The sequence below is a fragment of the Ornithorhynchus anatinus genome, chromosome X2 (assembly GCF_004115215.2).
Source record: "Ornithorhynchus anatinus isolate Pmale09 chromosome X2, mOrnAna1.pri.v4, whole genome shotgun sequence".
NCBI lineage: Eukaryota > Metazoa > Chordata > Mammalia > Monotremata > Ornithorhynchidae > Ornithorhynchus > Ornithorhynchus anatinus.
In genome coordinates this window covers 13,845,141-13,988,157 of record NC_041750.1, presented here as the reverse complement: position 1 = coordinate 13,988,157, position 143,017 = coordinate 13,845,141, and the positions used below count along the sequence as shown (strand labels likewise).

At 47.3% G+C, this 143,017-nt stretch overlaps 3 protein-coding genes and 1 non-coding gene across 5 annotated transcripts; 3 read left to right on the top strand and 1 right to left on the bottom strand.

The window, feature by feature from the left end:
• Positions 1–1,160: 1,160 nt before the first annotated feature.
• Positions 1,161–16,913, top strand: LOC114807311 (dynein light chain roadblock-type 2-like). The gene is made up of 4 exons (XM_029052442.2): positions 1,161–1,246; positions 4,163–4,238; positions 9,187–9,354; positions 16,615–16,913. Exons 1-4 carry the CDS (start codon positions 1,190–1,192, stop codon positions 16,656–16,658), a joined length of 345 nt encoding a protein of 114 aa, XP_028908275.1. The 5' UTR covers positions 1,161–1,189; the 3' UTR covers positions 16,659–16,913.
• Positions 16,914–36,281: 19,368 nt separating this feature from the next.
• Positions 36,282–36,418, bottom strand: LOC114807485. Its single transcript, XR_003755546.1, has one exon. It is a non-coding gene; the product is annotated as a small nucleolar RNA SNORA7 (small nucleolar RNA).
• A 28,125-nt stretch (positions 36,419–64,543) lies between these two features.
• ADAT3 (adenosine deaminase tRNA specific 3) lies at positions 64,544–85,979 on the top strand. The gene is made up of 2 exons (XM_029052440.1): positions 64,544–64,629; positions 84,377–85,979. The coding sequence occupies exon 2, from the start codon at positions 84,398–84,400 to the stop codon at positions 85,517–85,519; it is 1,122 nt and encodes a 373-aa protein (XP_028908273.1). The 5' UTR covers positions 64,544–64,629; positions 84,377–84,397; the 3' UTR covers positions 85,520–85,979.
• On the top strand, positions 64,576–138,070 carry SCAMP4 (secretory carrier membrane protein 4). 2 transcript variants are annotated; one of them, XM_029052441.2, is made up of 7 exons: positions 64,576–64,629; positions 96,877–96,930; positions 111,188–111,316; positions 113,564–113,720; positions 122,648–122,749; positions 134,491–134,608; positions 135,700–138,070. In XM_029052441.2, the coding sequence occupies exons 2-7, from the start codon at positions 96,924–96,926 to the stop codon at positions 135,874–135,876; spliced, it is 690 nt and encodes a 229-aa protein (XP_028908274.1). In that variant the 5' UTR covers positions 64,576–64,629; positions 96,877–96,923; the 3' UTR covers positions 135,877–138,070. The 2 variants fall into 2 exon arrangements, with proteins under 2 accessions (XP_028908274.1, XP_039766420.1); XM_039910486.1 differs by lacking the exon at positions 111,188–111,316.
• The last annotated feature ends 4,947 nt before the right edge of the window (positions 138,071–143,017 follow it).

Here is a 143,017-nt window from a genome sequence, read left to right as displayed (position 1 = left end):
GCCTTCCCTTCAGAGGACAGTGAGTGGCAGCGACAGGCCTTTTATACTATACTTGTTGAGCTTCTTCCTCCTAATAATCCTCATCTATCAATTACAGTTCCTTTGAGTTCCTTTCTCAGAAGCTGTCTCAGCTGGGGTCCCCGTGGGTTGGGATGACGGGAAGCGATAGGCCGAAGGGCACTGAGTGTAAGAAATCATTAACGCAAGGTCGAGGGTGGCAGAGGGAGTAGGAGGTGGAGGAGAATGGGAGGTGGAAGAAGAAGGTGGGAGGAGGGAAGAGAGAGCATCGGAAAATCCTAGTCCAAAATATAGTAATGCTCCAGTCATATTCTAACCCGCAAAAGCCTGGTGCAGTTGGTATCGGTGCGACCACGAACGGCCGAACCCAGGGGTGGAATCAGAAGCAGCGTGGCCTAGTGGATAGAGCGTGGGTCTGGGAGTCAGAAGGACCCGGCTTCCGACCCGGCCTCTGCCTCTTGCCCCCTGTGTGACTCCGGGCAACTCAATCTGCCTCTGCCTCGGTTACCTCATCTGTAAAATGGGGATGAAGACCGTGAGCCCCATGCGAGAGATACGGAGTTTGTCCGACCTGATTAGTTTGTAGCTACTCCAGGGCTTAGTACGGTGCCCGGAGCACATTAAGCACCTAACAGACACCATTAAAAGAAGGAAAACCAAAAAACCCTCCGGTTCCGCTCAGTGAGCAGATGATGGCGGCACCACCTGATTCTTTAGTCCTTGCGCACCTGAGACAGCCCACTCCCAGGTGCCACCCTCAGGCAAAAGTGAACACTTTGGGAAAGTTTACACTCTTCAAGTGACTCGCCTTTAGAAGGGAAAAAGGGCGGTTATGTCATTTATTTTCAGTTTGGTACCATACTGGTAGCAAGCCCGCATAAATGGCTACTGCAACCGGGGAGAGAAGGAAGGGCAGGAAGGGAAAGAGTGTGTAAGAGAGAGAGGAGGAGGAGAGGAGGGAGGGTGCGGCAGGGTCTCCGCCCGCAGGGCAGGGAGTCTCCCGAAAAGGCTCCCGGGGAAGGGGGAGGCTCCGCCCGCCCAGACCGGACCGTCCCACCCCGCAGCCCGAGCCCGGCCGCTCCCCGCCGCCCCCGCGCGCGCCCCCCAACGGCCGCATGCCCCGGGTGACGTCATCGCCGCCCCCGTCTCCTAGCAACCAGCGGCCACCGCGATGCCCCTCGGAGACCGCGGCTGCGGTTGGCCTCTCCGCCGGCTCCGCTCCGCCTTGGTAAACTCGGCCGGCGGCGGCCGCCCCCCAGCCTCGCCGGACCCCCACCCTGTCTGGGAGGGAGGGGAGAGGGGAGAGGAGGAGGGGCCCGGGATGGGGGCGGGCGGTGGCGCCGGGCGGCTCGGCTGGCCGTTCTGACAGTGATAATAGTGATGCTAAAGACCTCGGTTAAGCGCTTACTCTGCGCCAAGCACTCTTCTAAGCCTTGGGGGGGGGGTGGAATACAGGGTGATGAGGTTGTCCCCCATGGGGCTCACGGGCTTCATCCCCGTTTTCCAGATGAGGTCACTGAGGCCCAGAGAAGTGAAATGACTCGCCCCAAGTCACGCAGCTGACGAGTGGCGGAGTGGGGATTCGAACCCATGACCTCTGGCTCCCAAGCCCGCGCCCTTTCCACTGAGCCACGCTGCTTCTCCGGGGTATTTCTCAAACGCTGACGGCGCGCCCAAACCCGCTCTAAGAGCCTCGGTAGATCCGAGGGAATGAGGTTGTCCCACGTGGGGCTCACGGTTGTTATCCCCATCTCCCAGATGAGGTCACTGAGGGCACAGAGAAATCAGGCGGCTCGCCTGAGGTCACCCAGCAGACGAGTGGCTGAGTGGGGAGGCTGGGGACCCACGCTCCCACAGCTTCAACTATCGTCTCTATGCAGATGACACCCAAATCTACATCTGCTCCCCTGTTCTCTCCCCATCCCTTCAGGCTCGTATCTCTTCCTGCCTCCAGAACGTCTCCACCTGGATGTCTGCCCGCCACTTAAAACTCAAATGTCCAAAACTGAGCTCCTTATCTTCCCTCCCCAAACCCTGTCCTCTTCCTGGCTTCCCTGTCACTGTGGACAGCTCGACCATCCTTCACGTCTCACAAGCCCGCGACCTTGGTGTCATCCTCGACTCTGCTCTCTCATTCACCCCACACATCCAATTCGTCACCAATGCCTGCCGGTCTCACCTTTACAATATTGACAGGATCCGCCCTTTCCTCTCCATCCAAACTGCTATCGTGCTGGTACAGGCTCTCATAATATCCCGGCTGGATTATTGTGTCAGCCTTCTCTCTGATCTCCCTTCTTCCTGTCTCTCCCCGCTCCAGTCTATTCTTCATTCCGCTGCCTGGATCATCTTCCTGCAGAAACGCTCTGGCCATGTCACTCCCCCCCTCAAAAACCTCCAGTGGTTGCCTACCAACCTCCGCACGAAACAAAAACTCCTCACTCTTGGCTTCAAAGCTCTCCATCACCTTGCCCCTTCCTACCTCACCTCCCTTCTCTCTTTCTACTGCCCACCCTGTACACTCTGCTCCTCTGCCACTCACCTCCTCACTATCCCCCGTTCACGCCTATCCCGCCGTCGACCCCTGGCCCACGTCCTACCGCTGTCCTGGATTGGACTCCCTCCTCACCTCCGCCAAACTAACTCTCTTCCCCTCTTCAAAGCCCTACTGAGAGCTCCCCTCCTCCGGGAGGCCTACCCAGACTGAGCTACCTACCCCCTTTTCCCTCTGCTCCCCCTCTATCCTCTGCTCCTCCCTCTTCCCCCTTCACCTCCCCTCAGGTGAGCCCCCTTTCCCTCTGCTCCTCCCCCCCGCCCCCCAGCACTGTGCTCATTTGTATCAGAGAAGCAGCGTGGCTCAGTGGAAAGAGCATGGGCTTGGGAGCCAGAGGTCATGGGTTTGAATCCCTGCTCTGCCACTTGTCAGCTGTGTGACTGTGGGCAAGTCACTTCGCTTCTCTGGGCCTCAGTTCCCTCATCTGTAAAATGGGGATTAAGACTGTGAGCCTCATGTGGGACAACCTGATTACCCTGTATCTACCCCAGTGCTTAGAACAGTGCTCTGCACATAGTAAGCACTTAACAAATACCAACATTATTTGTATATATTATTTATTACCCTGTTTATTTTGTTAATGAGGTGTAATTCCCCTTGATTTTATTTATCGTGATAATGTTGTCTTGTTTTTGTTTCGTTCTGTTTTGCTCTGCCGTCTGTCTCCCTCGGTTAGACTGTGAGCCCGTCATTAGGCAGGGATTGTCTCTATCTGTTGCCGAATTGGACATTCCAAGCGCTTAGTACAGTTCTCTGCACAAAGTAAGCGCTCAATAAATACTATTGAATGAATGAATGAATGAATGAACCCACATCCTCCAACTCCGGAGCCCGGGCTCTTGCCACTGAGCCATCGCAGCCGAGCCCAGAGAAACCCCGCAACCGCGCCGCTCATCATCGCCAATGGGCCCCGCATAACCATGCCGGCTAAAAAGTCGACCCCAGGTCCTCGAGCTTTAAGCATCCCCCGTTCACAGGATCTCATTTCTTCTATTTCTGGGCTTTCCTCTGCTCATTCTCTATCACTGTTTAATGAAGGCGGAATTTGATCTGACCTAGGAAGCTTTCGCGCTAAACTGTGGTTAACTCCCCAAGTCCGTGGTAGATCGGGAAGGAAAGACTAACTCAACCCCACCGGCGTGCAGAAACGAGATACTACGCATAGAGAAACACTGAAAGATATGATGATGATTAGGTATGTGTGCGTACCTATATGCACATCGATATGCAAGGTGTACGGTCCTAAATAGCTGTCAAAATATTTTTCTTTAAATGATAGAAAATCTCCCTCGCCCAGAGCCGAATTCCCTATTTCCCATCGACCCGATGACTCGTAGGATCTGATTGATGGACGCGTGGTCTCTTCCAAAATCGCAACTACAGTGTTCCAGGAGGTTTTCCTGAGTCCGAAAGACACCGAGGCTCCAGATAACTCCTCGAGTAAAGTTAAATCATGTTTCCATGAGAATTGGACTGAGATGTCTTTGCAACGGACAGTTCATTCTCAAGTTGAAGAAAAAGGAAAGTGTTTATCCCCCAACAAGTTATTTTGGTTAATTAACTTTCACTGCTGTCTTTCATCTGTTATAGCACGGATCCGAAGCAGTCCTACAAAGGATTCTGTCCCACAGAGGGGTTGTTGGAGTTATGGTGATAAGGGCAGATGGTAAATATATTTCAACTATATTTCAAGATCTAAAGTGTAACTTCGTAGGCGTATATTATACCAGGCCTGAAGAAAAAAAGAAAAAAACCTTGTAAAATACTTTGATATCAAGGAACTGGTCTCTATATTTTGAGTTTAACAAGTTATGGGTATTATGCAAAAAAAATAATAATGATGATGGTATTTGTTAAGCACTTACTGTCTGCCAAGCACTGTTCTAAGCTCTGGGGTGTTGGGAGGGGGGAATGCAAGGTGATCAGGTTGTCCCACGTGGGGCTCATAGGCTTCACCCCCATTTTACAGATGAGGGAACTGAGGCACAGAGAAGTGAAGTGACTTACCCAAAGTCACACGGCTGATGGGCGGCAGAGTCGGGATTAGAACCCATGACCTCTGACTCCCAAGCCCTTGGTTCTTCTAAAAAACCTAAATACGATTCCAACCCCCAATCTTTATTGTTTGGTAACTATTTAAAAAGGGGGAAATGTTTGAGTTATGATAGTTCTTACGGCTGTTGGTTTCACTCCTGAATTTGAAGAGTGTACCGCTGGGAATTTCTGAGCAGGTCTGGGAATTTCTCAGTCTAGGAAAACCATTTATATGGCCTACGTTTATATAGCCTACTAGTTTAGAAGCGGTGCGGCTTAGTGGATAGAGCAGGGGCCGGAAGGACCTGGCTTCTAATCGCGGCTCCACTGCTTGTCTGTCGTGTGTGACCCTGGGCAAGTTAATTCACTTCTCTGTGCCTCCGGGACCTCATCAGTAGAATGGGGATTGAGACTGTGAGGCTGCGATCAACTTTTATCTACCCCAGTGTTCAGTGCTTGGCACATTTTAAGGGCTTAAGAAGGACCATAATGAATTTCAGATAATGGACCAAGAGATAATAATTGACTCCATCCTGAATTCTGATGCTAGTGTGGAAAGTTGCAAACATACGACATCACCTATGTACTCGAGCCCTCTCACACCCCATCCCCCCATGGCAGTTATGTCCGTGTCTTTAAACCGGGTTGCTTCCCCCTACCTGCTAATTGATTTCAGTTTCAGGGCCTCCCATTACACTGTAAGCTCCTTGAGGGCGGGGACTGCGTCAGTACCCATTAACAGATGAGAAGAGTGAGGGGCAGGGAAATTGAGTGACTTGTCCGAGGTCACCCAGCAGAGCCAAGATTAGAACCAGGTCCTTCCGACTCCCAGGGCTGTGCTCTCTCCAGACCCGCCTGTTCTGCTTCTGGAGTCCCTTTGCCCTACTTTCCCATCCTTCCCTGCAGTATCCTCAGCAGAGATCTCCTCCCTCTTCACAAGTGCCACACCTTCCACCTGTGCTTCGGACCCCATTCCCGCTCACCTTATAAAAACCATCCCCCCTTCCCTCCTCCCCTCCTTAACTTCTATCTTTAACCGCTCACTCCCCAATGGCTTCTTGCCCTCTGCTTTCAAACATGCCCATGTCTCCGCCATCCTAAAAAAACCCTCTCTCGACCCCTCTTCCCCATCCAGTTATCGTCCTATCTCCCTCCTACCCTTCTTTTCCAAACTCCTAGAACGAGTCATCTACCCTCGCTGCCTTGAATTCCTCAACTCCAACTCTCTCCTGGACCCCCTCCAATCTGGCTTCCATCCTCTCCACTCCACCAAGACTGCTCTCTCAAAGGTCACCCATGATCTCCTTCTTGCCAAATCCAATGGCTCCTACTCCATCCTAATCCTCCTCGACCGCTCAGCTGCCTTTGACACTGTCGACCATCCCCTTCTCCTCCACACCTTATCTCACCTTGGCTTCACAGACTCCGTCCTCTCCCGGTTCTCCTCTTATCTTTCTGGCCATTCATTCTCGATCTCCTTCGCGGGCTCCTCCTCCCCCTCCCATCCTCTAACTGTAGGGGTTCCTCAAGGGTCAGTTCTTGGCCCTCTTCGGTTCTCCATCTATACTTCCTCCCTTGGTGAACTCATTCGCTCGCATGGCTTCAACTACCATCTCTATGCAGATGACACCCAAATCTACATCTGCTCCCCTGTTCTCTCCCCATCCCTTCAGGCTCGTATCTCCTCCTGCCTCCAGGACGTCTCCACCAGGATGTCTGCCTGCCACCTAAAACTCAACATGTCCAAAACTGAGCTCCTTATCTTCCCTCCCAAACCCTGTTCTCTTCCTGACTTCCCTGTCACCATGGACGGTACGACCATCCTTCCCGTCTCTCAAGCCCACAACCTTGGTGTTATCCTCGACTCAGGTCTCTCATTCACCCCAAACATCCAATCCATCACCAACGCCTGCCGGTCTCACCTTTACAATATCGCCAAGATCCGCTCTTTCCTCTCCATCCAAACGGCTATCGTAGTGGTACAAGCTCTCATAATATCCCGGCTGGATTATCGTGTCAGTCTTCTCTCTGAGCTCCCTTCCTCCTGTCTCTCCCCATGCCAGTCTTTTCTTCATTCCGCTGCCCAGATCATCTTCCTACAGAAACTCTCTGGACATGTCACTCCCCTCCTCAAAAGCCTCCAGTGGCTGTCTATCAATCTCCGCACGAAACAAAAACGCCTCACTCTGGGCTTCAAGGCTCTCCATCACCTTGTCCCCTCCTACCTCACCTCTCTTCTCTCTTTCTACTGCCCAGCCCGCATGCTCCACTCCTCTGCTGCTCACCTCCTCACCGTCCCCCGTTCACCCCCATCCCGCCGTCGACCTCTGGCCCACGTCCTACCACTGTCCTAGATTGCCCTCCCTCCTCACCTCCGCCAAACTAACTCTCTTCCCCTCTTCAAAGCCCTACTGAGAGCTCACCTCCGAGAGGCCTTCCCAGACTGAGCTTCCCCTTTTTCCTCTGCTCCCTCTGCTCCCTCTCGGCTGCCCCTCGGCACTCTGCTCCCTCCCCCTTCTCCCCTTCACCTCCCCTCAGCTAAGCCCCCTTTCCCTCTGCTCCTCCCCCCTCCCTTCCCGTCCCCTCAGCACTGTGCTCATTTGAATATATTTGTGTATATTTTTATTACCCTATTTATTTTGTTCATGAGGCGTACATCCCCTTGATTCCATTTATCGTGATTATGTTGTCTTATTTTTATCCATCTGTCTCCCCCGATTAGACTGTGAGCCCGTCACTGGGCAGGGATTGTCTCTATCTGTTGTTGAATTGTACATTCCAAGCACTTAGTACAGTGCTCTGCACATAGTAAGTGCTCAGTAAATACTATTGAATGAATGAATACATGGCAAAATGAGGGTAATCATCACCCTTTCATTCATTCAATAGTATTTATTGAGCGCTTACTATGTGCAGAGCACTGTACTAAGCGCTTGGGATGAACAAGTCGGCAACAGATAGAGACAGTCCCTGCTGTTTGACGGGCTTACAGTCTAATCGGGGGAGACGGACAGACAAGAACAATGGCAATAAATAGAGTCAAGGGGAAGAACATCTCTTAAAAACAATGGCAACTAAATAGAATGAAGGCGATGTACAATTCATTAACAAAATAAATAGGGTAACGAAAATATATACAGTTGAGCGGACGAGTACAGTGCTGTGGGGATGGGAAGGGAGAGGGGGAGGAGCAGAGGGAAAAGGGGAAAAAGAGGGTTAAGCTGCGGAGAGGTAAAGGGGGGATGGCAGAGGGAGTAGAGGGAGAAGAGGAGCTCAGTCTGGGAATGCCTCTTGGAGGAGGTGAGTTTTAAGTAGGGTTTTGAAGAGGGGAAGAGAATCAGTTTGGCGGAGGTGAGGAGGGAGGGCGTTCCAGGACCGCGGGAGGACGTGACCCAGGGGTCGACGGCGGGATAGGCGAGACCGAGGGATGGTGAGGAGGTGGGCGGCAGAGGAGCGGAGCGTGCGGGGTGGGTGGTAGAAAGAGAGAAGGGAAGAGAGGTAGGAAGGGGCAAGGTGATGGAGAGCTTTGAAGCCAAGGGTGAGAATTAGTGAAGATTTGTCCATCACCACTCCTACAAGGACAAATCGAGTGCAGTTTTCACCCTGCCACCCTAAACTCAAGTTCTGTGTCAATCAGGAACTTTATATTGGGTTCTCAGTTTTCGAAGAGGCCGTCGTGGCTTTTGGCAACACTTGTGGAATACACTGTTCAACTGAGTGAAGCAGGGGACCAAAAAAAAAGCACTCCACCTACCTTTGGTTTATGTTCAGCACTTTTTCAGCCAGACACAAGGATAAAACATCACTATCGGTAACTGGGTCTTTGTTTATGAAGAATAGCTATCTCTGTGTGAATGCATATGACCAAAATAACTACATTTAGTGCCAATTAACACAGTCCATTTACGCCATTTTGAACAGATACCTCCAAGTGGCTTCTCGGTGACTTCATCGATTACTATGTATTTTCTGTAATGTGTAGTATGGTACATCAGAGTTATTAAGTATAAGAACTTAATAAATAGTTGTGCTGATGATTGCTAACAACAGACTGATGGGAATAATAATGGTATTTCTTAAACGTTTACTATGTGCCAAGGACTGTGCTTACTATGGGCCAAGCACTGTGCTTACTATGTGCCAGGCACTGTACTAAGTGCTGGGGTGGTGACAAGCAAATAGCGTTGGACACAGTCCCTGTCCCACGTGGGGTTCACAGTCTCAATCCCCTTTTTACAGATGAGGTAACTGAAGCCCAGGGAAGTGACTTGCCCAAGGTCGCACAGCAGACAAGTGGCGGAGTCAGAATTAGAACCCAGGAACTTCTGACTCCCAGGCCCGTGCTCTATCCACTACTCCATGCTCCTTCTCTAGTAAATAAACTCTAAGATGATATAATCTAGATTTATCTTTCTAAAGATTTTCTAGTAAACCCTCATCTGAAATTTCAATTTTGTGAGAGAAGCAGCTAATGAATAGAGAATAGTCATTTATGGATTTTCATTTGAATGTGCTCTTTAGCAGGCAGAGATGATCTGTGCAGTTAACAGTATGTTTTGTATTCACTCTTATTTTTATAGGCATTCCACTTAAAACGAGCCTAAATTATGCTACTACAGTTCAATATGGAAGGCATCTTCATCACCTTATAGAACTAGCAGGATACGCTGTGAAAGAATTTAATCCTCAAGATTCCCTAACTCTTCTGAGGATTAAAACAGAGAAATATGAAATCTTGGTGATCCCAGGTAATTTAATATTTCAAGCGACTTTTTGTAACTTTAAAAAGCCCCCACATCCTTATACATTTGGCATTAAGTGCTGTTTCGAAGCATATCAGACAGGTATTTGGACCTAAGTTGATCAAAGCCAAAAATCTAAAGTGAGACATCTACCTTGGCTTTCGATTCTGATGGCTGGGTGAAGTGGACAACAACGCTTACTGAAGACCTCTACAGTCCTTACAGTCCTCTAGACTGTAAAACCTTGTTTCGGGCAGGAAACACGTCTACCGACTCTGTTATATTGTACTTTCCCAAGGGCTTAGTACAGAGCTCTGAACACAGAAAGCACTCAGTGAATACCACTGATTGATTGGTAAAATGGCACTCCGGCCCAGATCATTTCCCTGAAACCTCGCTTGGCACATATCATCTTTCTCCTCCAAACCAGTGGGGCCTAGTGGAATCAGCACGGACCCGGGAGTCCGGAGACCCGGGTTCTAGTCCTGGCTCTGCCATTTGTCTGTCGCGTGACCTTGGGTAAGTCATACTCACCTTCTCTGGGCCTCAGTTTTCCCATACGTTCCCTGCTAGAACTATTTGCTCCACCCAAGCCCACCTCCAACCTGTGCTCTCAACTCAGCTCACTCATACCATCCCTGCAACCGAGAGCTCCTTTTTCCCCCGACCCCCGCCCCGAATTCCACCAGACCTTAATCCTCCTCACCTCCGAAGGCCTCTTAAAATCCCACCTTTTACAGCAATACTTGCCTGGGTAATTATCCCTACCCTGAATGTAGCAACCCATCATCTGCGTCTAGGGTTCTGTGTTTATTTTTAGTCAACCTCCCTTTACGATCTAGGTATTATCCATTGAAAATGCAATTCACTTACTACTAATATTCTTATAGAACATTCACTTGATTTATTCTGATTCCTCTGTCAGTCTCCTCCCCTAGAGTGTAAGCTTCTTGTGAGCAGGGAAGGTGGAAGAGAAGGAAGAGGGAGTAGAGCTGTGAGAAAGGGAAAGAAGAACTTTGCAAAATTCATGCCCAGTGGTTTCTATTTTACCCTGAAAAATGCTGGTGAGATCAGCAGGACTTTGGGAGAGAGGCAGTGGGGACACTGGAGGCTTCAAGAAGGAGTTGAAAGTTGGCAGAAGTCGGTGGGGCTGCAGGCATGGGAGTCAGTGAGCGAGGAATAAAATAGTTGCTGAGCAGAAAAGTGAGCTGAAATAGAGCAGGTCAGAGTGAATTCCCAGGGGAAGAAGTTATCCTGGTGCCTGAGTTTTCACCAGCAGGGATCAGCTGCCCAAGCCCAGAAATGGAGAAAGTGGACTGTGGTGGTGATCCAGGGCAGGGGGTTGCTGGTGCAAGAGTGACAGAGGGACAAGGGGGCCAGGAAGTTATTTGGTGGTGAGAGAGGTGTTGAGGTGGATGGGAGGAATATGACCGCTTGGGACAGGATGAGTGGATCCAGAGTGTAGAGGTCATGGATTTCTGGGCAGGACAGGTTAGAAGACTGGTTGGGTAAGAGTTGGTCAGAGTTGGTAAGGTTAGAGATGGGGCATTGTCTAGAGATGCTATTGAACCTGTATCTGGCTGAGAGGTGGAGTTAGGTGAGCAATCGGCAAAGTTGAGTAGACTGAGGAAGTGGGTGGCCAGGGGCTTCAGAGCAAACTCCACATGGAGGTTGAAGTTCCCAAACACAGTGCAGGTGAAAGGAGTGAGAGTAGGAAGGAGGGAAAGGTGACAAAATCGGTCTAGAAGGCAGAGGAGGGGACAGGAGGGAGATAGAGAACAGCTCGCACCACGGAAGGCAAGTGGTGCGTACTTCCCCCGCACCGTGGAAGGCAGACGGTGCGTACGCTCTTTGGGAGTCTATTTTCGAAGTAGAAAAAGAAGGTTCAGGGTCACCCCCCCCCACCCCCACCACGAGCAATCCAGCAGGCCGTACGCAATCCAGGGCTCTGCAGTTGCATAAGGCTGTGTTAAGTAATGAGGTTGATCATATCTGTGAGCAGAAAGATTTTGGAAAGTTCAAATTGTATTCCGGTTTAAGAAATGCCATCTCGGGAGGTTATCATTCAATAGCAAAATCTGTATTTGTGTCTTTGTGTTGTCTTTATCGATCAGTCAGTGGTATTTATTGAGTGCTTACAGTGTGCAGTGCACTCTTCTAAGCCCTTGGGAGAATAGAGTGCAACAGAGTTGGTAGACCCGGTCCCTGCCCCCAGCGAGCTTACCGTCTAGAAGAGGAGACAAACATGAATATAAATAAATAAATTATGGCTATGAACATAAGTGCAGAGGGGCTGAGAGTGGGGTAAATACCAAGAGCTCCAAGGGCTCAGATCCAAGTGCGTAGATGATGGCAGAAGGGAGAGGGAGTCAGGGAAAAGAGAGCTTAGTCGTGGAAGGCCTCTTGAAGGAGATGCGATTTTAATAAGGCTTCGAAGGTGGAGAGAGTGGAGGTGGGACACATATGGAAGGGGAAGGAGTTCCAGGCAAGTGGAGGTCATGGGAAAGGGATTGATGACGTGATTGACGAGATCAAGGCACAGTGGGCAAGCGAGCACTGGAGGAGCAAAGCGTGCGGGCTGCGCTGTAGTAGATCAGCGAGATAAGGTAGGAGGGGGTGAATTGAGTAAGTGCTTTCAGTGATGGTAAGGAGTTTCTGTTTGATGCAGAGGTAATGGAGAACCCCTGGAAGTTCGTGAGGAGTGGGGAAACATGGACTGAATAGGTTTTTTTAGAAAAACGATCTGGGCAGCAGAGTGAAGTGTGGACTGGAGTGGGGAGAGACAGGAGGCAGGGAGGTCAGTGAGGAGGCAGATGCAGGATAGGATAAGTGCTTTAAGTGATGTGTTAGCAGTTTGGATGGTTAGGAAAGGGCAGGTTTTACTAATGTTGTGAAGGTAGAACTGACAGGATTTGGTGACAAATTGTACACGTGGGTTAAATGAAAGAGATGAGTTGAGGAACTTGCCACGGTTATGGGCTTGTGAGATAGGGAGGATAGTAGGTGATGGGAAAGATGTGGGGGTGGGCAGGATTTGGGGGGGGAAGGTGAAGGATTTAGTTTTAGACATGTTCAGTTTGAGGCGTCAGCGGGACGAGCAGGTAGAGAGATGTCTTGAAGGCCAGAGGAAATGCGAGCCTGCAGAGAAGGAGAGAGATCAGGGCCAGAGAGGTAGAGTTGGGTATCATCTGCATAGGGGTGGTAGTTGAAGCCATGGGAGCAAATGAGTCCTCCAAGGGAGTGGGTGTAGATGAAGAATAGAAGGAGACCCAGAACTGAACCTTGAGGGACCCCAACTGTCAGAGGCAGAGGAGCATCCTGCATAAGAGACCGAGAAGGAGCTGTCAGAGAGATAGGAACAGAACCAGAAGAGGACAGTGTCAGTGAAGCCAAAGGTAGCTAACATTTCCTGGGGAAGGGGGTGGTCTGCAGTGTTGAAGGCAGCCGAGGTCAGGGAGGATTTAGATGGAGTAGAGGCCGTCAGATTTGGCAAGAAGAAGGTCACTGATGATGTTAGAGATGGCAGTTTCCATGGAGTGAAGGGGCTGGAAACCAGAGAAGCAGCGTGGCCTAGTGGAAAGAGAACGGATGTGGGAGCAAGAGAGCCTGGGTTCTAATCCCAGCTCTGCCACTTTTTTATGGTATTTGTTGAGTACTTACTATGTGTCAAGAAATGTTCTAAGCACTGGGGTAGGTACAAGTTAGTTAGGTGGGACACAGTCCCTGTCCTCATGGGGCTCACAAGCTAAGTAGGAGGGCTCAGAGCCTTGGGTCAGTCACTTAACTTCTATGTACCTCAGTTTCTTCAACTGTAAGTAGCAGTCTCCCTCCTACTTAGACTGTGAGCCTCATATGGGACGGGGACTGTATCTGGCCTTGTTAACTGTATCTACCCCAGTGCTTAGAACAGTGTGTGACACATAGTAAGTGTTTAACAAGTACCTAAGAAAAAAAAAACTAGATCAGAGGGGATGACGGAAGAGAATCGGTGGAGAGAAAGTGGAGACAGGAGGTGGGGACAATTCTCTCCCGGAGTATGAAGAGTTATGGTAGGAGGGAGATGGGGTGATAACTGGAGGGAGTTGTGAGGTCAAGGGAGGGTTTGTCATTTCAATCTTTCCTCGTGTCCTCATCCCCCACCCCACTGCCCCTCTTTTAGATTGGGAGCCCCCTGAGGCCCAGGGATCCTGTCTAATGAATCCCCTATTGAACCCTTCCCCAGGGCTCAGTACAATACTTTTCCCACTGGAGCCACTCCAAAAGTGCCCTTAAATGAATGAAAGATCATCCCAGTAGAATTAGGAAGTGCAGTCTTAAATTACTTTTCCCCAAAAGCCAGTAGATATTTGGAAAAATAAAGAACCAATGCATAGGGCGTGAGTGTTGTCTTTCATTCATATATTCAATCATATTTATTGAGCGCTTACTGTGAGCAGAGCACTGTACTAAGTGCTTGAAAAGTACAATTCAGCAACAAATAGAGACAACCCCTGCCCAAGACAGGCTCACAGTCTAAAAGGGGGGAGCAGACATCAAAACAAGTAAACAGGCCTCAATAGCATCAGTGTCAAAAAATAGAATTATAGATATAAACAGAAAGGCCTCCTGGAGGAGGTGAGCTTTTAGTAGGTCTTTGAAGAGGGAAAGTGTGCTAGTTTGGTGAATTTGAGGAAGGAGGGCATTCCAGGCCAGAGGTAGGACCCGGACCAGGGATCGATGGTGGGACAGGTGAGAACGAGGCACAGTGAGAAGGTTAGCGGCAGAGGAGCGGAGTGTGCAAGCTGGGCTGTAGAAGGCGAGACGGGAGGTGAGGTAGGAGAGGGCAAGGTGTTGGAGAGCTTTGAAGCCAATAGTAGTGAGGAGTTTTTGCTTGCTACAAAGGTGGATAGGCAACCATTGGAGATTTTTGAGGAGGAGAGGTGACATGCCCAGAAGGTTTCTATAAAAAGATAATCCGGGCAGGAGAGTGAAGTATAGACTGAAGTGGGGAGAGACAGAGTTTGGGAGATCAGAAAGGAGGCTGATGCAGTAATCCAATCGGGATATTACGAGAGCTTGAAACAGCAAGGTAGCAGTTTGGATGGAGAGGAAAGGGCAGATCTTGGCAATGTTGTGAAGGTGAGACTGGCAGGTTTTGGTGATGGATTGGGTATGTGGGGTGAATGAGAGAGTGGAGTCAAGGATGACACCAAAGTTGTGGGCTTGTGAGACGGGAAGGATGGTAGTGCTGTCCACAGTGATGGGAAAGCCAAGGAGAGGACAGGGTTTGGGAGGGAAGATAAGGAGCCCAGTCTTAGACATTTTAATAATAATAATGTTGGTATTTGTTAAGCGCTTACTATGTGCAGAGCACTGTTCTAAGCGCTGGGGTAGACACAGGGTCATCGGGTTGTCCCACGTGGGGCTCACAGTCTTCATCCTCATTTTACAGATGAGGTAACTGAGGCACAGAGAAGTTAAGTGACTTGCCCACAGTCACACAGCTGACAAGTGGCAGAGCTGGGATTTGAACTCATGAGCTCTGACTCCAAAGCCCAGGCTCTTTCCACTGAGCCACGCTGCTTCTTTCAGGTGGCGGGCAGACAGCCATGTGGAGATGTCCTGAAGGCAGGAGGGCGTGCGAGCCTGGAGGGAGGGAGAGAGAACAGGGGAGGATATGTAGATTTGGGTATCATCCACGTAGATGTATGTCCTGAATTTATATTCTTTATGCTTAGTGTAACCTGTCGTCACATAGGTGCATTTTGCTCTCCTTTTATGGATCAGATTCCGGGTTTCAAAGACTGATAAATAAAGTCAATCTCAATCGATCTTCTTAAAATTCCATTTTGTGTGTAAACAAAATGAAATTGGTTCCCGAACATTCATCTTTAACTCTGCGTAGTTAGAAAATACAGTTGGGAACTATGTTAACCATAAATTTATGTTTTTAAATAACACTGAATTAATAGGAGTGCTGTATTTTTCCATGGAAAGGAGTAAGTAAAGTAAGTTTATTGTGGGCAAGGAATGTGTCTGTTTTTTGTTGTGTTGTCCTCTCCCACGCACACTGAATGCTGTGCTCTGCACACAGTAAGCACTCAATAAATATGATTGATTGAATGAATGAATGAAAGCTTGATTCTCTGCTTCAAACATGGGACAAGTACAACTTTTCTGTGACCTTTCATTCTCAGTGGAACTGGATTCAACTGCTTTAATGCCATCATTAAGGATGATAGGATTAAGAGTCTGCAGTTTTAGCATTCAACAAATTATATTCTCCCTTTCTGGTGTGGGAAAACACACTCACCCTCCTAAACTGCAGAGAAGTGCCCGTCATCCTTCTAGAACCAGAAATCGTGCCTAATTCTCATCCATATTGTACTTTTTCCCCGGGCTTTGCCCACAGTAGGCCCTTAATACGTGCTCTTACTACTACTACTAATAATAATAATGTTGGTATTTGTTAAGTGCTTACTATGTGCCGAGCACTGTTCTAAGCGCTGGGGTAGACACAGGGGAATCAGGTTGTCCCACGTGGGGCTCACAGCCTTAATCCCCATTTTACAGATGAGGTAACTGAGGCACAGAGAAGTTAAGTGACTTGCCCACAGTCACACAGCTGACAAGTGGCAGAGCTGGGATTTGAACTAATGAGCTCTGACTCCAAAGCCCGTGCTCTTTCCACTGAGCCACGCTGCTTCTCTACCATCTCTCTCCCTTCCTGGCTGCCTCCCCGCATCGCCTGCGGGCACTTACTTGTTCAACCTGACAGCCAAGCTCCTCTGAGCAGCATATTGTCCAGAGCCGGGGAGAACTCCAACTGACTCACAAAGAGAGCCCCCCCGTCCACTCTTTTCCTTTCCTGTCCCATCTCACGCCACTTTCTGGGGTTGCCCACTAAGAACAAATTTTACAGGCTGCAGCAGAATGGGTGAGTAGGGATCTCGGGGAGAGGGGAAGGAGGGAAACCTATCCCTTAACTGTGTACATCCACGGGGGCTGTAAGATCGATCTGCTTTCTCTGATCTTCTTAGATGGTGAGCTCCTTGGGGGCCAGAGACCCTATCTCTATACACAGTATGGTACACAGTAGATGCTTAATAAATACTACTACTGCTGACCATTTATGGCAGCTCATGCTCTTCCACACAGTGACTGGACTGAGAGAATCTACCGGCATTGTTGGAGTATCAAAAGCAATGAAAATGAGGGGTTTTTTTTTATTTTTCAGCTTAGATTTTTTTGAAGTTGAACTGATGCTTCTTTCATTTTTTTCCACAGCTAAGGAATATCTTCTTGCCGTTCTTCAGGATCTAAACGAATAGACCTTCTACAGTATTAATCTTGCATTCATGAAACTATACTTTGAAAAAGGCTCAAGTTTTCATTGTGGGCCTTACTGATTTTACTAGTACATTGAGCTTGTCTTTACTAAAACTCTCTCTAGCACAGCTTCTTAGTTTTTGTTTCTGGTAGTATTTTAAAACTGTGCTTTAGCAAGATATCATACACAGATCAAAATCTGATGTGAGTCACCAAGCTTAATGATTAATGTAATAAAAATGAATCTGTGAAAGATGCTCCCCGAAGGTGTTTGTGCTTAACTCCTTCTGCGTGCTGAGAGACAAGGAGACAAAAGAGACGACAGCACCTTCATCTGCAAATATGAAGTACAGCAACCAAACAAGAGGTCATCTTTTTGTGTGTACAATGTGGCTGGGACTGTGCATCCCGCATTGTCCTTTTCAGCCACGTGCATGCTCACAGATGGACCTCAAGTAGTGTCTTCTTGGACTACGGAGGACAGGTCTACATACCTATAGTACCCTACTAGGCAGAAGGATGCCCTAAGTGCCTCCTCAAGCTTCCACAAGGTTTTATAGTTGCCATACCACTGGGGCTACTGGGCAAAGATGTGTGCTGACTTGTTACAATGACCTCTAGCCACAACGATTTGCTTCCCCTCTCCTCCCGTCACTTCTGTGACTCTTTTACCATCCTCTCCTTCCTTCCCCTCCCATCCTTTCCCCTTCCCTCTCCCTTGTCCCATCCCCGCTGACAGCAACGGCTGTTGCTAAGAAGCAGCCACACGGTGCAGTGATGTCATCACTCTGCCTCTTCTACAGTGGCATTTGTCACGTGGAGGGACGGCACTAGATTATATGTCTTTTTGTGTACCAACTGCTCAGATGGTTCATTTGGTTTGAATCTTCTGCACAAAAGACGTGCCTACCCTTATTCTGCCTGTTGAATATTGGGCCATGTGCCCATTTTTCTCCATTAGATTTTAAATGTCTCAATTGCAAGAATCAGTTCTTTTATACACCCTCCAGGCGACTGGTACAGTACAACGTTCCGGACATCATAAACACTTCATCATTGGTATTTACTGAGCAGTTGCTGTATGTAGAACACTGTACCGGGTGCTTACTCGATCCTAGTAATGATCCTGGGTAATGAGCAGTTTAGTCCCTTCTGGTGTGGGAGAGAGAACTCACCCTCCTGGACTCTGGTGGTGAGAATTGGTGACTCTATCTTGTCTCAGGCCAATAGTGTACCCTTGCCCTTGGTTGAAGAGGAGAAAGAATTACGCATTACCCAGAAGACAACCACCTCAACAACCACTGGAATTAGAGAAGCAGTGTGGCCTAGTGGATAGAGCTTGGGAGTCAAAAAGGCCCGGGCTCTAATGTTGGCTCTGCCGCTTGCGTACTGTGTGATCTTGGACAAGTCACTTAATTTCTCTGTGTCTCAATTACCTCATCTGTAAAATGAGGATTAAGGCTGTGAGTCCCATGTGGGACAGGGACTGTGTCCCACTTGATTAGCTTGTATCTACCCCAGGGCTTAGTATACAGTGCCTGCCACATAGTAAGTGCTTAACAAATGCCCTAAAAAATACTAGCTCCCCTGCAAGTCTCATATAGACATTCAGGGAAGCTGCTCAAGAGAAATGAGAGGACAGCCTGAGCTCCTGACTGAGGACGCTTCAGTGGGAAGCATGGATCAATCAGCACTAAGATGTACTGGCTTAACTGCCCCGTGGACCAGTATGGGGGGCATAGATGTTCTCCGTCCTCTGGACTTAAAGTGTACTGGCCTAATAGTGCACATCTTACGGAAGTCTTTGCAAGTGAATGTTTGTTCTTAAAAATGAATAAACCCATTAAAAATGAAGCAACTACAAATGGTAGTTAGCATCCATTTTGAATACAACTAGTTGGGGCAGTAAATAGGTTAAGGAAGGGAATGAGTGAGAGAGGGGAAAGAAGAGGTTTGGAGGGTGCAGAAGAGAAGGGTAGGGGAAGGGAGAGAGTGGGGGATCCAGGGGTTGGCACTAGGCCCTGCTCCTGCTTACAGCTCGCTGGAGCCAGAAGTGAAGCAGAGAGGCAAGAGTCTGTGGGAGGGCTTTGGTGTCGGCTCCTTCCCCTGCACTTCCTCCTCTTCCTCCTCCTCCTCCACTGCTGCTCAAGTCCTCCAAGAACTGGCATGCCTGGGAGTCCATGACAAGGGCTTGTGGCACCGGACACGAGGCTTGAACTCACTCCCTACCCTGACACTTTGCTGCCTAGAGGGCACCCACCCTCGGTCACTGTTGCTGAGCCTGGTGCCTTAGCACAGGATCTACTGCTGGGCCCTCTGCACAGAAGGGGTAAGTTGTCTCCTCCTACTTGGCTTGGCTGATCTGCCTCGAGACCAGTGCTGCTTGCTGTGGCTGGGTAGGCGGCATGATGGGGGATGGAAGGTGATGTAGGGTTTACCTTGCTGTTTGGTGAAGTGTGGCGCCACCATCTTTAATAGTAGTAAATGTATTTACGGTTGTGTTATCAGGCTTAATGTTTTCAGGATCCGGTACTATTATCTGCTTGTGTCTCTCTTTCCTTTAGAGGCTCTTGCTCGAAAAGAGCCACTCCCTTCTTGAAGGCAGGGTGCCATGCAGGTCTATCCTCAGCAGTTGGCTCCCAGTTTGTGGCTGGGGCACAGCGTTGTCTGAGGGTTTGTTTTACTGCGTCCTCACAACATTTCCTCTGACCGCCTCGCTTTCAGTTTCCTACTTCCGTAGCCAAGGGAAGTATCTTGGAGGAGGTCTCGTGATCTGGCCGGGTTGTTCTTTTGGGGGTACCTTAAGGTACTGACCTCAGTTGGAAGCTGTCACACCTAAATTCTACTTCCCCCAACTGGCTCATACCAAGCCACCTAGGCCAAATTGCTCGAATTGGGTGTGGGGCAGGCTCCTGTTAAGGGATCATGAAAGGATAGAGGGTTTCTTCCCAATCACTCCGTCTTCCTAGCCTGCTGCTAGGCTTCCAGAGGACAAATGAGCAAGATGAATGAGAAGCAATGTGGCCTAGTAGAAGGAGCACGAGCCCAGGGGTCAGAGGACCTGGGTTCTAATCCCTCTCCACCACTTGTGTGCTGTGTGATCTTGGGCAAGTCACTTAACTTCTCTGTGCCTCAGTGACCTCATCTGTAAAATTGGAATTAATTCATTCAGTCGTATTTATTGAGCACTTACTGTGTGCAAAGCACTGTATTAAACACTTGGGAAAGCACAGTATAACAATAAGGAGACTCATTCCCTGTCCACAGTGAGTTTACAGTCTAGAAGGGGAGGCAGACATTGATATGAATAAATAAATACATAAATTGTAGATATGTACATAAGTGCTCTGGGGCTGGGAGGGAGATGAATAAAGGGAGCAAGTCAGAGTTAGGCAGAAGGGAGTGGAGGAAAGGAGGGCTTAGTCAGGGGAGGCCTCTTGGAGGAGACGGACCTTCAGTAAGGCTTTGAAGGGGGAGTGTAATCGTCTGTTGGATATGAGAAAGGAGGACATTCCAGGCCAGAGGCAGGACGTGGGTAAGAGGTCATCGGCGAGATAGACAAGGTCGAGAAGTTTAGCATTGGAGGACTTGAACGTTCGGGAGTTGAATGTTCGGGCTGGGTTGTAGTAGGAGAGTAGGGAGGTGAAGTAGGAGAAGGCCAGGTAACTGAGGGCTTTAAAGCCAAAGTTGAGAAGTTTTTGTTTGATGTGGAGGTGGATGAGCAACCACTGGAAATTCTTGAAGAGTGGGGAAACATGGTCTGAATGTTTTTGTAGGAAAATGATCTGGGCAGCAAAGTGAAGTATGGGCTGGAGTGGGAAGCGATAGGAAGCACGAAGGTCAGCAAGGAGGCTGATACAGTAATCAAGGTGGGGTAGGGTAAGTACTTGGATAAACGCGGTAGCAGTTTAGATGGAGAGGAAAGGGCAAGTTTTAGCGATGTTGTGAAGGTCGAATTGACGGGATTTATTGATGGATTGAATATGTGGGTTGAATGAAAGAGAGGAGTCAAGGATAACACCAAGGTTACAGGCTTATGAGAAGGAAGGATGGTGGTGCCATCCACACTGATGGGAAAGTCAGGGGGAGGACAGGGTTTGGGTGGGAAGAGAAGGAGTTCTGCTTTAGACATGCTAAACTTCAGATGACTGGAAGACATCCAAAAAGAGATGTCTAGAAGGCAGGAGGAAATGTGAGACTGCAGAGAGGGAGAGAGATCGGGGCTGGAGATGAAGATTTGGATATCATCTGCATAGGGGTGGTAGTTGAAGCCATGGGAGCAAATGAGTTCTCCAAGGAAGTGGGTGTAGATGGAGAATAGAAGGGGACCCAGAACTGAACCTTGAGGGACCCCCACATTTAGGGGGTGGGAGGCAGAGGAGGAGCCTTTGACAGAGACTGAGAATGAGCAGCCAGAGAAATAGAAGGAGAATCAGGAGAGGACAGTGTCAGTGAAGCTGAGTTCAATCCTGTCCTCTCCCTGACTTCCCTGTCACTGTGGATGGCACCTCCACCCTTCCCGTCTCACAGGCCCACAACCTTGTGTCATCCTTGACTCAGATCTCTCATTCACCCCACACATCCAATCCGTCACCAACACCTGCCGGTCTCACCTTCACAATATCGCCAAGATCCGCCCTTTCCTCTCCATCCAAACTGCTGTCATGCTGGTACAATTTCTTATAATATCCCAACTGGATTATTGTGTCAGCCTCCGCTCTGATCTCCCTCCCTCCTGTCTCTCCCCACTCCAGTCTATTCTTCATTCTGCTGCCCAGATCATCTTCCTGGGCATGTCACTCCCCTCCTCAAAAACCTCAGTGTTTGCCTATCCACCTTTGCACGGAACAAAAACTCCTCACTCTTGGCTTCAAAGCTCTCCATCACCTTGCCCCTCCTACCTCACCTCCTTTCTCTCTTTCTACTGTCTACCCTGTACACTCCGCTCCTCTGCCGCTCACCTCCTCACGGTCCCCCATTTGCTACTGTCCCACCGTTGACCCCTGGCCCACGTCCTACCGCTGTCCTGGAATGCCCTCCTTCCTCACATCCGCCAAACTAACTCTCTTCCCCTCTTCAAAGCCCTACTGAGACCTCACCTCCTCCAGGAGGCCTTCCCAGACTGAGCCCCCTTTTCCCTCTGCTCCTTCTCCCCTCCCCTTCCCCCCCCGCCCTCTGCTCCTCCCCCTTCCCTTCCCCTTAGCACTGTGCTTATTTGTATATATTATTTATTACCCTATTCATTTTGTTCATGAGCTGTATATCTCCATGATTCTATTTATCTTGATGATGTTGTTTTGTTTTGTTCTGTTATGCTTTGCTGTCTGTCTCCCCCTTTTAGACTGTGAGCCCGTCACTGGGCAGGGATTGTCTCTATCTGTTGCCAAATTGTACATTCCAAGCGCTTAGTACAGTGCTCTACACATAGTAAAAGCTCAGTAAATACTATTGAATGAATGAATGAATGAGTTTCTAGGAGACGGGGGTGATCGAAGAGAAGCTTCGCCATGATGGAGCGGGGATTCCACAGGCCACACTTGGCTGAGTCTGTGGGGAGGGTGCATGGAGTGGAGTTGGTGCGAAGAGTAGGAAGAGGTTGAATGGGGACGAGCTGGTGGGGGCCAGTGCGGGAGGAGGGGGAGGAGGAGCGGTGCTGGGACAGGATGACAGGGATGGTGCTGGGGAGAGGGGTGGTGAGGGGTTGGAAGGGAGCGCACTGAGGAGGGCCGCCTGTGGGGAGGGGGATGAAGGGGAGTCCTGGACGCAGGGGGCAGGAGAGGAGAGACCAGAGGGAGGGGACTAAAGGCACACTGTGCATCCAGAGAAAGTCCTGAGCTGCAGCAGCTGATCTGCAGAGCCAGTGGGCTGTGGCAAATTCCTCTAGTAGGGAGCTAATCAGCAGCTCCCACCTGGAGTGGGCGCTGGGATGGTCAGTGGGTCTTCTCTCTGGTGTGATTTTTAGGCCTCCGCCATGAGGGGAGGGAACTGAGGGCTCAGCGTCCCTTCTATCTTCAGCGATCCCCGTGCAGGACGTGGACTGTGTACAACCTGATTACTTTGTATCTGCCACAGCACTTAGTACAGTGCCTGGCACAGAGTTAGCGCTTAACGAATACCATTAACACCCTCCCGCCCCCAAATCCCTACAAGACGCCCAGTGAACTAGCAGCCAATCCTCTTCCAAGTCCAGAGCTCTAATCTACCACATGACCCCCTAAGCGACTCTCCAGACTCCTCCTGCCCCGGAATCGGCATAGCCTCCTCCTAAGGGGAATGGGAGGGGATCGGAAATACCGTCCCATCGGGAATGGCCCCAGAACCCTGACCCCTGCTCTGCCCCCAGCCAGTAGATTTGGGTGATAGATTTATCTAGATTAATGTCTCTCTCCCCGCTAGACCATAAGCTCTCTGTGAGCAGAGATCGTGTCTACCAACTCTGTTATATTGTACTCTCCCAAGCGCTTAGTACAATGTTCTGTGCATAGTAAGTGCTCAAGGAATACGATTCATCGATTCATTCATTCGGTCATCTTTAATTTCAGGCGGGCTTAGCATTTTGGAGGCAACATATTGCCAAGTGATTATCAATACATCACCAGAACTTGTAATGGGGAATACCGTTTGGGGCAATATGTGCAGGTCAGCCTCCCTCTCAAGGCCTCGTCTTGAATCCTATCAAATGATTACTTTTTTTCCCTCTTATTTTCTTCAACTATAGCGTATTGCCTTGACTCAGCCACTCTTCCCTGTTTCATTTGTCAACTGGGCCACCCGTTCTATCGCCCAGGCTTGGGAGTTTGGTTCACTTTTTGGCCTTCAGCTCAGGCTCTTGCATTTCTCCGTACTATTCTGCTGGAAAATAGGGGAGCTGAACACAACTTTCACCTAATTATTTCTAATACCTAGAGTGACTACCACATACTAACAATCAGGTACCAACAGCATTCCAAGTGCAATGGTAGTATTTGTCACCATACCTAATTATCAGCCAGGGAGGGGAGGGCTAGGCCCCCTAACCCAGGGAGCGTGTGAATGAATGTGAACAAGTGTGTGTGTGGTGGGGTGGTCCGTTTGTGTTCCCTTTCCCCACCCTGTTTTCCCTTGAGGCCGCCTGTCCCTTCTGCTCATGTCCCATCTCCCATGTCCCCGGTATCCCTCGCCCAGGGAGGCAATGTCCTGCCTGTCCCGTCTTCCCCCAGTCGCATTCCCAGTGACTGAGGAAACAGGATCCCTTCCCCCCTTCTCCCACCTTACCTCCCACCACCTTCCATGGCCTGCTCTGCCTCAGATGTGCCACCTGGTGGTCGATCTAGCTCATTTTACCATGTATTGCTACCCTTCACCACATCCTCTGCTCAACACATCCTTATTCTCTCTCACCTTTGCTGCACATAACCTACCCCCTGTAGCGTCTTACCGCCCTCTCACCCCGTCCAATGGAATCTCCGGTCTCTGTGGGCAAACTCCCTTTCAACCTGGATCTGTTTCCTCCTTGCTTTACCTCCTTGCCATTGCTGAAATCTGGCTCTCCGCAGATGATACTGGCATTGGAGAGGGGCTCTCTCTTCTCTCTCTCTCGCCATGACAAACAAGGAAAGGGGAGGAGGTAGTCTATTTATCAGTCCCAACTGCCGAGTCCCTATCAGGTCACCGTCTCCTTCAGTCACCTTTACATCCAGAACTGACAGCCAGAGCTATGAAGGGGGCCCAGATGCTCCTGCACAGGCAGAAGCCCCCAGCTCCTGCAGCTGGGAGCCTGTGCTCATTCTCAGGATGACCTCTGCACCCTTCCACCCTGAGCCTTAATGCTGCCACTGCCATTGCGGGACAGTGACCACAGGCTCGTGCCTGTCCCTGGCTGGGACACCTCACTACACCCTGGACCCTACGGCCATCCCATAGCCGTAGCTTTAGCCATAGTCTGCCTTACGTCGTTCCCATTGCCTTCTCTGTGAGGCAGCCACTATGAAGAAGAGAAGAAAGGCGGTGGGGTATTGGTCAGGTAGCATGATGTGGTGAAGGTATGATTAATCTCATCATTAGTCACAGGGGGTAAGGGTTGGCCGGTATCCTCGGGTTGGCCCTGTGTGTGCGCAGCTGCCATCTTAGAAATATTTGTTGCCTCCTGGGTCGCGTACTTCGGGAGGGAGGGAGGGTGGGCACTAAAGGCTTAGGCCTTAGGGTGAAAGGCCATGCTAAGGTCAGCCCTGGATGTAAAGGTGACTTATGGAGATGGTGAGAAGATAAGGACTTGGCAAGTGGGAAACAGACTCAAGTGCTTAGGAGATGCAGTGGGGAGGGAAAGTAGCCTGGGGAGATGAAAGGTTAGACAGGGAGGTGGCTGTAAAACTGGTGAAGGGAAGGTGACTGATGCAGTCTCCCTCCTCGGTCTGTCTAGGGTCAGTAGTAGATGGTGTGGACAGATGCCCCGGAAAGAGCAAGGTCTGGGAGAAGGGGTGCATCTCTGGTGAGAGAGGGAGGCCACCTCATAGTCTAGAGAGAGGGTGTACCTAGGTGGTGGACTGCCTCCGAAGAGTGGTGGTCAGGGAGGTGGCTGAAAACTTGAAGTAGATCAGTGACCAAGGGAAGACATGTGCCGCAGTCCCTGTCCTGGGGTGCCTGGAGCAACCCATCTGCATCTCACAAGCCCATGCACCCCCACTGTTGCTGAGACATCACACTTTCCTGCCTGGCTGTCTGGGAGCTTAAATAAATGAATAAATAAACAAAAAAATAAAAACACCTTGCCAGATATTTGGGAAGAGGGGGAGTTGGTCGGGGGAGGGGACCGGGATGGAGGAAGGAGTGGAGAAACGTTTATGAAATGGAAGATGGCTTCTGCACATGCTCAATGTCAGAGCAAGTTGGAGAGTGAGGACTGGAAGCCAACTTCAGCACTACTCCCTTCTGATGTTGTCAATACACAGTGGCCATCCTGACCAAGTGTGGTTTTGTTGCTATCTAAATCAAACAGTTAATAGCATTTTTGAGTGCCTCTACTATGTTCGGAGAACTGTACCAAGACCTTGGAAGAGGACAATAGAGAAGCAGCGTGGCTCAATGGAAAGAACCCAGGCTTGGGAATCAGAGGTCATGGGTTCTAAATTCCAGCCCCGTCATCTTGTCAGCTGTGTGACTCTGGACAAGTCACTTCACTTCTCTGTGCCTCAGTTACCTCATCTGTAAAATGGGGTTAAGACTGTGAGCCCCACGGGGGCCAACCTGATCACTTTGTATCCCCCCAGCGCTTAGAACAGTTCTTTGCACATAGTAAGCACTTAACAAATACCATTATTATTATTACAATAGAGGTGGCCATGATGGAGATTCAGTGTGCGTAGGAGGCATTTGGATTACAAATGTGTCTGTGCATCCTATCAGATCTACCGATCCCTAGTAGAAGGGGTTGAACTAAAACCCAACATGGCGCTACTTCCCCTATGATTGACATCTGCCAATGATTATAATGCAATCTGACACCCGGCTGGCACCCTCCCCCCGTCTACTCCCCAAGAAAATCGTGCTCGCATCTCCCTCTACCCACAAGGCTCCTCTTAGAGTTATTCTCTGTCCCCCAGAGGGCCAGGGGATACAGTGGAGTGGACACCAGCCCTCTCAAAGAACCAGAACAAAGGGGCTTTGGTTTTTTCATTGGCCTGGTCAAGGGGATTATGATGCGGGTGTGGTGCTAGTGGTGTAAACAGTGGTAGCTCTCTGCCCCCCGCTGGGAAAATCTCAGCTCCCACCCCACCAGGGAAGGTCTCCCGAAGGAGATGTAATTACAGAAGGACTTTGAAGATGGGGACAGCAGTGGTCTGGTAGATGTGAAAGGGCTCCATGTCAGGTGAGAATGTGAATTTTCATTCATTCATTCAATAGTATTTATTGAGCCCTTACTATGTGCAGAACACTGTACCAAGCGCTTGGAATGTACAATTCAGCAACAGATAGAGACAACCCCTGCCCAATAATGGGCTCACAGTCTAAATGGGGGAGACAGCAAAGCAACACAGAACAAAACAAAACAAGACAACATCATCAGGATAAATAGAATCAAGGAGATATACACCTCATTAACAAAATAAATAGGGTAATAAATAATATGCACAAATGAGCACAGTGCTGAGGGGAGGGGAAGGGGGAAGAGCAGAGGGTGGAGGGGGAGGGAAGGGGAGAAGGAGCAGAGGGAAAGGGGGGCTCAGTCTGGAAAGGCCTCCTGGAGGAGGAGAGCTCTCATTAGGGCTTTGAAGAGGGGAAGAGAGTTAGTTTGGCAGATGTGAGGAGGCAGGGCATTCCAGGACAGCGGTAGAACATGGGCCAGGGGTCAACGGCGGGATAGGCGTGAACGGGGGACCGTGAGGAGGTGTGCGGCAGAGGAACGGAGTGTACGGGGTGGGCAGTAGAAAGAGAGAAGGGAGGTGAGGTATGAGGGGGCAAGGTGATGGAGAGCTTTGAAGCCAAGAGTGAGGAGTTTTTGTTTCGTGCGAAGGTTGATAGGCAATCACTGGAGGTTTTTGAGGAGGGGAGTGACATGCCCAGAGCGTTTCTGTAGGAAGATGATCCAGGCAGCGGAATGAAGAATAGACTGGAGCGGGGAGAGACAGGAAGAAGGGAGATCAGAGAGAAGGCTGACACAATAATCCAGTCAGGATATTATGAGAGCTTGTACCACCCCGGTAGCAGTTTGGGTGGAGTTTGAACGAGAGGTCCATGGCAGGAGTCATAAAACCAGGGCCCAGGTTACCTCAAGAGGAACAAAGTGTGTGATTTGGGGTAGAGTGTGAGAATATTGTGGATATGTAGGTGGGGAGAGAGCTGATCGAGTACCTTAAAGCCAAGGGTTAAAAGTTTCAGTTTGATGCAAAGAGGCAATTGACAATCACTGTTTGTTTTAAGCAGCAGGGAGACATGTATATATGTGCACAGATTACTGTTGTGAAAAAAAATGTTCTGGGCAGCAGAGTGAAGAAGGGAGACACTAGGAGCAAGAAGGCAGCCAGGAGGCTGTTGCTAAGCCAGAATCTGTCAATTGCCTGGACCCCCATGGTAACAGTTTGGAAGGAGAGGAAGGGGAAGAGGAAAATCAAGTATTAAAGAATGGGAGGTAGAGGAAAAGTCAGTGAAAGGGTCATAAGGATCAGTTGGAGGGTTCAGAGGGGAACAAGGACTGTGTCAGAAAATCAAGGTTAGTTAGTGTTTCCAGGAGAAAGGAGTGGTCCCCTGTATGAAAAGTAAATGGTGGTGGGGAGAGGGGTTGAGGAGGCTTAGGATAGAATAAAGTCCTTTAAATTGGGCAAAAAGGAGGTCATCGGTGACCTTACAGAGAGGGATCTCAGTGGAGTGAAGGGGACAGAAACCAAATTGTAGAGGGTCAAGAATGGAGTTGGAGAGGAAGTGGAGGCAGCAGTTGTACACAACCCTTTCAAGGAGTTGGGATAGAAATGTTAGGAGGGAGATGGGGCGTTAGCCAGATGGTGCAATGAGGTTCGGAGAAGCTTTTTCAGGATGGGGAGACATGGGCATGTTTGAAGGCAGAGGAGAAGGAGCCAACAGAGATCGAGTGGTTGAAGATAGCAGTCACAGAGGGAAGACGGGATTGGTTTGAAGGCACAAGGAGAGGGGACAGATTTTGAAGGTAGTTAAGAGATCCCTTCTTGAGAGAAGGCTGCAAAGAATGGGAGATGGGATGAAGTGGTGGGAGGTGAGGGAGAGATTTGGGGGACCTCACACCCGATGATTTTAGCTTTGTCAATGAACAATAATGATTCAAGTATTTGTTAAGCACTCATTCTGTGCCAAACACCGTTCTAAGAACTGGGATGATGCAAGATGATTAGGTCAGCCACAGTCCCTATCCCACATGGGGCTCGCAGTCTAAGTAGGAATGACAACGGGTATTTAATCCCCATTTTACAGATGAGAAAACTGAGGCACAGAGAAGTTAAGGGACTTGTCCACGGTCACATAGCAGGCAAATGGAGGAGTCAGGATCAGAACCCAGTACTCCTGACTCCCAGGCCTGTGGCCTTTCCACTAGACCATGTCTGCTTCTTGAAGTATTTGTTAGCGTCATCAGGGGTAAGAGAGGGGATAGGTGGGGCACTGGGGATTTCAGGAGGGAGTTCAAGGTCTGGAATAGTTGGTGAGGGCATTGGACATGGAAGTCAATAGGGAGGAGAAGGAGTGTTGCTGAGTGAAAGAAAGGACAGTAATGGAAAATAAGGATGAATATGATGTGACCAAAGTCTGCCTGCTGCCTGGATTTTGTCCAAGAGTGCTCTGTGGTGCCAAGATACCAGGGGAGGAAGTGACTGTGGAGGGGATCCAGGGCTGTTGGTGATACAAGATCCATGAAGGCACAAGGTATTGAATTCTGCAGAGGCCAGAGTTGAGGGCATGGATTTGTGCATTGAGAAAGTGAAGCAGCATGCCATAGTGAATAGAGCACGGGCCTGGGAGTCAGAAGGTCATGGGTTCTAATCCTGGCTCCGCCACTTGTCTGCTGTGCGATCCTGGGCAAGTAAGTCACTTTGGTTCTCTGGGCCTCAGTTACCTCCTCTGTAAAATGGGGCTTGAGACTGTGAGCCCCACGTGGGACAGGGACTGTGTCCAACTCGATTTGCTTGTAATCACCCCAGAGCTTAGTACAGTGCCTGGCATATAGTAAGTGCTCAACAAATGCCACAATTATTATTATTATTATTATTATTATTAATAAAGGGGAAGTTGGGAAGAGGAATCTAAATGAGGACTGATGACCTGTGATAAGGGGAGGGGATCTAGAGATCAGAGGTGTCTGTGGATGGGAGGACAGTTTCATGGCGGAGTAGGGGTGGAAGCTATGGCTGGAGAGTGGGAATTCAAGGTTCTCCATTATCTCTCTTTTCCTTACCTTTTCACTCCCTTCTTCAGCTACATCGAGCTTTTCTTCAGTCCTCCCCAGCAAACCTTCAACTGCACCTCCATCAGGACACTTCTGTCTCTTATCAATCAATCAGTAGCATGTATTGAGCACCTACTAGGTATTAAGCACTTTAAAGAGTTCAATAGATGTAGGGGACACGATTCCTACCCACAAGGAGCTTACAGTCTAGTGGAGGAGGTAGTTACATAATGATTTACAGAGAGGAGGCAGAAGTGCTTAAGGAGTAGAGTATATAGATTGTTGTGTACAAAAGCACAACAGGTGACTGTGAATGCAAAAGTGCTGAGATAATCTTTGCAAGGCTGTAACCTGGGGAAATGAAAAGTTAGTTGGGGAAAGTTTTCTGGAGGAGGTGGGATTTCAGAAGGCCTTGAAAAATGGGGAGAGCTGAGGTATGATAGATTCCATGTGGGAGGGAATTCTAGGCAAGAGAATGGGCATGAATCAGGGGTCAGCGGGGGAAATCGGGAACAGATATCTATTGCTCATGGTTCTCCCCTGCATGGAACTCCCTCCCATTGTCAAAAGCCCACCAAAAAGCCATCTCTTTTAGGAAGCATTTTCTAACCACCACCTCCCTGCTCACATTATGCATATGTATATCAGATTTATTCGTGAATCAACTACATTTATGCTTATTACTTGTAACTATGCTTTTTTTCCTAATGTATGCTTGCAATTTGTGTCTGCCTCTCTCCTGTTAGATTATAAGCTTCTCTAGGGCAGGTGCTGTGTTTTTAACTTCTATCGTACATTCCCAAGCACATAGGTCACCCCTCCACAAAGGCCCCAGCAATCAAACAGACCTCAAGAATCACCAGCATCCCTAGTGGGTTTGATTTTTTTCCTTTTTTGACTAAGATTGGAAATTGGCTAGTTTATCCCCAAACCTGAAGACCCGCTCTGTTCTCAAAAGATTGCTTAAAAATCTCTTCTGTGTACAGATGAAAGGTGAGCATCTAAAGAAGAAAGGAAGACCTTTAACGTCAGGATGGAGTAGGAGAAACTAGTCTCTATCTGCAGGAAATGTTTACAGTTGGAAGGAACTCTCAACTTTCCAGTAATGATGTTGCCTGCTTCCCAGTGTTCATTCCCTTCCCTGAACCTTTCTCTGTAGGCCTCCCTCTCCCCGAGAGTCTGTTGTTTCACTTGTTCTTCTTTTACCTGTTGTCTCTGTTTCCAAGACTAGACAAAGCCAGCATGCATTTTGGACTTGAAGACTAATGGTATTCAGCATTAGAAAAAAACAGAAGTCTGCTGGAACTGTCAATTTTCTGACTCTGCTGGGATTACATTTAAATTTACAATTTCACCAAGCAATTTCCCAAATAAAAATGCTCCAATCGCACTGAGATTGTGTTTACTCTTGAGTGCTGTTATTTCAGAGATCCTGTTGTTTGTTTATATTCAGTTAAATAAAATAGGGATATGCTGAATTACTCCATGATAAGGTAATCAGATGCCAGCAAATAAAATGGCTCTAGGATTCTTGCTTACAGAATCCCATGGCAAGCCTTTTCTTATCCTGTAGTTTTTTGTTGGTAGTGGTTTTGGGTTTTTTAGGGTATTTGTTAAGTGCTTACTGTGTCAGGCACTGTCCTAAATACTGAAGGCACAGTACTAAGGTCTGGAACAAAGGCACAATGAGATGTCCATGTAGAGCATTCCATTCTTCAGGTCTGGTTTCTAAGAAATAGTGCCTGTTTCTGAGACAACTTTGGAAGAATCAGGGAGTCACCAGCTGGGCCCTTCCCTGCTGAGATCCTAACAGACATCTGTGTAGGAGAGAGCAGGGTAACTGGCCAAATCCAGAAAGACCAGTGACTGCATGGGCAAATTATATTTACTATCCAATATTTTGTTTTGATGTCTGGAATATCCTTTGGGCATTGACCATTCTGTTCTGTAAATGCCTAGGAACAAAGAGATCAACTAGGGAAGAAGGAGCAACGTAAGTACTATGGGCCTGTCCATCTCTACTTCTCAGAAATATTTCAGTTCTTTGGGACTGGTCAATTCCACCCTGTGAGATATACTATCCTAATTGAATTTTCCAATTTTCAGGTCTGCCCAGATGTTATGGGGAAACATAGAGAAGCAGCATGGCTAGAGAAGCAGCGTGGCTCAGTGGCAAGAGCCCGGGCTTGGGAGTCAGAGGTCTTGGGTTCGAATCCCGGCTCTGCCACTTGTCAGCTATGTGACTGTGGGCAAGTCACTTCACTTCTCTGGGCCTCAGTTACCTCATCTGTAAAATGGGGATTAAGACTGTGAGCCTCACGTGGGACACGCTGATTACCCTGTATCTACCCCAGCGCTTAGAACAGTGCTCTGCACATAGTAAGCTCTTAACAAATACCATCATTATTATTAACATAGGGAAATAACAATGCAGTGGATAGAGCATGGGCCTAAGGGTCAGAGTATTTGAGTTCTAATGCTGGCTCTGCCTCTTCTCTGTTGTGTGACCTTAAGTAGGTCACTAAACTTCTCTGTGCCTCAGTTACCTCATCTGTAAAATAGGGATTAAGACCGTGAGCCCCATATGAGACATGTACTGTGTCCAACCTGATTAGTTTATAGTGCTTAGTACAGTGCTTGGCACATAGTAAGCACTTAACAAATAACAAAAAATGCAGAAGCGGAACAAGGCCACAGAATTGGGTATTTGACCAAAGCTGGGATGGGGAACTCAGGAGGAGTTAGGTTCTAATTCTGGCTTTGCCTCTGCCTGCTGTGTGACCTTGAGCAGGTCACTTAACCCCTCTATGTCTAATCTGTAAAATGGGGATCAAAGACCTGTTCTCCCTCCCTCTTAGAGTATGAGCCCCATGTGTGAAAAGTATTGTGTCTGATCTACTTATATTGTATCTACCCCAGGTGCACCTAGTAAGCACTTGACAAATATTATTATTATTATTATTGTAGCTTTTCAGTCTCATCCTTGAACCAATTCAGAAAAGACTGTATTTTCATTTTGCAATTTGCCCTCATTTTCCTGCACCATTTTAAAAGTTATGGGTTTTAGTGTGTGCGTTGGAGGGGAAAGCAGGAGTCGGGGTGACATGGCATCAGAGAAGCTTCAGAGGACTATGTGAATAAAAGTGCCAACCTCTTCCCTTTGTTTCCTTATTCCTCCTCTCTCCTTTCCTTTATTTTCTTTCTTCCTCCTTCCTTCAAATGTGCTTTCTCCCTTCTGTACTCCTTTCTTCCCCAACCCTTTCATTCTCCACCAACCATTCCCCACACAGTTGGAGGCTCTGGCTAAGGGGTAGGAAAGGAGCTAAACAAGTGGCAGCACCTGGACCTGGATGCCCCTGCTGGGCACAAGGCTCAAGGGGCAGATGTCGGGATCCAAAAGACAGCAAGGATTGATGGAATCAATGCTGGTGGGGGCTCAGAACCAGGCAGAAATGTAAGAAGGTCTGGGAGAAAGAGAGAAACAGAGAGACAGAGAGAGAGTGTGTACTCTGGTTTCTCTTGGATGCTCTTGTCTGTAAGCTCCTAGTGGGCAGGGAACATGCCTACCAATCTATTGGAGTGTACTCTCCCAAGTGCTTAGTGTGATGCTCTGCACACAGTAATTGCTCAATAAATATGACTGACAGATTGTTGATTGATGCTTGTGTTGGCTGCTGCTGTGTTCCCAGTCTTACCAATTGCTAGACAATGAATTGAAGGACATTTAGTGGTGGATTGGAAGACTGGAAACATAGCTTAACAGCAGATGTTGGAATTCATTTACTAGCAGTAATCGTGGTACTGATTGAGTACCCATTGGTGCATTGCACTGTACTAAGCACTTGGACAAGAACAAGTCATAGTCATCATAATAGTAATTATCATACCTTGTTGAACACTATTATTTTCCCAAAGTACTTTTCACATAGTTATCTCATTTTATCCTCACTGTGAGGTAGGGAAAACCAGATATTATTATTCCTGTTTTACAGTTAAGGAAACAGGCCCAGCAGTTGTGGCCTGCCCAAAGTCATAAAGCAGATTAACCCCCAGTCCTAGGTCACCTCCCTAGTCCACCTCCTTCACTCTTGTGTGTGAGCTGCCGCACGCTGTTGGAAGAAATCTAGACATCAGGTAGACTTCATACACTTCAGGTTTATCCTTGCATACTTTAACTCTGTCCTCTTCTCTGCCCAGCAAAGTGATTTCTCCATAATTATTGACACCCATGCCCATCACCCTCACCAGTTGTTCCAGAAGTTTAACTTCCTCCTCAAACTCGCTGTCTTTCTGCCTCCCCAGTCCCTTGCCCCTAATGACCTGGCCGCCTAATTTACTGAGAAAATTGACACTATGAGGTATGTCCCTAAAATCTTTCCTGCCCCTCCTCTCTCCTGCCCCTTCTTCAACTCTCTCCCATCTTTCCCAGAAGTATCTCTAGAGATCTCCTACGTTCTCTCAAAATCCACCCCCTCAATGTACGCCTCCAATCCACTCCCTTCATATCCTATCGAAACACTTGCCCCCTCCCTTCTTCCCACACCCTACTGCCTTCTTCAACTGTTCTCTCGCCAATGGCTTCTTCCCCACTGCTTTCAAATATGCCCATGTCTCCCCTATCCTAAGAAAACCCTCCAATGACCCCATGGCTCCCTCCAGTTATCGCACCATCTTCTTCCTACCTTTCTTCTCCAAACTCCTTGAGCGAGTTGTCTACACCCGCTGTCTCAACTTCCTCTTCTCCAATTCTCTACTCGAACCTCTCCAATCTGGCTTCCGTCCCAAGATCTATAAGATAAAAAAAAGGATAGATGGCTTAAATATCAGTTTGGGCCTCTCCTCAAAAAAGGGAACCCTGAGAAAATCTACCATATTATAATCATCACTGTCATCATCTTGTTCATTCATTCATTCATTCATTCATTCATATTTATTGAGCGCTGACTGTGTGCAGAGCACTGTACTAAGCACTTGAGAAAGCACAATACAGCAATAAAGAGAGCCCACAATGAGCTCACAGTCAAGAGGGGGGAGACAGACATCAATATAAATAAATAAAATTACAGCTATATACGTAAGAGCTGTGGTGCGGGGAGGGGAGGAAGAGCAAAGGGAGCAAGCAAGGGTGATTCAGAAGGGAGTGGGAGTTGAGGAAAAGTGGGGCTTAGTCTGGGAAGGCCTCTTGGAGATGGGCCTTCAGTAAGGTTTTGAAGGGAGGGAGAGTAATTGTCTGCCAGATTTGAAGAGGGAGGGTGTTCCAGGCCAGATGAAGGAAGTGGGTCAGGGGTCGGAGCCAAGACAGGTGAGATCGAGGGACAGTGAGAAGGTTAACACCAGAGGAGCCAAGTGTGTGGGCTGGGTTGTAGAAGGAGAGAAGCAAGGTGAGGTAGGAAGGGGCCAGGTGATGTAGTACTTTAAAGCCAATGGTGAGGAGTTTTTGTTTGATACAGCGGTGGATAGGCAACCACTGGAGATTTTTGAGGAGGGGGAGGTGGGGTGGTGACATGTCCTGAACGCTTCTTTAGAAAGATAATCTGGGCAGCAGAGTGAAGTATAGACTGGAGTGGGGAGAGGCAGAAGTTTGGGAGGTCAGCAAGGAGGCTGATGCAGTAATCTAGACGAGATAGGATGAGTGATTGTACTAACGTGGTAGCAGTTTGGATGGAGAAGAAAGGGTGGATTTTCGCAACGTTATGAAGGTGAAACCAACAGGATTAGGTGACAGATTAGATATATGAGTTGAATGAGAGAACGGAGTCAAGGATAACGCCAACGTTACGAGCTTGTGAGATGGGAAGGATAGTGATGCTGTCTGCAGTGATGGGAAAGTCAGGGAGAATACAGAGTTTGGGTGGGAAGATAAGGAGCTCTGTTTGGGACATGTTAAATTTAAGGTGATGGGAGGACATCCACGTAGAGATGTCTTGAAGGCCAGAGAGGGTGCAAGCCTGGAGAGAGGGCAAGAGATCGGGGAGGAGTTGTAGATTTGGCTATCATCCGCGTCGAGATGGTAGTTGAAGCCGTGGGAACGATTGAGTTCTCCAAGGGAGTGGGTGTAGATGGAGAATAGAAGGAGAATCAGAACTGAACCTTGTGGGACCCCCAAAGTTAGGGGGTGGGAGGGAGAAGAGGAGCCCGTGAAGGAGACTGAGAATGAACAGCCAGAGAGATAAGAGGAGAACCAGGAGAGGACAGAGTCAGTGAAGCCAAGGTTGGATAACATACTTAGGAGAAGGGGGTGGTCCACAGTGTCAAAGGCAGCTGAGAGGTTGAGGAGGATTAGGATGGAGTAGGAACCATTGGATTTGGCAAGAAGGAGGTCATTGGTGACCTTTGAGAAGGCGGTTTTGGTGGAGTGGAGGGGACGGAAGCCAGATCTGAGGGGGTTCAGGAGAGAACTGGAGGAGAGGAATTTGAGACAGCAGGTGTAGATGACTTGCTCAAGGAGTATGGAGATGAAAGGTAGGAGGGAAATGGGGTGATAACTGGAAAGAGCTCTGGGTTCAAGGGAGGAGTGTCTTGTCTTATGCCATCGAGTCATCTCCGACCCATAGCGACTCCATGGATACATCTCTCCCAGAACGCCCCAACTCCATCTGCAATCATTCTGGTAGCGTATCCATAGATTTTTCTTGGTAAAAATACAGAAATGGTTTACCATTGCCTCCTTCCACACAGTAGACCTGAGTCTCCCCCCTTGACTCTCTCCCATGCTGCTGCTGCTCAACACAGGTGAGTCTTGACTTGTAGCAGATTGCCTTCCACTCGCTAGCCACTGCTCAGGCTAGGAGAGGAATGGATATGCCTCTGTTGACTCTCCCTCCTGTAGTCGAAACTGGTAGAGGATTGGAAACTCTCCAGGTGTGACCCTGAGAGGGGACTGTCATCATCACTGGTGTAAAATCTGAAAGCTGTGGGAGCAGATGAGTTCACTGATGAAGTACATGTACATTGAAAATAGAAGGGGAACTGAAGTTAAGCCTTGAGGGAACCCTAAATCAGAGATTAAAGAAGATTGACAAAGGAAGCTCCAAAAGGTAAGAGGAGAACCAGGAAAGGACTTTGTCAAAAAAAATCTAGGTTAAATAGTGTTTCCAAGGAGAAAGAGGTGGTCCTCAGTGTTAAAGACAGTGGAGAGGTTGAGCAGCATTTGGATGAAATAGAGTCTGTTAGATTTGGTGAGAAGGGATTATTGGTGACCTTGGACAGAGTGGTCTCAGTGGAATGAAGGAGGGTGAAAGCCAGATTGCAGAAGGTAAAAGATACATTTGGAGAAGAGGAAGTGGAGGCAGTGGGTGGAACAAACGTGATCAAGGAGTTTGGAGAGGAATGGTAGGAGGGAAATGAGGCTCTATCTTTGATGGTGCAGTGAAGTCAAGGGAAATATATTTTTTTTGGATAGGGTAGATGTGGACATGTTTGAAAGCAGAGGGGTAGGAGCCACCTGAGAGTGAGTGATTGAAGATGGTAGTAAGGGAGGGAAGAAGAGTAGGTGCAAGTGTCTTTATAAGGCATGAAAGGATGGGGTTGGAGGAGCAGGTAGAGGGTGTGGATTTTGAAAGCAGAGGAAGGATTGAGGGAGTGCCAAAGTGGCATGGGTAGCAAGAAGCAACCCAACACCTCTTGATTACCTTACTGCTACAGGCTCTCGTAATATCCCGGCTAGACTACTGTGTCAGCCTTCTCTCTGATCTCCCTTCCTCCTCTCTCTCCCCACTCCAGTCTATTCTTCACTCCGCTGCCCGGCTCATCTTCCTGCAGAAATGCTCTGGGCATGTCACTCCCCTTCTTAAACACCTCCAGTGGTTGCCTATCAACCTCCGCACAAAACAAAAACTTCTCACTCTAGGCTTCAAGGCTCTCCATCACCTTGCCCCTTCCTACCTCTCCTCCCTTCTCTTTTTCTACTGCCCACCCCGCATGCTCCGCTCCTCTGCCGCCCACCTCCTCACCGTCCCTCGGTCTCGCCTATCCCGCCGTCGACCCCTGGGCCGTGTCCTCCCATGGTCCTGAAATGCCCTCCCTCCTCACCTCCACCAAACTAATTCTCTTCCCCTCTTCAAAACCCTACTTAAAGCTCACCTCCTCCAAGAGGCCTTCCCAGACTGAGCTCCCCTTTTCCCTCTGCTCCCTCTACCCCCCCTTCACCTCTCCGCAGCTAAACCCTCTTCTTCCCCCTTTCCCTCTGCTCCTCCCCCTCTCCCGTCCCATCCCCTCAGCACTGTTCTTGTCTGCTCAACTGTATATATCTTCATCACCCTATTTATTTTGTTTAATGAGATGTACATCACCCTGATTCTATTTATTTGCTATTGTTTTAATGAGATGTTCTTCCCCTTGACTCTATTTATTGCCATTGTTCTTGTCTGTCTGTCTCCCCCGATTAGACTGTAAGCCCGTCAAAGGGCAGGGACTGTCTCTATCTGTTACCGATTTGTACATTCCAAGCGCTTAGTACAGTGCTCTGCACATAGTAAGTGCTCAATAAATACTATTGAATGAATAAATGAATGATTTTCCAGTAAGTCAGATGGAGTGGGAAATGAGGCCCCCTAAGGAGAGACCAGCAGGAGAGGAAGTGTTGTCTGAAGTGAGCCAGATCTTGGTGATGACAAGGAGAAGCCAATGTCACTCGTCGCACGGGGATGGGTTCAAGGATTGGCGCGGTGAAAGTGAGAGACCGGGGTGCAAGATTTATTCTGCATGGCAAACTGAACTTCCCTTCCGGGAGGAATACACTCATTTTAGTTATTCACATGCAGTGAATTGAACTTCCCGCTTGGAAGGACTATACTTATGCCTTATACTTGCACATGGTGAAACACCTAGGCTCCAACCATGAAGGCTTCCCTCTCGGGAGGCACTCATTTGTTATATGCACATGGAGAAGCGCCCAGCGTCCAGATCCATGAGCGCTCAATGGGACACTTACCTGTCCCACGGCTACTCACTTGGTGCAGATGGAGAGGACATCCCACGCTCCTGGCAGAGGTGACACACAGTCGGCTTCCGCGAGTTTCAATCCACTGCCCAGAATGTCAGAGCAGCAGGTATTTATCAGCTGTCCTTCTGGGCTGTTCGGGCTTCTGGTTTCTGCTTGTCCAATCTCCATCCCACCCCCCTCCTCCATTCCGTATTTGGTTGGCATGAGGGTGAGGGACACCTTCTTTATTCCTAGCCTGGGATTTCTAGTGATTTCAGTTGCGGTGTCCCGCTCATTCTTCCGAGTTCTGCTCTGCTAGCTCGTGCAGTCACAAGATTGTATTGACTTGAGATGGTGAGTACCCCAGTTCACCTTGGAGCAGCCAACCCCCTCTTTTTTTACAGGTTAAGGCTGAAGGAGAGTTTGCCTACGATGGAACAAGGGTTCCACAGACTGCATTTAGATGAAGTTATTGGGAAAAGACAGCATGAGGAGTGGGGATGGATTGGAGGGGAGTCACCTGATGGGGTGCAATGCTGAGGAGTTTGGGGTGGAAGTGGGACTGTAGGACAGGGAAAGGGTGAGCAGAGAGTGCTTGGGTGGGGGTTTCATGGTGAAGTCCTAGGACCTCAAGCACCCCAGCTACTAGAAACTAGTCTGGAGTGGTCCACAAGTTCCAGTTCCAGGTTGGAAGAGACCACATCTACCAGTCCCTGGTCTGGAGTGAGCACTGCTTCCAGTTCCTGGTCTGGAATGACCATGGCATCCACATGGAGTAGTGGATAGAGCACAGGCCTGGGAGCCAGAAGGTCATGAGTTCTATTCCTGGCTCTGCCCCTAGTCTGCTGTGTGATCTTGGGCAAGTCACTTTATTTCTCTGTGCCTTGGTTACCTCATCTGTAAAATGGGGATTGAGATTGTGAGGCCCACGTGGGACAGGGACTGTACCCAACCTAACTTGTATCTACCTCAGTGCTTAGTACAGTGCCTGGCATAATAGTAAGTGCTTAACAAATACCATATATAATAATAATAATGGCATTTGTTAAGTGCTTACTATGTGCCAAGCACTGTTCTAAGCACTGGGGTAATCAGGTTGTCCCACGTGGGGTTCACAGTCTTAATCCCCATTTTACAGATGAGATAACTGAGGCATAGAGAAGTTAAGTGACTTGCCCAAGGTCACACAGCTGTCAAGTGCTGGGGCTGGGATTAGAACCCACGACCTCTGGCCCCCAAGCCTGTGCTGTATTATTATTATTACTGTTATTATTATTATCAGGTCCTGAGTGGGTGCAGCTTCCAAACCTTCCTCAGGTTGTGAAGATATGCTCCTGGTGGCAGTGTTGGGGGAGAAAATTCTAGGTCAGATTTCAGGCCTGGGTTCTTCTGTAATGAGGAATGAGTGGGTAGAACCTTTCCAGGCCCTGGAAGTGGAAGCTATAGCTATAAGCAAAGATACGCTTTTCTTGTGTGTTGTGTGGAAGGGAAACATTAGTTTTTTCAACCTCTACCCATGTCCACGGGCAAAGATACCTATCAGCCATGCCATCTCTGAAAATGGAGAATAATCAATCACCTGACTTCTTACTTGAAAATTATGCTATAATTGGTGAGTCACTAGCTCTGTGTGTGTGTGTGTGTGTGTGTGTGTTCATCTGAGATTAACCAGATGGGTTGGGAGCCACACTATCGATCAATCAATCAATCGATTTCATATATTGAGCACTTACTATGCACGGAGCATTGAACTAAGGGCTCGGAAGATAACAGAGTTGGCGGAGGGCGAGACAGACATTACTGTAAATACATAAATTATGGATATATACAATAAAGGCTGTGGGGCAGAGGGTAAGGTGAATAAAGGGTGGAAATCCAAGTGCAAGGGCCATCAGAAGGGAGTGGGAGAAGAGAAAATGAGGGTCTAGTCAAGGAAGACGTCTTGGAGGAGATGTGATTTTAATAAGGCTTTGAAGGAGGGGAGACTGATTGTCAGTTATGAAGAAGGGTATAGGGAGTTCCAGCCAGAGACGGGACAAGGGCAATGGGTCAGCGGCGACATAAACAAGATTGAGGTACAGTGCTTAGGTTGGCATCAGAGGAGTGAAGTGTGTGGGCTGGGTTGTAGTAGGAAATCAGGGAGGTAAGGTAGGAAGGGGGAAGGTGATCAAGTGCTTTAAAGCCTATGGGAAGGAGTTTCTATTTGATGCTAGGCAACCACTGGAGGTCCTTGAGCAGTGGAGAAACATGACCAAAGCAGTTTCATAGAAAAATGAGCTGAGCAGCAGAGTGAAGTATGGATTAGAGTGGGGAGAGGCAGGAGGCAGCGAGGCCAGCAAGAGGGCTGATGCAGTAATCAAGGCAGGGAAGGATAAGTACTTGGATTAACATGGTAGCAGTTTGAAGAGAGAGGAAAGGGCAGATCTTAGCGTTGTTATAAAAGTTGAATTGGTTTGAATTGATTTAGTGACATATTGAATAAGTGGGTAAAATGAAAGAGATGAGTCAAGGATAATGGTAAGGTTATGGGATTGTGAAAAAGGGAGGTTGGTGGTGCTGTCCACAGTGATGGGAAAGTCAGGGGGAGTACAGGGCTTGAGTGGGAAGATGAGGAATTCCATTTGGACATGTTAAATTTGAGGTGCTAGTGGGACATCCAACTGGAGATGCCGTGAAGGCAGGAGGAAACACGAGACTGCAGAGAAGGAGAGAGATTAGGGCTGGGGATGTAGTTTGGGGATTCATCTACATAGAGATAGAGGTTGAAGCCAAGTGATCCAATGTAGGTGAAGAATACAAGCAGACGCAGAACTGAGCCTTGAGGGACTCTCAGTTAGGGGGTGGGAGGCCAAAAGGAAACAGGCAGCAGAGACTGAGAAGGAGCAGCCAGAGAGCTAGGGGGAGAATCTGTTATTTAGACTAGACTCTCCTCTAGCTGGCAATCTCCTTGTGGGCAGGGATCATCTATAATTACTCCTTTGTATTGCACTCTCTGAAGCACTTAGTACAGTGGTCTGATAAATATCATTGATTGATTGATTGATTGATTGATTGATTAATTGAGAGTATCAGTGAATCTAAGGTTAAATAATGTTTCCAGGAGAAGGAAACAGTGTCCAAGGCAGCTGAGTGGTCGAGGAGGATTAGGATGGAGTAGAAGTCCCTGGACTTGGCAAGAAAGAGGCCATTGGTGACCTTAGTAAAGGCAGATTCGATGAAGTGGAGAGGGTGGAGGCCAGATTGCAAGCAGTCAAGGGGAAAATTGGAGGAGAGGCAGTGAAGACAGCAGGTGTAAACAGCCAGAGGGACTGGGAAGGAGACACTGGTTGTCTCTAGGGGCTACCGTTTGAATCACGCCGGCCTGGGGTACCTTTCAAATAACCCAGCAGTTGAGCTCCCTCCCTCGCTTCTCCTTTCTCCAGAGGGAAGGTCTGATCAGTCACCCCATACAGCGCAGGGTCCGACAGAATGGGCATACCCTACTCTGGGTGAAGGCGACTTGCCACGTCGGTGTGACAGACTTCCATCCTACTATGAAGAGGTCATGGAGACGCCCCTCCATATGTGCCCTGCCATATCCTGGTTCCTCTCTGTGCTGGCAATAGGCCAGTGGCAGTTACAATGCCTTATTCAGTGGGGAAGGAGGAGGGGCGGGGATTATGCAGCAAGGCCCAACGGACCCTTCAGTATTGTTTCTGTGACCCCTTCGAATGGGGCCCAGTTTCCTGTTGCGTATTTTGGGTTTATTTCTGCGATTTTACATCCCCTCTCAGCTGGGTCCTGGTTTCCTGTTATGTACTTTGGATTTGCGGATGCCTGCTTATAGCAAGTGGTGGATGCTCACAAAGACGGAGTTAGTCACACAGCAGACAAGTGGTAGGGCTGGAATTAGAACCCAGATTCTTCTGACTTGCAGGTCTGTGCTCTATTCTTTAGCTAGCCACTCCAGCTCCTTTGAGGGTGAAGGGTGACCCAAGTGGGTAGCAGGAGCCAAACCTTTAGAATCTGTGGTGATAAGCAACAGCACAACCCTTCCTCCAGCCCACCCTGAGGAACAGTGGCTTTGGTCATTTTCACTGACCTACAAAATGAAACGCTGTTTGGGTGTCATGGTGCCTGTCCAGGAGGACAAAAGAGGCCCTAGAACAGACCTAGTGACATTGCTAATTTTCCCTTCCTCTCCCCTTCCCCCTTGGCCCCTTAGCCCTGGGAAGACCCACCTCTTGAAAACCCTGCCCTCCCTCCCCAGTTTTGGCCTTGAAATATTCAGTCACCTGCCATTCCACTGAAATTCTCCCTATAGTCGACCTGGAACTGGACCTGGAAAGATGGGAGAAGTAAGGGAAGTGGATGGCAAGCACCGATCTGGCAGAAAGGGTTGCAGGGGAGATATTAGCAGAGGCAGGAGGGACCAGGAGGTGAGGTTGAACTGCAGAACTTGAGGGCAGACTGTGGCACTGAGGGGAGTTGGAGAGTGGGACTGGGGCAAGCAAGAACCTGAAGATACAAGATAATCAGGTCCCACATAGGGCCTGTCTAATTAGGAGAGAGAACAGGCATTGAATCTTCATTTTGCAGATGAGGGAACTGAGGTACAGAGAAGTTAAGTGATTTGCCCAAGGTCACACAGCAGACAGTACTGGAACTGGGATTAGAACCCAGGTCCTCTGGCTCCCAGGTCTGTGGTCTTTCCACTAGGTCATACTGCTTCTTAAGTTTGATCAGCTTGTGATCAGCTTTTCATACTACCACTCTCTACCAATTCAACCCTAAATGAGCTGAGAACACTAACAGAAGGATTTTTTTTTTTTTGGATGGTTTCATACTTGCTCAGTGCTGCCTGGGTCTAGTATATGCACACATCTTCATCTCCACAGATGTTACTATTGAAATTCTATTCCTCAGCTGGCCTCACATTCCTCCCCTCCTTCCCCCGCCCCGCTGCTTCCTTCTCCAGGTGAAGTCACTCTGCATGTCCTTGGTGTCCTCCCAAGTGTTTGATATACACAGGGGTTATCTTAGGCTACCCTCAGCTACTTGGGCTGCAGCTTAATGGTTTATGGTTCCCCCTCCTTAATAATAACTGTAGTATTTGTTATGGGCTTACTTTGTGCCAAGCAATATACTAACTCTTGGGGGAGATACAAAATCATCAGATCCTACAGTCTGAGTATTCATTCATTCAGTCAGTCAGTCTTATTTATTGAGCGCTTACTGTATGCAGAGCACTGTATTAAACGCTTGGGAGAGTACAATACAGCAGTAAATAGTCACATTCCCTGCCCACAACGGGCTTACAACGGGTGTTGAATCCCCATTTTGCAGGTGAGGGAACTGAGGCACAGAGAATGAAGTGACTAGCCCAATATCTCACAGCAATCAAGTGGCAGGATTAGTACCAGGGTTCTCGGACTCTCAGACCTATGCTTGCTGTAGACACTAGGCCATGCTGCTTCTCCCTCACAGGATTTGCTACTAGGTATGCATTCCTGCCCACCCAATCTGACTGCCTATCCAGAGCCCCATATGCTTGGACAGCTTAGCACTAAAAATAGCACCAAAGGTACAATGAGACGTTGGCAGGACTAGTTTTTTCCCTAGTCCCCTCTAAATCCAGAGAGAGAGAGTTGGTAAGGGCTAGCATTATCAATCTTGAATAGTAGGTGGTACCCAAACACCACCACCCTCCCTGCCGGTCCCCCCACAACCACCACCCTGAGGTCTCACCACTAAGAGAAAGGGAATTAGGAAGTCCCTTCTAGGTGAGGAAGAGCAGGACTAAGGCAATAGGAATTTATTCATTCATTCAATAATATTTATTGAGTGCTTACTGTGTGCAGAGCACTGCACTAAATGCTTGGAAAGTACAATTGGGCAGCAGATAGAGACAATCCCTACCCAACAACGGGCTCACAGCCTACAAGGGGGAGACAGACAACAAAACAAAACAAGTAGGCATCAATACCATCAAAATAGATAAATAGAATTATAGATATATACACATCATTAATAAAATCAATAGAGTAATAAATATGTACATATATACACAAGTGCTGTGGGGAGGGGAAGGGGGTAGAGCAGAGGGAGGGAGTAGGGGCGATGGGGAGGGGAGGAGGAGCAGAAGAAAAGGGGGTCTCAGTCTGGGAAGGCCTCCTGGAGAAGGTGAGCTTTCAGTAGGGTTTGAAGAGAGGAAGAGAGCTAGTTTGGCAGATATGAGGAGGGAGGGCATTCCAGAATAGAGGTAGGACGTGGGCCAGGGGTCGACGATGGGACAGGTGGGAATGAGGCACAGTGAGGAGGTTAGCGGCAGAGGAGCAGAGTGTATGGGGTGGGCTGTAGAAGAGAAAGGAGGTGAGGTAGGAGGGGGCAAGGTGATGGAGAGCTTTGAAGCCAAGAGTGAGGAGTTTTTGCTTTATGCAAAGGTTGTTAGGCAAGCACTGGAGGCTTTTGAGGAGGGGAGTGACATGCCCAGAGCATGTCTGTAGAAAGATAATCCAGGCAGCAGAGTGAAGTATAGACTGAAGCAGGGAGAGACAAGAGGATGGGAGATCAGAAAGGATGCTGATGCAGTAATCCAGTAGGGATTTGATGAGAGATTGTACTAACAAGGTAGTGGTTTGGATGGAGAGGAAAGGGCGGATCTTGGCGATGTTGTGAAGGTGAGACGGGCAGGTTTTGGTGACGGATTCGATGTGTGGGGTGAATCAGGGGCCCTTGCTGAGGCAACCCCTTCACTCCATTACCTGCCTATGTAGAACTTCACGACCCAGAAGACAGCAGTGGACAGCACAACCAGTCCTTGTCTGAGCCAAGACCTTGGCAGTGACAGGAGAGAATAATAATAATAACAATAATAATAATAATGATAACAGTCTTTTCAAAGGACTATGTGGCGAACACTGTGCTAAGATACAACACAATCGTTATATATCGTATTCAATAAAATCAATAGGGAATAGGGATGGAATTTCCAGATGAGGGGAGTGGGAGGAGTTGCAGTCAGAGCAGCAACTTAAATTTCCCTTTCAGAGAGAAAAGATGGAGCCAGGTATATATATGTGAGAAGGTATATATATTAGAGAAGCACCGTGGCTCTGTGACAAGAGCACAGACATGGGAGTCAGCGGACATGGGTTCCAATTCCAGCTCTGCCACTTGTCTGCTGTGTGACCTTGGGCAACCCACTTAACTTCTCTGTGCCTCAGTTACCTCATCTGTAAAATGGGAATTAAGACTGTGAGCCTCACTTGGGCAAACCTGATTAGCTTGTATCTACCTCAGCGCTTAGAACAGTGCCTGGCACAAAGTAAGCTCTTAACATATGCCATAATTATTATTATTATTGCATGTGTGTATGTTAGTCCATCACATGTGAGATACACTTTATTTTCAAAGCATTGAAAACAGTTGCAAAACCTTTGCTTTGGCCTTGTTCCTAGCGAACAGACAAGTCTCTCAGTCATTAAGATTATACAAATGTAGGCCTGTAGGGGGTACCCCAGTTGAGGAAGTCAGCCGGGGGCGAGGGTGGTGAGGGTGGCTAGGCAGGGCAGAAAGCCAGGTGGGTGAGAGGTAGGAGAGTGCTATTTAAGGGGCAGTATGTTAGGGGTCTATGTCACAGGCTGGCGTGGAGGAAGAACTGAGATTCAAACAATAGGTGTGGATTGGGGTGGAGGGTAGTGAGTATAAGAGAAGAGAGGGTCTGTGTGCCTTTAGATCAAACTGTGTGCATATATAGGGTGTGTGACTGAATGTGGGCCTTGAAGGTGGTGAGAGGCTGTAGGTAGAGCTCTCTGTCCCTCAGTTCCTCATCTGGATCTGATAGCAGTCAGTCAGCCAGCCAGTCCAGTAACCGTCTGCACTGAGTACCTGCTGTGTGCACAATTCTATACTAGGCACTATGAGGAGTAAAAGACACTGTCCTAGTCCTTGAGGTGCCGACAGTCCGTTAGGGGGAGATGAGATAGACAGGTATGCAAACACAAGTACAGAAAACATTTTAGAATAAAAATGCAACAAATAGCTGTAACTTCAGGAGGATTTAAATTAAAAAATGGACAGGTGGTCCAAAATTAGTAATTAGAGGGAACATTATAAGGAAAATTTAGAAATGTGAGAAGACTCAAGAGAGGTTATATAGAAATAGGCCCAGGTAAAAGTTGGTGCAACTCTGCTGGAGCTCCGCCTGCCTTCTGCCAACGTGGCAAAGAGTGCCCAGACATTAGGAGCTGCTGTGGGTCATGTTTTCTATGGGGACACTTGGGAGGCAGCAGTCGGCAAGGTGATTGGATGAAAAATGGAAAATTACTAACCTATACCCTAGAGCTCAGGGAAGGGGAAAAGAAGGCAGCATGGGCATTTCGTCCAGCCAGTTTGTCTTCTCATTCTCCTTAGACCTTCCCACTTTCACACTGCAGCTTCAAAGGGGAGAGTCTCCTCTTCCAGAAGGCAAGCATCTTTAAAAGTAAGGAGGACAGGAGAGGGAAAGTGTAAATCAACTATCAATAGAATCTGTTCTATAGAATAAGGGCATAGAACAAAGGACAGGAGAAGCAGAAGGGCCTAGTGGATAGAGCATGGGCCTGGAAGTCAGAAGGACCTGGGTTCTAAATCCAATTCTGCCGCTTATCTGCTGTGTGACCTTGGGAAAGTCACTTTGCTTCTCTGTGCCTCAGTTACTGCACCTGTAAATGGGGATTAAGACTGTGAGCCCCATGTGAGGCAGGGGCTGTGTCCAACTCGATTTGTTTGTAACCACCCCAGTGTTTAGTACAGTGCCTGGCATACAGTAATCGCTTAACAAATACAATTATTATTATTATTATTATTACACCTGTAGGAAAATCCCCTGTGAGTCTAAGTTTGGGAGAGCTGGAGGGGGTTGGTTGAAGAGTTCCAGTCTTGGTCCTGGAGGGTGGAATGGCTCCCTCACATTCCCAGTTTGGCTTATAGGAAGGGGTTTTCCCTTGGGGCTCAGAGGCAAGCTAAAATGCACATTATTATAAAAGAGCAGAAGCTTTAGCCATTCACTGATGAGGAGGCTGGAAGCTTGTGTACTATTGAAAAAACCACATGTGAATCTGGGTTTGGGGGAGGGGCTGATGGAAGAATACTAGCCTTGATCCTGGGCACACACATGGACCCCTAAATGTCCATAACTTCAAATGCCTTGATCCTGCTCTTTCCCCTTCCAAAAAGCCTTCCACTGAACAATTCCCCACCCATCCATATTGCTAAGGCTTTCTGATAAGTAGCTAAATGTATAGAACATTGATTCAAAATCTACGCGCAAAAACTTCCAGCAGTTCTATTGCTGATAACTGCCCTCCATCAATAATATACCCCTTCTGGGTCCCTGAAAGTGAGCTCACAAAAGCCACAGTGCCCCTGCCCTAGCATCCCACCATAATTACCTAAAGGATGAACCAACACACCATGAGGGCCAAAGCAATGCAGTTCACTGGATACAGTACAGTGGACAATGGCCATCTCACACTGGCATGCTGACCACTGGTCCCTCCCCAGCAGAGCAGAATGTAAATCACAATATAAGAAATGCCTTTATACAGCCTTCCCAAATCCCTTGGACCTTCCTGATAAGATCCCCAGCGTGGACCTCCTCACTTCTGACATTGTCTCTTAAGGGTTTCAGGGTTCTTGGTCAAATGCAGAGGAGGCTGGTGTGATTTCATTCTCCTTGGTCCCTCTCTTCATCCAGTACCATCTTTGTGATCAAAGGTCATCTTTTGGTCTCCCTTTATGGTGGTGGGGGGGTGGTCCCCCCTTGATCTTACTCTTTCCTCTCTGAATGCCTGATTCTTGGAACCGCTACCCTTAAAATTTCTTGTGTTCTTGTTCTTTTTACTGAAAAATATCTTTTGCTCTGGCTCCTTACACACTCAAGCCCAACATTTCAATTGCCCCCAACATGTTTGAATGATGGATGAGCCACACTCAATGATCAATCAGTAGTATTTATTGAGTAGCCACTATGAGCAGAACACTATACAAATTGCTTGGGAGAATACTGTAGAGGTGGAAGTCAGGATCCCTGACGCAAGAAGCTTAAATCTACTGGGGCAGACAGACAACAAATGATATACTAATAAGAGGGAGAAGTACTTAAATAGCAGAGTAAGTAAAGTAAGAGGCTATGAGGGTAAACGTGGCTTAGTGGAAAGAGCATGGGCTTAGGAGTCAGAGGTCGTGGGTTCTAATCCCGGCTCCGCCACCTGTCTGTGTGATTTTGGGCAAGTCACTTAACTTATCTGGGTCTCGGTTACCTCATCTGTAAAATGGGGATTAAGACTGAACCCCACGTGGGACAACCTGATTACCTTGTATCTACCTCAGCGCTTAGAACAGTGCTTGGCACATAGTAAGCGCTTAACAAATACCATTGTTATTTTACAGATGAGGTAACTGAGGCCCAGAGAGGTGAAGTGACTTGCCCAGGATCACACAGCAGACAAGTGACGGAGCCGGGATTAGATCCTATGATCTTCTGACTCCCAGCCCCTTGCTTCATCCACTACACCAAGCTGCTCCTCTCACTCCTCAATTCCACCGACCTCTTTCTCCAACCCACCTCACAATCACCAACTTGCTCACACGCTTGAACTCATCATCTCTAGTCACTGTACAGTTTCTACTCTCCCACTCTGGAATCCCTCTATCCAACCACAACCTCCTCATCTGTCTTCTCTTGAACACCCTTGAAAACAGGAACAAATCTGTCCTGTTCCCCCACAGAGACATCTGATCTTTTGAAGTGTTTCAATTTTCTAAAGTCACCATACCCCTTTTGGGCTCCATACCCAAATTACCTTCTCTTGATGTACAAATTGATACCCCCAACACCACCCTCTCCATCAAACTTAAGTCGCTTCTTCCCCTAACCCAGAAGTCAGGCCAACCTCGTCCATTTCACCTGCTTTAGCTTTCCCTTCCCCTCTTCTCTTCCTGCCTTTCCCATCACTGTAGACAGCACCACCATCCTTCTTGTCTCACAAGCCCATAACCTTGGTGCTAGCCTCGACTCATCTCTCTCATTTAATCCACATATTCAATCAGCTAACAAATCCTCAGTTCAATCTACACAGCATCACTAAAGTTCACCCTTTCCTCTACATCCAAACTGCTATCTCGTTAATCCAAACACAACATCAGCCCCCTTGCTGCTCCTGACTCTCCTCACTCTAGTCCGTACTTCACTCTGCTGCTTGGATTATTTTTCTACAAAACTGTTCAGTCCAAGTTTCCCCACTCTGCAAGAAGTGGTCGTCGATTCACCTCTGCATCAAAACAGAAACTTCTTATGATTGTCTTTAAAGCACTCAGTCACCTTGCCCCTTCCTATCTTACCTCGCTGCTTTCCCACTACAACCCAGCCAACACACTTCGCTCCTCTGATGCCAAACTAAGCACTGTGACTTGATCTTATTTATGTCATCGCTGACCCCTAGCCCATGTTCTGCCTCTGGTCTGGAATGTCCTCCCTTTTCATATCCAACAGGTGACCCCCCTCCCCACCTCAAAGTCTTGTGGGACACATCTCCCTGCAGGAGGCTTTCCCCAACTAGGCCCTCATCTCCCCTTCTCCCACTCCCTTCCGCATCGCCCTTGCACTTGAATTTTCACCCTTTATTTACCCCTCCCTCAGGCCCACAGCTCTCATATATCAGTCAGTCAATCAATTATATTTATTGTACACTTAGTGTGTGCAGGGCACTGTCTTAAGCACTTAAGAGAGTGGAATAAAGCAGAGTTGGTAGACACGTTCCCTGTCCACAGTGAGCTTACAGTCCAGAGGGGGAGACAGACATTAAGATAAATACACTATGGATATGTATATACCCATATGTACATGCCCCCCAGCTTTTATGTACATAGTAATTTATTTATTTATATTAATGTCTGTCTCCCCCTCTAGACTGTATGCACATCGTTGGCAGGGAACATGTCTACCAACTCTGATACTGTACTCTCCCAAGTGTTTAGTACAGTGCCCTGTGCACAGTAAGTGCTCGATAAATATGACTGAGTGATTGAGAGGACAGTGTTAGTGAAACCAAGGGTTTTTCTCTGTAGGTAACGTCCTCTCTATTGTAATCTCAGGACTTTTTTTTTATTGCATCAATACTTTTAACAATAACAATGGTTTGTGTTAAGCGCTTACTTTGTGCCAAGCACTGTTGTAAGTGCTGGGTTAGATACAAGGTAATCAGGTTGTCCCACGTGGGGCTCACAGTCTTAATCCCCATTTTACAGATGAGGTAACTGAGGCCCAGAGAAGTTAAGTGAGTTGCCCAAAGTCACACAGTTGATAAGCAGCAGAGCCGGGATTAGAACCCACGACCTCTGACTCCCAAGCCTGTGCTCTTTCCACTGATCCATGCAGAGGAAAGCGAAATGTATAAGAATTAGTACTTAATAGGATATAAGATAGTTCTATGACTGTTTGTGAATATACAGGTGTATAATTGGAACAGAAGTGCTGTGGTTGTAGTTGGGAGAAACAACCTGAGGGAGTAGAGAAATTATTCCTGCAAGGCTTCTTGGAGGAAATGTTGAGGATTGAGACTGTGATCCCCACGTGGGCCAGGGACCTGATCTGCTTGTATCCACCCCAGCACTAAGTACAGTGCCTTGCACATAGTTAAGTGCTTAAAAAATACCATAATTATTATTATGGAAGTAACCGAGGATCAATGTTGGCATGGAGAAAGATCATGTGAGAAAGGAAATGTGAGAAAGGGTTTAAAATGGTTAAAGAAGTTGGAGATGGGACCTGGGAGGGGGTAGATGACTGGTACTGGAATCTGGAGTGGGTGGCCGGAGGCTGATGATATGGGCTTCAAAGGAAAGGAAAGAAAGGGATAGGGGAGGTAGAATCTTGTGAAAGCGCCACTGGGGTGTGAGAAGGAAGTCAACACCTCCTCCTTTCTCAGTGAGTCTTAACTGTGAGCCCCACATGGGAGAGGGACTATGTCCAGCTCTGCTTGTATCCTTCCCAGCCCCTAGTACAGTGCCTGGCATATAGTAAGTGCTTAACAAATACCATTATTATTATTACTGTGATTATTATTAATAAAAGGAGGATCCCTCTGGAGAGGTGATGTGAGAAAGGGAACAAAGTGGTCCAGAAAGTTAGAGGTGGGGTCTGGGGCATAGTACAGCACTTCCTCTGGGAAGCCGCGTGGCTCAATGGAAAGAGCACAGGCTTGGGAGTCAGAGGTCGTGTGTTCTAATCCCAGCTCCACTGCTTGTCAGTTGTGTGACCTTGGGCAAGTTACTTAACTTCTCTGTGCCTCGGTTACCTCATCTGTAAAATAGGGATGAAGACTGTGAGCCCTATGTGGGGCAACCTGATTACCTTGTATCTCCCCCAGCGCTTAGAACTGTGCTTGACACATAGTAAGTGCCTAACAAATACCAACATTATTAGTTGTAGTAGTGGATGACTGTTACTAGTAACTGGAGTGGGTCAGAGGCATTTGATATGGGCTTTAAAGGAAGAGAAAGAAAGGGATGAGGTAGGTCGCCTGGTGAAAAAGCATGAGAAGGAAGTCAATTCCTCCCCTTTTCCCAGTGAGTTTTGGGGAGTGGGACATTTCAACATTTCTAGGATCTGTGTCTTCACCACTGAAACTGCTTCCATCCTGATCTAAGCACTTATCCTATCTCACCTTGATTACCGCGTCAGCCTCCTTGCTGACTTCCCTGTCTCCTGTCTCTCCCCACTCCGTTCCATACTTCACTCTGTTGCCTGGATCATCTTCCTTAAAAACTGTTCAGTCCACGTTGCCCTATGGCTCAAATGCCTCCAATGGTTTTGATGCGAGCCCCCAGCTACTACCAACCAGGACTTTCTTGGACCAGGGGAGCCTCAGTGACGTGTAATAAAGTCAAACCACAGCACCGACCACCAAGGTTACTCTGGAAAGTATTTTACTTAGTTTTACCAACGTGCAAAGGAGCAACATACATACACTCACTCCACCCCACCAAGGGTCCAATACCACTCTGCTGGTCAAGGAGCCCATTCTATCAATGCTTCAGTTCTTTCTGCTTCCAAGTGCTGCTACTTTCTGCTGCTTTCGAGTGATGCTTCTCTGCTGCTTCTGCTGCTCTCTCGCACTCAAAATGAGTGCCTTTTATCTGTGTTAGGTGTCGCAGCTGTGGCTCTACGTGGCAGTCATTGCTTGGTCCAGGCCTGTTACTGGGTAGAGCAGGGAGAGAAAACCATATCTCCCTCCATGCTCCGACCCTACACAGGCTGGCAACCACCTGCCCTCAAGTAGACCACATCAGTGCATTCGCGAGTTTCTTCTTTGTTAGTCATTATTGGTTGCGGGACCACAAACAGTCACTAATAAAGTGGCTTGCTGCAGGTTCACCACAGGTTATTCATCCATCTCTGCATCAAACAGAAACTCCTTACCATCATCTTTAAAGCATTTACACAACTCTCCCCCTCCTACCTCATTTTACTAATCTTTTACAACCCAGACTCTACCAGTCTTGGCTACGGGAGGGAGAGTCAAGCAGAGGCATACCCATTCCATTCCTAGCTTGGGCAGTGCTTAGCAAGTGGAAGGCAATCTGAGAAGCAGATTGCAATTTGAGAAGCAGCGTGGCTCAGTGGAAAGAGCATGGACTTTGGAGTCAGGGGTCATGAGTTCAAATCCCAGCTCTGCCACTTGTCAGCTGTGTGACTGTGGGCAAGTCACTTAACTTCTCTGTGCCTCAGTTACCTCATCTGTAAAATGGGGATTAAGACTGTGAGCCCCACGTGGGACAACCTGATTCCCCTGTGTCTACCCCAGCGCTTAGAACAGTGCTCTGCACATAGTAAGCGCTTAACAAATACCAACATTATCAATCTGCTATAAGTCAAAACTCACCTGTGCTGGGCAGCAGCAGCTCGTGTCCAGGAGCGGAGGCAGACTGTAGAGCCTATCTAAGGCAGTGGGTTAGTGGTCCAAGATGGATGAAGGGATGGGGAGCGAGTGAGTTCAGTTCAGTAGGAAGGATGGGAAGGAAGGAGCATCAGTTTGGTCATCAAGGGAAAGTAGATTGGGTATGGAGGCTAAGTGGGGCATGATGAGTTGAGAAAATTGGATGGGGTCAAAAACTTGCAAGTCTCTGTGGGGAAATAGTACAGATTTATGGGGGGAGGTGTGTGTGAGAGAATACAGGTGAGGAGGTTGTGGTCAGATTGAGGGATTTCAGAGTTGGTGAGGGTAGAGATTGTGCAGGGACTAGAGTTGATAAGATCAAGTGTGTGTCCAAGTTGGTGAGTGGGTGAGGTGGGGTTGAGCAGTGGAGTTGAGAAGTGATCCAAGGTGGGAAGCGGAAGGGTCATCAGGAATATCTATGTCGCTATGGGTCAGAGATGACTCGACAGCTTAAGACAAGACTACAACCCAGCCTGCACACTTTACTCCTCTAACACCAACCTACTCACTCTACCTCTATTTCACTTCTTCTTCCCTTGAGCCTTGAACTCCCTCCTCCTTCAAAAGTACATCAATGGTATTTATTGACTGTTTATTGTGTGCAGAGCACTGTACTAGGTCTTGGGAGAGTACAATACAACAGAGATGGTAGACATGTTCCTTGCCCACAATGAGCTTACAATCTAGAGGACATCTCCTCCAAGTGGCTTTCCCTGATTAGACCTCTATTTGCCCTCATTTCTGTTTCCCTTATGTACTTGGGTCTGTATCCTCTTAAGCACTCTGGTTCTCACCCCAACCCTTGGTACTCATGTACATAGCCTTATACTCTGCTTTTTCCTCTGTCTGAAATTCATTTTAATGTCTGTCTCCCCAGTACAGTCTAAGCCCCTTAATAATAAAAATTGTGGTACTTGTTAAGCTCTTACTATGTGCCAAGCACTGTTCTAAGCACTGGGGTAGATACAAGTTAAGCAGGTTGGACACAGTCTCTGTCCCATATAGGGCTCATACTCTTAATCCCCATTTTACAGATGAGGTAACTGAGGCTCAGAGAAGTTAAGTGACTTGCTTAACTTGCTGTGTGACCAGCAGACATGTGGCAGAGAAGGGATTAGTAGCAAAAACTCCTCACTACTGGTTTCAAAGCTCTCCATCCCCTTACCCCCTCCTACCTCACCTCTCTTCTCTCCTTCTACAGCTCAGCCCACATACTCCGCTCCTCTGCCGCTGCTAACCTCCTCACTGTGCCTTGTTCCCGCCTGTCCCACCGTCGACCCCTGGTTCACATCCTACCTCTCGCCTGGAACGTCCTCCCTCCTCACATCCGCCAAACTAGCACACTTCCCCCCTTCAAAGACTTACTGAAAGCTCACCTCCTCCAGGAGGACTTCCCAGACTGAGTCCCCCATTTCCTCTGCTCCTCTTCCTCTCCCCATTGCCCCTACTACCTCTCTCTTCTCTATCCCCCACCCCGCTCCACAGCACTGCATATATATGTACATATTTATTATTCTATTTATTTTATTAATGATGATAATTCTATTTATATTGATGTTATTGATGCTTGTCTATTTGTTTTGTTTTGTTGTCTGTCTCCCCTCTTCTAGACTGTGAGCCCGTTGTTGGGTAGGGACTGTCTCTATTTGTTGCCAAGTTGTACTTTCCAAGTGCTTTGTTCAGTGCTCCTAGATCCAAAATCCTAGAACGAGTCGTCTACAATCGATGCTTAGAATTCCTTAACTCCCATTCTCTCCTAGACCCCCTCCAATCTGGCTTCCGTCCCCTCCACTCTACCGAGACTGCTCTCTCTAAGGTAACCCGTGACCTCCTTCTTGCCAAATCCAATGGCTCCTACTCCATTCTGATCCTCCTTGACCTCTCTGCTGCCTTTGTCACTGTCGACCATCCCCTCCTCCTCCATACCTTATCTCACCTTGGCTTCACGGACTCTGTCCTCTCCTGGTTCTCCTCTTACCTCTCTGGCCGGTCATTCTCGGTCTCCTTCGCTGGAGCCTCCTCCCCCTCCCATCCTTTAACTGTTGGAGTTCCTCAAGGGTCAGTTCTTGGCCCTCTTCTGTTCTCCATTTACACTCACTCCCTCGGTGAACTCATTCGCTCTCACGGCTTTGACTACCATCTCTATGCAGATGACACGCAGATCTACATCTCCGCCCCTGTCCTTTCCCCCTCCTTTCAGGCTCGCATCTCCTCCTGCCTCCGGGACGTCTCCACCTGGATGTCGGCCCGCCACCTAAAACTCAACATGAGCAAGACTGAGCTCCTCATCTTCCCTCCCAAACCCGGTCCTCTCCCAGACTTCTCTATCACCGTGGATGGCACGACCATCCTTCCCGTCTCTCAGGCCCGCAATCTCGGTGTCATCCTTGACTCGTCTCTCTCGTTCACCCCACACATCCTATCCGTTACCAAGACCTGCCGGTTTCACCTCTACAATATCGCCAAGATCCGCCCTTTCCTCTCCACCCAAACGGCTACCTTACTGTTACAGGCTCTCGCTATATCCCGGCTAGACTACTGTGTCAGCCTTCTCTCTGATCTCCCTTCCTCCTCTCTCGCCCCGCTCCAGGCTATTCTTCACTCCGCTGCCCGGCTCATCTTCCTGCAGAAATGATCTGGGCATGTCACTCCCCTTCTTAAACAACTCCAGTGGTTGCCTATCAACCTCCGCTCCAAACAAAAACTCCTCACTCTAGGCTTCAAGGCTCTCCATCACCTTGCCCCTTCCTATCTCTCCTCCCTTCTCTCTTTCTACCACCCACCCCGCACGCTCCGCTCCTCCGCCGCCCACCTCCTCACCGTCCCTCGGTCTCGCCTATCCCGCCGTCAACCCCTGGGCCATGTCCTCCTGCGGTCCTGGAACGCCCTCCCTCCTCACCTCCGCCAAACTGATTCTCTTTCCCTCTTCAAAACCCTACTTAAAACTCACCTCCTCCAAGAGGCCTTCCCAGACTGAGCTCCTCTTCTCCCTCTACTCCCTCTGCCATCCCCCCTTTACCTCTCCGCAGCTAAACCCTCTTTTTCCCCTTTTCCCTCTGCTCCTCCACCTCTCCCTTCCCATCCCCACAGCACTGTACTCGTCCGCTCGACTGTATATATTTTCATTACCCTATTTATTTTGTTAATGAATTGTACATCGCCTTGATTCTATTTAGTTGCCATCGGTTTTTACGAGATGTTCTTCCCCTTGACTCTATTTATTGCCATTGTTCTCGTCTGTCCATCTCCCCCCGATTAGACTGTAAGCCCGTCAAACGGCAGGGACTGTCTCTATCTGTTGCCGACTTGTTCATCCCAAGCGCTTAGTACAGTGCTCTGCACATAGTAAGCGCTCAATAAATACTATTGAATGAATGAATGAATGAATGCTCTGCATACAGTAAGCACTCAAAAAGTACAATTGAATGAATGAATGACACCCACAGTTAGGGGGTGGAAGGCAGAGGAGGAGTTCCTAAAAGAGACTGAGAATGAGTGACCAGAGAGATAGGAGGAAAACCAGGAGAGAACAGTGTCAATGAAGCCAAGGTTGGATAATGTTTCCCAGAACAGGAGGTGGTTCACAGTGTTGAAGGCAGCTGAGACATCGAAGAGGATTAGGATGGAGTAGATGTTGGATTTGGCAAGAAGGAGATCACTGATGATCTTTGAGAGGGCAGTTTTGGTGGCATGAAGGGGCAGAAGCCAAATAGGAGGGGGTCAAGGAGAGAATTGGAGGAGATGAAGTAGAGACAGTGGGTGCAGACAACCTGCTCAAGAAATTTGGAGAGGAACCATAAGAATAATAATTATGGTGTTTGTTAAGCACCAACTTTTTGCCAGGCACTGTACTAAGCACTGGGGTGGATACAAGCAAATCAGATTGGACACAGTCTCTGCCCTGCATAGGGCTTACAGTCTTAATCCCCATTTTACAGATGAGGTAACTGAGGCACATAGAAGTAAAAGGACTTGCCCAAGGTCACCTAGCAGATAAATGGTGGAGCACTGGTAGAACTGGTAGGAGGGAGATGGGGTGATCACTGGAGAGAGTCAAGGGGTCAAAGGAGGGTCTTTTTAGGATGGGGGAGACAGGCATATTTGAAAGTAGTGAGGAAGAAGCCATTGGAGAGCAAACAGTTGAAGATGGCTCTTAGGGAGGGAAGAAGGGAGGGGGAAAGTGAAGGGATGGGGTCGAAGGCACAGGTGGAGAGGTAAATTTTGAGAAGAGGTGGATGATCTCCTCTTGACATACAGCTGGGAAAGATGGGAGAGATGAGGGGCAGGGGAGATTTTAGGGAGATCGCTACTAATAGCTTCAATTTTATCAATGAAGTACTAACCAACTGAATAATTCCTTCTTTTCATTTTCAGCAACGAACTACGTGGGGTTCATTTTTCTGGAAGTGTGTGCTAATGGACGATCACAGTTCACCATTGCGTCATTTGGGAGCAGACGCCTTTCTGTTTGGGGTTTATTCATTTTTACCAGCTTTTGTTTTCCATAGCCTATCTTTGGTTTCTTTAATTACTTTTCTTGACAGACAAAACATAGCAATCATATGGAGCTTTTTTTTGGCTGCCTGGATCTTGAAACCAACAGACGCTTTGTGAATCTCTCTGAAGTATTACAGGGTCCAAACTGGTGTTTTAGGTTGAAACTCAATATGTCAAAACCTGAATTCCTCATCATCCCTCTCTTCTCCTCCCACAGACTTTCTCAACAATGTTGACATCATCACCATACTTCCTGTCTCACAAACCCACAACCTTGGAATTACCTTTGACTCATCTCTCTCCTTCAGTCCACATAGTCGGTCACTAAATCCTGTTGGTTCTATCTTCATGACGTCTCCAGAATCCGCCCCTTCCTCTCCATTCAAACTGCCACCACGCTGATCCAAGGGCTTGTCGTGTCCCCTCTTGACTACTGTATCAGTCTTCTCTCTGATCTTCCTGCCTCTGTTCGTTTATTCATTCATTCAATCATATTTATTGAGTGTTTACAATACAGCAATAAAGAGAGACAATCCCTGCCCACAATGGGTTTACAGTCTAGAGGGGACTCCAGCATCTACCCTCTCTAGTCTATACTTCATTTTGCTGCCTGGATCATTTTTCTAGAACATCATTCTGCCAACATCTCCCCGCACCTCAGAAATTTCCAGTGGTTGCTCATCCACCTCTGCATCAAGCAGACACTCCTCACCATTGGCTTTAAGGCATTCAAATGGCTCTCTCCCCACACATATCCTCACCCCTCTCCCACTTCAACCCAGTTTGCACACTTTGCTTCCCTTATACCGACCTATTCACTGTGCCTCTCTGACATCTTTCTTTACCCACGTCCCCTTTCCTGCCTGGAACTCCCTCCCCTATCACATCCGACAGGCTACTACTCTCCCCATTTTCAAAGCCCTACTAAAATTACAGCTCCTCCAGGAAGCCTCCCCTGAGTAATCTCTCATCTCCCCATCCTACTTTCTCTCTCTACTGTATCACCCATGCACCTGAGTCTGTGCTCCCTAAGCACTTAGGAACTCACCTCCCCTCACCCCTTCTGTGCATATCTTTACAGTTGATTATTTCCTCTAATTGTAATTAATTTAATGTCTGTCTCCCCTGATAGATTGTAAAATCCTTGAGCAGGGATTGTCTTTGTTTACTCTACTGAACTCCCCAAGTGCTTAATACAGTGCTCTGCACACAATGAATACCACTGATGATGGATAGGGAGGGATATGAGCTAAAAGCAGCATGGCCTAGTGGATAGAGCATGGGCCTGGGAGTCAGAAGGACCTGGGTTCTAATCCCAGCTCTGCTGCTTCTCTGGTGTGTGACATTGGGCAAGTCATTTATTTCCTTTGTGCCTCAGCTATCTCATCTGTAAAATGGGGATTAAGACTGTGAGCCTGATGTAGGACAGGGACTGTGTCCAACCTGATTACCTTGTGCCTACCCCAGCGCTTAGTACAGTGCCTGACACATAGTAAGCGCATAACAAATACCATAAAAAAGGGTAGAGCTATAGCCAAGCCAAGGTAGGACAATTGCCTGGACCAATGCAGGGGCCTTTGGGAACTGGGGTGCATTCTCAGGATGAAGGGAGCTGGAGCCAAGAGGACCCAGCTCCACTGAGGTTTGGATGTTGCTCCTTCCCAGTGACCAAGTGATGTTTCCTGGTGGGAAGCAGAATGGAATCCCCTGGGCTTGGGGGAGGGTGATAACCCAAATCAGTGCAGGGATGAACAATTTCAGGGCTTTGCAGCTGTTTTCCCAGTGCAACTTTGAAACCCCTTCCCTGTCCAAGGACAATTCCCCTCCAATTGACGAGGAAGCCACCTGCACCAGCGAAGAGACCCTCTGCACCAGACTCTTTTGCTGCCTGGGCTGGGGGTACAGGCAGTTTCATGGCAGGGAGGGGTTTGCTTGTTACTTGGGTTCCACCAGGGATAATGGGACAAAGCCACGGGAGTGGTGTTGGCTGGGGGCTTGTGTATCTAATAATAATAATGGTATTTGTTAAGTGCTGTATCTCCTTCCTTAACATCCTTCCCACTGTACTGGGAAATAAAACATTTCTACAGGGTTGGGTTTTTGTTTTTTTTTAAATTCAAGTACTCTGGGATTGTTGGTCTCTCTCCTCCCACCTCCCATCAGTGGGGAGAGCAGATTAGTGGGAGGGAAACAGAGACATAGGGCCGGTCCATCTGGCCACAACCTGGGGACCAACTCCTGCATACCCAGGATCTGCCAGCCTCTGTGCCCAAGGGAGTTGCACAGCTGCTGCCTTACCTGCCCTGGCCTTTGAGCTGAATGCTGGGGGATGCTCCATGGAGGAGCTGATGGCCGAGACAACTTCAAAAAATGTGATTGAATGAATGAATGAATGAATTGCATCCTGTAAACCCAGTAATCCAGAGCAGTCCTCCTCTTCAGGATGAGTCTGGAGGTGGAGCCTTGGGGGTGTGAAGTGGTGCGTCAGGGAGTTGAGCTGGGAAAGGGCCTGCAGGGGACGGGCTCGAAGGCCCAGACCTTGGAGAGTAGGCGTACTAGCTGCACTGAGGCGGGGCAACTTCGTTGTTGCTCCATCACAGTCACTGAGTGGGGTTTCCTGACACCTGGAGGGTTCTAGGAGTTGGGTGGCACTGCAGGGGTTGAGCTAAGAAGTGGCATGGCGCAGTGGCTAGAGCATAGGCCTGGGTGTCAGAAAGTCTGGGTTCTAATCCTGACTCTGCCACTTGTCTGCTCTGTGACTTGGTGCAAGTCACTTCACTTCTCTGTGCTTCAGTTACCTCATCTGTAAAATGAGGATTGAGACTGTGAGCCCCAAGTGGAACAGGGACGGCGTCCAATCTGATTTGCTTGTATCCACCCCCAGCCAGATGTTGCCCTTTCTACAGCCCACCCTGTACACTCCACTCTGCCGCTAACCTCCTCACTGTGCCTCGTTCTTGCCTGTCCCGCCGTTGACCGCTGGCCCACGTCCTACCACTGATCTGGAATGTCCTCCCTCCTCACATGTTCCAAACTAACTCTCTTCCCCTCTTCAAAGCCCTATTGAGAGCTCACCTCCTCCAGGAGGTCTTCCCAGACTGAGCCCTCCCTCCCTTTCCCTCTGCCCCTCCTCCCCTCCCCATTCCCCCTACTCTCTCCCTCTGCTCTACCCCTCCCCAGAGCACTTGTGTATATTTGTACATATTATTACTCTATTTTATTAATGATGTGTATATATCTACAATTCTATCTATTCTGATGGTATTGATGCCTGACTACTTGTTTTGTTTTGCTGTCTCCCCCTTTTAAACTGTGAGCCCATTGTTGGGCAGGGATTGTCTCTATTTGTTGCCGAATTGTACATTCCAAGCACAAGTACAGTGCTTTGCACACAGTAAGCACTCAATAGATACAACTGAAATGAACGAACGACTGGAGCGAGTGGCCCGGGTTAGTAGCAGGGTTGGCCTCATAAAAGTGCTTCCCTGTTTTGCTGGGTGGAGGACACAGTGTGATGATCTCAAAGGGCACAGGCTGTATGATAGAGGTCACCTCCTCCAAGAGGCCGCCCCAGACTGAGCCTCCCATTTTCCCTCTGCTCCCTCTCTCCTCCCCCTCCGCCCTCTGCTCCCTCTCCCTTCCCCCTTTCACCTCCCCTCAGCTAAGCCCCCTTTCTCCCCTTTCCCTCTGCTCCTCCCCCTCTCCCTTCCCCTCCCCTCAGCACTGTGCTCATTTGTATATATTTTTACTACCCTGTTTATTTTATTAATGAGGTGTACATCCCCTTGATTCTATTTATCGTGATTAAGTTGTCTTGTTTTTGTCCGTCTCCCCCAATTAGACTATAAGCCTGTCAATGGGCAGGGATTGTCTCTGTTGCCCAATTGTACATTCCAAGTGCTTAGTACAGTGCTCTGCACCTAGTAAACGCTCAATAAATACTACTGAATGAAATAATGAATATTTTCAGGCCATGTAGGGGAATGGCCACCTGGGCTCTAGTGCTTTAAAACCGTTGGAGAGGAGTTTCTGTTTGAAGCGGAGGTAGGAGGGAGGGATCTGGGAGACAAGTACAGTAACACTGGAGCAAGCAGAAGCAGGATGAAGGGGGGATGGAGTTTCCCTCCCACCCCCAGAAATGCTCTAGGCTTAGGGGAGTGCCAAGTACTTCTGCAAAATGGCACTTGTGGCATCATCACGTGATACTGGGGATGAAGACTGTGAGCCTCACGTGGGACAACCTCATTACCCTGTATCTCCCCCAGCACTTAGAACGGTGCTCTGCACATAGTGAGCGCTTAACAAATACCAACATTATTATTATTATTATACTGTGTGGCTGGCATACAATGTGGCATGAGGTTTTTGGGTTTTTTTAACGGTATTTGTTCAGCACTTACTATGAATCCGGCACAGTATTAAGTTCTGGGGTAGATACAAGGTTGTCAGAGTGCCTGTCCCACATGGGGCTCACGGTCTTAAATCCCATTTTACAGATGAGGTAACCAAGGCACAGAGAAGCAATGTGACTTGCCCAAGGTCACACAACAGACAAGTGGCAGAGCAGGATTTAGAGTTTAGGACTTCCTGACACTAGGGCACGCTACTTCTCAATGCATCTCAAAGTCCGGTATGCCCAAGTGCCAACCCAGGCAGCCCTAGCTGCAGCAGAGGGAAGGTGACCACCGACATTTATGTACATATATGTGACTTCATTTATTTGTATTGATGTTTGCCTTCCCCAATCTAGACTGTGCGCTCACTGTGGGCATGGAATGTCGCTGTTCACTGTTATATTAAACTATCCCAAGCCTTTAGCAAAGTGCTCTGCTCACAGTAAGCGCTCAATTAATATGACTGAATGAATGACGATTAAAATACCAGACAAAAAGGTGTCCAGTTTCAGATCAAAATTGGACAGGGGACAGACCAAATGAAAAATGGCCTGTCTACTGTACACCCGGTTGATCGAGCAGCCTAGTGAGCACTCCTACTGGGGGGAACTTCTGGCAAAATAAAGGGGTGTATGCTGGAAGCCAGACTTAGTGGCAAGAGCACGGGTTAGGGAGTCTGAGGTCGTGGGTTCTAATCCCGGCTTCGCCACTCGTCTGCTTTGTGACCTTGGGCAAGCCACTTAAATTTCCTGTGCCTCAGTTACCTCACCTGTAAAGTGGGGATTAAGACTGGAGCCCCACATGGGACTACCTGATTGCCTTGTAATAATAATAATAATTATGGTATTTAAGCGCTATGTGCACAGCACTGTTCTAAGCACTGGGGTAGATACAGGGTAATCAGATTGTCCCACGTGGGGCTCACATTTTTTAATCCCCATTTTTACAGATGAGGTAACTGAGGCCCAGAGAAGTTATGTGACTTGCCCAAGGTCACACAGCAGACAAGTGGCAGAGTCGGGATTAGAACTCATGACCTCTGATTCCCAAGCCCGTGCTCTTTCCACTAAGCCACGCTGCTTCTGTATCCCAGCGCTTAGAACAGGGCTTGTTACAAAGTAAGCGCTTAACAAACACCGTCATGATTACGTCCCCCTGACACCCTCTTCACTGGCTGCCGTCGAAAAATATATCTGGCCATCTCTAAGAGGATATTCTGGTGACACTGCAAAGGAAAAACAAGTGGACAGAGAATGGGTTAGGGAGGCAAAAGGAGCTGGGTTCCAGTCCCGACTCTGCCACGTCTCTGCTGTGTGACCTTGGGCAAATCACTTAACTTCCCTGGGTCACAGTTTTTACTTCATTTGTAAAATGGAGATGAAGACTGTGGAATGCAGACTGCGTGTCCAAAGGCCATTACCACGTAACTAGTGCCGCACTTAGAAGAGGGCCTGGCAAATACTGCACAGTCCAAGTGCTTAGTTCAGTGCTCTGCACATAGTAAGTGCTCAATAAATATTAATAATGTTATTTGTTAAGCGCTTACTATGTGCAGAGCACTGTTCTAAGCGCTGGGGTAGATACAGGGTAATCAGGTTGTCCCACGTGGTGAGGCTCACACTTAATCCCCATTTTACAGATGAGGTAACTGAGGCTCAGAGAAGTGAAGTGACTTGCCCACAGTCACACAGCAGACAAATGGCAGAGCTGGGAGTCGAACCCATGACCTCTGACTCCGAAGCCCAGGCTCGTTCCACTGAGCCACGCTGCTTCCCCTACTACTAGTGGGATCTATCCCAGCGCTTAGAACGGTGCTAGGCACCTCGTAAGCGCTTCACAAATACCATCGTTATCTTCACAGCAGCGTGAGCCGCCAGAACCGGACGCCCTATCCTCCTAGCAGCCAGCACAATAACTAGGTGCCAAGCACTGTTCTAAGCGCTGGGGTAGATCCAAGGTTACGCAGTGGTCCCCCGTGGGGCTCAGTCTTCATCCCCACGATTAAAATGATGATGCTGAGGGCGCTGCAAATACTACTGAATGAATGAATGAACGAAATACCCTAAAGAACCAAAACGACGAAAATGGGGCCCGCATCAACGCTGAGGAGGTCAATCACGAGGGCGGGGGAACGCCTCGGAGCACCAGGACTTCTGGGAATAGTAGTGCGACGGGAGCTCTTGGAGACGGCTGCTTCCGCTCAGTGAACTACCACTCCCATCCTGCCCCGCGGCTGCGTGGGAGGTGGGTGGGGGAGGCAGAAGACGCTGGAGGCGGCTAACGCGGGGGCAAGGCTGCTGTCCTGGTGGCGTTTAGGTAAGTTGTGGGGCGGGAGGGGGAGATCCGCCTTTTCTTTTCCACATCAAGGGTGGGCGTCAGTCGTTCAGACCCCGGGCGGAGGGAGGATTTGCTGCGGCGGCGGCCTCGTCCTCCTCCCTGTGGCGGCGCGGAAGGAGCCCAGGCGCGATAAGCGTGAGGATCCCTCCGCCTCTCCAGGCCCCGCGCAGCGCCCTCAGCATCATCATCTTAATCGTGGGGATCAAGACTGTGAGCCCCACGGGGGACCACCTCGTAACCTTGGATCTACCCCAGCGCTTAGAACAGTGCTTGGCACCTAGTAAGCGCTTCACAAATGCATTATTATTGTGCTGGCTGCTAGGAGGATAGGGCGTCCAGGCTCACGCTGCTGTGAAGATAATAACGATGGTATTTGTGAAGCGCTTACTAGGTGCCTAGCACCGTTCTAAGCACTGGGATAGATCCAGGGTTTTTAGGTTGTCCCACGTGGGGCTCCCCGTCTTAATCCCCATTTTCCAGATGAGGTCACTGAGGCCCAGAGAATAATAATAACGATGATGGCATTTGTTAAGCGCTTACTATGTGCAAAGCACTGTTCTAAGCGCTAAGGAGGATCAGCGTGGCACAGTGGAAAGAGCATGGGCTTGGGAGTCAGAGGTCATGGGTTTGAATCCCAGCAGTGCCACTTGTCAGCTGTGTGACTGTGGACAAGTCACTTAACTTCTCTGTGCCTCAGTTACGTCATCTGTAAAATGAGGATCAAGACTGTGAGCCTCACGAGGGACAACCTTCTTACCCTGTATCTACCCCAGCGCTTAGAACAGTGCTCTGCACATAGTAAGCGCTTAACAAATACTAACATTATTACTATTATTATTAGAAAGTAATCAGGTTGTCCCACGTCGGGCGTACAGTCTTAATCTCCATTTTCCAGATAAGGTCACTGAGGCCCAGAGAAGTGAAGTGACTGGCCCAAAGTCACACAGCTGACAAGTAGCGGAGCCGGGATTAGAACCCACGACCTCTGACTCCCAAGCCCGGGCTCTTGCCACTAAGCGATTCTAAGCTAGGCAAATGTCGATCTGCAAGGACTCTCAGTTCATCCCGTGGGGGGAGTTTCTGTGTCCTCTTGCTCGTGGATTATCGCGGTAAAATGCAGCCCGCTACCCTTCCCAGTTAGCATACTGGCTATTTGGAGACCCTGCCGAAAGCTGGTCTAGGCTAACAAAATGATTCTACTAAGCTCCAGGATAGCTATTTCCAAAGTTATTCCCTGCTGTTCCAGTAGACTCAGATCCTTGAAGGCAGAAACTGTGTCTTTTACTTCCTTGTTTTTCAAGGGCTAGATACGATGCCTTACTAGAATAGAAACGCTTTTAGATCAAGGGTTATATCTTGCAACTCTCCCAATGCTCTGCCACACAGTCAGGCTAAATACTGTTTGAGATGATGAATGCCCATTATTTTGTAATCCAAATTCTCGAATAAGGAAGAGAAACCCTGGGACAATTATTATTATTGTTATCAACCCATATACAGCATGAATGTGAGGACTGAGGCAGAATTTTCACCTGGACCAGACCCTTGGTCTGCACAGTTGACTGTAAGGTTATCTTCACACATTTATGTGTTTTCTCCTGTCCCCTGCTCAGGACTGCACATAGCCTAAGGTAGCCTGATTGTAGTAATAGTTGTCTGTATCAATCAGTCGTATTTATTGAGTCCTTACTACTCCTAATAATAATGTTGGTATTTGTTAAGTGCTTACTGTGTGCCAAGCACTGTTCTAAGCACTGGGGTAGATACAGGGTAATCAGGTTGTCCCACGTGAGGCTCACAGCCTTAATCCCCATTTTACAGATGAGGTAACTGAGGCACCAAGAAGTTAATTGGCCCAAAGTCACATAGCTGACAGGTTGCGGATCTGGAATTAGAACCCATGACCTCTGACTCCTAAGCCTGTGCTCTTTCCACTGAACCATATTGCTTCTCTGTGTGTAGAGCGCTTGAGAGAGTACAGAATAACAGAGTTGGTAGACACATTCCATGCCCACAATTAGCTTACGGTCTAGGGTGGGGGAAGGTGACGAGGACAACGTAGACGTTAATATAAATAAATGATGGCTATGTACATGAGTGCTATGGGGCTGAGGGTGAGGTGAGTAAAAGGTGCAAATCTAAGTTCACCATGTTGCTCTCAAGAGGAAAGAACTTAAAGCTGGTTTTCAGGAACCAACTGGATTCTAAATCAGAGGACTGCCTCTACGGAGATTGACCCAAGGAAACATTACTGTGCTGGATGAAATGATCAATTATAGTTTAACTACCTTCGAAGTGTGAAAACCCTACAAGAAGGAAAGATAGCAACACTATCTCAAAGGAACAGGTAGCAAGATAAAGTCCTTGTCGGTATAGTAAATGCTATCACAAAAGGGATGTACTCTTCGAGTGCTAAGAAAATACACACAGTTCTGTAAAAGACTGTGTAAATAAGGGACAAATATCCAACAGCATGCATCCACCAGGATTAAACGCCAGTTGTTTCTAGAAAAGTTTCTTTGAATACCTATGGCAGTTGGGTAAAATATTGCAATGCAATTTCTCCTAACATGAAGTTCTTCAAGAACACAGCTCTCACATTGCAGAGCTGACTGTATTTAGGTAGTAAGGTAAATCACAGGAAAATGACGAGGAAACAAGAATTTGTGTTTTTGTAACCCCTGGTGATGATGCTAATGGTGGTATTTAAGTACTTTCCATGTGCCAAGCATTGTTCTAAGCGTTGGGGGAGATACAAGGTTATCAGGTTGTCCCAAGTGGGACTCTCAGTCTTAATCCCCATTTGACAGATGAGGTAACTGAGGCACAGAGAAGTTGTGACTTGCCCAGAGTCACACAGCTGCTAAGTGGCGGAGACGGGATTAGAATCCACGACCTCTGAGTCCCAAGCCCATGCTCTTTCCACTAAGCTTAACCGCTAGTGGACATAATCTCTGTGATCAGTAAGGTTTTCCATTTAACTTTAGGTGACACCCCTCTCTCCTCCCCCCCGCCCCCCAGTAGAAAGCCTAGTCCACTCTGGATCCAGGATCTCAACAGAGAGCCATGGGAATTCTAGTATCCTAATTGCTGTTCTGCTGGTCAGAACACCAGAACTATTTTGGGCTCGGGACCAACAAAAAACCCAGAAGCGTGGAAATGTAGTCTCAGTCCGTAGCCTCTTCATTTTCCAGATTAAGCACTCTGGTTCACTACAGGGATAAAAAAATCAGCAAGACCCAACGTCTCTGATGTTGAAGGGCTCCATAGTGCTGAGGTACATACAGGATGATTGGATTGGACACGGTCCCTGTTCCACACTGGAAGCCCCCAGTCTGAGGGAGGGGGAGAACAAGTATTCGATCCTCATTTTACAGAGGAGGAAACTGAAAGACAAATAAGTGAAATAACTTGCCCTAGGTCGTGCGGTGGCAAGTGGAGCCGGAACTAGAGCACAGATCCCTTGACTCAGTCCTGTGCTCTTTCCATTAGGCAACACTGCCTCCTTAGAGGAGCAAAACACAGAACCCCGGCACCTAGCCTTTCCCACTCTGTTGCAAGCTTTTCAACGTAGAAGAGAGCACCCCCACCGTTAGCCTTCCTGCCTCCCACCATGTTAGCTTTCCCTGCCCCCAGCATGTTCACTCCAGCCACTTCCGTCCCACCCTCGCCATTCATTCGTTCGTTCAATCGTATCTATTGAGTGCTTACTGTGTGCAGAGCACTATACCAGGCGCTTGGAAAGTACAGTTCGGCAACAGATAAAAGTCTAGAAGGAGGGGAGACAGACATCAGTAGAAATAGAATCACAGTCATGTGCCTAAATGCTGTGTGGCTGGGAGAGAGGAAGAGCAAAGGGAGCAAGTCGGCAATGCAGAAGGGAGTGGGAGAGGAGCCCCATCTAGCCACTAGGCAGTGTGGCCCAGTGGCTAGAGCTTGGGCCAGGGAGTCAGAAGGACCTGGGTTCTAATCCCTGCTCTGCCACTTGTCTGCTGTTACCTTGGGCAGGTCACTTAACTTCTCCGTGCTTCAGTTACCTCATCTGTGAAATGGGGATTATGACTAAGATTTGCCTGAAGTTGGAATACAGATGGGAACCAGTGTTCTAAATGAAGGATTGGTTCCAGACCCAAGGTCAGGTGCCCCATTTTGTCCAAGATGACCCAGAATTGTCAACTTAGCCAATCGTAGATGAATAGTGTAACCATGTTTTATATTGGATCCAAGAGGTTCCTCCATGGTAATAAAGCTGACTTTAGCTTCATCCGAAGTAAAAGGGATGTGTGACTTCTCCTTGGTGATTCCAGCTCAAATTCAAGTAGCCTCCTTCACAACACCTCACTCCTCCCCCACTCTCGACTCTCCTTTTCCATCCACCCCAGTGCCACTTAAAATTGCTTCCCATTTGTAATCAATCAATAAATTAATCATGTTTATTAACTGCTTACCACGTGCAGAGCACTGAACTAAGTGTCTGGTAGAATACAATATAACAGAATTGGTAGACACATTCCCTGCCCACAGTGAGTTTACAGTCTTCCCGAGCATTTAGGACAGCACTCTGCACACATTAAGCACTGAATAAATACGACTGCATGATTGAAATACTGGATGTAAATTTAGGAATAGAAGTGCCAATCAGTCAATCGCATTTACGGGTTTATTTTTAATGGTTCTTGTCAAGCACTTGGCGCCAAGCACTGTACTAAGCGTGGAGGAAGAAACGATAGGTTGGACACCATCCCTGTCCCACATCGGGGCTCACAGTCTTTAAAAGTAGGAGAGAGTAGGATTTAGGATTTAATCCCTATTTTCCAGATGAGGAATATGAGGCACCGAGAAGCTGTGATTTGCCCAAGGTCGCACAGCACAAGGGTGGCAGAATCAGGAATAAAACCCATGTCCTCTTGACTCCCAGGCCTGTGCTCTTTACAGTAGGCTATGCACTCAAATGTATTGAGTGCTTACTGTTTGCAGAGTAATAAGCACTTGGGAGGGTCCAGTACAACAGAGTTGGTACACATGTTCCCTGCCCACAACTTACATCCATCCATCCATCTTAACTTGTAATGTCTTAAAAGTTGAGGGCTGTCTGTATAAGGTAAGGGCAAACATTTTATGTTTTCCCTGTTGTTTTTTCTTTTACCTCAGGAAATGATTTGGGGTAGGCAGCAGCCTCTTGGTCTCATAGATGTGAAAAGCCATTTTAAAACTGGGATGTAAGTCGCACTCTGGTAGGGCCAAAGAAGGGCATTTTTGTAACTTTGAATTGGAGACAGTGGAAGCCTTCGTTAACCCTAGACCGGATTTTGTATATGACAAGGGGGAGAGGTGAATTAGTTCAGATGGAAAACCGGAGTACACTTCTGTTTACTTGGCTGTAGTCACTCTCTGTTTATATCTGATAAAAAGGAATGTGCATTTGTTACTTCACTGTACTTTGTAAAAGTGAGATGCTAATCTTAAATTATTATTATTGTTGTAATTGAATAGCAATTCTGCAAAGGAGTGAGGTACGGTAGTTTTTCTCTTAAAGTAGCATTTCCATAAATTCACACTTCTAAGTGGGTTACGTATTGGGCTGTTTAGTATATACATGGATTTTAAGTTTTTCAGCTATAGGCAAATGCAGTGATTTCAGTCACTATATGTGTTGATAATGTTGCTGGTTTATTAAACTCCTGTCCTTACTTTACAAAATGGATATAGCAAAGCAGTGTGGCACAGTGGAAAGAGCACGGGCTTGGGAGTCAGAGGTCATGGGTTCTCATCCTGGCTCTGCCACTTGTCAGCTGTTTGACTGTGGGCAAGTCACTTAACTTCTCTGGGCCTCAGTTACCTCATCTGTAAAATGGGGATGAAGACTGTGAGCCCTACATGGAACAATCTGATTACCTGTATCTACCCCAGCGCTTAGAACAGTGCTCTGCACATAGTAAACGCTTAACAAATACCAACATTATTATTTACAAACAAGAGCTAGTCCTTGAATTTGCTGGTTTTAAACCTCAGTTTAATGGGGATTTTTGCTTGCGTAAATCTCTCCTTATAAATTTCATTTTCTGAATATCCAGCAGGTATAGTAAACACAAAGCAGTAGCTCGTGAACGTTTTCTAAAGACGTGTGGGATGACCGTATTTTTTGTAAAATGGTTAATAAAACTGTGAACCCTTGGTCTATCAAGGGGGCTACTAGATTAAATATACTTTGAGTCCTAAATGTAAACAGGCACACAGACACACTGATAGAGGGAAGTAGACAAGCACACACCCATAGACCCAGGAAACTAGATACACAGACGTGCCCCTCTCTCTCTCTCTCTCTCTCTCTCTCTCTCACTGACCCATGCATGTAGGCCCATTGACCCTCACACCTACACACTCACTGACCCTGGGATGTGACCCACTTAGGCACACAGGGCAAGCAGATGCCCAAGACATGCACATGCACGTGTTTTTATAATTGTTGTTTTTATTAAGTGCTTACTATGCACTTAAGTAATAGTAAGTGCCAAACAAAAGCACTGGGGTGGATACAAGCAAATCAGGTTGGATGCATTCCCTGTCCCACGTGGGGCTCACAGTCTTAATCCCCATTTTACAGGCGAGGTAATGGAGGCACTGAGAAGTGAAGTGACTTGCTCAAGCTGTCACACAGCAGAGATGTGGTGGACCGGGGATTAGAATCTTCTGATTCCCAAGCCCGTACTCTATCTACTACACCATGCTGCTTCTCATGTAGACACATGCATGCCCATCAGAGAAGTAGGGGTGTGCCCCCCCCCCCCCACTCTGAAGGCAGTCTTCACTGCCTCCGGTCTCACCTCTCTCTTGTCCACATTTCACTTGTCTGCCCAGGTCATTTTTTCAATCAATAGTATTTGAGTGCTTACTCTGCAGGATGTTTTACTAACAACTAGACAGGGAAGAAGAGAGACGGGATCCCTGCTCTCACAAAGCTGACAATTGTGCTGGTGAGACAGATGCTGAAATAAATTACGGATAGGAGGAAGCAACTAAGTATAAAGATCAGTGCTAGGGGTGGGAGGGTTGGGATGAATAAGTGCTTAGCGGGTAGAGACTCAAATGCTTAGGTGACATTGAGGAGGTGGTAGTATGGGGGAGTTGGAGGAGATGTGATTTCAGAAGGACTTTTAAGATGGGGAGAGTAGCGGTCTGCTGAATGTGAAGGCAGAGCTGGTTCCAGGCAGGAGAGAGGGCCTTTTGCAAGAGGTCGATACCAAGGAAGCCAAAGGCAAGGCACAGGTTAGAGGATGAAAGTCTCTGGGCTGGGTTGTAGTGGGAGAGGAATGAGGATCAATAGAGGGAAGAGAGCTAGCTGGTTGAGTACCTTAAAGCTGATGGTTAGGTGTTACTGTTTGAGGTGGAAAGGGATGGGCCATCATTAGAGAATTTTGAGAAGTATCATTAATGATATTTATTGAGTGCTTACTGTGAAGTGAGGAGACATGAGACATGCCGAGTGATGTTTATGAAAAATAAGGGCAGCAGAGAGAAGTGTGAACTAGAGGAGAGATGCAGGAGACTGATGCAATAGTTGAGTTGGAATTTGAAGAGTTCTTGGACCAGCATGGTGGCAGTTTGGATGGAGCAGAAGGGGAGGATTCTGGAGATGTGAAGGAAAAAACAAAAAAACTGACGGGATTTGGTGACTGGTTGAATATGCGGGTTGACAGAGAGGATATGTCCAACCTGATTATCCTGTACCTACCCCAGTGGGCAGTACAGTGCCTGGTGCATAGTGAGCGCTTAACAAATACCATATTTAAAAAAAAAAATCAAGGGTAATGCTGAGGTTGCAGTCTTGTGAGGCAGGGAGAATGGTTGCTTCAGTAGTGATGGGAAAGTCAGGGAGAGGAAAAGAGCTTGGGAGGGAAGATGAGGAGTTCTGTATTGGATATGTTAAGTTTGGGGTGTTGGTGGGACATCCAAATAGAGATGTCCTGTAAGCGGGAAGAAATGCCAGATGGTGGAGAAGGAGAGAGGTCAGAACTGGTGTGGTAGATTTGGGAATCATCCACATAGAGGTGGTAGTTGAAGATGGGGGAGTGAATGAATTCCCTGAAGGAGTGGGTGTAGAGGGAGAATAGAAGGGGCCCCAGAACAGAGCCTTGGTGTCTGTAGGGATTGTGAGTCAGAGGAGGAGCTAGCAAAAGAGAGCAGAAAGAAACGGCCAGGGAGGTAGGAGGAGAACCAGGAGAGGATGGTATCAGAGAAACTAAGGTTTGATACTGTTTTCAGGAGAGGAAAGTGGTCTACTGTATCATAGGCTGCTGAGAGTTCAAGGAGAATTAGTAGAGACCGTTAGATTTTGCAGGGAGGAGGTCATTGGTGACTTTGGAGAGAGGAGTTGCAGTGAAGTGGAGGCAGTGGCAGCCAGGTGCCAGGGGGTCAAGAAGGGAGTTGGTGGGAATGATGTGGAGGCAATGGGAGAAAAGTAATCACTCAAGGAATTTGGACAGGCATGGTCGGAGCAAGATGGGCTAATTAAGCAGGAGGGAGGAGTGGGGACAAAGGAGGGTTTTTTTTAGGATAGGAGAGAGGTGGGCATGTTTGAAAGCAGAGAGAACGGAGGCATTGGAGAGTGGACGATTAAAGATGGCAGTCGGGAGGAAGAAGGACAGGTGCAAGTGTTAGGGTTCAAAGGGATGGGATCGGAGGCACAGATGGAGGGGATGGAGTTAAGAAGAAGGTGGAGAGGTTTTTTTTTGAGAGATAGCTGGGGAAAAATGAGAGAGTGGATGGTGGAGTAGGAAGGGACTGGAGAGGTGAGTGAGATTTTAGAGAGCTCACATTTGGTTTCAGTTTTATCAGTGAAGTACATTTCAAGGTCGTTGTGAGCAAAAGATGTAGGGGGTAGAGGTACGGGGGTTTAAAGAGCGAGTTAAGTCAGGAATAGTTAATGTAGGTAATGGGCAGGGAGTCAGTAAGGGAGGAGGAAAGGAGCAGGTAGATCTATAGTGGGCTAGGTTGCATTTGTGATGGATGAGAGTGACCTGATGCCTAGTTTTTGCCAACGTTATTCTGTGGCCTGAACAGGAGTGGAGGAAGCATTCCCAAGCGCTTAGTACACCAGAAGGTGTACTTAGAACCCAGAAGGTCATGGGTTCTAATCCTGGCTCTGCCACTTGTCTGCTGTGTGACCTTGGGCAAGTCACTACACTTCTCTGTGCCTTGGTTACCTCATCTTTAAAATGGGGATTGAGACTGTGAGCCCCATATGGGACAGTGACTCTGTCCAACTGGATTTGCTTGTATCCACCCCAGCGCGTAGTACCGTGCCTGGCACATAATAAGCACTTAATAAATATCATCACTATTATTATTATTACAGTGCTCTGCGCACTATACGCGCTTAATAAATACGATTGATCTGGGATGCAGGTTTTTGGTGGGAAATCAATGGAGAGACATTTGAGTTTAGTAGAGAGGGCAGAATTGAGCCCGGGAATTTAGTGTATCAGGAGAAGGGAGGTTGGGTAGGGGAGTCCAAATGCATGATGGCATGGGATAGGTGGATGGAGGCCGGTGTCAGGAGGTTGAAGGTGTCTGGGAGACAGGCCAGTTCTGTGGCTGGTGGGTGGGGAGAGAATGTAGATGAGGTTGTGATCAGAGAGTATTTGGTCAGGTTTAGAGATTGCACAGTGATTGGAGATAAGATCAAGTGTGTGTACAAGTTTTTGAATGGGCGAGGAGCAGGAAGTCAGCAGAGTTGAGACGTTAGAGGAAGCGAATGGCTGAGAGGGAATATTGAAGTCCCTGAGAAGCAGGGTAGGGACAGAGAAGGAGAGGGAGTGTGAGTGAAGCAACAGAGTGGTTTCAGAAAGTTGGAGGTGGGTGTTGGGGGACAGGAGATGATGGTGATCAGTAATTGGAGTGAATGGCATTTTTCTGCGTTTTTTTTGGCATTTTTCTGCGGTGTCTAATTGCAGTGTCTGAAGTTCCTTTCTGATGGCTGTGAAGGACACTCCCAGCTGTTGTGCAAATGAGAAACGGTTCACTCAATCTTCTACTACATCCCAGTCGATTCATTGTATGTATTGAGCGCTTAGCATTTTGCAGAGCACTGCAGTGAACGCTTGGGAGAGTACAATAGAACAATTGGTGGACACGTTTCTTGCCCACAATGAGCTTACAGTCTAGAAGGGGAGACAGACATTAATATAAATAAATTAGTTATGGATATGTCCATAAGTACTATGGGGCTAAGGGAGGGATGCATAAAGGGTACAAATTCAAGTGCATGGGTGATGCAGAAGGTAGTGACAGAAGAGGAAATGAGGGTTTAGCCTAGGAAGGCCTCTGGAAGGAGATCTGCTTTTAATAATCCTTAGAAGGTGAGGAGAATGATTGTTGGATATAAAGAGGGAGGGAGTTCCATGCCAGAGGGTGACGGTTGTGAGATAGACAAAATCAACGTTCAGTGAGTAGGTTGGCTTTAAAGTAGCAAGTTGTGAACTGGATGGTAGGAGGGGGCAAGGTGACTGAAGGCTTTAAAGCCTATGGTAAGGAGTTGCTGTTTGATGTGGAGGTGGATGGGCAACCACTGGAGGTTCTTGAGGAGTGAGGAAACATCGACTGAATGGTTTTGTAGAAAAATGATCTGAGCAGCAGAGTGAAGTATAGGCTGAACTGGGGAGAGACGGGAGGCTGATGCAGTAATCAAGGTGGAATAGGATGAGTGCTGGGATTCATGTGGTTCCAGATTGGTTGGAGAGAAAAGGACAAATTTTAGTGGTTAAGAAGTTTGAATTCACAGGATTTGGTGACAGATTGAATATTCAGTCATATTTATGGAGTGCTTATTGTGTGCAGAGCATTGAACTAAGCACTGGGAAGAGTCCAGTACAACAGTAAACAGACACACCCATTGACCACAACAAGCTTAAAGTGTAGGGGGGTGGGGACAGACATTAATGTAAATAAATTACAGATACATATGTAAGTGCTGTGGGGCTGGGAGGGGGGGAGAACAAAGGGAGCAAGTCAGGGCAACGCAGAAGGGAGTGGGAGAAGAGGAAAGGGGGGTTTAGTCAGGGAAAGCATCTTGGAGGAGATGTGCCTTCAATAAGGCTTTGAAGCGGGGGAGAGTAACTGTTGGATTTGAGGAGGGAGGACCTTCCAGGACAGAGGCAGGACGTGGACTAGAGGTCGGTAGTGAGATAGACGAGATTGAGGCACAGTGAGAAGGTTAGCATTCGAGGAGCAAAGTGGGTGGACTGGGTTGTAGTAATAATAATAATAATATTGGTATTTGTTAAGCGCTTATTATGTGCAGAGCACTGTTCTAAGCGCTGGGGTGGATACGGGGTGATCGGGTTGTCCCACATGAGGCTCACAGTCTTAATCCCCATTTGACAGATGAGGGAACTGAGGCACAGTCAGGGTGACGCAGAAGGGAAAGGAGTTCTTAGTCGGGGAAGGCCTCTTGGAGGAGGTGTGCCTTCAGTAAGACTTTGAAGGTGGGGAGAGTCATTATCTGTTGATTATCTGCTGCATAGCAGCATGGCTCAGTGGAAAGAGCCCGGGTTTGGGAGTCAGAGGTCATGGGTTCTAATCCCGGTTCCGCCACTTGTAAGCTGTGTGACTTTGGGCAAAGTCACTTAACTTCTCTGTGCCTCAGTTACCTCATCTGTAAAATGGGGATTAAAAACTGTGAGCCCTACGTGAACAACCTGATTACCTTGTATCTCCCCAGCGCTTAGAACAGTGCTTTGCACATAGTAAGCGCTTAACAAGTACCATCATCATCAACAGTGCTTGGCACATAGTAAGCGCTTAACAAATACCATCATCATCGTCATCATCCTTGGCTACTGTGTCTCATTCAATCCATCATTAAACCCTGTTGGTTCCACCTTCAGAACCTTGTGAAAATCCTCCTCTTCCTCTCCATCCAAACCGCTACTATGTTAATCGAAGCATTTATCCTCTCCCTCCTTGATTTCTGTATCAGCCTCCTTGCTGACCTCCCTGCCTCCTGTCTCTCCTCACTCCAGTACACACTTCACCTCTGCCCAGATTATTTTTCTACAAAAACATTCAGGGCATGTTTCCCCATTCAAGAACCTCCGGTGGTTGCCCATCCACCTCTGCATCACACAAACTCCTCACCATCAGCTTTAAAATCACTCAATCACCTCAACCGCTCCTAACTCACCTCACTATTCTCCTACTACAACCTAGCCCACACACTTCACTCCTCTGGTGCTGACCTCCTCACTGTACCTCGATCTTGTCTATTTTGCCGCCTACCTATTTCCTTATGCTCCACCTCTGGCCTGGAATGTCCTCCCTGTTCATTCATTCATTCATTGAGTGCTTACCATGTGCAGAGCACTGAACTAAGTGCTTGGAAGATGCAACTCAGCAATAAAGAGGGACAATCCCTGCCCACACCGGGTTTACAGTCTAGAGCGGGGGAGATAGACATCCAACAGATAATAATGTTGGTATTTTTTTAAGCGCTTACTATGTGCAGACCACTGTTCTAAGCGCTGGGGTAGATACAGGGTAATCAGGTTGTCCCACGTGAGGCTCACAGTCTTCATCCCCATTTTGCAGATGAGGTAAATGAGGCACAGAGAAGTTAAGTGACTTGCCCACAGTCACACAGCTGGCAAGTGGCATATCCGGGATTCGAACCCATGACCTCTGACTCCCAAACCCGGGCTCTTTCCACTGAGCCATGCTGCTATGCAGCAGATAATCAACAGATAATGACTCTCCCCACCTTCAAAGTCTTATTGAAGGCACACTTCCTCCAAGGGGCCTTCCCGGACTAAGAACTCCTTTCCCTTCTGTGTCACCCTGACTTGCTCCCTTTATTCAGCCCTCCCTAGTCCGCCCCCAAGTCTGTAAACTTGTTGTAGGCAGTGTCTGCTATATTCTCTCAAGTATTTAGTAGAATGTTCTGCATAAAGTAAGTGATAAATAAATACAATCAACTGACTGACAACTCCCTGACTGCTCTGAACCTATTTAGCCCTGGGTATGTCTGCAACTCCTCCCTCCTGGGCTCATGCAGCCTGTGTCCCCACTGCCCCAGGCCTGTAGGCGTTCGTGGGAGCAGTGTATTTGGATACCTTCACTCTTACCATTTTGGGTGACTTTTTCAGCCACTTTTGGCATCAACGCCCAGTTAAAGTCCCAGGGTCCTAGTGTTCTCAGTTTATTTACAGCTATGGTAGGAACTTTCGGGGAGGGGGGGGGCCTGTTAACGTGCCCCAAGGTTGTCATGGCACCATCCCATGACTTTCATATTTTGAACCCCCGGAAGTCACAAGAAGCATTCAGGGTTTGGCTAGCCATTCTTGTCCTTTAAGGGCTGATTATTGAAGCTTGAAGGAATGCAAAACACCCACTCACCCCTTGTGAAAACAACCTAATTTTGTGTGTTCCACAGAGCCACACTCTGACCGTACACCAATTACTGGTATTAACTCAGTCAGGGATTTTAGCGCTCAATAAATACGACTGCAACAGATCATAATCCAAATCCAGGAATAACATCTTTAATCTAGAATGTATTCCAAACTTCAGTTCAGGGGTAGTTGCCTCCACAATGAAACATAATGCTATACTTCTCTCAGCAGCTCTTCAGTGGGCACACCATTCACAAGATCCTATTTGGTCATTCACCCTGTTGACGCTCAGCTCTCGATTAAGCAGTAGTCAACTCTAACTCTCTCCTGGACCCCCTCCAATCTGGCTTCCGTCCCCTCCACTCTACCGAGACTGCTCTCTCAAAGGTCACCCATGACCTCCTTCTTGCCAAATACAATGGCTCCTACTCTATCCTAATCCTTCTCGACCTCTCAGCTGCCTTTGACGCTGTCGACCATCCCCTTCTCCTCCACACCTTATCTCACCTTGGCTTCACGGACTCCTTCCTCTCCTGGTTCTCCTCTTCTCTCTCTGGCCATTCCTTCTCAGTCTCCTTCGCGGGGTCCTCCTCCCCCTCCCATCCACTAACTGTAGGGGTTCCTCAAGGGTCAGTTCTTGGCCCTCTTCTGTTCTCCATCTATACTCATTCCCTTGGTGAACTCATTCGCTCGCATGGCTTCAATGATCAACTCTATGCAGATGACACCCAAATCTACATCTCCTCCCCTGTTCTCTCCTCCTCCCTTCAGGCTCCTATCTCCTCCTGCCTCCAGGATGTCTCTACTGGGATGTCCGCCCGCCACCTAAAACTCAACATGTCCAAAACTGAGCTCCTTATCTTCCCTCCCAAACCCTGTCCTCTTCCTGACTTCCCTGTCACTCTGGATGGCACGACCATCCTTCCCGTCTCACAGACCCAAAACCTTGGTGTCATCCTTGACTCAGGTCTATCATTCACCCCACAGATCCAATCAGTCACCAAGGCCTGCCGGTCTTACCTTTACATTATCGCCAAGATCCGCCCTTTCCTATCCATCCCAACAGCTATTGTGCTGGTACAGGCTCTCATAATATCCTGGCTGGATTATTGTGTCAGCCTTCTCTCTGATCTCCCTTCCTCCTGTCTCTCCCCACTCCAGTCTATTCTTCATTCCGCTGCCCGGATCATCTTCCTACAGAAATGCTCTGGGCATGTCACTCCCCTCCTTAAAAACCTCCAGAGGTTGCCTATCAACCTCCGCATGAAACAAAACCTCCTCACTCTTGGCTTCAAGGCTCTCCATCACCTTGCCCCCTCCTACCTCACCTCTCTTCTTTCTACTGCCCACCCTGTACGCTCTGCTCCTCTGCCGCTCACCTCCTCACTGTCCCCCATTCACTCCTATCCCGCCAAACTCTGGCCCATGTCCTACCGCTGTCCTGGAATGCCCTCCTCATCTCCACCAAACTAACTATTGTTCCCTCTTCAAAGCCCTACTGAGAGCTCACCTCCTCCAAGAAGCCTTCCCAGACTGAGCTACCCCTTTTCTCTCTGCTCCCTCTGCTCCCCCTCCGCCCTCTGCTCCTCCCCCTAGCACTGTGCTCATTTACATATTTTTTTTTATTACCCTATTTATTTTAATGAGGATTACATCCCCTTGATTCTATTTATGGTGATAATGTTGTCTTGTTTTTATTTCGTTCTGTTTTGCTCTGCCGTCTGTCTTCCCCGATTGGACTGTGAGCCCATCATTGGGCAGGGATTGTCTCTATCTGTTGCCGAATTGTACATTCCAAGCACTTAGTACAGTGCTCTGCACATAGTAAGCACTCAATAAATACTATTGAATGAACATTTATAGTCAATCAATACATGAATGCATGGAAGCAGCATGTCTAATGGAAACAGCATGGGCCTCCTATCTTCGCTCTGCCAAAACTGCTCTCAAATGTCATCAATAATTTTCTCCTTTCAAAATCCAGTCACTTCTGTTCCATCTTAATCCTCCTTGACTTCTCAGCGGCCTTTGACACCTTGGACCACCCCCTTCTCCTGGAAACATTATCCAACCTTGGTTTCATTGACACCGTCCTCTCCTGGTCCACCTCCTATCTCTCTGGCAGCTCATTCTCAGTCTCTCTTGTGGGCTCCTGTCTCCCACCCCCTGTGGGAGTCCCTCAAGACTCAGTTCTGGGTCCCCTTCTATTCTCTATCTATACCCACTCCCTTGGAGAACTTATTCGCTCCCATGGCTTCAACTACCATCTCTATGCAGATGATTCCCAAACCTACATCTCCAGGCCTGATCTCTCTCCTTCTCTTTCTCTTCTTCTCTGCAGTTTCGTATTTCCTCCTGCTGCCAGGACATCTCTATCTGGATGTCCCGCCAACAGCTCAAACTTAACATGTCCAAAGAAGAACTCCTCATCTTGCCACCCAAACCCTGTCCTCTCCCACTGACTTTCCCATCAGTGGAGATGGCACCACCATCCTTCCTGTCTCACAAGCCCGTAACCGTGGCGTCAACTCATCTCTCTCATTCAAACCATATATTTAATCCATCACTAAATCCTGTGGGTCCCACCTTCAAAACATCGCTAAAATCCGCCTTCTCCATCCAAACTGCTACCTCATTAATACATCCTATCCCGCCTGGATTACTGCATCAGCCTCCTTGCTGATCTCCCGGCCTCCTGTCTCTCCCCACTCCAGTCCCCACTTCACTCTGCTGCCTGGATCATTTTTCGACAAAAACGTTCAGGTCATGTTTCTCCACTCAAGAACCTCCAGTGGTTGCCCATCTACCTCTGCATCACACAAACTCCTTACCATCAGCTTTAAATCAAATCAATCACCTTGCCCCCCCCCACCTCACCTCGCTACTTTCACAAGCCCCGAAGCACTGCTGGCAGAAATCTAGATAGCAGGCCAATTTCATCTACTTCAAGTTTATCCTTACGGGCTTTAATTCTGCCCGGCAAAATTATTTCTCCATGCCCAACTGCCTTTGCCAGTTGTTCCAAAGGTTTATCTCCCTCCTCAAACCCTGCCCCCGCCACCCCCCACGTCTCCATCTCTTGTCCCTAATGATCTGGCCACCTACTTTATTGAGAAAATGGACTCTATCAGCTGTGAGCTCCCTAAAATCTCCCATCCCGCCTCTCTTTCAATTCTCTCATCTGTCTCAAGAGATCTCCTGCCTTTTCTCAAAATTCATGCCCTCCACCTGAGCATCTAACCTCAACCCTTCGCACCTTATCAATACACGTGCCCCTCCCTAACTGCCATCTTCAACAGTTCTCTCTCCAATGACTTTTTCTCCCACTACTTTCAAACATGCCCATGTCTCCCCATCCTAAAAAAAAAAAAAAAAACCCTCCTTTGACTCCACAGCTCTCTCCCATTATCACCCACTTCCATCCTACCACTCTTCTCCAAACTCCTCAAGAGAGCTGTCTACACCTGCTGTCTCAAGTTCCTCTCCAATTCTCTCATTGACCCTCTCCAATTTGACTTCCATTCCCATCACGCCACAAAAACTGCTTTTTCAAAGGCCACTAATGACCTCCTCCTTGCCAAATCCAACGGTTTAAACTTCATTCTAATCCTCCTCGACCTCTCAGCTGCCTTTGACACTGTAGTCCACCCCCTTCTCCTGAAAACATCATCAACCTCGGCCTCACTGACACTGTCCTCTCCTGGCTCATCTATCTTTTTCACTCCATTCATTTCATCTTATGTACTGAATGCTTACTGTGTGCAGATCACTGTACTAAGTGCTTGAAAAAACACAACAATAAGCACATTCCCTGCTTACAGTCTAGAGAGGGGAGACATTAATACAAATAAACTACAGGAATGCAGATAAGTGCTGTGGGGCTGGGAAGGGGGAAGAACAAAGAGCAAGTGAGGGTGACGCAGACGGGAGTGGGAGAAGAGGAAAGGGGGGGCCTAGTCTGGGAAGGTCTCTTGGAGGGGATGTGCCTTCAATAAGGCTTTGAAGCGGGGGAGAGTAATTGTCAGATTTGAGGAGGGAAGGTGTTCCAGGCCAGAGGCAGGATGTGGGCCGGAGGTCACCAGCAGGGGTTGGTAGTGAGAAAGGTGAGATCTAGGTACAGTGAGGTTAGCACTGCGTTGGAGGAGACTAGTGAGGTGAGGTAGGAGGGGGCAAGGTGGTGGAGTGCTTTAAAGCCAATGGTGTGGCGTTTTTGGTTGAGGCAGAGGTGGACGGGCAACCACTGGAGTTTTCTGAGGAGTGGGGTGACGTGTCCTGAACATTTTTGTAGAAAAATGATCTGGGCAGCAGAGTGAAGTATGGACTGGAGTAGAGAGAGGCAAGAGGATGGGAGGTCAGCAAGGAGGCTGATGCAGTAATCCAAGCTGGATAGGATGAGTGACTGTATTAACGTGGTAGTAGTTTCGATGGAGAGGAAAGGGCAGATTTTAGCAATGTTGTGAAGGTGGGACCGACAGGATTTAGTGACAGATTGAATACATGGGTTGAACAAAAGAGGGGAGTTCAGGATAACGCCAAGGTTATGGGCTTGTGAGACAGGAAGGATGGTGGTGCCATCTATTAGGAGCGATCCCCCACCCCCACCTCCCCCCCATGGCAAGAAACCCAATCTCAGATCCTGCTTCCACCAGCCCACTTCTTGCCCTGGGGGGCAACTAGTGTCTTTATCCCCACAGTCACTCCTCCTTGGGGCTAGTGGAAGTGTCTTGCTCTGGATTATTTTTCAGTCCTGGTAGTAAGACTGCTCCTAAAGAGAAGTGGAGGCCACCTTCTTTGGTAAGTTGAAGTAGCGGGTATGTAATTAGCTTAATACAAATAACTGTCTTCTGTATTTCCTGTGCCTTTAAAGATAAGACATTCAGCATGGCCTAGTGGGAAGAGCACAGGTGTGTGAGTCAGAGGACCTGGGTTCTAATCCCCGCTCTGCCACTTGTCTGCTGTTGTCACTTTGGGCAAGTCACTTAATTCCTCTGTGCCTCAGTTAACTCTTCTGTAAAATGGGGATTCAGACTGTGAGCCCTATGTTAGACAGGGACTGTGTTCAACCTGATTATCTTGTATCTGTACCAGCATTTAGTATAGTACCTTGAAAATAAGCGCTTAACAAATACCATTGTTATTATTATCCAAACAAAACAATTAATCAAACAATGGTATTTATCGAGAACTTGCTGTGTACAGCGTATGGTACTAAATGCTTAGGTGAGTACAGCGTAATATTGTTGGTAAATGTGATCCCTGCCCACAAGAAGCTTAACAGTCTTAGATGTTTAGATCTGTATTGATTTACTATAGCAGTTCTGGAAAAATAAAGCAAGGGAGTTGATGGATGAGGGGATGCCGGAGAAAGTAATGCTGATTTTAAGACTCAGATTTTTTTTTTTTTGGTAACTTGCAAATGTTTTCCAAGTAGCTTGCGACTTTGAGATATTTTCAGCTAACTTCTTTTTAATACATATTCTTCCTAAGTGATTGTGAATTCGTCCCATGAGGTTATTTTCTTTACGTTTGGGTCTATGCATATGTGTATTATCCAAGAAAAGTACCAAGAAGAATCTCTTTGCAAACTGAATGTGACTGGATGTGTAATTGCCAAGAAATAAGGAGGAGAAAGGAAAAGTTGCAGTTTTCACCCTTAGAAGTAGCCCCTTTTACCTGTAGTTTACTTGGACTGGATCCTAATGATGTCAGCATTTCTGTAGAGAAAGGAGGTGTTTGGTTAGATCAGGCTCCCTAGTTCTCTGGCACCACTACCCTTTTCATGAGTACAGTAGGTAACTGAGAAAACATCAAAGCAGGAGACACTTTTATATAGTGTGCTTAGTGATGGTTAAAGATTCTTGGCTCCGTGGCCTAACCTTAAGGAATAAAAGTATAATTTATATCTAGGACAGAATTAATATGAGATGGGAAAAGCATAGGATGAATTTCATAAAATAGTGTTAAGGTAGTTCTGTATTTGGCAAACCTAATTCAAAGAGAAAGAGGGAGAGGTAGTTTGTCAGATAAAGGAAGGCATAATAACAATGAGGCTTTGAGATGTACGAAGTATCAAATTGAAATGTATGTATCACAGGTGCAAAACAGCAGTAGGGTGTCTGCAATTGAATATAGGGTCTATCCCTTGAGCAGTTCAGCTATTAAAAATGCCACTTTGCATAATGAGCACAGATCTCTGTGAAGTCACGTTGGAAGCTATCAAACCTTGGAATGAAGGTAGCTTCGTGGAATCGTTTGGTTTGGGGGCTGAGGCCTTTATGGGCTAACTGCTATCCCCCTCCAATTGATAGACGTTGCTCTCCTCCGATCTCTATTTCCTACAGTCTTCCTGGTCCACTGTCACAATGAAGAAGATGGAGCAGGTCCAGTGTCCAGTAGACCAGCATGGTGAAGGGAACCTTGTTCCAGACCCAGAGCTTAGTTCTTGGGAAGCCCTCCCAGTGCTTCCAGATCACCAGACTCAAGGAGTTGAACTGGTTTGGGCCTATGCGATTCCTGTCCTGGACAAGAAGAAAACATCCCGGCTGGTGAAAGAGGTGTCTGCAGTCTACCCCCTGGTGGGCCAGGGACATCTCAAGAGGGTCCGAACCTGTCCTGATAAGACCAGTCCTCACGCACTGGAAATCTTGCTCTGTCTAGCAAGCCCGGGAAGAGACACGGTAGAAGGTGTACGGTCCCTTTCTGAGCTCCTCCCTGATGGACAGGTAGACCGGTGTGACTTAGGAGAACCGTATCTTGTGCATGTGCCAGCTCATCCACCCTTGACTAGAGCCCAGTTTGAAGAAGCGAAACGCCACTGGCCTACAGCCTTCCATGAAAACAAACACATTTCCAGTGCCCTCCAAGGCCTCCTTTTCTCAAAGGAAGATAAAGCCAAGATGCAGACGTACATGGAGAAGGCCATCCACACAGCCCGGCAAGGGGCAGAAAAGGGGATGAAAGCTGTTGGGGCTGTAGTCGTTGACCCAGCCACAGAAGACGTGTTGGCCGTAGGCCACGACTGTAGCAGCGCCTCAAATCCGTTACTTCATGCCACTATGGTTTGCATAGATCTGGTTGCCCAAAGACAAGGCAGAGGCGCATATAGTTTTAACGCTTTTCCTGCCTGTACCATTTCACCGTCAGGGGACCGAGCCATTCCCTCAGCTTCAAAAAGCATTCAGCCGGGAGTCATGAGGAAGTTTGAATCTAGGCGAGATGGCCTGCCCTATATTTGTACTGGCTATGATCTGTATGTCACCAGCGAACCTTGCGTCATGTGTGCCATGGCGTTACTGCATTCCAGGATCCAGAGAGTCTTTTACGGGGCATCGTCACCTGACGGGGCATTGGGCACCAGATACAAGATCCATTCCAAGGAGGACCTCAACCATCATTTTGAAGTGTTCAGAGGCATCTTGGAGACTGAGTGCTGCAGTTTGGACCAAAAAAAGCAAGGACAGCAGTGTGGCTCCTCACAGCTCTGATCTCATTTCCTTCTCCTGTAGCCATGCCGTCCTCTGAGTTGGTCCAGACTTTTTCTTTTCATTTTGGGGAGAGTATCTTTCCCATGGGTGTTCCCACATAGAACATTATCTCTCCTGATGCTAGAAAATCACGTACCAATCAGTCCCTCTGTAGCTTCTTGGTGAACGTAAAACAAAAAAATCACTCAACAACATTACTTGTGTCAGTTTGCAGTTGGTTTGTTGCCCATGCCCCAGATCTTAATGACTGAATGAACAGGATTGAAATTTAAAGAGTTGGCATCTTTTTGGGGGGCAAGGGGTGGAACTTCCTTCTCAGATCGCCCGGTGAAGCAGCGAGTCCACTGTTCTCTAATCTCTAAATCCTCATGCAACTGTTTACAATCTCTGTGATGTTTTGGCTATTGTCCTTGTGAATCACCTTCAAACTTTGAAATGCTAAAATAAAAATAGCTCAAAACTTTGGGTCTCAGTTTATTATCAAGTACCGGTTGCAAGGAATTGATACAGGAGTTCATTTGGGCATTAAGAAAGGAGGCTTGGATGAGCATTTGGGATTTGGCTTCAGATTTATTTGGCTTTAGTTTTTCCCAAATATGACTACAGTGAGAGTGATGGAGTCTTCTGTCGATAATGATAGATGAACCTTGGTCCTGAGGTTTCAGAACCGAGAACCTGAATAAAGAAGTTGTGGGAAGCAGCATGGCCTAGGGTAAAGAGAAACAGTATGGCCCAGTGGAAAGAGCCCGGCTTGGGAGTCAGAGGTCATGGGTTCTAATCCTTGTTCTGCTACTTGTCAGCTATATGACTTGGGGCAAGTCACTTAACTTCTCTGGGCCTCAGTTACCTCATCTGTAAAATGGGGATTAAGACTGTGAGCCCCATGTGGGACAACCTAATTACCTTGTATTCCTCCCCCAGCGCTTAGAACAGTGCTTGGCACATAGTAAGCGCTTAAATGCCATCATTATTATTATTAAAAAACCCAAGCCTAGAAGTCAGGGGACCTGCGTCCCAATCCTGGCTCCTCCACTTGCCTACGGCGATCTTGGACAAGTCACTTAACTTCTGAGCCTCGGTTTCCTCATCTGTAAAATGGGGATTAAGTACCTGTCCTTCTTCAGATGCTGTGAGCTGCATGTAGAACAGGGCACGGGCCTGACCTGATTATCTTTTATCTACCATAGTGCTTAATACAGGACTTGGCACATAATCAATCAATGGTATTTGTTGAGCACTTTCTGTTTGCAGAGCACTGTACTAAGCACTTGGGAGAGTGCAGTACAGCAGAATTGGTGGACATGTTCCATGCCCACAAAGAGTGTAGGGTCTTGAGGGAGTGATGGACATTAAAATAGTAAATGTGTAAATTCCACAATTGTTAAGGAATTGATTAGCGTGCTGGTGGTTGACCCAGCACCATTTATTTTTCTCTTCCCTCCTGGTTGTGTATTTGCTGGTGCACGGAATGCAATAAGCAAGTAGGCGAGTAGGGGTATAGCACATTGTGAATTAAATGTCAAGATTATTCTTTTTTTATGTACAGAACCCATTTACTAGCAGAATGCCAATGCTATGCTGTGGCACCATGACCCTGGAGGCAGTTTCCTTAGTGATAGTAATGTTGTACTCTCCCAAGTGCTCTGCATGGAAGTAAGTGTTCAATAAACATTTGATATTAATGATATTTATTGAGTGCTCACTTGGTTCAGGGCACTGTACTAAGCATTTTGAAAGTGCAAGATAAAGAATTGACATGTTCCCTGCCCACTAGGAGCCTATACTCTCATAGGGGAGGTAGATGTAAAAATATTTAGTTAAAGTAGTCAAAATGAATACGAGCCACTTGAGTCTGTGCTTGAGTCTGAGCCGGGTGTTTCTCAGGATTCCTGCTGGGCCTGTCCACTTCACAGAATGCCCTATGTTGCTCTTCATTGAGAATTTTCTTATGTTCTACTATTTCTAATATTTTCCCTATCCCTAAATCTACTTTAATGTATGTCTCCCCTTTAGACTGTAAGCTTCTTGCAGGCAAGGATTGCATCTACCAGCTTTGTGTCGTACTTTCCCAAACACTTAGTAAAGTACTCTGCACCCAGTAAGCGCTCAGTAAATACCACTGATCAGTTGATATTGTCAAGCATAGTATTGAACACTGTACTGTGTGCTTGGAGGAGTAGAAGCAGTGTTGCCTAGTGTAAAGAACATGGGCCTGGGAGTCAGAATACCTGGGTTCTAATCCTGGCTCTGTCACTTTTCTGCTGTGCGACCTTGGGCAAGTCATTTCTCTGTGCCTCAGTTCCTTCTTCTGCAAAATGGGAATTCAATTCCTGTTCTCCTTCCTACTTAGACCGTGAGCTTCACGTGGGACCTGATTATCTTGTATCTACCCTGGAACTGAGTACAGTGCTCAGCACAGAGTAAGTGCTTAAGAAATACCACGATTATTGGAACAGAGTTAATAGGCATGGTCCCCGCCCTCCAGGACCTTACAGTCTAGTGAGAGAAGTAGACATCAAAAGAAATTGGAGGCAGGGGGAAGTGATATAAGGATGTATAAGGATGTGTACAAAAGTGCTATGGGGCGGTGGCAGGGGAGGGTGGGGGTGAGTACCCGCTGGCTTTGGTGACAAATGCCGAGGCGGCAGGAGAGGGGGGAAAGTGGAGAAGATATTTGAAAGATGAATCAGGATAGGCCTCCTGAAGATGTGCTTTCAGAAAGGCCTTGAAAATGGGGTTGGTCTGTCAAGTGTGAAGGGAGAGGGAGTTCCAGGTAAAAGGAAGCCATGAGAAGGAACTCAGTGGTGGGAGAGATGAGAGTTAGTAGGTTGGCTTGAGGTGAGCAAGGAAATATAGGGAAGAGCCCGTAACCTTGGCATTATTCTTATCTCTCTCACTCAACCCACATATGCAGACTGCCACCAGATCCTCTCGGTTCAAACCCGTCCATCTCAGATTCATCCTTGCCGGCTTTAATTGCCCTCTCCTCTGCCCGGCAACGCTATTTCTCCATCTTTATTGACTCCCGTGCCTGTTGCCCACACCAGTGGTTTTAGATGTTTAACCCCCTCCTCAAACTACCTGCCTCCCACCTCCCTCATCTCTTGCCCCTAATGACCGAGCCACAGACTTTACTGAGAAAACTGAAACCACTGGGCGTGATCTCCCAAAAATCTTCCCTGCCCCTTCTACTCTCCCATCTTTCCCAACAGTATCTCAAGGGGAGAGAGAGAATATTTGTTGCTGAATTGTACTTCCCAAGCGCTTAGTACAGTGCTCTGCACACAGTAAGCACTCAAATATGAATGAAGGAACAATAGAAATAAAGGTACAGATATGGACATTAATGCTGTAGATTGTGAGCTCATTTGGGGCAGGGAATGTGTCTGTTGTTGTGTTGTACTCTCCCAGGCTCTTGGTAGAGTATAACTTAGTTTGCTTGTATCCATCCCGGTGCTTAGTACAGCGCCTGGCACATAGTAAGTGCTTAACAATACCACATTGTTATTAATATTATTTGCACACAGTGAGTGCTTAATAAATACAATTGAATGAAAGAGCGGGGCTGGGAGGATGGATGAATAGAGGGTGCGAGTCAAGGCAGAGCAGAGGGGAGTGGGAAAAGAGGGCTTAATCAAAGAAGGCCTCTTGGAGAACTGAACTGAGCACTTGAGAGAGGACAATATAACAGTTGGTAGTCACATTCTAGAGTTAACAGCCTGATGCCTGCATCTCTTCAGTCAGTGACAATGAGGATGTATTTATTTCCCTTGCCTGGTTTAGGGAGATCTATGCCATCTTCAGATGTCTGCAGGGAGCCATTAAAGGAGGGGTCCCCATCCTTGGTTCTCCTTCCAAGGTGCCCTCAGAGGATGCCCTGTCGCATGTAAAATTATGCCCATTGGTTGCTCTGCGTGGTCAGTGAGACACATACATGATTCGGATGGTCTCCAAATTTTATTCTGCAGAATGGTCAAACACCACACCTCGGAAACGATCAGTGTAAGACCCCAAGACATTTTTTAGGTTATATTTATACCCAAACAACAGCCCCTCCCTTCTCCCCCCCCCCCCCATGCACATTTCAATCACTGACATAGGCATCTTGATTCTCAGATAAGGTTATCTTAGGCATCAGGGTTTGTTGACACACAGTGATCAGCAGTAAAATTCAGCAACTACAGAGGATTCTCTAAACCAGATGGAACTTGTCAGGTTTCCTACTGACATTTTAAAAGTTCTCTTCCATGTTCCTCAAAATGGTGTTACTTCAGCTAAGGCTGTGCTTCCACCAAATGGCCTGCACATTATTCATTCATTCATTCAATAGTATTTATTGAGTGCTTACTATGTGCAGAGCACTGTACTAAGCGCTTGGAATGAACAAGTGGGCAACAGAGACGGTCCCTGCCGTTTGACGGGCTTACAGTCTAATCGGGGGAGACGGACAGACAAGAACAATGGCAATAAATAGAGTCGAGGGGAAGAACATCTCGTAAAAACAATGGCAACTAAATAGAATCGAGGTGATGTACATTTCATTAACAAAATAAATAGGGTAATGAAAATATATACAGTTGAGCAGACGAGTACAGTGCTGAGGGGATGGCAAGGGAGAGGGGGAGGAGCAGAGGGAAATGGGAAAAGAGGGTTAAGCTGCGGAGAGGTGAACGGGGGGTGGTAGAGGGAGAAGGGGAGCTTAGTCTGGGAAGGCCTCTTGGAGGAGGTGAGTTTTAAGTAGGGTTTTGAAGAGGGGAAGAGAATTAGTTTGGCGGAGGTGAGGAGGGAGGGCGTTCCAGGACTGTGGGAGGACGTGGCCCGGGGGTCGACGGCGGGATAGGCGAGACCGAGGGACGGTGAGGAGGTGGGCGGCAGAGGAGCGGAGCTTGCGGGGTGGGCAGTAGAAAGAGAGAAGGGAGGAGAGGTAGGAAGGGGCAAGGTGATGTAGAGCCTTGAAGCCTAGAGTGAGGAGTTTTTGTTTGGAGCGGAGGTTGATAGGCAACCACTGGAGGTGTTTAAGACGGGGAGTGACATGCCCAGATCGTTTCTGCAGGAAGATGAGCCGGGCAGCGGAGTGAAGAATAGACTGGAGTGGGGCGAGAGGGGAGGAAGGGAGATCAGAGAGAAGGCTGACACAATAGTCTAGCCGGGATATAACGAGAGCCCGTAGCAGTAAGGTAGCCGTTTGGGTGGAGAGGAAAGGGCGGATCTTGGCGATATTGTAAAGGTGAAACCGGCAGGTCTTGGTAACGGATAGGATGCGTGGGGTGAACGAGAGAGACGAGTCAAGGATGACACCGAGATCGTGGGCCTGAGAGACGGGAAGGATGGGTCATGCCATCCACAGTGATGGGGAAGTCTGGGAGAGGACCGGGTTTGGGAGGGAAGATGAGCTCAGTCTCGCTCATGTTGAGTTTTAGGTGGCGGGCCGACATCCAGGTGGAGACATCCTGGAGGCAGGAGGAGATGCGAGCCTGAAGGGAGGGGGAGAGGACAGGGGCGGAGATGTAGATCTGCGTGTCATCTGCGTAGAGATGGTAGTCAAAGCCGTGAGAGCGAATGAGTTCATCAAGGGAGTAAGGGTAAATGGAGAACAGAAGAGGGCCAAGAACTGACCCTTGAGGAATTCCAACAGTTAAAGGATGGGAGGGGGAAGAGGCGCCAGTGAAGGAGACCGAGAATGACATTACTTTCCACAGCTCACAGGAGGCTCCTGGCCCAGGGTTCTGCACACAGTCAAAGCCCAGTTAGGGTCCCGGTGCAGTGGTCTTAAATATAAGTCCGTTGATTTGTGTCCGCATTTAAAGCCCACCCGCAGGATCCTTGGGATTGATGGAAGGGGAAAATGTCTGCCAACGTTGCAGACCCTGCTGCCATAGGATGCCGTAAAGAGTCTGTGTGATCTAGTGGAGGGAGTGTGGGCCCTGGAGTCAGAGGACTTGAGTTCTAGTCCCGGCTCTGCCGCTTGCCTTCTGTGTGGCCTTGGGCAAGTCACTTCACTTCTCTGTGCTTCAGTTCCCTCATCTGCAAAATGGGAATTCAACATCTGTGCTCCCTCCTTCTTAGAATGTGAACTCCATGTGGGACCCGATCATCTTGTGCCTACCCCAGAGCTTAGTACAGTGCTTGGCCCATTCTTCTGAAAATGCCTTCGAGTTGATTGTGACCTGTAGTGACTCCATGGACACACCCTCTTCAGAACGACCCATCTTCTATTATGAGGTTGTTCTGGTATGTGTATCCATAGAGTATTCTCGGTGAAGATAGGGAAGTAGTTTACCATTGCCTTCTTCTGCGCAGTAAAAGCCTGAGTCTCTGCCATTGTCTTGGATCAGTATTTTGATCTCTCGATCATCCGCCTTTGACTCTTTCCCATACCTCTGCCGCCTGAATTGACTTTGCTGCTTCAGCTTAGACCTTTCTATTATGCGTAGCCCTATATGGTATAGCTCTAAACTTCATCAGCATATGCCAACTCTCCTGCCATGATAAGGCTTGGCCCACAGTAAGCGCTTAACAAATACGATTATTATTATTATTATTCCCCAGATCAGCCGGGTGGGTTTCTTGACTTTCGGGACCTTCTCTGGCCCCTAGTCCCATTTCAGTTGATTTTGCATCTAACTGCGGAGCCCAGCTAGGGAAGCCATGATTGGTGGAAATGGCTTCAAAGCAAGCGTTGGACTTTTAATGTTGGCCGCTTTCGTGCATAAAACAGTCCCTCTCAGCAGGATTCCATTTTTGTGAAAGGTTCTTCAAGGATGTGTGTTTTCACTCCAGAAATTTACTTTCTAATATTCAAAAATGAGAGGAAAAGTAAAAACACGGATGTGATCGCTCGAGGCTCCGCTCCTCAATATGCATCCGTGGGGAGAGGGTACGGCAGCTTCTGTGTTGGGGGCTATGATTGGGCAGTGGCTCTCTGGGAGTGGGGCTCCGGACCTGAGTTGTACCTATCCTGGTGCTGGGCTTACCCTAGGGAGAGAAGCAGTGTAGCGTAGTAGTTAGAGCCCAGGTCTACGAGTCCCAAAGACTTGGGTTCTAATCCTACCTCTGCCATTCGTCTGCTCTGTGAACTCCCTCTAGGAGTTGACAGTCATGTTAGGGAGACAGACGTTAAAACATATTGCAGTAGGTGAAGGCACAGAATATAAGGTTTTGGGCATAAGTGTGCAGGGGTTGGGCAAGTATCAAAGTACTTAGTGGGTACAGACCCAAGTGCATAGGTGAGGCAGAGGGGCCTGCAGATGAGGGGTTAGTCAGGGAAGGCTTCCTGGAAAGACATGATTTTAGTAGGGCTTTGGGGATGAGAATGATGAGGTCTGTCAGAAATGAAGAGGGAGGGAGGTCCAGGCAGGAGGGAGGATGCAGAGAGATGAGATTGAAGTACAGTAAGGAGGTTGGTGGTAGAGGACTGAAGTATGTGAGCTGGGTTATAGTGGGAGAGGAGCTAGGTCAGGGAGGAGGGAGAGAGCTGATTGGGTTTCTTAAAGCCAACGGTGAGATGTTTCTGTTTGATGTGACGATCAATCAATCGTACTTATGGAGCACTTATTATGTGCAGAGCACTGTACTAGGTGCATGGGAGAGTACAGTACAACAGAATTAGCAGGCACGTTTCCTGCCCAAAACGAGCTTACACTTTAGAGGGGTAGACAGATGTTAATATGAATAAATAAATAATTTATATTATATAATTTAAAGAGGCTTAGGCAACCATTGGAGATCAGAGGAGTAGGGAGTTATGTGCAGTCAGTCAGCCAGTGGTTATTGAGTGCTTATTATGTGCAGAGCACTGTACCAAGTCTTTGGGAAAGTACAATACAACAGAATCAGCAGACATGTTCCCTGCCTATAACCAGCTTACAGAATTTATTTTTTTTTTATAACAATGATCTTGGTAGCCAAGTGAAGTATGGAATGGGGAGGGGTGAGGCTGGGGGCCATCTGTTGCCGAATTGTACATTCCAAGCACTTAGTACAGTGCTCTGCACATATTGAGCGTTCAATAAATACAATTGAATGAATGAATGAAGAGATCCGTGAAGAGGCTAATGCAGCAGTTGAGGTGGGTTATGACAAAGGACATATTAAATTCCTCCATCTGTACCTTAGCCAAGCACAGGGGAGCATTGGGAAAGAAGGAGTGGGAGTAGTTAGTTGGGGAAGGAGCCCTTCAGCCATTTGGGGGCAGAAGGTTTGGGAAGCCACCTGGAGGGGCAGATCTAAGGAGAAGGGTTTTCCATGTGGGGGCCCTGAGGCTAAAATCCCAGAGGAATGAGGCACCCACCCCTGAGGAGGGGAAACAGTTCTGTGGATCAGCAGAAGACCTATACCAGACACCCGTAAATCCAGCGAGAAGGTTTTGGAGAGAGGATAAACCTGAAACCTAGGATACCCCAAAAGAGGAGGGGAGCGGACCAGAAGAACGTATACACCAGGACACTAACAGGAAAGTAAAAAGGGTCTTGAGGAAAGGGGGAAAGTGTTTAAAAGAGAGAGAAAGGTGTTTTGGATTGGACTTTTGTTCTATTTGTTACCTAATTAACTCATTAATACTATATTCAAGTTGTCTAGTAAAAGCCAATTGAGAGCGCCTCTCTGCCTCTCTGTAGTAGTTTTGGGTTGCTGGGAAGCTGTGTTTACCTGGGAAGCAAAGGGAGGCGTAGGAAGAAAGGACTTCCTCTAGCTTTCTGCAGCTAGCCTTGGAAGGGAGGAAGGCTGGTTGTTTTCACTGTGTCGGGGGGGAAGGAGGTAATATTTGAGAGACAATGGGGTGATGGTAGCGGCCAAAGGGGTGTAAGGTGGGGTTCGCTAGGCAGGAAGCCCCAATCCTGCCCATCTGTGGAGGGAAAGAAGTGATGGGCTTTAGGACCTAGCGGGTATTATCTAGGACCCGGGCTTCCCCAAGTGACACTTAAGGCCCTTTTGGCTGAGATTTAGGCTGAGATTTGGGTTGAGATGGGGTCCTCTTTGCTGCTAACTTTACACTCACAACCTAGGGGAGCTCATATGCTCCTATGACATCAACTACCACCTCCTTGCGGATGACTCCAGATCGATGTCTAATTTCCTCCTTCCGTCCCTGGGACAGTGGATGGTCCTCCAGCCCCTCAAGCTCACCATGTCCAAAATTGAACTCATCTTCCTGCCCAACTCCTCCCATCCACCCAACTTTCCCATCACAGTTGGCAACACCACCGCCCGATGGCTAAATGCTTGGGGCAGTCCTGCGACCAAACCAGCCCCCCCGAAGGTGTCCTACAGACCAGGGTGAACTGGGGGTCAACAACCTAGAGTTGATACCACTACCATCCTCCCGCTCGCTGAAACTTGCTACTGTGGTTTTGCCCTTGACTCTTCCCTCACTTTCAACTCTCACATTATCTTTTGCTAAATCCTGTCAGTTTTTCCTTCACAACATTTCTTGGATCTGCCCTTTCCCCTCCATCCAAACAGCTGCCCTCCTGGCCCAGATGCTCGTCATATAACCAAGGGGACTACTATACCAGCCTGTTCCTCAGTCTCCCCACCTGCAGTCTCTCTCCTCTCTCTAGCTCATACTTCATTCCACTGCATGCAATTTGCCCATAACATGAGGATATGGGAAACTTCCACGTAGATTCCCAAAACTACATCTCCAGCCCTGATCTCTCTCCCTCTTTGTGGTCTCACATTTCCCCTGGCCCTCAAGACGTCTCCGCTTGGATGTCCTGCCGACACCTCAGACTTAACTTGTCCAAAAAAGAACTCTTTTTCTTCCCACCCAAACCCTGTCTTCCCCCTGTTTTTCCCATCACTGTGGACAGCACCACCATCCTTCCTGTCTCACAAACCCATGACCTTGGCATTAACTTTGACTCATCTCCCTCATTCACCCCACATATTCAATCTAACACTAAGTCCCGTCAGTTCAACCTTCACCCTTTCCCCACCATCCAAACTGCCACCACCAAGAGAAGCAGCTTGGCTCAGGGGAAAGAGCCCTGGCTTGGGAGTCAGAGGTCATGGGTTCTAATCCCGGCTCTGCTGCTTGTTAGCTGTGTGACTTTGGGCAAGTCACTTCACTTCTCTGTGCCTCAGTTCCCTCATCTGTAAAATGGGGATTAAAAATGTGAGCCCCACGTGGGACAACCTGATGACCTTGTATCCCCCCGAGCGCTTAGAACAGTGCTCTGCACATAGTAAGCGCTTAACAAATGCCATCATTATTATTATTATTATTAATCCAACCATTCATCCTATCTCCCTTGATTACTGTATCAGCTTCCTTGCTGACCTCCCTGCTTCCTGTCTCCTCCCACTCCAGGCCATACTTCACTCTGCTGCCCAGATCATTTTTCAACAAAAACCTTTGAATCCACGTTTCCCAGCTCCTCAAGAAATTCCAGTGGTTGCCCATCCACCTCTGCTTCAAACAGAAACTCCTCACCATCTACTTGAGAGCACTTTATCACCTTGCCCCCTCTTACCTCACCTCACTGCTCTCCTACTAGAGCCCAGCCCACACACTTTGCTCCTCTAATGCCAACCTACTCACTGTACCTCGATTTCGTCTATCTCGCCGCCGACCTTTCATTCATTCATTGTCGTATTTATTGAGCGCTTACTGTGTACAGAGCACTGTACTAAGCACTGCACCTCTCGCTCACATCCTGCCTCTGGCCTGGAATGCCATCCCTCCTCATATCCGATCCAAGAGGCCTTCCCTGACTTAACCCTCTTTTCTTTTTCTTCCACTCCCTTCTCTGTTGCCCAGACTTGTTCCCTTTATTCGCCCCTCCCTCGGTCCCACAGCATTATGTACATAGATGTGATTTATATATTCCAATGTCTGTCTCCCCTCCAGCCTGTAAACTCGTTGTGGGCAGGAAATGTATCTGTTATATTGTACTCTCCCAAGCCCTTAGGACGGTGCTCTGCACACAGTAAGCCCTCAAGCCTAATGGAAAGAGAACCAGCTTTGGGTTCAGGGGACTTGGGTTGTAATCCTGGTTCTGCCACTTGCCTGCTGTTTGACTTCGGGCAAGTAACTTAACTTCTCTGTTCTTCAGTTTCCTCATCTGTAAAATGGGGATTAAATTACCTGTTCTCCTTCCTACTTAGTCTGTGTACCTCATGTGAGACAGGGACTATGTCTGACATGATGATCTTGTTTCTACCCCTGTGCTTAGTACAGTGCTTGGCACATAGTATGCTCTTAACAGATACCATGATTATTCATTATTATTATCATCATCCATTTACATGTAACAGCCATAAGAAAAATACCATTTTGGATTCTCTGGGACATTCGTGGATCTGGCATGCTTTCAGCTCTGCAAGATAACTTTGATTTTTGTTATCCTTTCTCATAGGTGTCCTGTCTTGGTCCAGTTGTTCCCAGGGAACACCGGTGGCAATAATGGCAGGTAAAAAAAAAATCAGCCCAAAATGTCCATAGTGAAACTTACTATTGTGATTTTTGTGTGTGTCAGATTGTTAGATGCCCTCATTCGCTTTTACATTTTTGAGCCTTTAGTCTTGAACTCTAAAGGAAAAGCCACTGGATTCATTCTGCCTTGTATTACTCATGGGCAGGGAGCATGTCTACCAACTCTATTGTATTGTACTCTCCCAGTAGCTTAGTGCAGTGTTCTGCACACGGTAAGGGCTCAATAAATACCATCCATTGATTGATTAGCTTTGACCATGTATTTTTGCTTCATGGGTACCCTTTATTAATACAGAATTCATTAATATAAAAGGTGGCATATTGAGAAACTCCAGAATCAGTTAGCAAAACGAATATTGCACATGTATTTTCCTGTACTACTCAGCTATTACATTCATTAGTAGTAATAGTATTAGACACTGTGTGGCTAAGCACTCTACTAAGTGCTAGGAAAGAGTGCACGGCTTGGAATTAGATGTAGTCCCTGGTCCTCAAGGGGCTCACGGGGATAAAAGTGGGGAGAAAGGACTGGCAATAAACACGGACGGAGAGGGAGCGATCATTTACTTTGAACCAAACACTGTACTTAGCACTAGAGAAAGCTAGAAGAATATTGATTCAGGTTGCAGCCGTCGCCTACTGGCCTACAGGGGTCTCACAGTCTAAATTTATCTCTCCCCACACAGATACCTCTGTTCTGTAGACCCTTCTCCCCTCATCCCAGGTACACCATGCCTCACTTGGACTGCATCCCGAACCTCCCCTCTCTGGGTGCACAAATCCACACCCTTAACTCTGCCCCTCCACTAAAGTCCACTGAAAAAGTCCACTGAACTTCCCCCTTGATTCCACACCACCAACCCCAAGTTCTGGAGCACCTCCACAATATGCTTTCTCCATCCATGTGCTCATGCCATGAAATGCTGTTAGTATTAGCCAACTTAGGCCACTCAGTCAGTCAATCACTGGTATTTCTGGAGCCCTTAACGGTGCACACAGCACCATACTAAGAATTGAAGGGCAAATTAATCCACACTTACTTTAATTCTGCTCAGCAACACACTGCTCTCCTCCCTCATCCCCTCCCGTTCCATCATCAATGGTATTTATTGAGTACTTGCTTTGTGCAGAGCACTGAATTAAGCACTTGGGAGAGTACAGTAAAACAGGGTTGGTAGACATGTTCCCTGCCCACAGTGAGCTTACAGTCTGGAGGGAGAGAGACATTAATATAAACAAATTATGGATGTAAGAATAATGCTACTTGTTAAGCACTTACTACGTGCCAAGCACTGTTCTCAACCCTGAGGTAGATACAAGATAATCAGGTTGGACAGTACTGTGGGGCTGAGGGCAGAGTAAATAAAGGGTGCAAATCCACGTGCAAGGGGGATAGAGAGGAGAGTGGGAGAAGAGGAAATGAGGGCTTAAGTCAGGGAAGGCCCCTTGGAGGAGATGTGCTTTTAATAAGGCTTTGAAGGTAGGGAGAGTGATCATGTGTCAGACGTAAAGAGGGAGGGCCATCCAAGCCAGAGGCAGAACGTGGGTAAGAGGTCGGCGGTGAGATAGATGAGATCGAGGTACAGTGAGAAGGTTGGTATTAGAGGAGTGAAGTGTGCGGGCTGCGTTGTAGTAGGAAAGCAGCAAGGTAAGGTAGGAGGGGACAACGTGATTGAATCCTTTAAACCATGTGGTAGGGAGTTTCTATTTGATGCAGAGGTGGATAAGTAACCACTGGAATTTCTTGATGAGTGGGGAGACATTTTTTTTTTTTGTCAAAAAATGATCTGGGCAGCAGAGTGAAGTATGGACTAGGGCAGGGAGGTCAGCAAGGAGGCTGATGCAGTAATCAAGGTGGGATAGGATAAAGTGCTTGAGATAACATGGTAGTGGATGGAAAGGAAAAGGCATATTTTAATGATGTTGTGAAAGTTGAAAAGTTCCCTTTCCCTATCCTAAGTCCCTCCCACCCCTCGCCCCTGCCCTCCTACCTTCCTTAACTTCTATTTTTAACCACTCAATCTCCAAGGGCTCCTTCCCCTCTGCCTTCAAACATGCCCACGTCTCCCCCATCCTAAAAAAACCCGCTCTTGACCCCACTTCCCCCTCCAGTTATCGTCCTATCTCCCTACTACCCTTCCTTTCCAAAATCCTAGAACGAGTCGTCTACAATCGATGCCTAGAATTCCTTAACTCCCATTTTCTCCTAGACCCCCCCTCCAATCTGGCTTCCGTCCCCTCCACTCTACCGAGACTGCTCTCTCTAAGGTCACCCATGACCTCCTTCTTGCCAAATCCAATGGCTCCTACTCCATTCTGATCCTCCTTGACCTCTCTGCTGCCTTTGACACTGTCGACCATCCCCTCCTCCTCCATACCTTATCTCACCTTGGCTTCACGGACTCTGTCCTCTCCTGGTTCTCCTCTTACCTCTCTGGCCGGTCATTCTCGGTCTCCTTCGCTGGAGCCTCCTCCCCCTCCCATCCTTTAACTGTTGGAGTTCCTCAAGGGTCAGTTCTTGGCCCTCTTCTGTTCTCCATTTACACTCACTCCCTCGGTGAACTCATTCGCTCTCACGGCTTTGACTACCATCTCTACGCAGATGACACGCAGATCTACATCTCCGCCCCTGTCCTCTCCCCCTCCCTTCAGGCTCGCATCTCCTCCAGCCTCCGGGACGTCTCCACCTGGATGTCGGCCCGCCACCTAAAACTCAACATGAGCAAGACTGAGCTCCTCATCTTCCCTCCCAAACCCGGTCCTCTCCCAGACTTCTCTATCACCGTGGATGGCACGACCATCCTTCCCGTCTCTCAGGCCCGCAATCTCGGTGTCATCCTTGACTCGTCCCTCTCGTTCACCCCACACATCCTATCCGTTACCAAGACCTGCCGGTTTCACCTCTACAATATCACCAAGATCCGCCCTTTCCTCTCCACCCAAACGGCTACCTTACTGTTACGGGCTCTCGTTATATCCCGGCTAGACTACTGTGTCAGCCTTCTCTCTGACCTCCCTTCCTCCTCTCTCGCCCCGCTCCGGTCTATTCTTCACTCCGCTGCCCGGCTCATCTTCCTGCAGAAACAATCTGGGCATGTCACTCCCCTTCTTAAACAACTCCAGTGGTTGCCTATCGACCTCCGCTCCAAACAAAAACTCCTCACTCTAGGCTTCAAGGCTCTCCATCACCTTGCCCCTTCCTACCTCTCCTCCCTTCTCTCTTTCTACCGCCCACCCCGCACGCTCCGCTCCTCTGCCGCCCACCTCCTCACCGTCCCTCGGTCTCGCCCATCCTGCCGTCGACCCCTGGGTCACGTCCTCCCGCGGTCCTGGAATGCCCTCCCTCCTCACCTCCGCCAAACTGATTCTCTTTCCCTCTTCAAAACCCTACTTAAAAATCACCTCCTCCAAGAGGCGTTCCCAGACTGAGCTCCTCTTCCCCCTCTACTCCCTCTGCCATCCCCCCTTTACCTCTCCGCAGCTAAAGCCTCATTTTCCCCTTTTCCCTCTGCTCCTCCACCTCTCCCTTCCCATCCCCACAGCACTGTACTCGTCCGCTCAACTGTATATATTTTCGCTACCCTATTTATTTTGTTAATGAATTGTACATCGCCTCGATTCTATTTAGTTGCCATTGTTTTTACGAGATGTTCTTCCCCTTGACGCTGTTTATTGCCATTGTTCTTGTCTGTCCGTCTCCCCCGATTAGACTGTAAACCCGTCAAACGGCAGGGACTGTCTCTATCTGTTGCCGACTTGTTCATCCCAAGCGCTTAGTACAGTGCTCTGCACATAGTAAGCGCTCAATAAATACTATTGAATAAATGAATGAATGAATACTTCCAGTTTCTCATCTTTCAGGTATCTCTCAAGAGGAGATTGCCCATCAGCTTTCAAATTCTACCCCTTCTACCTTTGCTTCTAACCCCTTCCCTTTTCACCTTCTAAAAAATACTCATGCCTACTCTTCTTTCCTCCTTGACTTTCTTCTTCAACTACTCACTCTCCAGCGGCTCCTTCCACTCTGCCTTCAAACATACCTACATCTCCTCTATCCTAAAAAAACCTTCCCTTGACCGTCCAGCACCATTTAGCTATCTCCCTCTTTCTTCCCATTCCTGTCCCGATTCCTCAATTGGGTTGTGTATACCTGATGCCTTCACTTTCTCTCCTCCAGCTCCCTTCTTGACCCTCAGCAGTCCAGCTTCCATCGTCTCCACTCCACTGAGACTGCTCGCTCCAAGATCACCAACAGTCTCCTCCTTGCTGAATCTGGTGGACCCTATCCTAACCCTCCTTGACATCTCGCTGTCTCTGGCACTGGACACTGGGGACCCCTGTCTAACCCTGGTTTTACCAGCTTAGTTCTGTCCTGATCTTCTGGCTCCTCCTTCTCAGTCTCTTTGTTTGGCTTGATCCTTGCCTCTCACCCCACCCTCTAACTGTGGGTGTCTTTCAAGGCTCAGCTCTGGGTCCCTTTCTCTACTCTCTCTACACTCACTTCCTGGGAAGACTCATCTCCCCTGGCTTTAGCTTCTACCTTTATACAGATCATTACCAAATCTACTTCTCTTGCCCCAGTCTCACTCCTCGGTAATCCCAAATTCCTCCTGCCTCCAGGCTATCTCTGCTTGGTTGCCCTGCCAGCATGTCCAGCAAATATGTCCCCAAATGAACTCCTCAAATTCCCTCCCAAATCATCTCCCTCACAGTTGACTCCGATGCCCGCGACCGTGGCACTGCTCTCAAATCCTTCCTCTTTTTCAACCCCTGTATTCACTCAACCAAATATTGTTGGGGTTTTTTCCTACATCGCATCAATCAATTGTATTTATTATGCACTTACTATGTGCAAAGCACTGTACTTAAGTGCTTGGGAGAGAACAATATAAGCGCTTGAGAGAGTTGGTGGACACATTACCTGCCCACATTCCCTGACCAAAACAAGAGAAGCAGCATGACCTAGTGGATAGAGCACAGGCCTGGAAGTCAGAAGGATCTGGGTTCTAATCCTGGCCCTGCCCTTGTCTGCTCTGTGACCTTGGGCAAATCACTTCACTTCTGTTTGCTTCAGTTACCTCATCTGTAAAGTGGGAATTAAGACTGCGAGCCCCATGTGGGACAGGGACTGTGTCCAACCTGATTACCTTGTATCTACCCCAGTGCTTAGAGCGGTGCCTGGCACACAGTAAACACTTAGCAAATACCATAAAAAAAGCAAAAAAACAAGCTTACATCCTAGACCTAGGCTGTAGAGAGATATACAGAGAGCATCTTGGGATTCACCTGTTCCTCTCCATCCCAACAGCTACCATGCTGGTCCAGCAGACCACTACTTTTCCCATCTTTAGAGCCGTAGTAAAATCACATCTCCTCCAGGAAACCGTCCCTGACTAATCTCTCCCCACCCCTCTCCTCTTCTCCCTTTCTACTGCATCATCTTGAGTCCTTACCCTCTGAGCAGTTAGATGCATTCCTCTCCCCAGTGCCCCCACAGCACTTTCAGACAAATCTTATTATGCCTGCACATAGTAAACGCTTAACAAATACCATTATCATTATTATTATTGTCATACTAGTTGCTTCCCCCACTTGTAATTTACTTTAGGGTCTGTTTCCCTGACTAGAATGTAAGCTCTTAAAAAGGGCAGGGAAAGGGTCTACTGACTCCATTGTATTCTCCCAAGTGCTTAATATAGTGCTCTGCAGTCAATAATATTTATGGAGTGCTTACTGTGTGTAGAGTACTGTACTTGTGAATAAGAATAATCACAGAGTAAGTGCTCAATAAGTGCTTGGGGGTTTTTTGATTTTTGTTTAATAGCTTGGCTTGACTATCACATCGGCTTCTTCACCAATCTTCCTGACTCTAGGTACTCCCCTCTCCAGTCCATACTTCACTCAGCTGCCTGACTTATTTGAAAAATGTTCTGCCCACATCTCTCCACTCCTCAAAATCCCGTAATGGTTACACTTTCCTCTGCACGTCAAGCAGAAACTCATAACCATCTCCTTCCTATTTATCCACTCTCTTCTCCCTCTTTACCCCAGCTCTCACTCTCTACACTCCTACCAAGCCAACTTACTCACTGTGCTTTGCCCTAGTCTATCCTGCTGCTGATCCCTTGTCCACACCCTTCCCCCAAATGGGACTTTCTACCCCTTCAAATCTGATAGACCAGTGCTCTCTCCATCTTCACCGCCCTCCTGCCATCCTATCCCCTTCCAGAGGCCTTCCCAATTAATATCTACTCGCCCCCTTTATATCCCCAACTGCTATCTCAGCACTTATGCACCCCACCTGAGCACTCATGTCCTCACAACCTCTCATAAGCACTTTTGGACTTATTTTATGTGCCCTGTTTCTTAAGCAGTATGCCCTTTTTCCTCTTTCCTCTTTCCCCTTTCCTCCAGTGCCTGTCTCCCCTGCTAGAATGTAAGCTTCTTGAAATTTGGGACAGTGTCTGTGAACTGTATTGTACTTACCCATGTGTTTATACCCATGTGTATACTCAGATGCTCAATAATTACTATTGGTTGACTGGGGGAAGGACAGACACTGGGAAAGAAATAGTGAGCGACTTTCAGTGAAATTACTGCTGGGAGAAAATAGTTCTCAAATTTATTTATTTTTAATGGTATTTGTTAGGTGCTGACTATGTGCCAGGCACTGTACAAAGCGCTGATCAGATTGGACACACTGCATGTCCCACATGGAGCTCACAGTCTTACAGATGAGGTGACTGAGACACAAAGAAATTAAAGTGACTTACCCAAAGCCACGCAGCAGACAGTTGACAGAACTGGGATTAGAACCCAGGTCCTCTGACTCCCAGGCCCTTGCTCTTTCCACTAGACCAAGCTGCTTCTCCTTATGCTGCTTCTCCTTATCACTCCCAGCAAGGCCAGCCTTGGTCGACATTCACCACTTTCCCAGTGGACCAACTGTTGGGAAAGTGTTTTTCAGTCTGTCTTCATGTAGGATGGGTCTTTTAACCATAGATGACCAGGGAAAGGTAGGCAGTAGGTATTGCAATCTCAGCACTGCCCCATAGACTCTGGGCCCCAGGCGCTGGGGAACGCTGGACTAACTGGTTTCAGCTTCAGCTTATATCCGTTCTGCCTTCTTTCCAAGCATCTCTCCTTTCTCCTTGGTATCAAGACTTTCTCCTCTTATTTTACAGCTAGGTTGTGCTAAGGCAGACCAAGCTTGATTTGGTACGATCTTAATTCAAATCAGACAGTTTGGGAAGAGAGCAGGAATTCTTTCCCAGAGGTTCTAAAATGATAATCAGCTAGAATACACACCTTTCAGTTGGAGGCCAAATCAAGTAAAACTAGTGGCAACATTTAATTTTGTTCACTATCTTGTTTTCCCGATCCCAAGGAGCAGTTGGTGTGACGTGAGTAGCGGGAGAGGAATGAACCCTAAAAAAGTGTAAAAATATGTGAATGGTAGCCAGCCTTCTTGCCGTGATATTGGCTTTGGCTATGCTGTTCCTGCCCCTTATGTCTTTTTATCTGTGTCCATCCTGGTCTGTTTGTAAGGGTAAATTCCTAAAACAGATATCAGCATCACCTTACGTGGATGGCAGAGGACTGCATGCCAGGCTACCCCATCTAAGGTCCTGTACTGCTGCCCCAGTGGAGAGTGGGAGTGTTTAACGGCATGTGTGAACGTGGGTGTGCCTGGAGAAAACAGCTTGTCCTTTGTCATATAAGAAGAGGAGAAAATGGAGAGTTAATGACCCTGTGAAGATCCTGAAGCTGGACCAACAGCCAGAAAATCCTTTATAAGCCAAGCCCAGAGTCCTGGTAGGGATTCAGAGAGCCAGGAGTCATTAGATGATTGATGCCTCAATCATTTTAAGCAGATTCTGCAGCATAGTCCAGAGCCCCTTCCTTCAAGACTCTGGTCCTGGTGGAAGGCCCAGGATGGCTCATTTTATGAAGAAAATATGGAAGCAGTGTGACTTAGTGGAAAGAGCCCAGGCCTGGGAGTTGGAGGGCCTGAGTTCTAATCCTGGCCATGCCACTTGTCTGCTGTGTGACTTTGGACAAGTCATTTAACTTCACTGTGCCTCAGTTACCTCATCTGTAAAATGGGGATTAAGTCTATGAGCCCCATGTGGGACAACCTGATTACCTTGTATCTACCCCAGCGCTTAGAACAGTGCTTGGCACATAGTAGGCGCTTAACAAATGCCACCATTATTATTATTAAAATGGAGATTAATACTGTCAGCCCTATATGAGTCATGGCTCTTGTCCAATCTGATTAGTTTATATATACCTCAGCATTTACTACAGTGTCTGGCACATAGTAAGCCAAATGGCCAGATCCCAGGCCAACACACTCCCTGCATGGTATCAAGAACACAGTAGAGAGCCACTGGGATCCAAAATCGTTATTCAGTCTGTCCCTACCCCTTTCAACCTCAGCCTGCAGTGTGCTTCTTTCAGCTCTTCTGTCACTCATAGCCTTTACCAACTCTCTTTCCTTATTAATTAATTAATGTTGGCATTTGTTGAGAGCTTACTATGTGCAGAGCACTGTTCTAAGTTCTAGGGTAGATACAGGATAATCAGGTTGTTCCACATGAGGTTCACAGTCTTAATCCCCATTTTTTACAGTTGAGGTAATTGAGGCACAGAGAAGTTAAGTGACTTGCCCACAGTCACACAGCTGACAAGTGACAGAACTGGGATTTGAACCCATGACCTCTGACTCCCAAACCCGGGCTCTTTCCACTGAGCCATGCTGCTACCGTCTACTAGTTCTAAAGATTTGAACTGCTTAATTGTAGTAGGTTTCCCCTCCCATGGCCCAACCCTCCTGGCCAATCACTGCTTCGGGAGCTGTCTCTGAGCCAATCAGATCATTTGAGGGGGGCCTGGATAGAGGCAATTTCTATGTATTTTAACTATAGAGGCCTCCGGAAAGGCAGGGGCACTTGGGCATAGGTTGGATATATTTGTTTGATTTGATAAAAATATAAAATGGGTTTAAATATAAGATCAAGCAAAAATACCCAGCGTGTACCCAGTGGCATCTTCCCCACTGCTTTCAAACATGCCCATGTCTCCCCTTTCCTAAAAAAACCCTCCCTTGACACCAAGGTTCCTTCCAGTCATTGCCCCATCTCCCTTCCATTTCTCTCCAAATTCCTTGAGCGAGTTGTCTACACTTGCCGCCTCCAATTCCTCTCCTCCAGTTCTCTCGTTGACCCCCTCCAATCTGGCTTCCATCCCCTTTACTCCACAGAAGCCGCCCTCTCAAAGGTCACAGTGATCTCCTTCTTGCAAAAGCCAACGGCCTCTATTCCGTCCTAATCCTCCTCAACCTCTCAGCTGCCTTTGACACTGTGGATCACCTCCTTCTCCTGGAAACGTTATCCAACCTTCACTGACTGTCCTCTCCTGGTTCTCCTCTTATCTCTCTGGCCATTCATTCTCAGTCTCCTTTGCGGGCTCCTCCTCTGTCTCCCACTCCCTAACTCGGGTCCCTCAAGGTTCAGTTCTAGATACCCTTCTCTTCTCCATCTACACCCACTCCCTTGGAGAAGTCATTAGCTCCCATGGCTTCAACTACCACCTCTATGCGGATGATACCCAAATCTACATTTCCAGCCCTGATCTCTCTCCCTTTCTGCAGTTTAGCATTTTCTCCTGCCTTCTAGACATCTCTACTTGGATGTCCTCCCATCACCTCAAACTTAACATGCCCAAAACTGAACTCCTTATCTTCCCACCCAAACCCTGTCCTCTCCCTTACTTCCCCATCACTGTAGACGGCACCACCATCCTTCCCGGCTCACAAGCCTGTACCCTAGGCATTGTCCTTGACTCCTCTCTGTCATTCAACCCACATATTCAATCCATCACTAAATCCTGTCCGTCCCACCTTCACAACATCGCTAAAATCTGCCCTTTCCCCTACATCCAAACTGCTACCACATCAATACAATCACTCATCCTATCCCCGCCTAGATTACTGCATCAGCCTCCTTGCTGATCTTCCAGCCTCCTGTCTCTCCCCACTCCAGTCCATACTTCAATCTGCTGCCAGATCATTTTTTTTTCTATAAAATGGGTGACTCAGGACGTGTCACCCACCTCCTTGAAAAACTCCAGTGGTTACCCATCCACCTCCATCTCAGACAAAAACTCCTCACCATTGGCTTTAAACCACTCCACCACCTTTCCTCCTCCTACCTCACCTCGTTTTTCTCCTTCTACAACCCAGCCCACCCACCTCGCTCCTCCAGTGCTACCCTTCTCATTGTGCCTTGATCTCACCCGTCTCACTGCCGACCCCTCACCCACATCCTGCCTCTGGCCTGGAATGCCCTCGCTCCTCAAATCCGACAATTACTCTCCCCTGCTTCAAAGCCTCATTGAAGGCACATCTCCTCCAAGAGGCCTACCCAGACTATCCCCCCCTTCATCATCTCCCACTCCTTCTGCATCTCTCTGGCTTGCTCCCTTTGCTATTCCCCCCTCCCAACCCTACAGCGCTTATGTACGTATCTGTAATTTTATTTATTTGTATTGATGTCTGTCTCCCCCTCTCTACACTGTAAATTAATTATGGTCAGGGAATGTGACTGTTTATTGTTGTATTGCACTTTCCCAAGCATTTAGTACAGTGCTCTGCACACAGTAAGCACTCAATAAATATGACTGAATGAATGAATGCACCAAGATGTGCCCTCTCATGGTCACAGTCATTCCAGGAGCGGCTCTGCTTCTCTTCTCTCCCTTAGCTCTCCTGATGGCTCCGTCTCCCCAGTTCTCTCCTGCTTTGCTCCTGCAGAGCTCTCCTGCTCCCGCAGTGTCCCAGCCTGTGATCACCTGGACGCTGTCTCTGAGCCATCAGAATACTTACTAGTGATCTAGGTGACCAGCTGAATTCAATCGGAAAGTGAAAATTCCCTAAAATATGACTTGATTTACTTCAAATTCACTGTTTTGTAAGCCCGGTATGGGCAGGGACTGTCTCTCTTTGTCGCTGAATTATACTTTCCAAGCACTTAGTACAGTGCTCTGCACACAGTAAGCGCTCAATAAATACAATTGAATGAATGAAGGAAGAGTTCTGAAAGACCTTAAAGGGGATGTTGTGGAACTCCTGAAAAGTGGGGGTAACCGACCTTTACTAGTGGCTACCACCAGAAGACCAGTAGCTTGGCAATGTAGTGCCCTTCCTACTAAAATAAAAGTGTTTATCAATAATAATAATGATGATGATAGCACTTGTTAAGCGCTTACTATGTGCCAAACACTGTTCTAAAAGCACTGGAGTAGATGTTAGGTTGTATGGAGTCCCTGTCCCACATGGGACTCACACACTTATGCTCATTTTACTGATGAGGTAACTGAGACACAGAGAAGCAGCGTGGCTCAGTGGAAAGAGCACGGGCTTGGGAGTCAGAGGTTCTGGGTTCTAATCCTGATCCATCACTTGTCAGCGGTGTGATTCTGGGCAAGTCACTTAACTTCTTTGTGCCCCAGTTACCTCATCTATAAAATGGGGATTAAGACTTTGAGCCCCACTTGGGACAACCTGATTACCTTGTATCTCCCCCAGTGCTTAGAACAGTGCTTGGCACATAATAAGCGCTCTATTTGCATATGATTACTGCCCCATGACACCTCACTTCGAGAACAGTATAAACAGCACAAATATTTCTTGTTGACAAATTAAGGAGCCATGCTAACTGTTATTCAGGCAAAGCCCTCTCCAGAGTTAGATGGAAGGCAGTTCCAGACATTCCAAGGAGAGAATAGAAGAGTACTGTCTTCTCCTTTTACCTGCTCTGGCAGGGAGCGTCTGCCCTAATTCTCCTGGCTTGTTCGTACAGCTTCCTCCCTTAATGAACTGATTCTCCCAGCAGCGTGGCCTAGTGGAAAGAGCACGGGCCCGGGAATCAGAGGACATGGATTGTAATCCCAGCTCTGCCAATTACCTGCTGGGTTAACCTTGTGCAAGTCACTTCATTTCTCTGTGCCTCAGTTTCTTCATCTGTAAAATGGGGATTAGATGCCTGTTTTCCCTCCTGCGTAGACTCTGAGCTCCATTTGGGACAGGGACCGTGTCCAACATGAATAACCTAAACCTACCCCAGCACTTAGAACAATGTTTGGCACATAATAAGTGTTTAACAAATACCGTCAAAAGAAACATCTCTGCTCCTCTTTCTTGCCCACCCTCAGAATTAAAAAAAAACACTTCAGGTACCTCCAAATCAGAATGGAATTTGCATTTGTAAAAGTTGATATCTCTGTTGTCAGTTCACGGAATTCCCATCCAAATTTATTTGTTGTTTTTATTAGTACAGCAGTAATAGTAACAGTATTAAGTGCTTACTGGGTGCAGGGCACTGTACTATGCTTTGGGAAAGAATACACAGGTAGAACACAGTCCCTGTCCCTCCGTGGGCTCCTAATCCGAAAATAAAAAGGGGAAAGAGGGGACCAGTGACAGATGCATGAAGAGATGAAAAAAAACACTAAGACAACATGAGCGCAGAAACAGAGCTCAGTAGAGTGCTGTGGCGGGGCAACAGAATTTCAGGCTTCTTGTGGCTCAGAATCCAGTCACAACAGCCGCTGCCAATCGCCTTCCTGAAGTTCTGTGGAGGTGGTGCCAGGCTGTGGCGGCTTTTCTCCTTCCTGCCCGGGAGATGGAAGACGAGTTAGTGACTCAGAAGAGACCCTTATGGGATCCCGGGAAGACAGCGTGGCAGTCAGAAGACGATGGTTGAGGGGAGCTTTCGGTGGGGGCGGTGGTCAGCGGGGCCAAGGAGTGATCAACAGTGGCTTAAATCTACGTGGGCAGCCTGAGGTGCACAGAGCATGCCGAGAGAGGAGTCTCAAGAGCTGCAGTGGAGGGGCGGCCGGCACCTGAAAGATGCCGGTGGATTTGTTATTGTGATTGTTTTTTTATTATTATTTTATTGATTTGTTTTTCCACCTCTGCTTAGCTCACAGATTTATGTCTGTTCATCTTCCCTTTATATTGTAAGCTCCTTGAAAGCAAGGATGTCTAAAACATTTTCTGTTCGTCCCCGAAAAGCCCAGTACAGTCTTCTGTCCACAGTAGACTCTCAAGTACTGTTGCTGCCGCTGATGAAATTTTACTGAAGATCCTAAAAAGGTGTACATTTTTGTAATTTTATTTACTAGATTTCCTTGTAGGCCCGAAAACCTTTGATTTATATAATTTACTTTAGACTCATGCTGTTTAATTATCACAGACATGTTGGGAGCCCACAGAGTTGTGAATTTGAATCTCTTTTGTTGGTAGGAAATAAAGTTCTATTAAACAGCTCCCCATGCCACGCCCAAAACACAAGAACACTTTTTCCTTGTTATGAAATACAAGCCTTCGTGAAAGAAAATTTACCTCTGGCGTGAAAGCAGACATGGGAGTTTCTCTCCTTTTAAAAGAATAAAATTAACTTATGTTCCTAATCTGAATTATCCATAGAATTATTCTGGGAAAAGAGAGGTATTCCAAAACCAAAATTAAAAGCTCCATTTTCAGTTGTTCCTTTCTACTTTTCCCCCTCTCCACTTTTTACTATAGCTGTTAACTAGCTGACTGGGCTGATTTGTTTTGCCCACCCTCTCCCTCCCCCACCTTCCTTTTCCTGTGCCTGCCCTCTGATAGAAACACTAATGAGCAGTCAAATGGTCATAAGGTAAGAAACAGGAAGGGGAAGGAAAAAAAAAATGCTCCGAATGATTAACCCCTCAGCAGTTCCCAGCTGGTGATACAATACAATGAAAGGGTCATAGAATCACTGACAACAAGATGATCTTACCATTGGCCTGTCAGGCCTTTCAGATCACTTAGATGGTCCCACAAATCTCCCCCTGCTTCTGGTCGGCCCTAGCTCCCAGCCTCTAGGCCAAACCAGGTGAAAAACAGGGTCGGCAATGCGTGCCACCTCCTTTCCCTGGCATGGAAAAAGTGAGAAGGGCACTCTCATGCCCCCAGGACAGTGCTTTAAAACTCGAGTGTTCGGGAGCCATTGGCCTCCGGGAATTGGGAAAGGGATTCCCCTTCTGGTGGTTGGGAAAGGAGAATGGTTAGACCGGCCTGATCTGTAGCATTTGTGTCCTGTGAGTGTTAATGTGTTAAAATGCTTAGATTTATACGACATTCAAAATATTCTGCAGTGAACAAACTGGTTTTAATTGATTGAAAATTGTTTTTGTTTTTGCAGAGAAAGTAAATAACTTCCCCCCACTACCAAAGTTTATTCCTCTGAAGCCCTGCTTCTACCAGAACTTTGAGGATGAAATTCCCATAGATCATCGGAATCTTGTGAAAAAGATATATCACTTATGGATCTGTAAGCATTTACAGGAGTTACTCCCAAAATCCACCTAGAATGGATAAAGGAAAAGACAATTGGGTTTTATCTGCTTGGTTTTAAGGGAATGCCATTTCAAGCTAGTCCTCAACTACACAGTAATGCTTACCAACTTCAGATTAATTATTTTTCCCAAAGAGCCTGTTCTTTTTCCTGGTAGAGTTCATTTACCTCAAATGGGAGAGCATATTGGGTTTGCCTTGCTTGGTCATAGAATTGGGTCCATTCTTTGAAAATTATGGGCTTGTTTATACTTAAAGCATGAGTTCAAAGCCCTTTGTTTCCTCTGCAGTTGGAGACATCATTGACAGTTAAATCAGGATTGGAATTATTCATTGCTAAGGGACCATAGCGTTTTGGGTCCAGATCATGGCAGGCAAGAGAGGGAGGGAATGACTGTCAAATTTTAGACTTTGCAAGGGTTTGGATTTAGTTAGAGATCTTAAATGAAAGGCATTCGCAGCTTAAATTTGGCATACTAGCCATTGGATTCAAATCCACTCCCTCCAGAGGGATTTCTGTGAAAATGATCTTGCACTTTGCAGCAACTCAGAACCAAATTCTCCCCAAAGCAGAGTGCCCTCAGATGTCAAGGCAAAACATTTGGCAAGGAGATATTTCCTTCTAGAGTGCAGATGTGTTAGTAGGAAAATGCAGCTTTTTCACATATTGTTTTATCAAAACAGAAAGAGTTTATGGGGCCGGTGGTTCAGGGGAGCCAAAGGGTCTCTTCCCCCCCACCCTTTCTTTCTCTATTTAGTTTCAATCAGTCAATCCTATTTTATCAATCAGCTGTGTTTACTGAGCACTTACAGTGTGCCTAGTACAGGAATAGGTGCTTGGGAGAATACAAAATAACATTTGGTAGAGTGCTTGGGAGAATACAAAATAACATTTGGTAGACACGTTCCCTGCCTACAACTAGTCTATGTTAATTGCTCTGTGAAAAAGCTGCTGCTGTGAGTGTCTTTACTCAAAGGTTCTCATTCAGGTGAATGGGAAAATAGGAGCCTGTAACAGTGTGTAGAGGGAGGGAAGGGGTGGTTTTGGAAGAAATATTTCCCATAGTATAAGATCATAACGTAGTAGAGGGTCTGCCAGAGAAAGCAGAGGAAAACTGAGGAGTCGGCTATATGATTGGCTCAGCAAACCAATTCACGGGCAGAGATGGAAGGAAGAGTTCCATCATACAAGGCCACGAAACTTGTAATTTCACTTGGGGAGGAAATAGAGAATTCATCCCTCAGGTTTGAACCAACTAACAAATGCAGCAGGTTAGTCTCTCACAATGACCATTCTGGAGATATTGGGGAGCAGCTTTCAAAGATCGTAGTTCCTCCCCGAGAAAGAAGACAAAGCCTTGTCACAGAGGGAGCGGGGGAAATTAGGGGAGAGTGTGTATTTCTGGATTTGGTAATGTATTTTGTGGGAAGAGTGAGGAAGCCTTGGATATACATTATTGTAGTGAATAAAGCTTGTTTCACAGTCACTTGCCAAATGGGATCATTACTGCTTATTCTGAGTCTTTTTTTATGGTGTTTGTTAAGCACTTACCATGTGGCAGACACTGTACTACTACTACTAATTTTGGTATTTAAGTGCTTACTATGTGCCAACCACTGTTTTAAGTGCTGGGATAGATACAAGGTAATCAGGTTGTCCCACATGGGGCTCACAGACTTAATCCCCATTTTACAGATGAGGTAACTAAGGCACAGAGAGTTAAGTGACTTGCCCAAAGTCACACAGCTAAGCACTGTGGGATAGATAAAAGTTAATCAGGTTGGACATAGTCCGTGTCCCACATGGGGCTCACAGTCTTAATCCCCAATTTACAGATGAGGTAACTGCACCGAAAGTGAAGCAACATGCCCAAGGTCACCAGCAGACAGGTGGCAGGGTCGGGATCAGAATCCAGGTCCTTGTGACTTTCAGGCCGATGCTGTACCCCCTAGGCCACACTGCTTCTCACTTATTCACTACTTAAGAATAATTTAAACGTATGATATTTCCTATTAGGGTACCCTAATATAATATTAGTCTTTATCAGCATTTTACACAAATGGGCCTTTATAACTAGCAGCAAATATCAGATTTCCACTAAGGTTTGTTTTCTCCAAATATTGTAGATTTTTATTTTTGATTCTCTCCAGCTTCTTGTTCTGGAGCCCAACAGACACATCCCTTTACACATATTTTCTCTGTTTTTCTTTTTTTTTTCTGTAGTTTACTGCATTACACTTGTGATGAATCTCATTGCTTGCCTGGCTTGGTGGATAGGTGGTGGATATGGAGTGAATTTTGGATTGGCTATCCTTTGGCTACTTATCTTTAGCCCTTGTAGTTATGTGTGCTGGTTCCAACCTGTTTACAAAGCCTTCCGGTAAGTCAAAGAACAATTTGATTTCCTTTTTCTCATCAAATTCTTTTCTGCTTTGTTAGTTTCATCATGTATTTGCAGCCCTCAAGGCATTTGCCTAGAGGAACTGAGCATAAGAAACAAGCAGGAGCTACCCCATTATTCTTAACAGTCTATTCTGTGAGCTATTCTTTTGATTTATGGATACCCACCCAATAATAAAAAATTATAATTGCAGTATTTGACAAGTGCCTACTATCTGCCAAGTACTATATCTAGCACTGGGGTAGATACAAGATGATCAGTTCCCTATCAGCCCTTGTCCCACACGGGGTTCTCAGTCAAGGCAGAAGGGGGAACAGGTATTGCATCCCTATTTTATGGGAGAGGAAACCGAGGCCCAAAGAAATTAAGTGACTTGTCCATGGTCGCACAGCAGGCGAGTGGCGAAGCCAGGATTAGAACCCAGGTCTCCTGACTTCTAGGCCTGGGCTCCTTCCACTAAGCCACACTACTTTCCTACCTCTGGATCTTAAAACCCTTAATATGTGACTTATCATCCCATATTTCTTCACTGGGGGGAAGAGAAATAAAGTAGGATTCCTCCCTAAAATAAAAGAGTGAATAAAGGTGTCAACAACAAAATCATTGAACTCCAATCTCTCTTATGCCTTGGGATTACCTCATTCCCCACACAGCCAGGGAGTCTCGTAGGAGAAGCCAGGACAAGCTCCCCTGCATCCAAAGGAAGATTGCTGTCTTCCGGCATTTTTCCCGTGCCTCAGACGTGTGCTTCAATGTGGAGGGGAAGGTACTGGCTTCTCCAAGGAGCTTCCTTGGCTGCACATAGGGGTAGCATTAAAGCTTCCCCTCTGCAATGGTTTTGAGAGCACAGGGGAAAACCTCTGCACAGTCAGTTAGCCAAGCTCCCTCCTGTCTCCATCTGTTTACGATTTATGGCTCCCTGTCTCCATCATTAGATTCTAAGCTCTTTAAGGGCAGGGTCTGTGCCTTTACCCACATTGGTCTCACCCAAGCACTTAACAGAGCACTTTATACACAGTAGACACTCAGAAAAAACTATTGATTGATTAATTTTCACATCTGTTCTTGAGGATTATTCCCTGGGCCTGGTCAATCAAAATAACCGTAAATGTTCTCCAGTCCTCTAATTGGGAGCTCATTTAGATTTAGAGCAAATGTTCCCTGATTCAAGTAGGATTCTCTGTACAAATACCTTCCACTCCAGTCTGCTAGAGAAAAGACCATCTTTCCTTGCCAGCAACTATGCACAAGTTGCATTTAGATCAGTGCTGGAAGGAATAAGTAAAATGGTATTTATTAAGCATTTCCTATGTGCCATGCACCATGCTAAACGCTGGGAGTAGATACAAGCTAATCAGATTGGACATAGTATCTGTCCTATGTGGGCCCCCCAGTCTAAGAGGGAGAGGCCACAGGTATTTTAATCCCCATTTTTTAGATGAAGAAACGTAGGCCAGAGAGGTGAAGTAACTTGCTCCAGATCCTGCAGCAGGCCAATGGCAGAGCTGGGTTAGAGAGCCAAGCTCTTCTGATTCCCAGGCCTATGCTATCTCCAATAGACCCTGGGCCTACTTAAGTGAACCGGAACCAGCTAGAACTCTGCACCAGTCTAAGAAAAAGCCCCAGAATGACCCTATCCACATGAGACCGGGGGAGGGGTGCTTGCCCCACCCCTTCCTGCCAGCTGTGTTTCTGATCACAAATGAATTAACTGTGGTGTTCGTTAACCGCTTACTATATGACAAGGACTGTACTAAGCGTTGGGGTAGATAAGGATAATTGTGTTCCACATGGGGTTCATGGAATAAGTAGGAAGGAATCCCCGTTTTGCAGATGAAGGAACTGAGGCACAGAAAAGTTAAGTGAGTTGCCCAGGGTCACACTGCTGTGCGGCAAGTGGCGGAGCCAGGATTAGAAGCCAGGTCCTCTGTCTCCCAGACCTGTGCTTTTTCCACTGGGCTGCACTGCTTCCACAGCCCTGCCTCTCCCATTTTGCCCCAACCTGAAGCTCTAGATTTTGTGTTAGGCATCACCATCAGTGGTTGGTTGGCTGACTGGCAGACTTCCACTCCCTCCCCACCACATCCCCCGCCAAAAAAACCCCCCTAAAAACCAGGTAAGCAGAGTCCCCTGGCTCTGTGGTATATTTTTTTAACTTTCAGCCCTGATTTAGATGGAAGGGGAAATGGATTCCTGAACTTCATATATGGGAAATATTTGTATAAATCATCTCATTTTAGAACAACCAAAAAGAGGTGATGCTCCTAAACCATAGTTAATGTTCTTCATTATTACATGACATTCAAGTATTACAGCTTCAAAATCAAAGTACGGACATCAGTCCTCCCAGCTAGTTTCTAACAATAAAGCTTACTTATCATCATCCTGAACCAGATTTGTAATGAAGGTGATTTCTGACGTGGACTAGTGGAGAAAACTTAAGCTTATTATCTCTCTAACCACATCAAAGGTTAAGAACCTAAGAGAATACCAAATGAAAGGGTTTATGGTGACAACTGTCCTCGAAAAAGAAAGAAATGGCCCATTTGGAAAGAGAAATTAATAAGCAGTTTAACCTTATTGCAGCAGGTTTTCATAGTGCCCCTTCCTCAAGTCTTCAAAACATCTACTTTTATTGGGTGTGATAGAATGCAGGATTCTGCTTCTGGAGAGGTCATATTTCCTTTGTACTTTATTTATAGCCTGTGACCTTGAAAAACACTCAGCACTGGATTGGTCTCCCATCTCGGCCATTTTTGGAGACTGACTACAGAAAGAGATGCATCCATGCATGGCGTATTGAATTACGTGCCGTCTATTTGTAGCAGTCATTGAATTGATTGCGATTTAGAATACAGTACCGCTGAGTTTGGTTCTGTTTATACTAAAATACTTAAACACTTTGGGCCGGTTCTAGATGGAAGTCTTGATCTGACCCACTAATCCTACTGACCTATGGCAGGTCTTGTCGGACACCCCTCTGTGCCCCCTTGCATTTCCCACCCTGGTTTGGGTCAAATTCAGGCCTGTGGTGCCACAGTGGGTTGGCTGCTAAGTGATGTGAGTGGAGCTTGGTACCATGGATACTGTGAGTAAACTCAAATGTACAGCACTGCTCGTTTGAAGTGAAGTCCAGGCCTCTTTTCATCTACCTTAGTTTCAAAAGCTGGGGCTTTGGAGTTTGGCTCAGCCCAAATCCGTATTGGGGCAACGTCAGACTGGCCCATGAAGAGCTCTATCCTGTCATGGTAGCTGAAATTTTGAATACCCTTATTAATCAGTCAGTCAATTATATTTATTGAGTGCTTACTGTGTGCATAGCTCTCTACTAAGCGCTTGGGAGAGTCCAGTACAACAGAGTTGGTAGACATATTCCCTGCCCATAATGAATTTACAGTCTAGAAGGGGAGACAGAAATTAATATACATAAATGAATTACAGATACACTTACTCTAGAGGGGTGAGTAAAGGGTGTAACTCCAAGGACAAGGGTGACACAGAAGGGAGTGGGAGAAGAGGAAATGAGGGCCTAATCGGGGAAGGCCTCTTGGAGGAGATGTGCCTTCAGTAAGGCTTTGAAAGTGGGGAGAATGATCATCTGTCAGATATGAAGAGAGAGGGCGCTCCAGACTAGAGGCAGGGCGAGAGCAAGAGGCTGGTGGTGAGACACAGGAGAGGACAGTGAGATAAACAAGATTGAGGTACAGTGAGTAGGTTGATATTAGAGAAGTGAAGTGTGTGGGGTGGGTTTTGGTAGGAAATCAGAGAGGTAAAGTAGGAGGGGATAAGGTGATTGACTGCTTTAAAACCAATGATAAGGAGTTTCTGTTTGATGCAGAAGTGGATGGGCAATCACTGGTGGTTCTTGAGCAGTGGGAAAACATGGACTGAATGTTTTGAAGAAAAATGATCTGGGCAAGAGAGTGAAGTCTGGACTGAAGTGAAGAGAGACAGAAAGCAGGGAGGTCAGCAAGGAAACTGATGCAGTAGTCAAGGCAGGATAGGATAAGTGCTTGGATTAAAGTGGTAGTAGTTTGGAGGGAGGGGAAAGGGCAGATTTTAGCAATGTTGTGAAGGGTGAACCGACAGGATATAGTGACAGATTGAATATGTGGGTTGAATAAGAGAGATGAGCTGAGGATAAACACCATGGTTACGGGCTTCTGAGATGGGGACATGATGGTGCTATCTACTGTGACAGGGAAGTCAGAGGAAAGACAAGGTTTGGCTGGCAAGTTAAGGAATTCTGTTTTGGACCTGTTACGTTGACTTGTCAGGAGGACATCCAAGTAGAGATGTGAAGGCAGGGGGAAATGTGAAACTGCAGAGAAGGGGAGAGATCAGAACTGGAGATGTAAATTTGGGAATCATCTGTGTAGAGATGGTAACTGAAGCCATGGCAGCGAATGAGTTCTCCAAGGGAGGGGGTGTAGATGGAGCATAGAAGAGGACCCAGAACTGAACCTTGAGGGACCCCCACAGTTAGGGGGTGGGAGGCAGAGGAGGAGCCCGCAAAAGAGACTGAGGTGGAGGGGCCTGAGAAATAGGAGGAGAACCAGGAGAGGACAGTGTCAGTGAAGCCAAGGTTGGATAAAGTTTCCAGGAGAAAAGAGGGTGGTCAACAGTGTGGAAGCAGCTGAGAGATCGAGGAGGATTAGGATGGAGTAGAGGCTGTTGGATTTGGCAAGGAGATCATTGGTGACCTTTGAGAGGGCAGTTTCAGTGGAGAGAAGGGGGTCAAGGAGAGACTTGGAGGAGAGGAACTGAAGGCAGCGGGTGTAGACAACTTGCTCAAGGAGTTTGGAAAGAAATGGTAGGAGGGAGCCTTGGGGTCAAGTGGAGACATAAATATGCTTGAAAGCAGTGGGGGAAAAGCCCACAGTTGAAGATGGCAGTCAGGGATGGGGTAAGTGCTTTGATGCGGTGTGAAGAGATGGGGTTGGAGGTGCAGGTGGAGGGATGTGGGTTTTGAGAGAAAGCAGGAGATCTCCTCTAGAGATACTGTTGGGAAAAATGGGAGAGTTGACGAAGGGGCAGGAGGAGGGAGGGACTGGATAGGAGCATGGGAGATTTTAGGGAGAGCACGCTTGATGGTTCCAATTTTCTTAATAATGTACACTGCCAGGTCATTCGTGGGCAAGAGATAGGAGAGGTGGGAGGACAGGGGGTTTGAGAAGGGAGTTAAATATCTGAAACAACTGGCAAAGGCAGTGGGCATAGGAATCAATAAGAATGGAAAACTAATGTTGCCAGGCAGAGGAGAGGACAGAATGAAAGCAGGCAACAGGGAACTTGAGGTGGATGAGGCCTGTCTGATATCTGCCAGCAGCACCCTATAGGTTCTACCATCCAACATCTCTAGAGTCTGTCCTTTCCGCTCCATCCAGATGGACACCACGCTCACCCAAGCAGTTGCCAGTTTCCCGACTTGATTACTGCATCAGCTCTTCTCACCGACCTTTTTGCCTCCTGCCCTTCCCCTCTCCAGTCTATACTTCACTCTCCTGCGCAGGTCATTTTTCTGAAGAAAACATTCAGCCCATATCTCCCCACTCCATAAAAGCCTCCAGTGGTTGCCCACCAACCTCTGCTTACCATCAGCCCTTCTCCTACCTTACCTTGCTGATCTACTAAACCCAACCCGTACACTCCACTCTTCTAACACCAACCTACTCACCATACCTCGATCTCGTCTATCTCACATTCGACTTCTTGCCCACGTCCCCCCTGGGACCTGGAACTCTCTCCCCCTTCATATCTGACAAGCGGCCACTCTTCCCGTCTCCAGAACCCTCCAGAAATCACATGTCCTTTAAGAGCCCTCATTTCCCCTATCCGCCCTCCCATCTGCATCAGTAATGCACTTGGTTGTGTATTCTGTAAGCACTTTGATTCTTACCCTAGCCCCATGGCACTTACATAAGCATCCTTATACTCTAATATTTCCCATGTCTATATTTCCCATCTATACTCCCTTGGTGAACTAATTCGCTCCCACGGCTTCAACTATTATCTCTATGCAGATGACACCCAAATCGACATTTCCTCCCCTGTTCTCTCCTCCTCCTTTCAGGCTCGTATCTCCTCCTGCCTCCAGGACGACTCCACCGGGATGTCCGCCCGCCACCTAAAACTCAACATGTCCAAAACTGAGCTCCTTATCTTCCCTCCCAAACCCTGTCCTCTTCCTGACTTCCCCATCGCTGTGGACGGTACGACCATCCTTTCCGTCTCACAAGCCCGCGACCTTGGTGTCTTCCTCGACTCAGCTCTCTCATTCACCCCACACATCCAATCCGTCACCAACACCTGCCAGTCTATCCTTTACAATATTGCCAAGATCCGCTCTTTCCTCTCCATCCAAACGGCTATCGTGCTGGTACAGGCACTCATAATATCCCGGCTGGATTATTGTGTCAGCCTTCTCTCTGATCTCCCTTCCTCCTGTCTCTCCCCACTCCAGTCTATTCTTCATTCCGCTGCCCGGATCATCTTCCTACAGAAACGCTCTGGGCACGTCACTCCCCTCCTTAAAAACCTCCAGTGGTTGCCTATCAACCTCTACACGAAACAAAAACTCCTCACTCTTGGCTTCAAGGCTCTCCGTCACCTTGCCCCCTCCTACCTCACCTCCTTTCTCTCTTTCTACTGCCCGCCCCATACGCTCCGCTCCTCTGCCACTCACCTCCTCTCTGTCCCCCATTCACGCCTATCCCACCGTCGACCCCTGGCCCACGTCCTACTGCTGTCCTGGAATGCCCTCCCTCCTCACATCCGCCAAACTAACTCTCTTCCCCTCTTCAAAGCCCTACTGAGAGCTCACCTCCTCCAGGAGTCCTTCCCAGACTGAGCTCCCCCCATTTCCCTTTGCTCCCCCTCCGTCCTCTGCTCCTCCCCCTCCCCCTTCACCTCCCCTCAGCTGAGCCCCCTTTCCCTCTGCTCCCTCCCCTCTCCCTTCCCCTCAGCACTGTGCTCATTTGTATATGTTTTTATTACCCTATTTATTTTGTTTATGAGGTGTACACCCCCTTGATTCTATTTATCGTGATAATGTTGGCTTGTTTTTGTTTCGTTCTGTTTTGCTCTGCCATCTGTCTCCCCCGATTAGACTGTGAGCCCGTCACTGGGCAGGAATTGTCTCTATCTGTTGCCGAATTGTACATTCCAAGTGCTTAGTACAGTGCTGTGCACATAGTGAGCGCTCAATAAATACTATTGAATGAATGAATGAATGAATAATTGAATCGATTTTAATGTCTCTCTCCCCCTGTAGACTGTAAGCACCCTGGGCACAGGGGTTGCAAGTACCAGCTCTGTTGTATTGTACTTTTATTCAGGCTTTTAGTACAGTGCTTTGCACACAGTAAGTGCTCAATAAATACTATTGATTGGTGATTGATTATACCAAGCTTCAACACTTGACCAAACATAAAAGGAGAGGCACATTTGGTGCTTATTAGGTTCACAGTTTGAATTCAGTATTTTTAAAAAAATAGTATTTGTTAAGCACTTACTATGGGCCTCGCACTGTACTAAGCGATAGGGTAGATACCATGTTGACCACAGTCTCTGTCCCACATGGGGCTCACAGTCTTAATCCCCGTTTTATGGATGAGGTAATTGAGGCACAGAGAAGTGGTGTGCACAAGGTCACGCAACAGACAAGCGGCTCAGCCTGGATTAGAACCCAGGTTCTTCTGATCCCCAGGCAGGTGCCATTAAGCCACACTGCTTCTCTTTTTCATGGGGTTTGTTGTCATCCCTATTACAGAGCACTGGGTACAAGCAAGAGAAGTAGAAGACCTAGTCCTGCCTGGAGAAACTTAAAATCTAAGAGGGAAGTCAAGTAGATGTAAATTGTAAGCACACAGTAGGAACAAGAGTAAGAGCATAGAAATAAATGATAAAAACAAAAAGTGTGCAATTCAGGTATTCCTGTTCTCCAGCTCTAACATCCATCACTCTTTTTATTTGCAATTAATTTTATCCTGTCACAAGGGAGAGAGCGTGCCCTTCTCCTAGAACTCAAGGTTCACATCTCACAGTTCTCCTTCACACATTACACACATCGCTAAAATCCACCCTTTCTTCTCCATCCAAACTGCTACCATGTTAATCCAAGCATTTATCCTATTTCTCCTTGATAACCGTATCAGTTTCCTTGTTGACCTCCCTGCCTCCTGTCTCTCTCCACTCCAGTCCAGCCTTCACTCCGCTGTGCAGATCATTTTCCTACCAAAGCGTTCAGAGCATGTTTCCCCACTCCTCAAAACCTCCAGTTGTTGCCCACCCACCTTTGCATCAAACAAAAACTACTCACCATTGGCTCTAAAGCACTTTATCACCCTGCCCCCTCCTACCTCACCTCGTTACTCTCCTACTGCAACCCAGCCCACGCACTTCATTCCTCTAATACTAACCTTTTCACTGTGCCTCAATCTTATCTATCTCGCTGCCAACCTTTTGCCCACATTCATCCTATCTGGAATGCCCTTCCTCCTCATATCTGAAGGACGGTTACTCTTCTCCCCTTCAAAGCTTTGTTGAAGGCACATCTCCTCCAGGAGATCTTTCCTAAATCCTCCTTTCCTCTTCTCCCACTCCCTTCTGCATCACCCTGACTTGCTCCCTTTATTCATCCCCCCTCCCAGCCCCACATCACTTATGTACATATCTGTAATTTATGTATTGATATTAATCTCCATCTCCCCCTCTAGACTGTAAGCTCATTGTGGGCAGGGAATGTGTCATTTATTGTTATTTTGTACTCTCCCAAGCATTTAGTACAGTGCTTTGCACACAGTAAACACTCAGTAAATACCATCAAATTAAAGAATGAATGCACACAGGAAACACAATGGAAAATGAATGTGAAAAATAACTTTTAGTTTTGTTCCCTTTCTCAGATCTGACAGCTCCTTCAATTTTATGGCATTTTTCTTCATCTTCGGGGCACAGTTTGTTCTGACAGTTATACAAGCAATTGGGATCTCAGGATGGGGAGTCTGGTAAGCAAAATACTTCACGTTTCTTTGGAATATTCTAGCTCCATGAGGTCATTCTTCTTGGTCTTTGTTAGCAGCTTTCTGGTACACGTTGTGCATGGGGAGTCAGGTGGCCATTCCTATACAGTAGCAGGAAGTGGTTTCCAGGCCCTCTTCCAAATGTCTAGAAATTCTTATACCTTTTACCTTTTAAAGGCTGAAGAAATCAATGTGATTGTCAGCATTGGAGGGCTAATCACTCACTGATTTACGTTGGATCTTTGCACTTATTTAGATGGGACCTTTAGTCGGCACATGCTGAAAGAGAGCCGAGGCTACCAAAGAATCTTGAGGAAGGGATTGGGATTAAACCCTCCATCTTGGGATCTTGATTTTACCTATGCGCAAAATACTCTACTAATTTAGCAGTCCATAGGGCACACAAGGTCAGAAACCCATGATTTTGGGTGGGAGAAGGGGGGATTTCAGGTGTGTGTGGGGTAGGTGTGGATGAATGTCATCACAGCCAATTTGTGAGGAGAGGGGGCTTTCTTAGTCTACTTGAGTGGGCTGGGGTAGAACTTTGGTCAAGAGAAAGTGCCTTTCACCTTGCTGGGTCTAGTTTGGTTCTTAAAATGTCCATGGGATTGATGCCCGAAAGGTTTTTGGGCAAGCTGGGCAGCCATACCTAGGCCTGCCTGCCCCTTGGAGCTGGAAGGGACCAGAGGTGAAATTGGAACCAAGATTTTGGCTTTATTTATTTATTTATTTATTTATTTATTTTTGGCATCCTCTGCCAGCAGGTTATGACCTCTATGACCATCACTGAGTTCTAGGGCTGGGTCAGAGACTCCTCTCATTCCCATGACCCCAGTTCACAGCTAGTCAGTTCAGGGAAACAACGTGGCCTAGTGAATAGAGCACGGGCCTGGGAGTCAGAAGGTCATGGGTCCTAATCCCAACTCTGCCACTTGTCTGCTATGTGGCCTTGAGCAAGTCACTTCTCTGTGCCTTAGTTATCTCATTTGTAAAATGGGGATTAAGACTTTGAGCCCTATGCGGGCAGGGACTGTGTCCATCCCGATTTGCTTCTATCCACCTCAGCACTTAATACAGTACCTGGCACATAGTAAGCCCTTAACAAATACAAATTAGTTGGTTGCAGTTCTGTTTTGCAGTTTGACTTTGTTTCATGTGTAAAAGTGAAAATTATATTAATCCAGTAAAGATGTTGGATGTGCCTGGCCAATCAGCATTCTGCTGCTCCTGTGAGGGAGTAGCACTAGCCCATGGAGGCTCTGGGGAGGAGCAGTAGGGGGACCAGGAAGAAATCTGGACCAAAGAGCAGGGAGGGGAGGCAGAATCAGACTTCCCCAGCAGTTCTCCATGGCGATCATTTGACCCCATTCTCACACTCCTCCTCTCCTTCTCCAAGTCTGAAGTTTTTTGGGAACTTCAATATCCATGTGGATGTTTCTGTTGACCCTTCCGCTGCCTGCTTTCCATCACTCCTCAACTCCACTGACCTCCTGCTCCACCTCACCCACTCACCAACTTGGACACCCACCCGAACTCGTCATCTCTAGTCATTGTACAATCTCTACCATCTCCAACTCTGAAATCCCTCCGTCTGATCACAGTTTCGTCACCTGCCTTCTCTCCCACCCCCCCCACCCCCGCCAATCTGTGCTCTTCCCCCCCAAGAAACCTCTGATCTTTCAACCCCATCCAATTTTCTTAGGTAATCATGCCCCATTTAGCCTCCATACCCAAGCAACCTCTCCTTCACAATCAAATTGACGCCCTCAACACCACCCTCTCTACTGAACTCAACTCACCCACTCCCCTATTCCTTTGCTGACCTCGTACCACTGACCCACAGTCGCAGCTCACCTCCACAGTTTGCTTCCTTTGCTCCTGTGCACGAGCCGCAGAGCACTGCTGGTAGAAATCCAAATATCTGGTGGCTATCTCGTCCAATTTCACTCTTTAACTGCTTTAACTGCCTGGTTTAACTCTGCCCAGCAACAGTATTTCTCCAGCCTCAATGACTGCCATGCCTATTGCCCTCACCAGTTGTATCAGACGTTTAACTCCCTCCTCAAACCCCCTGCCCCCCCCCCCCCCCGCCTCCATCATCTCTTGTCCCTAATGACCTGACCACATACTTTTTTGAGAAAATTTAAAATCTCCCCTGCTTCTTCTCCTGCCCCTTATTCAGCTCTCCCATCTTTCCCAGCAGTAACTCAAAGTGATCTCCTACCTCATCTCAAAATCCACCCCCTCCACCCCATTCCTTCACACCTCATCAAAGTGTTTGTCCCCTTCCCTTCTTACTTCCCTGACCATCATCTTCAACTGTCCACTCTCCAATGGCTTTTTCCCACTGCTTTCAAGCATGCTGATGTCTCCTCATCCTAAAAAAAACCCCTCCCTTGACCTCACGGCTCCCTCCAGTCATCGCCCCAACTCCCTCTTACCATTCGTCTCCAAATTCCTTGAGCGAGTTGTCTTCACCTGCTCTCTCCAGTTCCTCTCCTCCAAGTCTCTCCTTGATCCACTTCAATCTGGCTTCCACCCCCTTCACACCACCAAAACTGCCCTCTCCAAGGTCACCAATGATGCCCTCCTTGCCAAATCCAAAGACCTCTTCTCCATCCTAATCCTCCTTGACCTCTCAGATGCCTTTGACACTGTCGAAACACCCCTACTCCTGGAAACACTATCCAACCTCGGCTTCACTGCCACTGTCCTCTCCTGGTCCTCCTATCTCTCTGGCCATTTGTTCTTAGCCTCTTTCATGGGCTTCACCCCTGCCTCCCACCTCCTAACTGTAGCAGTCCCTCTAGGCTCAGTTCTATTTTCCACCTATACCCACTCCTTTTTGAGAACTCATTCGCTCCCATGGCTTCAACTACCATTTCTATGCATGTGATTCCCAAATCTACGTCTCCAGCCCTGATCTCTCCCCTTCTCGTCAATCTTAAATTTCTTCCTGCCTTCAGGGCATCTCTACTTGGATGTCCCGCCAACACCTCTAACTTAATATGTCCAAAACAGAACACTTTATATTCTCACCCAAACCCTATCCTCTCCGTGACTTTCCCATCACTGTAGACAGCACCACCATCCTTCCTGTCTCACCTTGCGGTTATCTTTAACTCATCTCTCTCATGTAACCCACATATTCAATCTGTCGCCAAATCCTGTGGATTCTACCTTTGCAGATTGCTAATAACTGCCCTTTCCTCACCATTTTTTTTATGGTATTTGTTATGTGCTCACTGTGTGCCAGGCATTGTACTAAGCCCTGGAATAGATAAAAGCTGATCAGGTTGGACACAGTCTATGTCACACATGGGGCTCACAACCTTCACCCCCATTTTACAGATGAGGTAACAGGCACAGAGAAGTTAGGTGGCTTGCCCAAGGTCACACAAGACAAGTGGCAGAGTCGGGAGTAGAACCCAGGTCCTTCTGACTCCCAGACTCTCCATCCAAACTGCTATCTTGTTAATCCAAGCATTTATCCTATCCTGCCTTGATTACTGCATCAGCCTCCTTGCTGACTTCCCTTGCCTCCTGTTTCTCCCTACTCCAGCCCATTCTTCACTCTGCTGCTTGGATCATTTTTCTGCAAAAACGTTCAGGCCACCTTCCCCGACTCGAGAACCTCCAGTAGTTGCCCATCCACTTCAGCATCCAACAGAAACACCTTACCATTGGCTTTAAACCACTCAAATCAACCTCCCTCCTCCTACCTTACTTCTTTCATTGCCTACTACAACCCAGCCTGCAGACTTTGCTCCTTTAATGCCAGCCAACTCGCTGTACCTCTGTTTCATCTGTCTCGCTGCCTACCTCTCGCCCAAGTCCTGCCTCTGGCCTGGAATGTCCTCCCTCTTCAAAGCCGACAATCACTCTCCGTACTTTATTAGAAGCACATCTCCTCTAAGAGGCCTTCCCTAAGTCCTCATTTCCTCTTTACCACTCCCTGCTTTGTTGCCCATGCTCTTGGATTTATACCCTTTTTTTACCCCTCCCTCAGCCCCACAGCACTTCTCTACACTATAAACTCATCTCTGGACTGTAAACTCATTATGGGCAGGGAACGTGTCTGCTAACTCTGTTTTATTGTACTCTGCCAAACACTTAGGACTGTCTTCTGCACTCAAGCACTCAAAAAATACCATTGATTGTGTGGAAGTAAACAGAGACTCCACTCTTTTGATTGGTCAAGAAGCAAGTAAAGTCTTTATTCGAGCAATTGCAAGCAGAGGAGAAGGGAGAAGAGTGCTCCCCTTTCAGATTCTCTCCCCCACAGAAGGAAAGAAGTTGTTGTTTCAATTGTTCCACACATTTAACTCCCTCCTCAAACCCCTTGTCCCCCTGCCTCTCCCATCCCTTGCCCCTAATGACCTAGCCATCTACTTCACTATCAGCCGTGATCTCCATAAAATCTCTCCTATCCCTCCCCAGTCCCTCTCCCTTCCTGCCCCTTCTTCAACTGTCCCATCTTTCGCAGAAGTACCTCTAGGGGAGATCTCTGCCCTCTCTCAGAAGCCACCCCCTGCACCTGCTCATCCGACCCCTTTCCTTCACACCTTATCAAAACACTTGCCCCCTCCCTTTTTCCCTCCTTAACCACCATCTTCAACTGTTCACTCTCGAATTGCTTCTTTCCCACTGCTTTCAAACATGCCCATGTCTCCCCTATCCTAAAAAAACCCCTCCCTTGACCCCATGACTCCCTCCAGTTATCGCCTCATCTCCCTCCTGTCATTCCTCTCCAAACTCCTTGAGCGAGTCTTCTACACCTGCTGTCTCCAGTTCCACTCCTCTAATTCTCTCTTTGACCCTTGTCAAATCTGGCTTCTGTCCCCTTCACTTAACAGGAACAGCCCTCTCAAAGGTCATCAGTGATCTCCTTCTTGCCAAATCCATGGCCTCTACTCCATCCTAATCCTCCTTGACCTCTCAGCTGCCTTTGATACTGTTGACCACCCCCTTCTCCTGGAAACATTATCCAAGCTCGGCTTGACTCACACTGTCCTCTCCTGGTTCTCCTGTTATCTCTCTGGCCGCTCATTCTCAGTCTCATTCACAGACTTCTCCTCTGCCTCCCACCCCCTAACTGTGGGGTGTCCCTCAAGGTTCAGTTCTAGGTCCCCTTCTATTCTCCGTTGAAGAACTCATTCACTCCATGGCTTCAACTCCTACCTCTATGCAGATGAAACACCAATCTACATCTCCAGCCCTGATCTCTCTCCCTCTCTGCAGTCTTGTATTTCCTCCTGCCTTCTAGGCATCTCTACTTCAAAGTCCTCCCATCATCTCAAACTTAATATGTCTAAAACAGAACTCCTTATCTTCCCACCCAAGCCTTGTCCTCCCCCTCACATTCCCATCACTGTAGATGGCACCACCATCCTTCCCGTCTCACAAGCCCATAAGCTTGGCGTTATCTTGGACTCATCTTCTCTCATTCAACCCACCTATTTAATCCATCACTAAATCCTGTCAGTTAGACCTTCACAACTTCGCTAAAATCCACCCTTCCCTCTCCATCCAAACTGCTACCATGTTACTACAATCACTCATCCTATGCCACCTGGATTACTGCATCAGCCCCCTTGCTGACCTCTCAGCCTCCCACCTCTCCCCACTCCAGGCCACACACTCCGCTCTGCTGCTCAGGTCATTTTTCTTCAAAAACATTCAGGACATGTTTCCCCAATCCTCAAGAAACTTCAGTGGTTGCCCATCAACCTCCGCATCAAAAACTCACTGTTGGCTTTAAAGCACTCAATCACCTTGCCCCCTTCTACCTCACCTCGCCACTCTCCTATTACAACCCAGCCCACACAGTTTGCTTCTCTAATGCTAACCTTCTCACTGTGCCTTGATCTCACCCAACTTGTCACTGACCCCTTGCCCACATCCTGCCTCTGGCCTGAAATGCTCTCCTTTCTCAAATCCAACAATTACTCTCCCCGCCTTCAAAGCCTGGTTGAAGGCACATCTCCTCCAGGAGGTCTTCCCTCCTTTCCTCTTCTCCCACTCCCTTCTTTGTTTCACTGACTTCCTCCCTTTGTTCTTACCCGCTCCCAGCCCTACAGCACTTATGTACCTAGCTGTAATTTATTTATATTAATGTCTGTCTCCCCCTGTCTAGACTGTAAGCTCGTTGTGGGCAGGGAATGTGTTTATTGTTGTATTGTACTTTTCTGAGTGCTTAGTACAGTGTTCTGCACCAGTAATTGCTCAATAAATACAATTGAATGAATGAAAGAATGAATATCAATCAAGCAATTGTACTCTCCCAAGAACTGTATGGGAGAGTACAATAATCAGTCATATTTATTGAGAGCTTCCTGGGAGCAGAGCACTGTACTAAGTGCTTGGGAGAATACAATATTGGTAGACAAGTTCCATGCCCACAGTAAGCTTACAGTCTCGAGGAGGAGACAGTAATTTAAATAAACCATTGATATGTACGTAAGTGCTGTGGGTAAAGGAGGAGTGAATAAAAGGTTCAAATCCAAGTGCAAGGGTGATGCATGCAGAAGGGAGAGGGAGTTGGGGAAAAGAGGGTTTAATTGGGGAAGGCCTCTCTGTCAAATATGAAGAGGGAGGGCATTCCAGACCAGAGGCAGGACATGGGCTAAAAGTTGCTGGTGAGATAGGTGAGCTTGAAATACAGTGAGTAGATTGGCATTAGAGGGGTGAAGTGTGCAGGCTAGGTTGTACTAGGAAATCAAAGAGGTGAGGTAGGCGAGGGCAGTGTGATTGAGTGCTTCAAAGCCTATGGTAAGGAGTTTCTGTTTGACATGGAGGTGGCTAGGCAACCGCTGGAGGTTCTTGAGGAGTAGGGAAACATGGACTGAATGGTTCTGTAGGAAAATGATCTGGGCAGCAGAGTGAAGTATGGACTGGAGTGAGGAGACAATTGGCAGGGAGGTCAGCAAGGAAGCTGATGCAGTCAGTAATCAAGGCAAGATAGGATAATGAGGATTAATGTAGTAGCAGTTTAGGAGAATAGTTTAGGAGAGGAAAGGATGGATTTTTGCGATGTCGTGAAGGTTGAACCGATGGGATTTAGTGATAGATTGAATATGTGGGTTGAAAGAGAAAGGTGAGTTGAGGATAATGCCAAGTTCACAGACTGGTGAGACAGGGAGGAGGGTGATGCTGTCTACTGTGACAAGGAAGACACGAGGAGGATAGGGTTTGGGTGAGAATATAAGGAGCTCTGTTTTGGACACGTTAAGTTTGAGGTGTCGGCGGGACATCCAGGTAGAGATGTCTGGAAGGCAGGGGGAAATGTGAAACTGCAGAGAAAGGGAGAGATCAGAACTGGAGATGTAGATGTGGGTATCATCTGCATAGAGGTGGTAGTTGAAGCCATGTCAACGAATGAGTTCTCCAAAGGAGGGGGGTAGATGGAGAATAGAGGGGGACCCAGAACTGAACCTTGAGGGACCCCACAGTTAGGGAGTAGGAGGCAGAGGAGGACCCCATGAAAGAGACTGAAAATGAGCAGCCAGAGAGATGGGAGGAGAACCAGGAGAGGACAGTGCTGATGAAGCCGAGGTTGGATAATGTTTCCAGGAGTAGGGGGTGGTCGACAGTGTCGAAGGCAGCTGAGAGGTCGAGGAGGATTAGGATGGAGTAGAGGCCGTTTGATTTGGAAAGAAGGAGATCATTTGTGACCTTGGAGAGGGCTGTTTCTGTAGAATGAAAGGGACGGAAGCCAGAAATGGGGGGGTGTCAAGGAGAGACTTGGAGGAGAGGAACAGGAGAGAGCAGGTGAAGACAACTTGCTCAAGGAATTTGGAGAGGAATGATAAGAGGGAGATTGGGCAGTAACTGGAGGGTGCAATAGGGTCATGGATGGGTTTTTTTTAGGATGGGGAGACATGGGAACGTTTGAAAGCAGTGGGGAAAAAGCTCTTGAAGAGCGAATAATTGAAGATGGTGGTGAAGGGAAGAAGGATGGGGACAAATGCTTTAATGAAGTGCAATGGGATGGGGCCGTAGGTACAGGTAGAGGGGGTGGATTTTGAACAAAGGCAGGAGAGCTCCTCTTGAGAAACTGCTGGACACGTTTCCTGCCTGCAAGAACATTACAGTCTAGAGGGGGAGACAGGCATTAATAAAAATAAGTAATTTATCATCTATGATTTAAAGATATTTTCCTAAGTGCTGTGGGGTTGAGGGTGAGCAGATATCAAATGCCCAAAGGTATAGATCCAAGTGTATAGATGACACAGAAGGGAGAGGAAGCTGGGGAAAAGAGGGCTTAATTGAGGAAGGCCTCTTGGTGGAGATGACTTTAATAATGCTTTGAAGGTGGGGAGAGGGATGGTCTAGTGTATATGTTGGGGGAAGGAGTTCCAGGCTAGCAGGAGGACATACAAAAGGGGTCGGCAGCAAGATACACGAGACCTTTCATTCATTCGGTCATATTTATTGAGCACTTACTGTGTGCAGAGCACCGTATTAAGCGCTTGGAAAGTACAATTCAGCAATAGAGTCAATCCCTGCCCACACTGGGCTTACAGTCTAGAAGGGGGAAGACAGACATCAAAACAAGTAAACAAGCATCAATATAAAAAAATAGAATTATAGATTTATACACATCAAAACAAGTAAACAGACATCAATATAAATAAATAGAATAATAAGATACGTACATATATGCACAAGTGCTATGGCGGGGGAGGGGGGTAGAGCAAAGGGAGCGAGTCGGGGCAACGCAGAGAGGAGGGGGAGCTGAGGAAAAAGGGGGCTTAGTCTGGGAATGCCTCTTGGAGGAGGCGAGCCTTCAGTAGGGCTTTGAAGGGAGGAAGTGTGATTGTTTGACAGATCTGAGGAAGGAGGGCATTCCAGGCCAGAGGTAGGATGTGGGCCAGGGGTCGAAGGCGGGACAGGCGAGAACGAGGCACAGTGAGAAGGTTAGCACCAGAGCAGCAGAGTGTGCAGGCTGGGATGTAAGAGGAGAGAAGGGAGGTGAGGTAAGAAGGGGCAAGGTGATGGAGAGCTTTGAAGTCAATAGTGGGGCGTTTTGGTTTGATACGGAGGTTGATAGGCAATCATTGGAGTTTTTTGAGGAGGGAGGTGACATGCCCAGAATGTTTCTATAGAAAGATAATCCAGGCAGCAGAGTGAAGTATGGGCTGAAGTGGGGCCCAGTAAGTAAGCTGGTGCTAGATGAGCAAAGCATGTGGGCTGGGCGATAGTAGGAGATAAGTGAGGTGAGGTAGGATGGGCCGAGCTGATTGAGTGCTTTAAAGACAATAATAAGGAGTTTCTGTTTGATGCAGAGGTGAATGGGTAACCATTGAGGAGTTCTTGAGGAGTTGGGAGACATGGACTGAAAGGTTTTTTAGAAAAATGATCCATGCTGCAGAGTGAAGTATGGACTGGAGTGGGGAAAGATGGGGGCAGGGTGGTCAGTAAGGGGTCAGATGCTGCAATCAGGGTGGGATAGGATAAGTGCTTGGATCGGCATCGTAGTAGTTTGGTTGTAGAGGAAAGGGTGGATTTCAGCAATGTTGTGAAGGTTGAACCTACAGGATTTGGTGACAGTTGAATATGTGGAGTGAATGAGAGAGATGAGTCGATGACAATGTCAAGGTTATGGGCTTGTGAGATAGGGAGGATAGTGGTATTGTCTGTAGTGATGGGAAAAATGGGGGAAGGCAGAGTTTTGGTGGGAAGATAAGGAGCTCTGTTTTGGACATGGTTAGTTTGAAGTTTTGGTGGGATATCCAGGTAGAGTTGTCCTGAAGGCAGGGGAAATGTGACAATGCAGGGAAGGAGAGATATCGTGGCTGGAGATGTAGATTTGGGAATCATATGCGTAGAAATGGTAGTTGAAGCCATGGGAGCGAATGAGTTCTCCAAGGGAATGGGGGTAGATGGAGAATAGAAGGAGATGTAAAACTGAGACTTGAAGGACTCCCACAATTAGAATTAGGAAGTGGGAAGCAATGGAGGAGCCCATGAAAGAGACCGAGAATGAGTGGCCAGAGAGAAAGGAGATCCAAGAGAGAGCAGTGTCAAGTGAAACCAAGATTGGATAATGTTTCCTGGAGAAGGGGTGGTCAACAGTATCGAAGGCAGCTGAGAGGTCAAGGAGGATTAGGATGGAGTAGAGGTCGTCAGATTTGGCGAGAAGAAGATAATTGGTTACCATAGAGAGGGCTGTTTATGTGGAATGAAGGGGGCAGAAGCCAGATTGGAAGGGATCAAGGAAGCTGTATTTCAGGCTAAATTCATATAGTGCTTTTTACTTTACTAGATCCCAGTACTCTTCACTATTTTTATATTCAAACATTCAGATGGCTTAATTAACACCCTCCTGAGGCAGTGTCTGACATATTGTCCAGCACCTGCCATCAATCTCCAATAAGAGGACTTGTGTAGTAGCAGGGCTTCAACTGAGGGTTCAGTACATGTGAAAATTCCAGAACTCGGCCTAACCCGAGCTTAATAAAGGTGACGCTCGCCCAAAGAATAATAATAAAGTTGGTGTTTACCAAGCACTATGCTATGCCTCGGGGTAGGGACAAGATTAGTCAGATTGGATTCAGTCCCCGTCCCACATGGGGCTCACAATCTAAAAGGGAGAACAGATATTTAATCTTCATCTTTCAAATGAGGAAATCGAGACACAGAGTGGTTAATTTACTTGCCCAAAGTCACACAGCAGGTAATTGGTGGTGCTGGCATGAAAACCTGGGCCTGCTGAGTCCCAGCCCTATGCCCTGATCACTAGGCAATGCTGCCTCCTAGCTCAGCACTTGCTTTTCTTTGGCCTTGTCCAGGCCAAGATTCTGGGGCCTGGTTAGCCTAGCCTGGTATGAATCAACTACACCCAATCTTACACCAGGATAAGCCTGCCTCCAATTCACTGGGGATGGGCATGGATTTCTGCACATGTGTGACCCATCACCATGGCAACACAGGCACGTTGGTGCGTGCCCCCCCCCCCAAAAAAAATACCAGTAGGAGCCTCAAAATGAAGGGAGGAGGAGGACGACCACCTTCCATCCCTCGAAAGCCCACTTTTCTATAGCCTAGTCCAAGCACTGGACCCCAATTTGTTGGTCCGTGCAAAATTCTGTCAGCTGACTTAGGCCTGACTTTTGAAAGACATCTGGGATCCAAGCATGCGCAGTGGTGAACTTGCATGTGCTAAGTTCCCCAGTCCCTATTTTTGGAAGAATATGAGGCACCCTGCTTGACTCAAACCCAGTTTGCCTGTTAATTGGGCCCAACCTGTTGACAGACAGCACATTTTTTAAATATCGGGGTTGCATTCTTGACAAACCCCACGGTAAGGAAAACCTATGTTAGGATACTCATTCCTTGACCAGTGCTGCATCCATTTGCTCTGGCGTTGCTTCCATCGTCGGATCACCATCTAACCAGATAGACACTTGCTGCTGGAAGAATGATTCTTAATTCTTCCCTTGCATTCCATCTAAAGTAGATAGGGAAAACATGTGCCATGGGCAGACTGATTGCATTTCATTATCCATGCCTTCCCACAAGTCTGATGCCTTCCCACAAGAGCTCTCATCCCTTTTCGTCTCCCACCGGGGTTCAAGAGCTTTGCAAGACTCTCTCTGCCCCCTCTGAATGTTGGCCAGTGCCCCTATTAATGAGAGGTGTCATAGAGTATGCTTAGAAGTTCATCAGGCACTCAAAGCACAAACTTTCTCTGAGGCTGTGGTATTTGTGTTCATTCTTCTCAGTGGTTGGTTGTCGACCATCACTTTCTTCCCGACGAATGTCGGAGCTGCTGTAGTCATGCTGTTGCCAGCCATCATGTTTTCCATATCAGCAGTTTTGATGGCCATTGTGCTCCTAAGGGTAAGTGTTGTTCATAGTCGTAGTGTGCATTTTTGTGCATTGTTTGAGTCACTTTCCCCTCCACTTAAAAAACATCCCACGGTCAATCAAGTGACCACATCTGTTTTAATCAGATCAGATGTAAGAGCAGTCGGTGGAAAATGAAGAGATTGAAGAATCTCTCCATCCATGTACCATGTGCATTTGGCCACTTTTGGTCCTGAATGCATCCAAGCCACTGAATGGGCTCCTACCTCTCTCCCCCATCATCCTACCCCCTGGACTGCCATGGCTCAGAGCCAACCTGGGGAAAGCTGGGTTACCCCATGGAGTTTCTGAGCCATTTCAGGGTTCAGAAATTCCCCAGAGGCTGCAGTTACAGGACTAGAGGAGTGGTAGCATTGTTTTACTCCTAGCTGTACCACAAATTGACTGTGGGACCTGGGGGAAATCATTTCATCCTTCTAATCTCACTTTGTAAAATGGGAGAAATAACCCTGATAGACACTATCTTCAGGGTGTTGAAAGGCTTAACTGACCCAAACAGAAAACAAGAATACTCACACATACCATCTTATCCTACCGTGTTAGCACTGAACACATCTGTGTCTTTCTCCCCGGCGAGACTGCAAGCTTTTGGAGGGTAAGGATCATGCCTTCTAACTCTAGTGTGCTCTCCCAAGTGCTTACAGGGCTCTCCCCACAAGCACACAATAAATAGTGTTGATTGATTGTCCGTACTAGAGGCTATCTTCTTATTGGCCCTCCCACTTTGCTAAATAAAACCAAAATTGTTTTTTCATTCTCACCGGTCCTGCAGCATCCCACCAAGTGTCTCTAGTTTATTAAAATGTGGGCATAAGAGATACCCATAATCCATTTTGATCTGATTGCCTTGTTCCTACTTCAGCACCTAGATCAGGGCTTGGCACATAGTAAGCTCTTAACTCATACCATAATTATGATTAATACCCATTATATGTAAAATGGGCACTGAGAATCAACTGACAGTGAACCAGAGTTGTAAAATGACCTCAACCCAAAAGAGAAAAGTAAAATGCATATCTTGCTGCTCATGTTTTTTCTTCTTTCCCTCTCTTCTCTGTCCTTAGGTTCATAAGATATACCGAGGGGCTGGTGGTAGCTTCCAGAAAGCTCAGAATGAGTGGAGCACTGGTACCTGGAAGAATCCCCCAACTAGGGAAGCACAGTACAACAACTTTTCTGGAAATAGCTTACCAGAGTATCCCACGGTGCCCAACTATCCTACAGGGAACCAGTGGCCTTAGAAACATCAGTAACACTGCCCAGTGTTGTAGTGTTTTTTGGGTTTTGGGGTTTTTTTTTAAACTTTGGTTTCTACTACTGTCTGGAAAATTCATTTGTTCTTTCTCCTTCATAAAGCAGTGGTAGATTATTCTTTCACCCCTCAAGTCAAATACCCACAGAAGAAACTCATTACCCAACAACCACCACCTCTGAAGGAATCTCTAAAATTTTGCATATCTGTAATTGAAGCATTTTTGTGCACAGTTAACCAGTATTCAGCACATTTCAGATAGAGCAAACTTTTGCTGTCATTGTCTAGAAAGCAGCCAGCAATTCAGGATGTGGAACTGATGACTTGCCCTGAAGACACTTCATGAAATTCCTCCCCTGCACCCAGTCGTAGCCTTTCATCAGATGTGCAGAAGCCTTTCAATTTCCTCTTCTGTTAGTAATGAAATGAAAATTCAAACCGTGGAAGAATCTCTTTCTAGATGCTGTGGTGGAATTCCTCTATTTATTTTTCTTCTTACAATACTGATGGAGATGAGCAATGAGAATATATACTTGACTTTGCTTTCATAGTCCTACAGCAGCCACAGTTTTGATGGGTGAATTGTCACTTTGTATTAAATGAGAAAATAGGAATTGCTCAAAGACAGTTGAGCATGCCTGATCAAATGAGCCTAGTTTGTGGCTTTTCCACCTTTAAAAATTTTTATTTTAAAATTTTCCTCATCCTAATATGCAAAGCACTCAAAATGACATTGCCAGTGGCAATATCAAATGATCCGATTCCTGATTATCTCTTTGGTTTAGTATCCATCAAAACTAATGATCAGCGTCTCAAACTCTCATCAGTTGTAATAACTCTTCTTGGTTACTTTTCTGAAAGCAGTACATGGATAACTTATTAGTATGAATAATACATGTTTTACTATATATTAGTCTGGGAGTTCATTTCTTATTAGGTTTCCAAGTGAGGAAGTACCATAGAAAGGTAATTGACTAGAATTACCTTATCCCTGAGGTCGTTACAAAGCTGCCTTAAGAAGTTCTAAGTATGAAACTCTTCTGTGGGAAGAGATAGGTGTAAAGGAGGAAGCTTGTTTGGGGAAGTAAAGAAAGCAATGCTTCACTCCCCTGTCTGCACATGGGTTTTATGGGAGGAGGGAAAAAAAAATCCTTTCTTAGAGTGAGCGTACCCACCCAAATTTATTTACGTTTGCCAAGATACACACATTGGAATCTGTAAGTACAATAGTCTAATTCTTCATTCTTTGAGGCTCTTCAAAGCAAAAGTTTAACATATTTTTATAATTTTGATTACAATAACTACATCATTTGCAAGTTTCCCAGGTGCAAAGGACACTTTCATCAAATGGTCTTAAAAAAGGAAAATCTTGATATATGTGCCTTATCAAATAATTGAAACAAAAGTAACCCGTTATCTACAAGTGACTTTTTCCCCATCTTCTTTAGTTAGTCTTAACTTTCCTAAACTGTTTTGTAAATATTTCAACAACTGAAATGCATTTTACTGGGATTTGTGAGACAAATGAGCCCCCCCTCCCCCAAAACCCCTAAACCTGCTTACACTCGATGCTTAGGATATTTTGTTTACAAAGACGTAGATATTTCCTAAAAAGTTATCTTCTTGATTTTATAACTTCCTATCCATTCCCAGAAGTTAATTCCTTTCAGAATTTGCTCCTTTTAAAGTACATAACTTGCTGCTTGAAACCAAGGTATCCTGGTCCAGTGGAATCTTCCTCTTGAGGAGCTTCCTTTGCCTTTTGTAGAGCATGCTAAGTTAAATATTCAGGTTTACTTCACTCCTAAACTTTGCCACCTTTAGCCAGCAAACTTCCTCTTAGTGTTCCTGGAAATAATGACCATGTTGTCTCTTGGGAAAAGAGGAGTCAAGTTTTCAGCATCATGTCTGCTTAATGAAAATTCCTAGATTACTAAGAAAAGCAGCACATGGTGTCTTTCCAAAAGCACAACTTTATGCCAAGATCTGAAATTTGCTTAGAGAACAAACTATGTAAAACACTATGGCTCTTTTTTGTAATTTTAAAGTGTTAGTTTATATTAGACATATAAAATTAACAGTGTTGGTGAGAAAATAACAATTGGAATTAATGGCTTTTTTTGGTTATTTGCATGTTTCTTTGTGGTGTATTTCGTTCAATAAAAGTATTCTTAAAATCTGCATCAGGCAGGACAGTGGTGACTCCCATCAATGTATATGCTTGTGGGTTTCTATTTTTTGTTTTTTTTTTCCATGGATGAGAGAAATTGGTGAACAAGAATGATTAGATTCCACTGGTTTCTTTGTGGAACAGGTAGAGGGGAGTCATCCAAGAGCTTCTGTATGAGTAGTGAGTGTGGTTTTTCCAGGAAGGGAATTATAGGAAGTTAGGCTTTCTTGTTTTTTTCATTGAGAATTCAAGGGCCACTGGTAAGTGAATTTCGAACTAATTCTGAGAGGTGGTTTAGAGAGGTTTAATCAACCAATTGTATTTACTGAGCACTTACTGTGTGGAGTGCACTGTACTAAGCGTTTGGAAGAGTACAGTATAACAGAGCTGGCAGATACATTCCCTGCCCACAACGAGCTCACAGTCTAGAGGGTAAGACAGACATTAATATAAAGAATTCAATTATAGATATGTACCTAGGTGCTCTGGGGCTGAGGAAGGGGTGAATAAAGGAAGCAAATCAGAGTGTTGCAGAAGGGAGAGGGAATAGGGGAAATGAGGACTTACTCAGGGAAGGCCTCTTGGAGGATATATGCCTTCAATAAGGCCTTGAAGGTGGGGAGAGTGATGATCTGTCAGATATGAAGAAGGAGGGAGATCCAGGCCAGAGGTAGGACATGAGTAAGAGGTCGGTGGCGAGATAGATGAGATTGAGGGACAGTGAGTAGGTTGGCATTAGAAAGAGCAAAATGTGCAGGCTGGGTTGTAATAGGAGAACTGCGAGACTAGGTAGGAAGGGGCAAGGTGATTAAGTGCTTTAAAGCTGATGGTAAGGAGTTTCTTTTTGATGTGGAGGTGGATGGGCAACCACTGGAGTTTCTTGGAGTGTGGAAACATGTCCTGAACATTTCTGTAGAAAAATGATCTGGGCAGCAGAGTGAAGTATGGACTGGAGTAGGGCGAGACAGGAGGCTGGGAGGTCAGCAAGGAGGCTGATACAGTAATAGAGGTGGGATAGGATAAGTGATTGTATTAACATGGTTGCAATTTGGATGGAGAGGAACCGGTGGATTTTAGTGATGTTGTGAAGGTTGAACCGACATGGTTTAGTGATAGATTGAATATGTGGGTGGAATAAGAGAGGAGTCAAGGATAACACCAAGATTACGGGTTTGAGACAGGAAGGATGGTGGTGCTGTGTACAGTATGCCATAGGGGAAGGGCAGGGTTTGGGTGGGAAGATAAGGACATTTTGGACATGTTAAATTTCCAATGTCTGTTTTGGACATGTTAAATTTGAGATGTTGGCGGGACATGCAATTAGAGATGTCTTGAAGGCAGAAGGAAATATGAGACTGGTGAGAAATCAGGGCTGGAGATGTAGATTTGGGAATAATCTTCACAAAAGTGGTAGTTAAAGCCATGGGAGCGAATGAATTCTCCAAGGGAGTGAGGGTAGATGGAGAATAGGAGGAGACCCAAAATTAAGCCTTGAAGGACTCCCACAGTTAGAGGATGGGAGACAGAGGAGGAGCCTGAAAAAGAGACTGAGAATGAATGGCCAGAGAGATAAGAGGAGAACCAGCAGAGGACAGTGTCAGTGAAGCCGAGGTTGGATAACATTTTCAGAAGGTGGTTGAGAGTGTCGAAGGCAGCGAGAGTTTGAGGAGGATTAGGACCAGTAAAGTCCATTGGATTAGGCAAGAAGGAGATAATTTGTGACCTTTGAGACAGCAGTTTCTGTGGAGTGAAGGGGATGGAAATCAGATTAGAGAGAGTCAAGGAGACAATTGGAGGAGAGGAACTTGAGTCAGCGTGCATAGAAAACTCATCCAAAGAGTTTAGAGAGGAATGGTTCAGTAGGCAGGGGGATATCTCTGGACTAGCCAGGAGATATCTCTTAAGAATACTTGAGATACTTTTCCCACACAAAAGTCCTGGGAACTGCCTCTCGAAAACCAGACTTCTGGCCCCGATTTAGCTAAGTGTAGGGATTTCACCAATCATGACATTAGGCTAAAAAGGTGGGGAAAGGAGTTTGTGCAGCTGGCTGCAGACTGTTACATACAACATCTCCAACCCAACATGCTCACTTTATTCCTCTAATGCCAACTTCTGCCTCGATCTCGTCTATCTCACCACCAACCCCTCACCCATGTCCTGCCTCTGGCCTGGAACTCTCTCCCCCTTGATTCACATCTGACAGACCATCACTCTCCCCGCCTCCAGAGCCTTACTAAAATATCTCTTCCAAGAGGCCTGCCCCAACTAAGCCTTCATTCCTCTCCTCCCTCTCCCTTCCACACTGCCCTATGCACTTGGATTTGTATCCTTTATTCACCCCATCCTCAGCCCAACAGCACTTATGTACATATCTGTAATTTATTTTAATGTCTGTCTTCCTTCTCTAGCCCGTAAGCTTCTTGTGGGTAGGGAACGTGTCTGACTATGTTGTATTGTACTCTCACAAGTGCTTAGTGGGGAAGCAGCGTGGCTCATTGGAAAGAGGCTGGGCTTCGGAGTCAGAGGTCATGGGTTCGACTCCCGGCTCTGCCACTTGTCAGCTGTGTGACTGTGGGCAAGTCACTTAACTTCTCTGTGCCTTAGTTCCCTCATCTGTAAAATGGGGATTAACTGTGAGCCTCATGTGGGATGACCTGATTACCCTGTATCTCCCCCAGCGCTTAGAATAGTGCTCTGCACATAGTAAGCGCTTAACAAATACCAACATTATTATTATTAGTAGTACAGTGCTCTGCACACAGGAAGTGCTCAACAAATATGGTTGATTGATTTAAAGGGGAAGCTCAAAGCCTAACTCTCCACCTAGTCGCTATGCCTCATTACACCTGGCTAGATAAGTACTTATTATAGTTCCCATCCCTTTAGGCTAAAATCCACAACCTCCACTTCCCCTCTCCACTAAACTCAAATCCTTTGCCCTGCTGTCCTTCCACTCGCATACCAGCAATCCTGCATCACCCCCAGAGTCTGCCTGTTCCACTCACATATTGAGGCAGCTAAATGCAGCTGGAGAGACTATTTTAAGAGGTCCAGAGGAAAAACTTGCTCTTTCTCCCTCAAGTGGTATAAAAATACCTGCCCAACAAAGAGCATTCAAAAGGAATAAGGGAGATAGGGAGTTTGCCCAAGACTCACCTGAAAACTGTAAATCTTTTGGAGAGTTGTGAAAGCAATTAAGTACATTTCCTGACAATATTTTTTTTTAAATGATCATTGTTATCTTTGTATTTGTTAAATGCTTACTAGATGGCAGGCACTGTTCTAAGTGCTGGGGTAGATGCAAGATAATCAGGTCAGACACAGTTCCAATCCCATATGAGTCCCCATTTTCTTGCCCACTATCCCACATAGCATAATGGATAGAGCATGGGCCTGGGGGTCAGAAGGTTATGGGTTCTAATCCCAGCTCCACCACTTGTCTGCTGTGTGACCTTGGGCAAATCACTTCACTTCTCTGTGCCTCAGTTACCTTATCTGTATAATGGGGATTGAGACAGTAAGCCCCAAATGGGACAGGGACTGTGTCCAACCTGATTTGCTTGTATCCACCCCAGCGCCTAGAACAGTGCCAGGCACATAGCACTTAAATACCATTATCATTATTAGTATTATTACTGCATTTATCTCCTCGCTGACCTCCTGGCCTCCTATCTCTCCCCACTCCAGTCATTCATTCATTCATTCATTCATTCAATAGTATTTATTGAGCGCTTACTATGTGCAGAGCACTGTACTAAGCGCTTGGGATGAACAAGTCGGCAACAGATAGAGACAGTCCCTGCCGTTTGACGGGCTTACAGTCTAATCGGGGGAGACGGACAGACAAGAACAATGGCACTAAACAGCGTCAAGGGGAAGGACATCTCGTAAAAACAATGGCAACTAAATAGAATCAAGGCGATGTACAATTCATTAACAAAATAAATAGGGTAACGAAAATATATACAGTTGAGCGGACGAGTACGGTGCTGTGGGGATGGGAAGGGAGAGGTGGAGGAGCAGAGGGAAAAGGGGAAAATGAGGCTTTAGCTGCGGAGAGGTAAAGGGGGGATGGCAGAGGGAGTAGAGGGGGAAGAGGAGCTCAGTCTGGGAACGCCTCTTGGAGGAGGTGATTTTTAAGTAGGGTTTTGAAGAGGGAAAGAGAATCAGTTTGGCGGAGGTGAGGAGGGAGGGAGTTCCAGGACCGCGGGAGGACGTGACCCAGGGGTCGACGGCGGGATAGGCGAGACCGAGGGACGGTGAGGAGGTGGGCAGCAGAGGAGCGGAGCGTGCGGGGTGGGCGGTAGAAAGAGAGAAGGGAGGAGAGGTAGGAAGGGGCAAGGTGATGGAGAGCCTTGAAGCCTAGAGTGAGGAGTTTTTGTTTGGAGCGGAGGTCGATAGGCAACCACTGGAGTTGTTTAAGAAGGGGAGTGACATGCCCAGATTGTTTCTGCAGGAAGATGAGCCGGGCAGCGGAGTGAAGAATAGACCGGAGCGGGGCGAGAGAGGAGGAAGGGAGGTCAGAGAGAAGGCTGACACAGTAGTCTAGCCGGGATATAACGAGAGCCCGTAATAGTAAGGTAGCTGTTTGGGTGGAGAGGAAAGGGCGGATCTTGGCGATATTGTAGAGGTGAAACCGGCAGGTCTTGGTAACGGATAGGATGTGTGGGGTGAACGAGAGGGACGAGTCAAGGATGACACCGGGATTGCGGGCCTGCGGGACGGGAAGGATGGTCGTGCCATCCACGGTGATAGAGAAGTCACCTTCTCACCTTCTTAAAACCATCGCCCCTGCCCTCCTCCCTTCCTTAACTTCTATTTTTAACCACTCAATCTCCAAGGGCTCCTTCCCCTCTGCCTTCAAACATGCCCACGTCTCCCCCATCCTAAAAAAACCCGCTCTTGACCCCACTTCCCCCTCCAGTTATCGTCCTATCTCCCTACTACCCTTCCTTTC

What these genes read in the sequence shown, in the direction of transcription:
- LOC114807311 (XM_029052442.2), top strand. Translation starts at nt 1,190, where the DNA reads ATGCCCCTCGGAGACCGCGGCTGCGGTTGGCCTCTCCGCCGGCTCCGC. An exon ending in GCCGGCTCCGCTCCGCCTTG is followed by an intron (nt 1,247 to 4,162) that starts GTAAACTCGGCC and finishes CATCTGTTATAG; the next exon opens with CACGGATCCGAAGCAGTCCT. An exon ending in TGAAATCTTGGTGATCCCAG is followed by an intron (nt 9,355 to 16,614) that starts GTAATTTAATAT and finishes TTTTTTCCACAG; the next exon opens with CTAAGGAATATCTTCTTGCC.
- ADAT3 (XM_029052440.1), top strand. Translation starts at nt 84,398, where the DNA reads ATGAAGAAGATGGAGCAGGTCCAGTGTCCAGTAGACCAGCATGGTGAA.
- SCAMP4 (XM_029052441.2), top strand. An exon ending in GATATATCACTTATGGATCT is followed by an intron (nt 111,317 to 113,563) that starts GTAAGCATTTAC and finishes TTTTTTCTGTAG; the next exon opens with TTTACTGCATTACACTTGTG. An exon ending in TGGCCATTGTGCTCCTAAGG is followed by an intron (nt 134,609 to 135,699) that starts GTAAGTGTTGTT and finishes CTCTGTCCTTAG; the next exon opens with GTTCATAAGATATACCGAGG.